The 116,587-nt window shown below is 35.3% G+C and overlaps 1 protein-coding gene across 2 annotated transcripts; it reads right to left on the reverse strand.

The window, feature by feature from the left end:
- Positions 1 to 14,831: 14,831 nt before the first annotated feature.
- TAF2 (TATA-box binding protein associated factor 2) lies at positions 14,832 to 111,996 on the reverse strand. 2 transcript variants are annotated; one of them, XM_063079324.1, is made up of 27 exons: positions 111,649 to 111,996; positions 111,161 to 111,214; positions 95,118 to 95,278; positions 84,503 to 84,621; positions 82,956 to 83,097; positions 78,970 to 79,201; positions 76,541 to 76,725; positions 75,432 to 75,545; positions 74,184 to 74,283; positions 72,356 to 72,441; positions 69,071 to 69,206; positions 67,773 to 67,927; positions 66,973 to 67,087; positions 66,512 to 66,621; positions 64,790 to 64,855; positions 62,388 to 62,640; positions 55,135 to 55,275; positions 52,370 to 52,480; positions 42,100 to 42,293; positions 40,580 to 40,719; positions 38,039 to 38,108; positions 32,464 to 32,573; positions 23,624 to 23,853; positions 22,183 to 22,338; positions 21,581 to 21,686; positions 19,967 to 20,089; positions 14,832 to 16,169 (listed from the first exon to the last, which is right to left on the reverse strand). In XM_063079324.1, exons 1-27 carry the CDS (start codon positions 111,700 to 111,702, stop codon positions 15,907 to 15,909), a joined length of 3,726 nt encoding a protein of 1,241 aa, XP_062935394.1. In that variant the 5' UTR covers positions 111,703 to 111,996; the 3' UTR covers positions 14,832 to 15,906. The 2 variants fall into 2 exon arrangements, with proteins under 2 accessions (XP_062935394.1, XP_062935395.1); XM_063079325.1 differs by lacking the exon at positions 22,183 to 22,338.
- Positions 111,997 to 116,587: the final 4,591 nt, after the last annotated feature.

The following is a 116,587-nucleotide window of genomic DNA, read 5'->3' on the forward strand; positions in this document are numbered from 1 at the left end:
TATATATTAAATCTACATATATTACAAGCCCAACAATACATTACTATAATTATTATATAATTTTAATGTTTATTAAAGAAGCTGAGGAAAAAAAGATGAGCAAGTATATATTTATAGCATTTGTTATTTTAACATTCTTATTTACACCTTTTCTGGATCTCTTCATTTGTTCTTGTGGATTCAAATTACCACCTGGTGCCATTTCCTTACTTCAATGCATCTTTGTTCCCACCCACTTCAATTTTGCTCTTATGTCAGATATATTACATTTCTATATGTTTTAGGCCTGACAGTACAATTATATATATATATAGTTTTATACAACTGCTTTTAAATTATTTAAGAGCAGAAAAGAGAAATATACATTTATATTGTCCTTTATAATTACATAATTATCTTTGCCAATGCTCTTTATTTTTTGTGTGTGAGGGTTCATATCAACATATACATTCATTTGCCTTCAGCCTGAAGAACTTTCTTTATTATTTATAGTAAGGTGGGTCTAAGAGAACAAATTCTTTCAGTTTTTGTTTAACTAAAAATGTCTTTTTTGCTGGACAAAAGTTTTTGGTTCAGTTTTTTTCTTTCAGCACTCTGAATATGCCATCTCACTGTGACAATGCTTTTTACCTCCATTGTTTCTGAAGAGAAGTCAGACATTACTCTTAGTGGGTTTCCTTTATTTATGATGTCCTTTTTCTCCTTCTGCTTTGAAAATTTTATCTTTGTATTTTGACATTTTTATTGTGATGTGTCTTTTTGTGGATCTCTTTACATTTACCATGCTTACAATTCATTGAGCTTCTGGGATGTGTATTAATTTGCATAAAATTTGGGATGTTTCCAACCATTATTTCTTCTCATACTTTTATCGTGCTCTTTTCACTATTTTTCCTCCTCTTCTGGTATTCACATTATATGTATGTTGGCATGCATAATGGTGTTCCACATTTCACTCAAGCTTTATTTTTCTTCATTCTTTTTGTTTTCTGTTCTTTGGATTACAAAGTCTCTATCAATCTAACTTCCACTAATTCTACCAATGCTTGTTTTTGTTTTCCATTCTTTGGATTGCAAAGTCTCTATCAACCTAACTTCCAATGATTATTTCAAACCTACTGTTGGTTTCCTGTAGTGAATTTTTCATTTGTTATATTTTTCAACTCTAGAGTTTCCACTTGGCTTTTTTTTTTTTAATAACTTTTATTTTTTTATTGATATTCTGTTTGATGAGACATTGTCATCATAGCTTCCTTTACTTTCATAAGCATTGTTTCTTTAGACTTTTGAATACATTTATAATAGCTAATTTTAGGTGTCTGTTGAATTTGAAATCTAAAACCCCCCCACAGGCAGGTGTGTTACCTGCTTTTTTTCTAAGTGTGAGTCACACTTACCTGTTTCTTTGCACATCTTGTAATTTTTTTTTTTTATTGTTAAACAAGAAATTTTAGGTAATGTTTAGCAGCAACAACGAGTACTAATTTCTCTCATCCATTTTTGAGGGTTTTAGGGTTTTTGGTTTTTTGCTTTTTTTTTTTGTAGGGTTTTTTGGGGGGATTTTGGGGGGGTAGGTTTTTTTGCTTGTGTATTTTTTTAGTGACTTGGCTACATTATTTTAATAAAATCTAATTCTCCCTGTCACCTTCACACACACACACACACACACACACACACACATCCCACCACCACGACCAGCACCCCTCGTGTAAAGCCATGTGCACAGTTACTCTGGGATGACAATGGCTTTAGCATGACTCTGTCTCTTTCCCTATTCTGTTTAGTTGTCTGCCTTTGTTATATCACACCCAGCTATTAGGCTCCACTAATTGCTTGCTTATTGTTCTATTCAACAACGCATTTGGACATAAATTGTTCCATCATTTGATCTAAAGTCAAGTAAGGTTTGAGTTCTGTCTTTGAGGGGGTTTTTTTTGCTTCTCTCTCTCTCTTCAGGAGGGCTCGTAATAGCGATCTCTTTTCCTGCTTCTCTCTAGTAAATTAACTGGCCTATGGTTTAGCTTGTTGCTCTCTTAAAGCTACCAGACCCCTCTTCCTCTCTTAGCACCAAATCTCCACTGTTTAGAGAGAGCCCTTACGCTTAAACCTCCTCACACTCCTTTTCAAATAAAGTCAGTTCCTTTGGGGGACAGCATCAGAATTCTTTTCCTATTGGATGTATCTCCTGCCCTGGGCAAAAGTCTCTCAGCCACCAATTTAGGCACTGGACAGTGACAGTAGTCTGACTCTCTTGGAGTGATGCCTCTGCTTTATGAGCAGAGGCCTTGTGGGTGGGGGAATGGCAATAGTTTCTTCCATATGAGTGTGGACTGAACTGAGGAAGGGAATTCCCAACCCTATGGACGCACTCACCGGGAAATAGTGAGCCTCTGTAAATTAAAGTTGGAGAGGACTGGAGGTGTTGGTGGCCTGCCCCTCTTGGTGAGATACTGTATCTGTTGATTGGGTAGCAAGGGGAATGGAAGCTCTGTCTTTTTGGCCACAACTGCCAAGAGTGAAGTTCCCCTCATGCTCAGCTGGGAAGGAGGGAGGTAAGGATGGAGGGAAGAAGTTGGTCACTGTTCAAATGCCACTGACTCTTGCTGTTCTTACATATTTAGTAGATTTTGTTGAATAAATATTTATTCACTTATCGTACACTCTTAGGACAATTTCCAGAGACTAGTAGTAATTACCAGTAAGGTAAAGTGACACTACTTTTTCCTGATCAAGTTGACTCGACTCTTCTCAAATAAATGTATATGCAAATACGTAAATGGAAATGGGGAGAGGGAACCAGGTGGAAGAGACATTTATAATATACCAAGGTAAAAGTATATAATTTTTTAGTTTTAAAAGGCAACCACCAAGACTCAAAGTGAATTTATATGTTATAATGGAAAGCAAGCATGTAGCTACCAAGCTGGGGCATCTGAGTTTTTATTTTGACCCTGCTTTTATTTTGTGGGTAAGTCACCATAAATCCACATTTGAATTTCTGCATCTACCACATGAGGATCTTGTTTTCAATTTGGCTTCATTCATTAGAACTACTTTTGATAGGGTACATATAAATTAGTAAAAACAATAGCTATTGTTATAAAAAGCTAATATTTATTGAGGACTTTGACAGTACCTTTTAAATTTTTTTTAATGTATTACTTTAATTCATTCTAACAATACTACTATGCGGCAATTCAGATTATTATTATCTCCACCTTACATATAAAGAAACTGGGGCACTGACAGTTTAAGTCATTTGTCCGATGTCACACAGCTCATCAGTCAGTGATGAATTTGAACCCAGGCAATCAAGTTGCCAAGCTTTCACTGTGCCTCTATACTATGCTAATTAACAAAATTTCAATTTCCTTGTCAAAAAATACATATAGTAACCTCCTAAGAGTGATGCTTATAATATTTTTTTATGTACGAGACTTTTTCATTCACTTGTTCAACAAACTTTCTGAGCACATACTACAGCCATTAAGCTCAATTGTTTAATTAAGCATGGAAACCAAATACTAAGCTTTTAGGATAAAAGTTGGCTCCTCTCAGAATGGAAAATAACTAAATGAGAATCCTGAGAACACATTGTTAAGCACTAACATGGAGCTGTAATTGTGGGAAAGGTCAACTTTTTAATAAGCTTGTACCACATGCCAGGCACCATGCTAATGCTAAAGTGCTTTATACAAGTAATTTCATTTCATTCCCTCAAACACCACAACATATGTGGTTAAGAGGTCAGGCATTGAAGGCAACCTTGTGGGGTCTGAAATCCTATTCCATCTCTGACCTGCTGTGTAAATCAGACAAATTATTTAACATCTCTGGGCCTCAGTTTCTTCATCTGGAGATTAGAGATAATAATGGTACTTCCTGTGGCAATTACACATGTGTTCAATGCAAGTAAAGGAATACCTGACCATAGTGGCTTAAGCAAACAAGAGTTTATTTTTTTAAATAATTAAAGTCTGGAGAACAGAGACCGCAGTGGTTCAGCATTTCAACTATGTTAAAGATGGTATTTCTCATTCTTCCAGCCTTTTCTTCAGGAGTACAAGATGGCTACTGCAATACTAGACATCACATCAGTGTTTAGGGCAAAATTGGGTGTCAGCCACAGAAGTCCTCTTTTGATCAGTAAAGCCAAGGCAGAACCTGAACAGATTTCTGCTTTTGTCTCCTGGACAGAACTGTGTCATTTACTTGAGCTGCAAGTGTGTAGGAGACACATTTTCACCCACATAAAATTGGAGTTTCTATAAGCAAGGGAGGGAAAATGAATATTACTGGGTAAGCACCTAAACAATGTCTGCCATACTGCTTCACAGAGCTGGGAGAATGAATTCATGCTAAGTTCTTAACAATAGTCCAGGTCCTCATATGGTGCCAATAAATGCTGTTTTCTTTTGAAATGATTAAACAATTTACTCTTAAATCACACAGTTTCTATACAAAAGGGACAAGATTCAAAGGCAGTCCTGTAGACTCCAAAGCCTAAGCATTAATAATGTAAATGGACATGTTGGTAGAGGCTTTTAAAGGGTTCCATTGCTTCTGAATTCCTTTTTACACTCTACTTGCTTTACAGTTTTTCCTTCATAAATATGCTAAGATATGCCTCAGTTGAAGCCCCTGCAGGAATTAGTGGAAGAAGTGAAGAAATGTCCAACTCTAGTGCTAAGTCTTCTGAATCACCAGGCAACCACCTAAGATGCAGCAGAAAGACAACTGTATTTAACAGAAATGGCTCGATTGTTCGATTAGGCATGGAGATCAAATAGTGACCTTTTAGGATAATAGTTGGCTCCTCTCAGAATGGAAAATAACTGCAAGAGAATCAAAACCTGATGTGTGAACTGTCCCCTCAAAGCAAGATATTCAAATGACATTAGAAGCTTTTCCCAGGAAAACAGACATCTCTAGTTTTCACTTAAAAAAAACTTACCATTACTAATGAAAACCATAGGATTTAAAGAATGATGCCTCCCTCCACCACATGGAAGGACTTAGTTCCATATTTGCAAGGTGTAAGGAACATGTGAGGCCTGTTGACTTCATATAGAATAATTCCATGCATATAATTACCATGTACAGAGCTGTCTGGAGAGATTTTTAATCAATGACAGGACAAGCCTGTATTACATTTTAAAAGAAAATGTAGAACACATGGCTCCAAGTCCATTTGCTCAGCCATAAAATGAGCAGAGCAGAGTATTACTGATTTCCTCCCAGAGGGTGAAAGAGCAGAAGGTAAGTTCCATGAAGACACAAGCATTGATGGCGGTGACTGCTAGGCTTGGGGAAATTCAAGGATTATCAACTTTTACCTTGCCAAGTACGAACATTAAACTAACAATCATAATAACAACCAACCACTTACCCATGTCATCATTTCATAAAAGGACTTTTTAAAATTTAAAAAAAAAAAAAATTTGGTGGCTGGCCAGTAAGGGGAGCTGAACCCTTGACCTTGGTGTTATAACACATAAAAGGACTTTTTAATACCAGCTAGTATGGCCATTTTTATTCTCGAAGTAAAATGCAGTACTTAAGTGAAATGAGTTTAATAAAAATCTAACTCCCTTGTCCTAATTTTTCTCACTTGATGTGGAGAGATTAGCATTTGAGAATCACAGGGTCAGTCTCAGCATTGTTCTCTCAGTCCTGGATCCACTTTCTGGGCACTGAATTTCAAAGACAAGAGGGCCCTCTGATACAGTATTATAAGAAGGACCTAAGGGTTTCAAAATAACATGCAATTAAAAATCTTCACCAGAGATTTTTAGGCTGTATCTGTAATTGGAGTAGAGAACTTGGCAAGGTTTCTGCCTATACTCACTTCATCATCTGCCTTAAAGTATGTCATTATTTTAAGGTTGAGATGAGACTACAGTTTCAAGTTCCTATTACTGCTACTTATGTATATACCTTAATTCTCCTACTCGAACCTAGCCTCCTTGAAAGCAAGAGCCTTATATTCTCCCCAGATATCTCCTACTTAGCAGGCATCTAATGAAATCTACTAACTCAGTATGAGCCTTGATAATTGTGGAGTCTGTAAAAGTTCTAAAAGCCAATCATAGCAGCTTATGAACGTCATTGTGAAGTGGTCTTGGAAAAAAATAGAACTGTCCAAAGAGGTAAGAAAAGAGAAAACACCTTATAGTCAATTGTAAACGTTCATGGTCACATGTCTAATTACATTGTACATTAATGCACATGCTCAAAGTATATGCAGATGGTCTGAGGACGAATTATGTCTTTTTAGAAAATTCAAATAAAACCAATCAAGGCTGTCTATAATTAAAACCTAAAATACGGATGTTGTAACCTAGATTTACTTACACAACATGTAACATTCTCTATGTATTTACTACGTAGCAGTAGCAGAATAATCACAGGAGTTTGGCAGCTGGCAAGAAACCTTAAAACAATCTTATTTTTCAAGGAAACTGGCTCCAGTGAGGTTGGATGATTTATTCAGGTCACAACATTAGGCACTCAGAGTTGGGATATAGAACCCAGGTTTCCTATTTTCCAGAACCATGATCTCTCTACAATATTATTACTCTCTGGCTGATAAAGTCACCTGCTTTCATATTCAATTCAATAAAAATGGAGTCCACATTAAATGCAAACAGTGACTTGCAATGGAACTAGATGGTAAAGGGAGAAGAAACATCAAAAACAGGATAATGACATGTCCTCTGTCCTCAGTGACTCATAATCCAATAGGCAAGACTGCTAATATACCCAAGTAACATGTTTTCGGGTAAAAGTTTATCTTGAGAAATAAGTATGGTAGATACTTAATGAGTCAGAGTTATTACTAGAAATAGTATAACACTTTTTTTTGGAATGAAAACCTTTTATCCAATTTTAAATAGGAAAATTAAGTAATCTTCTGTCTTGTAAGCTGAGAGACAGTAATGCAGAGCATGGAAAGAATACTGTTAGCCCAATAGTTCTCAACTTCAGCAGTACCCTCCACTGGGCAGATATTTGAAGACAGGTGAGGAATTTATGACTGTTCCACTGACTGGGCATGTTACCAGCATTTAGTGGTCTGGGACCAGAGATGTTAAATGCCTGGTAAAGTGTGGGACAGTCCTGCACAAAATACCCAAAATACCCAATTGTGCTCTCATTGAAAAGCATGGCATAGTCTTAGAGGTAACATCTACTAGTTTTTTGCCACTTTTCATTTTAAAACACTACATACACAACTGCAAGGCTGTTTGAAAAGTATAAGTGAAATTATGTTTACCTCCATTTTGTTGTCTCTCTCTCTCACACACACACACACACACACACAAATGAAAAAATAAACAAATATCAGGTCTCATCACATTATAAAGTAAATTCAATTAAAATGTCACAATCTTTATAAATGTATAGGTAAAAAGAGTTCTAGTGAAATAGTAAATCAAAAAGAAAATGTGGCAGTATAAGCAGAAAATATGTTTAGAAAAACCATTAAGAAAAAATTTATTTTGTCACAGAAGCAACCAAGACATTTTTCTTAAGAAAATCAGACAAAGCAACTTTGAAGAACTTTCATTTTCATCCTCTCATTTATTATCTCCTTCTGGCACTGTATCCCACATAATAAAGATCTGTATCCCTTTAAGATTTCAGTTCTGCTGAGCAGCAGTCTTGCTGGTATCTTGTCCCAAGGTCTGTATTCCTTTGCAAAGACAGGGGCGGAGAAACAATGGTAAGGCAGCAAGGCAAGAATATAAAGACAAAAATTTAGGGTAGTGACTCCTAAAGTAGGATGCTCATATACTACAAGAAGCATACAAGAGATGTAGGGAGACAATATTAGAACCTCTGCTTATATTTATTTATCTAAATCGACACTGAGGTTCTCACTTGAATCCTGTGTCAGATGCTATGTGAGGTATTTTACAGCATAAGGGCTTGGTGGCAGTGGTGTCCCCCCATTTCTGTACTTTGCATACTGCATTTACATGTGTCCAGTTAAATGGACTTATGGATTGTATTATCTGGTTTTAACTAAACACCACAAAATAGACAACTGTCTTTCAAAAATTCCTACAAAGAAATACTGGATTACAACCAAACAACTGAAAAAAAGCTAAACTAACGCTCTTCTCACAGCATGAGATCTTCTAATGACACATTAAAAGATAAAAACATAATGACCAATTATCTAAGTCAGTGTTGCCCAATAGAACTGACTGTGATGATGGAAATTTTCTAGATTGGCACTGTCCAACATAGTAGCCACTAAAAGCATATGGTTATTGAACACTTTAACTACAGCTAAGTGCAACTGAGGAGCTAAATTTTTATCTTTTAAATATAATTTAATTTAAATTCAAATAGCCACATGTGGCTAGTGGTTACCATACTGGACAGTGTAAATCTAAGAGACAAATAGAGACAGGGTCTTGGGTTTGAATCCAAGTGCTATCCCATGCAAGCTATGTGATCTTTGGCTTCACTTTCCTGTACCTCAATTTCTTCATCATAACCATAGTACCATTCTCATAGGGTTGTTGTTAAAATTAAATTAGTTAATGCATAAAAAGTATTTCAAATATTACATAGTACATAGTAAGTTTTTATCATTTCCTAATCAGATCTAAGATAAAAGCAAAAACATTTATTAAAATAATTTGAAATATGGACTGACAAACTCTAACCTTGAACTAAGATTATATTGGGCCTTAATATATCAAGTTAGCATGAAGCCATCAAAGCTGCAGGACATTTACAAATAAGTTATTTCAACTTTATCCTATCTTACATACACTTTATAATGAACATGCTCTATTAGTATATGCTATACATAAATAAATATACATACATTAGATAAGCATACTCAATTAAAAAAAAATAAATGGAATGAACAACCAAAAATGTTTAGAGATCACTGGGCTAAATCAAGGGAAGTAAGTTTGTTTCAGCAAGAAATAGTGTTGGATGGAAAGGCATTCAATTACTGTAAGTTATGTAGGTAGATAATGAGTTTAAAAAAAAAGTGCTTGCACATGGAACATCAGTAGCTCAGAAACTTTAATTATGTGTCATTTTCTTAAACAGTAAAGATTTTTAAAAGTCTGATTACTAAGTGACAATAAAATTTCTAGAATAATGTACCATAAAATTGGTTGAAAAAAAACTATACTTTGGTGATAAAAATAGTGCAAACAATATAATATCAGGGTAACATTAAAAATTTATCAATCTAGGTAGACTTTAAGTCAAAACTGTAAAAAGAAAGGAAATTATATAATAATAAAGGGGTCAATTCATCAACAGGATAAATAACAACTGTAAAAATATATGTAACCCATATCAGAGCACCTAAATATATACAAATATTAAAGGATCTGAAGGGAGAGACTGCAATAGGGGTAGAGGTAAGAAATGGGGGAGGGGATGGGGAAGGGGCGTAGGGAGAAATTGGTTAATGGACACAAGGAATGATTACATTTCGTAATGATGAACATACTAATTATCCTGATTTGATCATCACATTGTTCACAGGTACAGATATTCAACTCTGTACCCCACAAACATGTATAATCAATTATGTTTCAATAAAATAAATAAATAAAAATAATAGTAGAGGACTTCGATACCCCACTTTCAACAACCAACTGATCATCCAGACAAAAAAATAAAAAGAAAACATTGGACTTGAACAACACTTTAGACCAAATGAACCTAGGAGACATACAGACCATTATATACAATAGCAACAAAATGTTCTTCTCAAGCACACACAGAACATTTTCCAGAATAAATCATGCTAGGGTACAAAACAAGCCTTAGCAAATTTAAAAAGACTGAAATCATATAAAGTATCTTTCTGACCACAATGGTATGAAACTAGAAATGATAACAAGGAATTTCAGAAAATTGACCTGTTAGTTGTTCAGGAGCATACAAATGGAAATTAAACAACATGCTCCTGAACAACTAATGAGTCAATACAAAAAACAAAAGGGAAGTTAAAAATATCTGGTGACACATGAAAATGGAAAAAACCATATCAAAACAATATAGCAAAAGTAGTTTAAGAGGGAAGTCTACAGCAATATGTGCCATCAAAAAAGTAGAACCAACTCAAACTACTTAACATTACTCTGGGCCAATGCCGTGGCTCACTCGGGAGAGTGCGGCTCTGGGAGCGCAGCAGTGCTGGTAGCACCGAGGCCACAGGTTCGGATCCTATATAGGGATGGCCCGTGCGCTCACTGGCTGAGCGCAGTGCGGATGACACCAAGCCAAGGGTTACGTTCCCCTTACCGGTCACAAAAAAGCAAACAAACAACAAAAAAAACCATTATTCCTCAAGTAGAACAAACTAAGCCCAAAGTTAGCAGAAGAAAGAAAATAATAAAGATCAGAGCAGAAATAAATTAGAGACTAGAAAAACACTACAAAAATTTAACAAAACTAGGAGTTGTTTTTTTTAAAAGATAAACTAAATCAGCAAACCTTTAGCTAGATTAAGAAAAAAAGAGAAGACTTAAATAAAATCAGAAATGAAAGAGGAGACATTAACAACTAATACCACAGAAATACAAAGGACAAAAGAGACTGCTATGAACAATTATATGCCAACAAATCAGATACCCTTGAAGAAACAGATAAATTACTAGACGCATACAACCTACCAAGACTGAATTACGAAGAAACAGAAAATCTGAACTGACCAATGAGTAGAGATTGAATCAGTAATAAAAAGTCTCTCATCAAAGAAAAGCCCAGGATCTGATGCCTTCACTCTTGCATTCTACCAAACATTTAAAGAACTAATACCAATCCTTCTCAAACTCTTCCCAAAAAAATCAAACTGGATGGAATACTCTCAAACTTTTTACGAGGTGAGCATTACCCTGATACCAAAGCCAGATAAGAATATTGCAAGATGACAGATGATTGGATAAGGAAAATGTGGTATATATTTACCATGGAATACTACTCTGCCATAAAAAAGAATGAAATTCTCCCATTTGCAACAAAATGAATGAGTGTGGAGAAACTTAGGTTGAGTGAAATAAGCAAAGCACAGAGGGATAAATACTGCATGTACTCATTCATAAGTGGGAGCTAAGAGAGAAAGAAGGAAGGAAAAAAAGACCACAGTGGTGTGTTAGACTTCCAGAAGGAGAAGCATACCTAGGGATACAAAGTAGAGTGGTGGAAAGGAGGGAAGGAAGTTGAGGATAATTGGGTGGGGGACACAGTGTATAATCACAATTTGTAGTAATGGACATGCTGCCAATATGGATCTGGCCATCACAACTTGGACTTGAGTGGTAACAATCATCTTTGTATCTCATGAATATTCACAACCAATAAAAAAATGTACTATGCAAAAAAATAAATAAATAAAACATCTGATTATACATCATCAAAGAAAAAGAATACTGCAAAGAAAATTACAGCCCTATATTGTTGATGAACACAGATGCAAAAATTCTCCACAAAATAACAGCAAACAGAATTCAACAACATATTAAAATAATTATCCACTATGATCAAATAGGATTTATCCCGGTGCAAGAATAGTTCAACATACACAAATCAATAAATGTGATACACTACATTAACAGAATGAAGGAAAAAAAACATAATCATCTCAATAGATGCAGAATAAGCATTTGACAAAATTCAACATCCTTTCATGATTAAAAACTCTCACCAAATTTGGTATAGAAGGAATATACCTCAAAACAATAAAGGCCATGTATGAGAAGCCACAGATAACATTATACTCAACTGTGAAAAATCAAAAGCCTTTCTTCTAAGATCTGAAACAAGACAAGGATGCCTACTCTCACCACCACTTCTATTCAACATAGTTCTGGAAGTCCTTGATAGAGCAATTAGGCAAGAGAAAGAAATAAAAAGCATCCAAATTAAAAAGGAAGAAGTGAAACTGTCACTGTTCGCTGATAACATGATTTTATATACAGAAAACCCTAAAGATGACACCAAAAAACTATTAGAACTAATAAATGAATAAAGTTGCAGGGTACAAAATCAGCACACAAAAATCAGTATCATTTCTATACACTAACAACAAACTATCCAAAAAAGAAATCAAGAAATCATTTACAGATATGATTTTCAAGGAAAACCAAAGAAATGAATTTAAAATGTTGCAAATAATGAGAATTTAGTAAGGTAGCAAAGCACAAAGTTAGCATAAAAGAATAACCTTATAATGAAAAAAGACACCATTTATAGCATATTGAACAAAAAGATAAATTACCTTATAGTGAATTTTAAAGAAACCTATAATAATAGATAGTGATATTGACATCCCTAATAAGAATAATCAATAACAGGACTATCAGTTCTAAGTTACCTCCTATTTAACACACAACCAATACAAGCTAAAAAAACAATTTTAAAGCTACAACAATTTTGATTTGATATTTATACAGAAAAATAGACCCACAAAAAGGCAAAATTATAGAAATGGAAAAGCAATCAGTGGTAGTCAGGTGTTACTTGAAGGGAAAGTTGACTACAAAGGGGAAGCATGAGGGAATTCCGGAGCTTATGGACTGTAGTGGTAGATACACAACTCCAAAAACTTGTCAAACCCATAGAAATGTATACCACAAGAAGTGAATTTTACTGTATATAAATTTTAAAAATAAAGAGAAAAAGAAAATAAACCAAGAAGATGCAAAACATTCTGGAAATGAAAAGTAATAAGGGGAGACTAGCTCTACCCTACAAAAACATAGTGTTTAAAAATAATCTATATGGATCTGGCCATCACATCTTAGGCACAAGTGGTGACATTTTGCTATGTACCCCATGAATATTCATAACCAATAAAAAAATAAATAAAGAATAAAATAAAATAATCTAAACAGTGTGGTACTGGCAGATGAGTAGACAGATCCATAAAACCAGCTACAAAGTCCAAAAATGGATCCAAATATACAAAGAACTTTAGCATATAACATTTGAAATCTAGAGAAAAGACAATTTTAATACATGGTGTTGAACAGCATTCTGTGAAAAAAAAAATTGTATCTTCTTTCCTTTTATCAAAATAAATTCCAACAGATTCTAGTTGGATGAAAGATATAAACCTGAAGCATAAAATTTTAAAAACACTAGAAAAAAAAATGGGAGAATTTTTATAATCATGGAATACAGTAGACTTTATTACAATGAAAAAATATAGAAGCCATAAAAAATAAACTATAAATACAAAAATAAAAAATAATTTCTGCACATATGTATCATATACTACAATTTAAGAAAGCCACAAACATACTGTTTAAATAAAATATATGTAAATATAGACTAGCTCTGAAAAGATACATATAATACTGTCAGCAAAGATTACCTTTGGAGAAGGAAACTGGGAGACTTACACTGGAACTCTGTATTGTTTGTGTATCATTGATATAGAAGGTGCTCAGTTTCCCTGGGCTTGGCTTTCAGGACACACCCCTGGGTTTCCAGCCACTCCCTGAGGTCTCTGGCCCCTCCTCTGGGCTCTCCCCTGGAAGAAAGTTACTGTTGCAAGTTAGACCTATTTTCAGCAACAGCACAGAGAAAATGATACCACAAGCAGATGGCTTATGCAAATCCAGTGGCTGGGCATGTTCAATAGAGAGCACAGAATATTCTTGAACATGCCTGGTGCATGTGATAGGGTCTGACCAATGAAAATGCTCCAGGAAGAGACCGACTAAGCATGTGCAAGACTAAATATTACATAACTGGGAGCCACCCCCTCAACTGAATATTCATTTGACAGTGAAACTATAAAAGCCAAATCCCAGCAGAGGACACGGTTGTTGCTCACTTTCCTGGAGGGAACCCACACTTCACTGCCTGACATATGTATACTTTATTTTGTATCAAATTTACTTTCAGCAGGCTCATTCTCTTGAGCCAGCCTGCACTTTGTACTGAACTTTAAGTATGTTTTTGCTTTTGTGTGAGACTTGATGTCTGTATTGAACTTACTTTTGTGTTAGACTTGGTGTGGGCCCTGCTAGGTCTCTGAAGCATGCTGCACTCTCTCTGTGGAACCTGTATTTCTTATCTATTTTATTAAACTTATGCTCACTGTCTACTATGACTCTGCCCTTGAATTCTTTCTTGTGGTGGAGTCACAAACCTGGTAAGAGGACTGGGTGGGTTCAAGCCAACTATCAAGATCCCCACGCCGACCCTAAATCCGACATCATCATTACCTGCATTGTCTCTCCCTATCAGTGTAAATAATCAACAGCTCACCATAAAAAATGTTTCTCACAACATCTACTATAAACATCCAATTTAGAAATGATGTACATAACATATAGTACCTAGTGCAATGCTTTCAAAGATAGGAATTCTACATATGGTATCACTGTACACTTTAACACAAAAGATCTCATTTTCCAAAATTATTTCAGTTGGCTACTATTCAATTAACTGTAATCTTTAAATAACTGTCATTTAGATCCTTCAACATCTGAACACATTCTTTTGCACTTAACACCCCAGCCAACTGTACTGCTTTCTAATTCTTGAACATGCCTTTGCTTTCCTCCATACCTTTGATGATACTTTTTCTTCTGAGGGAATTTTACTCCATCTCTGCCTACTGAAATCATTCTTCCTATGGGTCCAGCGCAAATCCCACATATCTGCAAAGCTCTTTGCAAAGTACGTGGGCAAGTATATTATATACACACACACACAAAGAAAAGTAACAAAAGATATAAAGGCAGAATGATCAATTAAAAAAGTTATTTATTAAACAAGTTAAACAAAACTAAAAGTATATTTAAAAGACTAACATTATATGGGTCCCTTTTGATATATCTATTCTGGGAACAAGTACTTTATCAAGCTTTCTGATGAGGGAAATGGAAAATAATCGAACAGATATGAAAAGCATTCTTAAACAATCAACTCAGAAATAAAAATAAAAACACACAATTATACAAACTGTTAAACTATGAAACCAAAATGTTTATATGTTTTTAAGTGTTTCTGGTATACTCACGTGAAGGCCAAATTGTCTATGTCCAAGTTAACAAACAATATATAAACTCACCTATTTAAGATATTGTACTTTGTGCTGTACAGAAATAATGTTAGAAAGAATATGTGTTGGGTGTGTAAATTTTCTACATTAGCAGAACATATTTTACACATAAACATATTGACTTATACTTAATAGAAAACAAAACAACTTATAATTTAAATATCTTGATTTGAGAACAATTGTGGATTTCATAGTTCTGCTAAATTCAAACACCATAATCACCAAAGGTACTATCAAAAGATAGTTATTTGAATTTTTTTTAAAAAAGAACTGCTTCCAAAAATTTCACTATTTTAGTGCAAAGGAAAACATATTCTTTGTTCATAAATTCTGATGCTTAGTTTCTATGGTTAACGCAAAAAAACAGTGCAATAGGAAAGAATCCTATAGAAAAATCTTTCTTTTCAGTAGTTCCAAATGGTGTTATACAATATTTCATTGGAAATAGTGGTTGCACCACAGATTTGGCAGTTGCTTCTGTTTAAAACATAACTTTGCCCCATTACATCCATCAAAGGCTTTCAAACATAATTGACTTTGGCAGTACACATGGAGACCATGATGTGAATGGGGACTGCCAGTGGATATGAGGGCTTTTATGAAAAGAAGTTTGTTCTGTGTGTGTGTTTTAAGGAGGTAATGGGATGAAATAGTTTATCCAGAATTATGAAACACATTTTTCTAATGTTTAGAACTTAGATGGATTCTGAATTTCTATGAGAGAGGCAAATCTTCTTCCCATCTCTCCCACCCCCACTTTTAATAGTCTTCATAGAGGACAAAGCTTTAGTTATATACATTCTTCTGGATAAGAAAGGAAAGGTCTCATTGTCCCCTTCTCAGTCTGAAAGAGAAGGAGAACGAATAGACCTGCCACTGGCAGGGCTGGAGAAAGTGAAAGGTTCCTTGTCCTTTTCTTTACTGTCATGTTTATGCTTGTGTTTATGCTTATGCTTGTGCTTTTTCTTCTTTTTCTTGTGCTCATGGTGATGGTGGTGATGGTGGTCACTGTGTTTAGAGGATGTAGATTCCTTGGTAAACACTGAGAGTGGAGCCGTTGCCACTGGAAGCATACTAATCTCCAAAGGTGACTGTTCTTTACCTTCAAGATTAAAAACACTGAAATGAATTCCTGTTGATAATAAGGAAAGTCAAACTACAGTAAGAGGAAGCTGATGACAGTATGAAGAGAGGGATTCCTGTTTATCATTTCCATTAAGAATAGGAGAAGTATCTAAATAAAACATCTAATTAGTTACACACAGTGTTCAGTACTGTGGCCAGGAAACTGAATATTTTAGTTCCTTAAAGTCTACACAGATAATAACATATACTAATGTGTTACCAAATCATCTTTTAAAAATTAAGATAAGTATTATGAAGAAACAATGATGATTACATGTGTGTAATACAGTTAAGACTTACATTGGTCAATGAAAACACAACTCCTTCAACTACAGTTCTGCCCCAAGGTGTTGTGAGGGAAAATGGCAATATTTTATTTATGCCATCTGGAGAACCACTTATATACACATAAACATGATATCCTAGGTACTGGTAATGATATTACTGAAAAGTCAACTTTCTTATACTTCCTTAAAACAATTTTAAAAAGTGAATTCTTTAAGAGGATTCAATATACACAGCTTAAGAAACCCAGAAAAGGTGGGGAGTTTATAAATGTCTCTATATAAAGACAAGAGTGGTGTCAAAAAAAGAAAGGAACTGAGAATCAGGAGACCCATGCTCTAGACTAGGTTGTCCTATAAGCCTTTAGCATGTACCTTATCTCTCTCAGCCTAGGCCATCAACTAAAAATCTAGATCGAATGTCTTTGGAGATTCTCTTCAGTTCCAGCATTCTATCAGTTTAGGAATCCCTAATACCAGTTTTCACACTCTAGTGCTTAAAATTTCCTTCATCCACCACATGAAGAAACAAATCTCTCAATATTACTATAGTTTAATAGTACTATTACATGCAGTTGACTAAGTAAAAGACAGATTCATCTCAAATCCCCTCCCTTCCAGATCTAATTGGTCAACAAATCTTGTAGATCCTCGCCTACAATTATCTTTTAAATCTATCCCATACCCCAAACCTGTCTGCAACTGTATTAATTCAGACCACCTCACCTTATCTGGAGCAGTACCAGTCTCCTATTAACTGGTTCCTCTGCCTGAAGTGTCTTGCAATCTAACCCATACTTTAACATTTGCACAGCAATTTTCTCAGAACACCAGGGACAATTTTGCCCCCAAGGGGTTATGTGGGCAATTACTGCGGTGAGAATGAGGGGAGGAAATGTTACTGGCACTCTGTGGGTAGAAGCCAGAGATGCTGCCAAACATCCAACAATGCACAGGACAGCACCCCACAACAAAGAATTATCATGCCTACAGTGTCAATAGTGTCCAGGTGGGGAAACCCTGCTACACAGTGATCTTCCTAAAAACAAAGCTGGAAATGTTATCTGCTTAAAAACTCAGTAGATTTTACTGCAGAATGAAAGCCAAACTCCTTGGATTTCAGTGTAGCAGTTTCTGAAAATATATATTTTTAATCCAAACTAACTCAAGAAACCAGATTTTTCACTAAAATAGACTTCAGTGCAGCTGTTTTTTAATCTTGTTAAAAAGTAATTTCTCACACTAATTTTGATCCAAACCAGCCCCCTAACCATGGTTTTCACCAGTAGACATCACCACATAAGTTTTCTACAAATTACACTGCAGCACTAATTTTACTGACAGTGCACAATCTATCCTGAAATTACCTTTTCAGCTTTATCATCCACTCTTCTTCTTTAGGCACTGTTTTTATACTCGTTCATAACAGTGTGTATTTGTAAATGCTATTCCCTATGCTTAGAATGCCCTTCTCTTATTTCTTGTCTCACTCTCACAGTCATTTAACAAACATCAGAAACTAAATGGGAACTGGAGAAAACAGTGATGAACTGAACAGATCTCAGCCCTCCCCAATCCCTCCAGGAGCTTACAAACTAGCAAGAAAGAAAGAAATTGAGTAAGTACACCTGAGTAATAAAAAGACAAAACATAAAGGGAAAGAGAAGCACAGCAGGGGACTTAAGCTAGTTGGGGGCAGGGAAGGGAGAATCAGAGAAGCCCTCATGCCCTCATCAGATGTACCCCTGGACTTCCCAGCCTCCAAAACTGTAAGAAATAAATTTCATTTTCTTATGAATTACCCAGTTTTAGGTATTCTGTTTTCAGCAACAGAAAATGAGTACAATTGGTTAACAGATAACAAAAGTACAGCTAGATAGGAGGACTATTATTTAGTGTTGTATTGTATACTTTCAATTAGCTTGAAAAGAGGATTTTGAATGTTCCCGACACAAAGAAATGATAAATGTTTGAGGTAATGGGAAAGAAAAATCCGTGATTGCTAGGGTTTTAGGGAAGGAGGGAGGGCAGGTGGAGGAGAAGGATGAATAGGTCAAGCAGAGGTTATTTAGTACAGTGAAACTATTCTGTGTGATACTGTAATGGTGAATACATGACATTGTACATTCGGCAAAACACATAGAACTGCATAGCACAAAGATGGAACCCTAATGTAAAATTGAGTTAATAATAATATCTCGGTATTGGTTCATAATTGTAACAAATATGCCATACTAATGTAACATGTTAAATAATAAGAGAAAATGTTTATTGTATGGGGAGGGTATGGAAATTATCTGTACTTTCTGCTCGATTTCTCTATAAATCTAAAACTGCTATAAAATCTATTAGGAAGAAAAAAAATTTTTAAGAAGTATACTGTTAGTAAAGCAAAATTACACAAAAACCAAAACCAAAAGAAAATGAAATTGGCAAGGCCCAAGAAATGTCAAAATTCACTCATCAGATTAAGTGCTAACGTATCCAGCTGATTTCCTTCTAAAACATTTTTTGTGTGTACCTATTACAATAAATGTATAGAGTGCACAAAGAACTATAAGCAACCAACAGTCTGGGGTCTCAACACCAAAATACTGCTTTTTTTGGAAGTCTCCTATTAATCACAGCTGATCCCTAAGCTCCGTGAATCAATAAATAGTACTCTTTTGTTTATATCAGACAAAAACACAGTTTACAGAAGCAAAATACATTAGTTGGAACATAACCAAAAGTTCATAGATTTTAAAGTCTGACTAATGAGTTTTGGAAAAACTATTCTTCAAAAGTGATCTTGCTTATGTATCTTGTTTTTCACTCCCTGTTCCTTCACGACTTGAAGACTGATTCTTTGTTTCACGGTAGTTTATCAACATCGAATGTTTACTCTCTTTTGGATTATAATCTTCTCTTTGTAAGCAACAGAAGGACGGAATAAGCAGCAGACAGTATAACACAGAATAGGTAACAAACAAATCTGAATTAAATTACCTTTGATAAACTTAAGCCCAATTAGTATGAAATAATTTATAAGACATAATATGTTAAAGTCTTCTAGGTACAGCATCAAGTAGTCATGAATGAATCATCAGTCATAAACATGCGGGGAGACAGAAATAAGTGGTTGATTTTTGTATTTTATAAAGGTATAAAGGTAGATCTGGTGGTTTCTACTAAAGTTAGCATTTGTCATATAATAATCTTAGAAAGTGCACTGCAAGGAAAAAGCAAAATGTTAATATAATGTGTATCTTCAAAAGGCATAATGAGGTATAATTTTTTTCCTCATCTATTTTTCTATTTCCAGGTTTTCTATATGAGTTCATCACATTTGAAATTTTTAAATGTCTAATTTAAAATATATAATATAGTCAATGTACTGCAAGAAAAACAAGTCCTAAGATCTATTTAAGTACTTTTTAAGATGATAAAGTAACTCTATGAAGTTTACAGATTTGTTCCTGAGCAAAAATAAATAAATAAATAATTGTACCTGGTCCCTTCCGTGCAAGTTCCATACTCCACTGGGGTTTTGTGGTGGGTGTGCCATCACAGCCGGATGAATGCTGAGGTATTAAAGCAGAGCGGGAGCTAGCTGGCCGATATTTAGAGAGCCCTAAAATGCCAAAAGAGAAGGAAAAGAGAGATTTATTTCTTTGTTTTCGAAAAGAGGAAAAAGCCTGACAGGTTTTTGTAAGTCAGTCTTAAAGCCAAATTCAACCACAATAAAATTCTAATAATAAAAATAATACTATTTTAAAACTACTAAAGATCCCATTTAATTTAATCCTTTGTCATGATTCCTATATGCTGAGAACAGTAAGTTCTGAGAACAATACACATTTGAGAAAGACAATAAGCTTGAATGACTTACTGAACTTTTATAAATTAGACCCAATATCTGGGGTAGGAACTATTTCATATTTTTTATTTAAGTGGAACTTTGCTTACAGTAAAGTTGGCCCATTCCCCCCAAAATCTGCTAACAAATTCCATTATAAAATATACTCAACAAGTAGATCAAAATAATTTAGTCATTACAGGAGACATTTAAAACAGGAAATGGTTTAATGGTATAAAGTGAATAGCACTGTAGTAGGAATCCAGAGATCCAGATTGATTCCAGACTTATCAACAAATTAGAAATACATCCTGGGCAAGATACTTCATCTCTTTGTCTTAATTCCTTCACTTGTCACACAGAAAAGTCCTAAAATTTGGGTCTAATCCTTAGTTGGCCATTGTTTGGTTATGTCATATAGGGCAAGTCATTTAACATTGCTCTGCTAAGTTCATTTAAATGTACAAAATAGATAAATAACTGTTAAGATCTCTTACAATTATAAAAGCCAAAGAATTCATGACATATCAGTTTTCAAATATAACTTAGGCTCATATTCTACCCAAAGCGAGTTCTCAAATTCTATCAGCTCATCTTAGATTACTAGGCAGTGAAAAATAATTTAGGTCTCATGAATAAACACAAAACAAAAAGTCAAATAAACAAAAAGCAAACCAAGGTGAGTAACAGCAACTTAGTGCAAATGTAAAGTGTTAAAAACAAAAAAGAAAAAACCTCACTCAAATGTACAGATTATAAAAGACAACCAACATGGGGTATGAATAGAATTCTCAAACAAAAAGAAATGGAAACAGTACCCAGAAAAAAAAGAAAAGAAAAAGAAAAATAGAGAAAGTAGTGGTATAAGCAGCATTAACTTCAGAAAAAATTAAATAAATAAAAATTCTTAAATGTAACTGTGGTTACATTATTAAAAAGAAACCAGATCTAATATTTTATTTTGAAGTTAAGTCTACCAAAAAAGAAATTAAAGCTATTAAAAGGAATCTGATGAGTGGATTTTTAAAAAACTAATTCACAAGTATGCCAAATATTTAAAAGGGACAGAAATAAAATAGAAAATCAAAAGAAACATTTTCAAAATTTTTTTTGCCAATATATGTTACAAGCTGATACAATCTAATATTTTACACTGGCTACTTTTAGGCTTTATAGCTGTTCTTTTGAAAATAAAGCAACACACCTTAGAATAGTGATATGTGAACTCTCTCCATCTCCCCAGTGATTGCAGTACACCAGTCTTACCTGGAGTTGATGGCCTTTCAAGCATGTTCAAATGATGGGAAATGAAGGCCTGGCTATCATGAACAGTGTCCATATCAATCTCCTCCTCATCTTGAGAATTTGAAAACTAAAACACACACACACAAAACGAAGGAATAAAAGAGCCATTACATCAGTTTACACTTGGATCTTAGCTCTTAGGAAAAGTAGTAGAGAGGCCATAGGATATACCCCCATATAATCTTAAAAGAAAAAGTAGTCTCTTTTCCTCAAAAGGCAGGCATTAAGAGAAAGAAAAGATTATGTGGTCCAGCTCCAAAGGAAGCTGATTAGAAATTACTGGAAATGTAACAGTAACTAAAATCTATTCCTATGTGTGGTAAGAAGTAGTAAGCTATGGTGGAATGTGCACACATAGTTCCTCCCCCAAATAGAGAAGAAGTATGTGATAATAGAAGTTAAATATTGGTTGGACTGTTTTAGAAGGACATTTGGGTTCTTTTATGATTCAGTCTGTCCCATGTGTTGCTGCTAAGGAAAAGACCAATACAAGTATTCTAAAAGATTTACAAGAAGGTCAATAATCCTACACTGTTAATACAGGTTTAACCTGTATTTCTTACTCTGATTTTGAGTTTGACTTTACTGCTATCCTCATTCTTCTCCAGTATTTGACCAGGTTCTAGTGGGGACCCCAGTGGTGTATCAGCCTTCCTCTTCACTCCCTGCTGATGAGCTGATATATTACATGATGCTTCCTTGGCAAGGTGATCATCTTCCTGCGGCAATATTCAAGATCAAAATTAGATTTCTGAAGACAAGTAGCTCATATTATAGCTGAAAACTAATAGGTTTAGCAACCATGCAGATTAGAGCATGCCCAGTGGCTAAAGTTATCAGCAATGGGCTTAAAATAAATTTAACCTTATCCTGTCTGCTGGTCTTTTTGGGGGGAAAAGGGAGGTACTAAAGTGAACTTTTCTAGAGCTTTCCCAAAAGAAGATGTCTTTTGGTGTCATTTTCTCCTCTTATCCTGAAGTGTGAATTATAAACATATTCATTTTCAGATTTCTAAATATTCAGATCTGAAAGAGCTCTTTAAAGAGATTCTTTTTTCTATGGAAAGACTTGTCTCACTTCTTCATAATCTAAACTCTAGGACATATTTTAAATTTACAACAAATAAGTACGATCATATTTCAAATAAATTAGGTGAGTAAGTAAATTTAAAATGACTATTACTAACTAACACACAGAGAATCTGAGTTTTAAAGTGTCAAAACACCAGTAGGGAATTGCCAGGCAAGTAATCTGGTCTAAATATTGGTGAAAAATGAAGCTTACTTAAAGTATTGGAGACATTTTGTTATTATCAATAAGAAAATCATTTCTGGAAAACTTTCTTTAAATTACAGTAAAATGATTAATACGTATCCTGTAAGTCTTTCTTAAAAAGTCTGGTAATTTTATAATACATAGCTAGAAATAAAAGATTTTCTAAAGACAAACAAGCACATATGTATAAATCTTAAAAATGTAATGCATAGCTTCCTCTCAAATCAGCAGATTATTCATCTACCTTTCATTCGTTATTTTATTTTTTTCATTCAATAAGCATTTGCCAGGCATTTATCATATGTTTAGAATTGTGCTAGGTATACACAGAGTAATAATCTAAAAAGACAGACTCCGCTGTGTTCAAACAGCTTACCAATAACACATATGGACAAGATAGGTTAATATACTATAGGTTAAATATTCATTTCTATTTTCCGCTAATCAGAGAAAAAAAATTTTATGCTCAAGTACAAAAAAAAATCATTATGTCATCACAAAATGAGTAAATGGACTGGCAGCACATCATTTGTTATGTGCAGTTACCTAGCTGTCAATAGCATTTTATGAATTGTATAATGCTAAACAAACGTCAGCCAGCAGGCTGTAAAATGGCACAAGAAACTGTGTTAGTGATTATAAAATTCGCCAGTTTACAGGTAGCAATTCTCTTCTTTAGATGGCTCTGTATAATAAAACCACATTTTCTGTAATACATGTGATTCTTACAGGGTTCTGAAATCCAACTAGCTGTGCATGACTGCTTGGATTACTCGCAGCTTCTTGGTTGCCTGCTACAGCCTCTGGAATTATGGTAGGATTCAAGACAGCTTTTTTCTCCTTTAGGTTAAGAACCAACCCAAGCTCTGGCAAGGGTAAACAGGAAGGTCTACTGAGGCCAAAAAGTGTAAAGTACAAGTCCACAGCACCACACCGTAACCTCCAGTCATGTGAAGTACCTAAGAAGTAAATAATAAAGAAGTGAAAGTCACTCTGTGCATTTATTCATACATTTTTAACTGTTCTAAAACCTGTACGCAGGGAATTATATACTTGGAAAAATTTTATTATCACATCTCTCTTCTTACAAAATGAATACTAAACATCAACTAAAAATCTAATATTCCCAAAATAGTACTTTTTCTGGCCTTAAATTTTCCTTTTAATTATTCTTTCTCAGTAATTATTTCACACTCATTAATTCTCTGTTCATCTTGTCTGATTCCCTTCATTAATAGCCTGCTAGGAAGACAGCACTCTGCAAGCCTTCATGCACCCTACCACTGAAACAAAATCTTCTATCTCTAGAACTTTTAAAGCACTTATAGGTTTTAAACATGTTAAGAAACCAAACAACTGCTTGAAATAAAACAATTTTAAACTTGGATTTATTGTAGAGGATGAAAGTATTTTGCTAACACCTTTATATTTATGTTGTTGTACTATTTATTTTTTTTTAAGTAACAGAAATAAGCAAACCACAGGGATGCTAACATGTACCTGATCATAAGACTGCCTGGGTAGAAATTCAGTTTAAATTAGATGAGAGACTAGAGGCAAATTCTTTTGCTTTTCAAGGTCTAGTTCTTTTATCCCCAAAATAAGAGTTTTAGTCTCAGATCATAACTTACCCCACAAATACAACAGACTAGAGGACACTGATACCAGAGTTCTTCCTCACTTTTCTTTTCTACCCAATATAGCTCCAGGTAGACACTGTCATTAAATACAACTGACAAACAAGATGAAATATGTCATCCAGTGTTAGACAATCTCCATCATTTCTAGTCAGAATTTAAGATGATCTGGAGAACTTAAAACAACAAATAGAAGGAATATGGAAATTCTTCTGGATAAAAAAAGCCTATATTTAATTTTGACTAAGAACTGTGGTTTCAAAAGAGTACTATAATGTTTAAAAAGGAGAAACAAAAAGGAAAAGAGGTGCTACAGCAAACTGTGGACATCATAAATATTAAACTCTGTGGTTTTCAACAACAAATACTGGAATACGTAAATAAACTGTAATCTAATATGATTCTGATGAGATTTACTCTAACAGATAAGTAACAATTATATTAATTATACGTAAAGGAAATCTATAATGGGAGAAATTACAAGCATACCTCATTTTATTGCACTTTGCTTTATTATGCTTCACAGATAATGCTTTTTTTTTTTTTTTTAACAAAGTGAAGGTTTGCAGCAACCCTGCCTGGAGCAACTCTGTGGGTGTCATTTATGCAACAGCATATGCTCGCTTCATGTCTTTGTGTCACACTTTGGTAATTCTCTCAATATTTCACACTTTTTCATTGTTAATATATGTTATGTTGATCTATGATCAGTGCTCTTTGATGTTACATTGTAATTGTTTTGGAGAACCATAAACCACACCGTATAAGACCATGAACTTAATTGATTAACGTTGTATGTGTTCTGCTCCACCAACCAGTAGCACCCCCCCACTGCCAACAATACTGAAATTAGGCCAATTAATAACCCTACAGTGCCTTCTTAAGTATTCAGTGAGAGGGAGAGTCACATGTTGCTCACTTTAAATCAAAAGCTGGAAACGATTAAGCTTAGTGAGGAAGGCATGTCAAAAGCGGAAGCAAGCTAAAAGCTAGGCCTCTTGCACCAAACAGTTAGCCAAGCTGTAAAAGCAAAGGAAAAGTTTTTGAAGGAAAAAGTGCTACTCCAGTGAACATCTGCATGATAAGAAAGCAAAATAGTCTTTTTGCTGATATGGAGAAAGTTTTAGTGGTCTGGATAGAAGATCAAACCAGATACAACATTCCCTTAAGCCAAAACCTAATCCAGAGCAAGGCCCTAACTCTATTCAATTCTATAAAGGCTAAGAGATAAGGAAGCTGCTAGAGAAAAGTCTAAAACTAGCAGAGGTTGGTTCATGATGTTTAAGGAAAGAAGCCATCTCCATAATATAAAAGGTCAAGGTGAAGCAGGAAGTGCTAATGTAGAATCTGCAGCAAGTTATCCATAAGATCTAGCTAAGATCATTGATAAAGGTGGCTACACTAACAACAGATTTTTAATGTAGGTAGAACAGCCTTATATTACAAGAAGATGCCAACTAAGACTTACATAGCTAGGGAGAAGAAGTCAATGTCTGTCATCAAAGCTTGAAAGGCTGACTCTCTTGTTAGGAGCTAATGCAGGTGGTGATCTGAAGCTGAAGCTGATGTTCATTTGCCATTCTGAAAATCCTAGTGCCCTTATGAATTCTGCTAAGTCTACTCTGCCTGTGCTCTAGAAATGGAACAAAGTCTGAATGACAGCACATCTGTTTAAAGCAAGGTTTACTAGATATGTTAAGCCTACTGTTGAGACCTACTGGTCAGAAAAAAGTATCAATACTGTTCATTGACAATGTACCTGGTCAACCAAAACCTCTGAGAGAGATGCACAAGATTAGTGTTGTTTTCATGCCTGCTCACACGATGTCCATTCTCTGTAGTCCATGAATCAAGAAGTAATTTAGACTTTCAAGTCTTACTATTTTTGAAATACATTTCATAAAGCTTTAGCTGCCATTCCTCTAAGGGATCTGGGCAAAGTAAATTCAAAACCTTCTAGAAAGGATCCATCATCCTAGATGCCATTAAGAACATTTGTGATTCATGGGAGGAGGTCAAAATATAAACATTAACAGGAGTTTGGAAGAAGTTGATTCCAACCCTCATGGATGACTCTGAAGAGTTCAGTTCAGGACTTCAGTGGAGGAAGGAACTGCAGGTGTGGTGGAAACAGCAAGAGAACTAGAATTTGAAATGGAGCCTGAAGAGGTTAACTGCTGTAATCTCATGAATGAAACCATAATGGATGAGGAGCTGCTTCTAATGGATGAGCAAAGAAGTTTCTTGAGATGAAAATCAACTCCTAGTGAAGATGCTATGAACATTGTTGAAATGACAACAAAGAACCTAGAAAATTACATAAACTTGGTTGATGAAACAGTGGCAGGGTTTGAGAGAAATGACTCCAATTTTGAAAGTTCCACTGTGGGTAAAATGCTATCAAACAGCACCACATTCCACAGGGAAATTTTTCATGAAAGGAAGAATCAATCAAAGCAGCAAACTTCATTATTGTCTTATTTTAAGAAACTGCCACAGCCACCCCAACCTTCAGCAACCACCACCCTAATAAGTCAGCAGCCATCAACATACAGACAAGACCCTCTACCAGCAAAAGATTATAGCTCACTGAAGTCTCAGATGATCATTGGCATTTTTAAGCAATAAAGTATTTTTTATCATAGCTTGCCAGGAGTAGGGGAAAAAATTAGAAATAAAAATTTTTTTTTAAGTATTTTAATTAAACATTGTTTTTTTAGACATGATGCTACTGCATACTTAATAGACGACTGTACAGTATAGGCATAACTTTTACATACATTGAGAAATCAAAAAATTCATGTGACTCACTTTATTGAGATATTTGCTTTATTGCCATGGTCTGGAATCAAACCAGCAATATCTCCAAGGTATGCTTGTATAATTGTACTGAGTTCATACTAGACTGTTCACTGTGCTACGCACTTTGCATTCTACATTGCCATGAAACAGCTCACACCATTCCTATTTGAAACATTTTCAGTTTTGCTATCGTGTTATGAGATAACAGACATACGACATTGTTAGAAGCAGGAGAAAGAGGCAAGAGCTCTTTTTTTTTTTTTTTTGTCGTTTTTTCGTGACCGGCACTCAGCCAGTGAGTGCACCAGTCAGTCCTATATAGGATCCGAACCCGCGGTGGGAGCGTCGCCACGCTGCCAGCGCAGCACTCTACCAAGTGCGCCACGGGCTCGGCCCGAGGCAAGAGCTTTTGATGAAGATCAGAGTTTTACTTTATAAAAACTACAGACAAACTAGAAATGGAAAAAACAGTACACAGTGAAAGTAAGTATTTTAAACTGGAAAATCATTTTTCTTCTTTGGAATATGCATATATGGACACTTCAGTGGCTTGGCATAGCTTTATTTTTCGTAGGCATTCATTATTCTCTTCCTCAAAGCATTTTACATATGAGGGTACTTCAAAAAACATGCAGAAAAATAGAATTAAAAGATAATACAAATCTTTCCATGAACTTTTTGAAGTATTCTCATATGTAAACGTTCCATAAAGGGCAGGTTATCAGATTCCTAGGAATTTTGTTAGTGAAGGCTGGAGGGACTCAATTCTCTGAGGGAAGCAAAGGAATCCTACCAGGGGTGAGCAATAAAGAGTCTCTGACAACTCAGAGCGGCTGCCCCTGTATCTATCTATATCCATGGGTGCAGCAAGAAAAGGAATGAAGCTTAGGCATTTTTTCAGTAAGAAAACCTAGAATGGTTTGGGGTACATTTACTGTTTGGGAGAAAACTAAACCTTGAAGATCAACATTGCCTTATGTGTGCTGCCAATAATCATCCTAAACCTTCATATGCTGTAGATAACACTGAAATGAGTCATGCAATTGTAAATTCCTTAAACATTTTTTTGTTGTTTTTAAAAGTCAGTTTAAGGATGATTAGGAAGCACAGTGACTGCTGCTAAATACACCAAACTCCTAGAATATGATTTTTGTAACTTTTTGTTTCTATGTGGGCTTTTTGGTTTTGGAAGACCTTCAGTTTGGACGCAGGAATGAACAGCACTGTTTTGTTCCCAAAGGAAGTTCCTGATAGTGGTCCCCCCCTCAAATGAACTTGTATTGAAATTGGAGGCTAAGAGGGAGCTAAAAAATGAACAGCAGTGCTTCAGTTAAAATTATGAGAGAAAAAAAAGTCAGAAGTAAAAATCCGAACTTCACTGTATTTCAAAATCATGAAATAAAACCTTAAGATGGTTGTCACATTATTATACTACTCTCCCCCATCACTTAAATGGCAAGGAATGATCACATATATGACAAAATGACAGTCGTCACTATTCTCTCCTCTCAGGTAAAATGCTGTTCATCCTGTCTTCATAAGCAGTTATACTTTGGGACCAACCCTGGTTACCTGAATCAGAACAACAACATTCAAGATGAAAGTAGAAAATCCAGTACTGATATTTTCTATTCAAAGCAGAAAGTACCTTAATTAAGCCCCCCAAAATAACAAATCTACAAAAAAAATCATCTCTTCATTTCCTGAGGTAATTGCTATTTAAAATGTTTAAGTCAAAAAGCTGCTCTGAAGAAAACTCACTTTGAAAGCCACTGTTTTCAGGGCATTTCTGAATAAATCCAGCACTCTTAACTGATGAACAAAGCTTAGAAATTTGTGCAGAGTTCATACAGATGAGTACTACCATTGAGTACTGATCTTTCTGTCCATCTTACACTAATTCATTTCCATTTATATATGTATTTATACATATATAATCTCCTACACAGATGAATTAATATGTTTTCATTTTCTTCCACCATTTCTATTCCCAAGAGGGAGGGTACTGGGGAGAGAGAAAAGAGGCAGAACTTTGAACCTCTAATGTTAATATAAATATTATTTATTGTCTTATTCCAAAACCTGGAACTAATTCAGTTTGGTAGGATTCTACCCCCTAGAATGTAGCTGTAAACTTCCAAACACTAAAATTATAATGTAAATAAACAGTTAACCTTCAATGTCCCAAACAATTACATAAATGTTTTCATGTCATTCTTACAGTTATGTGCCAAACCCTGAATAACAACTTGGGAGTCAACAACTAATATTTCCTTTTTAATGCTATACAGTCAAAGATACCATCTTCTTACTGAAGGACTGTATCTTCAGAAATAAAAAACCGTTCTTAACCAGGAAAGAACAGAGAAAGTACATATGTCTTAAATAAAATATAAAGTACCAATAAAAATCTCTGGTTCTTAGGGTTTTATTTTTGAAATGTATTTTAAATTATGCTGAGTGAAACAACCCAGGCGCAAAAAGAGAAATACCACATGCTCTTGCTCATAAGTGGGAACTGAATCCATAAATAAACAGAGAGAGACAGGGAGAGAGAAAGAAAGAAACAACAATCACAATAATAATACACTGAACTTTTAGAAGGAGAGAAAAGAATTGTGGTTCCTAGAGGTGGAAAAGGGGAGGGGAGGAGGAGATGGGGGGCTAAGGAGAAACTGGTTAATAAACACACAGAATGATTATGTATTGTAATGATTAATAAGCTAACATCACACATTGTACACAACTACTGAAAATCAACTTTGTACCCATAAATATGTATAATAAGTTATCTTTTAAAAAAAATTTTAAATGAAAAAATAAAATTATCACATTGACCTATAATTCAGTATCTTACTTAAAGCTAAAAAAGGGGGAATTATCAATACCAACATCCAGGGTTTGATCCTGTATTGGCCAGTAAAAAAAAATTAAATATAAATAAAATTTAAAAATAAAATAATATAAAAAGGTAGAATCGGGGCCGAGCCTGTGGCGCACTCGGGAGGGTGCTGCGCTGGGAGCGCGGCGACGCTCCCAGCGGCCGCAGGTTCGGATCCTATATAGGAATGGCCGGTACACTCACTGGCTGAGTGCCGGTCACGAAAAAGAAAAAAAAAAAAAAAGGTAGAATCGCATATGTCCTGTAATTTGAAAAGATTTTTCTTTAAGAAAGGAAAATCATTTTTCAGTATGGAAAAAAAGCTATCACATACAGCTAACAGAAGTCAGCCAAGTCCTAACACCACTTGCTCCTCATTGCCCATAGCATAAAACACAAACTCCTGAGGCCCTTCACATTTGGATCCTAGTCTATCTTTACAGGTAACACTCACTACTTTCTAAACCAAAGCAGCAACTATACTTTATTGCACACTATCAAAATTAAATACTAAATATCAATCAGAGCTCAAATTCGTATAACTGCCACCTTCCAAAGGGCTTCAGAAGTTTTTCAGAAATTGTCTCATTAATCTTAAACACACTTTTGTTTTGTCCAAAAAAATCTTCCCTAGAAGGTAATACAAGAATTCCTTGTATTTCATTATGGTTTGGTTTCCTCAAATTTCTAATCTACCATGGTCAAAGAATCATGCATGCTTGTTAAGAATACACTCAACATACTACAATTTGTGCCACATATTAACTGTTGAATGATCCTTTACAAGTTTCTGAACTTATATGCTAATCCTGTAAATCTAAATAACAGGAATAATAACATCTTTTAAGATAACCAGAGGTAACAAAATATAAAACATTATACAAGTAACAGCAATCACTCTTCTAGAGATTAGAAAAATAATTTAGCAATATCTTAGTATAAATTGGTTTACGTGTTGTTTTCTGAAGACCCTGAGGACAAGGGCTGTACTATTTTCAATTTTATTATATTTCACCAAAATATGTACTATGGTGCCTTTACTTGGGGGTATTGCACTATTATCATCAAACTGAAGGCCAAAAGTTATACCACCATTTAACATATCAATATTAGTAAACTAAATAATAAAATAAAAGAATTAGAATTTGGTATTAATTGTGATTTGATGAAATAGCCACTAATGAGACAAGTTATTTTCCAGTATTCTAGTGAGAAGATAAAGTGACACACTCAAGACTTTTAAATATTAGAATGAATACACACTGCTCTTCCCCATCTACCTGCAACAATTCTGTTTATCTTTAAGCAAAACACATTTCCGTCTTGCTTTTGATTGAATTTTTAAACCAAAACCAGTATTATAATTCCAATCCATCGGAGATATAAGGCCAATTTTCTTTAAATATATATAACATTTACAAGTCAATAGGAAAAGCCAATAATCCAATTAAATAAAAGCAGCAAAGAATATGAATGACTCACAAAAAAGGAAATACAAATAGCTCAAATACATGAACAGCATAACGATAATATCATCACTATGCTATTATAACAATATTTTTGAGTATTTAATATGAGCCAGACACTGGGTTACAAAAACTAACTCATTTAATTCTCAGTGTGCAGAAGTAGGTATCACTATCACCAGCATTTTATAAATGAGAAAAGTTTAGACTAGGCACACAGTGAGTAAATAAATGAGCTAAGATTCAACCCTCAGCAAACTGGTTCCTGAACTAGTGGCTCCTAAGCACTGTTATCCTGCCTCTTAACCTCACTCAAATAATGTAAATTAAAACTACCATGAGATACCAGGATCTCCAAGGTGCAGAACAATAACAATATGTACTTCTATAACATATAGGCTCTATGTTATTCTATATTCATTGACTACCCCTAGAAGGACACACAAGAAATTGGTTACCTCTGGGAAAGGCCACTCCTTTGCAACCTTCTGAAATAAAAATAATAATAATAATACTTTACAGGTTCATGTTTACAGCTCTTTGATCATCAGAGACACTTTCACATAAATTAATATTTTTGTTTCCTCAACCACCCTGTGGAGCAAAGTGAGTGAGTATATCCTTAACAAATGTTATCACATCCCCCACTGTGAAGATGCGATATCCTACTTAAAAAAAAAAAAAAAAAAGACAAGGACTTCAGTTCTTAAATGCTACTGAACTGAAAACCTGTTGTATAAATAAAAATAATAAACATTTTTTAAAAAATCATTACTCTCTCACCAGAATTCATAAGTTTCCAAAGTTGATCTACCAGAGCTTCATTGCATAAGGGAGACTCCATGTTCTTAGTAAATGGTGGGTTCTTAGTCAACATGTTTAGAATCTTATGCCTGAAAGATTAAAAAAAAAATTAATTTTTTGCTGACCATTTGGTGACATGCTATGAGTAGGAGACACCATAAAATATTTAAAAATTATCTATAGCTCCTTCTTCCTTTCTTCCCATTTTCCCTCTTGGGTCTAGCTTTGTGTTCAGTTTAGTTTCATTTCAAAAGACATTATGTTACATCCTAGATATTTACTACTTGGTTTTTCTGGTGGATTTGCTCTTTCTAGACTCACCTTACTGTGCACCTGACTCTACTTAATCCTAACCAATCTTTTCCATCCCACTTCTAAAATGAACATCCCAATCTCTTTAAAAATAAATACAAAAAACACTGATCAATAAGTATAAAAACCCTAAAATGGGGCAAAAAAAAAAAATTACACATAGGCCAAGAAGTCTACATTTGAGATAATAAAGTTCATTACTGTAGTATCTTTGTAAAACATGGAAATATACAGAAGCATTTTAAACATGGAGATTGCAAAAAGGTTTCCTCAAAATAAGCTGAGGTTGAGAAGAGTCAATTAAGAAAACTCTATAAAATGTAACTGTTACATTCCTCTATTGGGAGTTTTTACCTAATGTGAGAGCCTACCTGAACACATTAAGGAGTCTTCTGAAAAACAGGACAATGTGATGAAAAAAAAAAATTTGAAAAAGAAAACATACAGTGCTATGAGCAGAAGACACCATAAAAAGAGGATAGAGAAAGGAAAGAAGTAAAAAAGCTACAGCAGTAGTCTAGCATTTAGTTAAGGGATAAAAGCCAGGTCTAGGAGCAAGTCTGAGAAATTCAAGACCAAAGAGTTAGAATGCTTGGATGTAAATGAAGAAAAAAGAAACTGAGTTGTAATTCTTGCAGAGGTTAGCAAAACTTTAAAGAAGGTAAATCAGAGAAATTTTTACATTTAATTGTTGGTGGTAGAATATCAAATTGGATTTGTAATTGAGAAGGAGATGGGAGGAAAGTGGAACTGCTAAATCATAGTTTAAGTCATTTAACCCCTTTTGACTGCTATTTCATGTCTGTAAAAATGAAAGATGTGGATTCAGTTAACATTCTTTTGTGCTTTGAAATTTAAGAGGATATGAAACAGGACTACTGAAAGGTTATGAGAACAAAAAGTGAAATGTGGTTACAGATGAAGCTTACAGATAGGTAATATGAAAGGGGTACAAATATTTATGGATATTTCATATCTATATTTTCATCTTTATAGATAAATACAACTGTTGTCCTTCAGATCAGTATTACAGGTAAATAACACCTTTTAAAAAGTGGGTAAGTTTGTTCTTTAGAGCGTGTTAATGTCGTTGTACTTAAATTTGCACTAAGAAGAAAAAGAAGTTTCTGTCTGGCTGCTTTTCAAATTAATCTAAATGCCAAGTAGGGCACAACTGATAAAACCATATGGTATTTAGTCAGATCATTGCAAACTCTTTACAGCCATGATCATGAATCATAAAGAGACCTCTGGGGATATCTTTGAGTTTAAAGTTTAAGTACAGAAGAAAAGCTTTTATAAAGAAATATATATAAATAACTAAAGAGTCAAAATAATACTCAAAAGTGATGAGAAGACAATGAGGATCCTATGCTTAATTTTTCAGAGATCAAATATCAAAATTCACAATAAGAATATCCTTCAGACATATGGAACAGATCTGAAGCAACTCTCAAGAAAGTCACAAGTTTGTGGCATGTTCACAGCAGCAAAATCATATTATTTCCCTGAAAAATTGAGAATTTTTTTGGTGGACTAGTCCAATCCCATTCCTGATCACTATCTATAAGAAACAGAGTGAAAATAAACCAAAAAAAACTATTCAAAACTCTTTCAGGGAAAAAAAACAAACAAACTGGATTTAACTGTATTCCTTCAGGAGCTAATACATTCTGATCATGCACATGCTTGACTTCAAAATGGGAGGATACTACATGGCATCCTTAAAGTAATCCTACCCGATCTAAAGCTAATATAACTAATGGCTCTTCCTATCAATGTAAAAAGTATTCACATGTACAGAAACAACTGGAAAGCAAAAACCTCAAATATTAAGAATTGTTGCTTCTGGTTATAATAACTATATTCTATTTTACAGTTTTTTTCTTACTGTGATTATGTATTTTTCCAAAATTTGGATGAGTATTTTAAAAAGTCATTCCCATTAAAAGGAAAACTTTGTGATTCTGAAATTGTGAATTCTATTTTGGTTCAAAAACAATGTACCTGGACTTAATTTAAAACTATTCGTCTAAATTATTTTTACCTTAAGACATGTAAAATCAACAGCACACTTCATGAAAAAAATGTTAGTAATTTATCAGGTGAATATACAGCTAACCAAAACACTTTTACTTACTTCTTAAAATATCTTAAGAAAGAACAGATTTGTAATCTGAAAATCCTCTATTGAGAGAAGACTGTGCAAGGAAAGTGGACACCCCATCACTACATTTGAGACATCAATCTAACATAAAAGATGGAAACTTACCTAAACATTTAAAAACAATTATATATCTTAAAATGTTTTCTCTATATACAATTGTCACAATAGAAATAAAATCACTTTTAACACATGAATTAAGTTAAATATACATATAATTAGAAGAAAAAGGAAAAAAATATGTCCAACCATTTGTTTAAAATGTATTTAACCAACTATGTGCAAGGTATCATACTATGTGCTAAACATATAGTGGCAAAAGGAGACAAGATTCCTGTCTTTTTGAAGCTATACATTTCAGTGGGGGGGACAAAAATAGTCAAATAATCAAACTATAAAATCAATATTTATGTATAGGAATTATTTATATACTTAGGTACAAGAAGACCTAAGTACCTAAGTATATAAAAACCTATAGGATTTTTATGGCAGACTATGATTAAGGGACCTAACCTACTCTAGGGAGACAAGGAGACAACCCTGTAGATGTGATGGGTCTAAAGTGAAAAACAGTGATTAATTATTTTCCTTTCCTTCTGACTTTAAGTTTCACCCCAAAATCTTTCAAAACTTTATCTAACTCTACTGAAACTAGTAATGCCGATATACATGACAATAAAAACAGAAATGAAAGATTATATATTTTAAAATTTTAATTCTAATCAAAGGCAATTTTACCATAAGGAGTTTTAAAAGCAACCAAGGGATAAAAAAATAAAATGCTTGTGTTAGGGGCAGGACTGGAGAATGCCACTGACTTTAATAGAAATATAAACTTTTACCTATCTTAAGATTAAGAATTTTATCCAATTAACAAATATAGCAATTCTATATGATGGTTACTTAATGAGTTTTTTAAAAAGTAATGACGGAGATGAAGAGAAAAAGAAAAAGTTCCTATTCAAATATAAAAAACAGACAAACACAAATATAGGCCAGATGTCCCAAGACACCAAACAATACACACATAAAATAACTGCTGTGTGGTAACACTTCTATCCTGTGACCATTCACTGTCATCAAAGATTTTTTAAAACAGGTTCAATTTTTGTAACTATTTGTAAAAACTATGTGCTAGATGATATTAGGTAAAGCCCAAGAGGATCTCTAATTGTGACATAAATGAATCACATCAATTAAGAAAAAAACATGGTAAGTATAATCACAAAATATATCTTTAAATAAATTTTCAGTTCAGATTGTAAATAACAGTGCTGTTGAAATTTGAATGAATATTAACAGTTCCACAACAGTTTTTAAAAACAATTTAGATTATATAGTATACAATTTATAAATATAAAATTGACCCTTGAACAATATGGGTTTGAACTGCACTGGTACACTTACTTGCAGATTTTTTAATGCTCTTAAGAGCATTTTCTTTTCTCTAGCTTACTTTATGGTAAGAATACTGTATATAAAACATATAACATACAAAACATGTATAAATGGACCATTTACTTTATTGGTAAGGTGTCCGAAGGGCAACAGATAGCTATTCATAGTTAAGTTTGGGAGGAGTCAAAAGTTTACAGGGATTTTCGACTATAAGAGAGGTTGTGCCTCTAACTCCCATGTTGTTCAAGGGTCAACTGTAGTAGCCCCAAACATTACAAAAATAATGACAAGCTGCTAAAAATGGTCTTCAAAACACAGACCTAAAATATATGGTCTTTGAAACAAGATCTAAGAAATATGCATGTTAATGTTCTATTAATGTAAATTGAAAACAAATGAATATGTGATAAGCTTTATTTATACTGTATTTATACTTTATACTCCTACTTGGTATCAGTAGGATCTTCTTATAAACTTTCAAAGGCAAGAGCTCTGTTAGATAAGAGATGAGGTAAGGCTAGACTCCTGTCCATCTTCTCTTATACGAATATATACTTTAAAATAGGTGATTATGAGATTTGTTTTTCTCCATGTCAACTTTACCTTACTCAATACATCAATCACAGGACATATTATTTAAGGTATAATTTAGATCATAAATCAAGAACTATGAAATATTAACAGCAAAACTTCGTACAAAGAATTCTATAATAACCAGCATTTAAAACACTGATATATAAGGTGACTTAACCAAGAACTCACTGTTATAATCATCCTAAAAATCTACTATTGGTCAAAGACCAATCCTCCTGTAAGGTGTTAAAATCTCTCATGTAGATTTCTCACGCCCAGATGCATTTCAGTGAGGTTAGAAGGCAGAGTTTATTTTATGTCATTTTAGAAGAAAACTATCTGCCAATGAATGTGTAGATCTGAGCAACACAACTAAGATCTCTGGGTCTATGTCCTTACTTCTAATTGGAACAGCTATAAGTTATTTTTCAGCTTTAAAATTCTATTTTATGAAGTCATAACATTAAAAAAAATGAACAAAACTTTGAGTGCCTAATATATACAAAGATAGAAAAACACAGAAATGGTCATATTTAATCCTATTTGAAAGCACTATAAACATCCTACTTTGTAAAAGAAAGCAGCAGAAATAAAGAAAATAACTAAAATGGGATTTTTAAAAAATGGTTACTATGTCAGAATTTGAATTTTCTTTTATTTCCCCTTATTTTTAATAATATTATATTACTTTTTCCTAAAAATCCAAAGTCTAATAAAAATTGACAGTTTATATGAGATAGAAAGGAACAAATGGGATGCCCCAAACTATTACTCTTAATTACTTTTAAAATGGTGAAATCAGTCGATACAGTGGTTTTATAGATGGGATGTATAAGGGATCCTCCATGTTCATTACAAACTGTTAATAAGCTTTTCTTTAAGTTACAACAGAAATAATACTTAAAATTACAGGGAATAAACTTTATTAACAATATATTTTGAAAATGTCTTTCCAAAGACAAATCAATTTTTAAAAAGACATAAATTCAAAACATATTTCCATATTTTCAAAAATCATAAACTCTTCTGTTCCACATATTATCTTCTGAAATTATTCAATTCATTTCAGGACTTACAAAACCAAAATACTATAGCACATAAACTAACCTTACATAGGGTACAGGGTCATTTTGAATCATATTAAGCAGCCACTGCAGTTCTTCATAACTCCTGTCCACTGAAGATAAAAATAAGGAAATAAATTTGTTGTTAATTATAACAAACTAAAAAACAAGTGACAAGCAGGATGTTTACACTTAATATATAGGGCTCTGCCTTAGCTGAATTTCCAATCAGAGTTGAAGGCTACAGGCAAACACATTTTCTTACATTTTTTATGCAGTGGGTCCCATTGTAACTTTTATAAGTATCATGCTATATGTAGCCAAGACATAAAATAGCACCAAGTGCATATTTTTTTTGACTAAAGCTGAAATGAAACCAATGGCAGACACAACATAAAGCAAATTATAATTTATTAAGAACCCTGAAGCAGAGATAAGATTAACTCTAACTGGACAAAATTTGTTTAAATAGTGTTTCTAGATACTTACAGAGAGGTTTGATAAGCAATGGTATATCAACTATATTATACAGTACAGTCAACTGTTTTTCCCACATGGTTTCTTCCATTTAAGACTAAATAGCAGTCTTAACATTTCAGCATAATGTAAAAGGCAATTACAAACACAGTGCTATGAACATAATTGACATAAAATGATTCATTAGCTATTTCCATCCACCTTTTCAACAAGTTTTGCTTTTATGATTTGAAAGGTTTTGTTTTCAGTATTCCAATATTTTTCATTTCTTTCATTTTCTAATTTGAGCACCAATATTTAAATTTACGATTTAACAATGAAGTCTGGATTCATGATTCACATTTAAATATCAGTCAATTAAATTATACTAATTAGCATTCTTTTGGAAACCATCAGTTAGCATTCTATTTCATTTTAGGTAGTTCTAATTCATAAAATTTTCTTCACATTTATGAGACATTAAACATCATTCATTTATCTTTCGAAAAAGAAGGTTGGGAGTATTTGGTGGATCTTAAGACTTCTAGATTTCACATACTGGTAAAACGTTAAAACAGAAATGGAGACTGATTTGGGATTACATTTTCTTGCCAGGAAATTCATTTAACAACAAAAAATCACTATTTTCACCATCATTTCTTTAAAAAAGGATATTTTATTTTAATCTTCAATATGAAAAAACAAATGGCAGTCCTTTCTGAACTTAGGCTAACATATATCATATACACATTATATTGTTATTATCCTTTTCTTTACTTTCTGATGTAACAAGTATTTCTATTATAATTTATTTTAAAAATTGCAAAGATTTGAGTATACTTTGCTTTAGCTAACATTTAAAATTGCAAAGATTTCAGTATACTTTCCTCTAGTTAACATTTAAAAATGATCCCGTATCTACTGAAGAATTTCCCTCACCCCTTCCTCTCTTCCCACAGTCAGATGAGAAGTATAGCATACTTTAAAATTCTTTACTTTTCCCATATTTTAGTGCTATAATCTAGATTTTAGATACAGATTATGTTTACACATTCCTTTAACTTGCAAAATTATTTTTAAAGAATTATTTTTGAAATGTGTATTAAATTTTATAATAAGGTTAACAAATATTTAACATTAACTCTTTAATTTACAGGCATAATTACTCATCACTAGTTCTTTCATTTCATACTTTCACCAATCTTGAGTTATTTCAATTGACATGCAGATCAGCTGAAAATTATCTTTCGGAGTTTTGCTTTTAAGGATGTTACATAGGAGATGTACTTCTAATTCTCAAAGGCTATATTAGTAACAACTTGGCAAGGTACATAATCTTAGATCATAAATTTCCCTAAAAATGACATAGCCATTAGTTCTGTCTTTTGACTCTACATATTCTGAAGAACTCAGAAGCCACACTATTCTTTTACCTTGTACAATAACCTGGTTCCAATGTTCATAGGAACTTATATGATTCTCTTCAACCTTAAAAATTAAAATTTCACCTGAATCTAGCTTAGGTCAGTTTCATTTACATCCCTTCAGAGTATTGTATTATTTCTTGGATTACTGCTTTTCTTCTACCTGCTCTATTCTTCACGACTCTCTTTTTTTTTTTCACATTTTCATTTCTTTATCTTTCTTCTCTGAATTTCTGAAAATGTTCTGAATATGTATTATCTTATTCAATTTTTGGCCTTACTTATGTTTTTTCCAACTTCATGCAGACTTGTCTAATCCTCCTACTGAAGTTCCTTTTTATGTCTCTTGCTCTATTTTCACAGAAACAAATTTTTACATAGGGATAAGATGTTTTCTTAAATCCTTCTTAGAAATTTCCCCAAAATATTCTATTTCTTAAAATAACATGCAATTAAAGCCATATAGAATGATATAATGACTTCTCAGAAAGGCCAAAGATATCTATAATTTTATTTTTTTCTCTTTTATTTATTCTTATATGCATTCTACATTTCCCAAAATTTATTTCTAAACCAATGAGTCAAGAATTCAAAATTAAAATATCTGTATTGTACATACTGTAAAAACCCCAATAGCTAAGACTAACTTTGATAAGTAAATATTTCTTCCTAAAATGATATGAGCATCATTCTTAAGGCATTACCTTTAGTATAATCAACAACTGCTTCCAAAGCTGCTATCCTAATGTCTACAAAGTGGCCATATTCAGCATAAGATTTAAAAAGAGCCGGATCACTTGGCACATGTCCATTCTTCTGAAGTACCCGTATGGCTCTCAAACAACTAGGGGAAAAAAAGTATTTAGGTTAACTACTTTCACTGAGATATGTATGAATCAAATTTGTTTCCAAGGTATTATAGATTCATTCATGGCAATAAGTGAGAAAACTGATGTGATTTAAATTAACCTTCAGTTTTGTAATATTAAATTTTTGCAATGATGACAAAAACTCAAAATTAATACAATGTCTAAATCCTACTAAAAGAAAGCAAATTTCAAAATTTGTTTGGAAACAAAGTTTTAAGCATCAGTATACTTATAACGGGAATACTCTTCAGAAAAAAGCACTCAAAATAAAACATAATTTAAAAAAAGTATTTTCTCTAAATGTTTTGGTAATATAGTTTGTTTATTCACTATATATATGGAAGGTTAAAACTCATGTTTAGATAGGTAATCAACTTTTAGAAACTTCTAAAGAAATAAGCAAAACTTTATGGTAGCCATATACAAAGAAGTTGAGTATCGTTTATCCGAAATGCTTGAGACCAGACGTGTTTTGGATTTCAATTTTTTTTGAATTTTGGAATACATACCGGTTAAGCATCCCTAATCTGAAAACCCAAAATCCGAAATGCTCCAATGAGCATTTCCTTTAAGCATCATGTCAGCACTTGAAAAGTTTCAGATTTTGGAGCATTTTGGATTTTGGAGTTTTGGAATAGGGATGCTCAAACTGTGGAAGTAAAGTCATCTTAGAAGGCTAACAATAGAGGGATGTTTATGCTACATACAATGGAAACATCAAAAATAATGCTTATGAAGATTTCTCTTGACATGAGAAAGTGTTTATAATATAAACAATAGAAAAACTATATATACAATATAATCTAAAGTAATTAAAGATTTATATAGCTACAGAGGGAAAAACTTTAGAAGGACACTTTCCAAATACAGTTGGCTCTCCCATATCCCTGGGTCCCACACCCATGGATTCAACCAAAGGTATATGAAAAACACAAATATTCAAAAACAAAATATGAAAAACACAAATATTCAAAAACAAAACATTGGATGGTTGCATCTGTACTAAACATGTACAGACTGTTTTTCCTTCCCATTATTCCCTAACCAATACAGTATAACAACTATTTATATAGCATTTACATTGTACTGGGTATTATAAGTAACCTAGAGAAGTACACAGGAGAATGTACATAGGTTTTACGCAAATACCACACTATTTTATATAAGGGACGTGAGCATCCATGGATACCGAGGGACAAGTGTATTAACAATGCATCTGTAGATAGTAGAATCACAGAGAATTTTAATTTCTCCTTTTATTTTACTAATTTCCCAATTTTCTATAATGGAATAAACTTCTTTTAAAGTTAGAAAAACAAATAACTTTTTTTAAAAAGTAAAGAATTTAATCACACCTGACAGTAATGGTATGTCTATAACTTGGAAGAAGTTTTTCCATATTCAAAAACCTGGTGATTTCTTCAAGAATGAGTCGTACATCAGGATTTAAGTTATCCAAAGTTCTAACTTCATTATTCACACTGACTGCAGGTGTAACAGAGTTGGCCAGGGCATCAATCATTTCTGCACGATAATAGTTATCTGAAAACTAAGACAAGGAATAATTAAAAGAAGATAAATTTCAATCTTCTGATCAAAAATTAATAAAATATGTATACTTAAAAACAATTTATCTGAAAACATAAGCAGTTCTCTGGTAAATATTCAACTCTGCCCCTTGCATAGAGTTACACTTTGGAAAACAGTGAAAGAGATTCCCTAGTCAGTGATACATTAGTTTACTGAATTAAAATATTCACTATGTGTAAGGTACTCTTATAGTAACCTAGCCAGATTCCTCTAAAAGGAGACCACAGTCTACAAGTCCTGCTGTAATACAGAACTTAAAATCAGCTATTTAATGCTCTAGTTTAATATATAAACATACAACCAAAGATCACCATATATTTGAGGAAAGTATCAACATTAAAAATAGAGATCAGAGCATTAAAAATAAGCAATTTGGAAGAAATAAAGAATGCAAGAAAAAGAAAACCAGTAATGTACAAAAAAATTCAAAAAGTATCATTAATATTGTCTGAGAAATAACCAATGATATGCCTTCCAATAGCATAACATTTTAAAAAGAAACAAAAAATTTTTTTAAAGAAATAAAAATAAAAAACATGTAGAGAAATAAGAATCAAAATTAAATTGGATTATAAAATTGAAGAAATCTCCCAAAATTTTGAGCAAAAAGACAGAGACAGAAAATAGAAACCATAAGAACATGGGAGGGCTGGTATAGGAGACATAAAATAATAGGAGCGCTAGCCAGAGAAACAGAGAAAATAGAGAAGAAAACTACAAAAAAAAAAAAAAAAACCCCAAAACCAAACCAAACGAAACAAAAACAAAACAAAACAAAAACTATATCCATATCCCAGTCAATTCCCAGAGAAATAATTTATTGAAAGGCAATGGGGGTATGACTTGATTTAAATCAGAAGCAAATCAGATGCTCTGAACTAGGAATATGAACATGGAGCAATTAAATTAATTCTATCAGAAGTGTTGGTAGTGTTCTGTGGCAACACAAACTTCCACTACAGAGGCAGAACCTCACACTGACACATATAATGCAGAGTCACTAAACTTTTCTATGTTCAGATACGGGGTGGGGGGGAAGCACTTCACAACATGAACACAAACTCAAAGAAAAACTACGCCAAAAGTGCTCACTATGGATCAAGTTTTGTTTTCAGACCATTCTAATGACCGAAAATTAATCTCTACAACTTCAGTTTCACTAGGCCTAGTTCTTCCCTCCAGAGCAACAGAAAATGATCACGTTTTTTTAAATCATTCTAATTTTATTTTAATGTAGTTGCACTTATCAGCATTTTCTTCCGTGATTTCTGAGTTTTGTTTCACACCATTCAAAGTTTATTCAAATTATATTTACAGGTTTTCTTTTAATACTTTTACAATTTCATTGTTTTCTCTAATAACTACTTTACCAAGAAAACACGAGCCCATTTTTTCAGACCTAAGCATTCAGATCAGAGACTGAACTCAGAAATGCAAAATGAAAAGTACATTTGAGTGAAGTAGGGAAACCAAAAGATTTAATACTAACCCTCAGACCACATCCAATTCTCACAGAAACTATAGTGGTAATTGAACAAGCTAGATTATCTGATCACCCCTAGGTTATAAGAGATAAAGTGAAGAAGTAATTTATGGAACACAGCCAAGGAGGGCCATTTAGCACAGCAAAAATTTCTACAAAAAAAACAGTACCAATGTACTGCAGCAAAGAATGACTGATTTTTGTAACAATGATCACTTGGTATCAGTAAGAATTCATCCCATGTTCTGCATACCTTGTTTAAGAAGGTAGAGAAATTTCATATGCATGTATATGATTTACTAGAAATTTTTGTTATAAAATATTTTCATATAAAATAGCTAAAAACTAGGTTTAAAAGGGATTAAGTTTTAATCTTCTTGAAAACTAACTCACACACAATATTGAACTTCATACTCCTGCCCAATTAATGAGATGTCAAAAATATTCTCCCTAAGTCCTAACTTCTTTTGGGGACTTAGCTTTTTATATTCCTAACTTAATTTTATTTGCAGAAAATCTGAGAAAGTTCTCCTCATGTACTTAAAAAAAACTCTGCATCTATGTGTGAATCTTTTTGTCTTTTCAAAGACTAGTTATCTGTGATTGGAAGTGAGCTACTTATAAAAAAAACAACTGATAATCCAACTGATGAAATATTCTTAGGCATCTACCCAATCACATCTTTTTTGCTAGTTAAAATTCATTAACCTGTGAGTCTTTAAATGATAATACAACTTCTTTCTCCCAACCAAAATTTTTAAGAGAATACGTTTTGATAACAGACACATCTGGGTTTGACTTCTGGCCCTCCCATACTATGTGACTTTGGATAACTCTCTTAACCTTTATAAACCTCAATCTCATCACATAGAAATTGGGATTATAATAGTACCTATTTCAGAGATCTGAGGTTTATCAATGATAAATCTGATCACATCAGATTATCTATGTTTTAGCACAGGCCACGGAACACACAAGTAATTAGCTATTTTTATTGTTACTGTTATTTACGAATTTATGCTCTTCCTAGTATCCTCAAGGACTAAAATATACACTAGTGTTCTGAAACTATAATCTATCAGTGTGTGCTTCATGAAATTATAAATGATGACAGGCAAAATGGCATGGCATAAAGCAGCATGGCACACAAAAAAGGTCACCATACAAGTGGGTGGCACAAGCTCACATCACAATTCCCAGATTATACTTACTGTGTAATTTTAGACTCTCAATCTATGTCTTACTTTCACTTGTCCAATAAGAGATGACAAACATCTTCAACCACAGAAATAGGTAAGTTTCAAAGGAATTAAAGTAAGTGAAATCACTGTGCAAAGCAGAAAGTACTATAAAGGTGTTAAATTAGATAAACACTCCCCAAAACAAAGGAACTGACATAAATATTGTACAAGTATAAAATATATTCCTATCATATTTGAATATAATCTGATTAGGCACCATCATAAATTTTAATTTCTTCAAATAAAAGAAATTCATGTGTAAAGGAAGAAAGGATTACCTTAAATTAAGGCCAAAACAAACCATTACACTAGGAAGAATCTTTGAAAAATGTTTTCAATTAATACTTTATTCAAAAATATGTCTTTTAGGTCAATAAGGCACTAACCAGGCCAATTTCAGTTGTCAAAGGAAATAAAATATCTGGTGATTAAGAAGAAGTTTAAGTCTAATTTCTCTCCATCTTATTTTTGCTATTACTCTACCTTCAAATCAATAACTAGTTACTTCAGTGTAATAAATTCTGTGGCTTTCTGACTAAAGGAGATAAGCTAAGTATTTCCTAATTCAGATAATGGTTCAGAAAGTGACTGAGACACGTAGATGCAATTAAATGACTATATAGGCATCCACTATTTGTTAAATGGCTCTGGAGATACAGAGATGAGTTCTTGAAGAACTATTTATATTGGCAAGCAAAATAGAAAAAAGTAAGAGTAAGAATAGTTCCAGGAGTAAAAGAAAAGAATAATGTATCCCATCAGAAAGATATATTGATGTTGGAAAAACAAGGAGTATTTTTAATGCATAGAGAAAAGAAAAAGGCATCCCTTGGTTTAAAGATACATTAATAAAAGTACAAGAAGTAATGAAAATACATCATGTGTTAAAGGAAGAGAAAAGTTACTGATGCAGCTTCAGGGTAGAGGGATATAAAGTTGGAGGGATAGGTTGAGACCAAACTGTGACGGGCTTTGAATACCACACAAAAATTAATTTAATCTACAAGCGCTGGAGAATCTTTGAAGATTTTTAAAGAGGGAAGAAAATGAGGTGAGCTCCATTACGAAGATCATTTCGGTTTTACTATTAAAAACTATAAGAAGAAAGACATTAGGAAATTAAGTTAGGAATAATTATGATCTTGCAGATGCTCACAATAGAAAATATGTAATTCTATGAATAGAAAATATGTAATTCTATGCATTCTTCTAAGTGCTTTATATGTGATACCTTGTATAATCCCCACAAAAACCTATGAGGAAGATATACTACTTATTAACACTCTCATGTTTAATACATTAAGAAACTGAGGCACTAAGATTAAGTAATTTGCTCAAGGATACGCTTTATTTTAATAGTTGAGGAAAAAATAAAGGCCTAGCCTTAGGACAGCTGAAATGGAAAAGAAGGTGCAATATGAAAGAGATTGAAAATATATTCTCCTATTCTGCAGGTTGTCTCTTTGCTGTTTGTTTCCTTTGCTGTACAGAAGCTTTTTAGTTTGATAACATACCATTTGTTTATTTTTGATTTTATTGTCTTATTTGTGCTTTTGAGGTCTTATTCATAAAATCTTTGCCCAGTCCTATGTCTTGGAGCATTTCTTCTGTGTTTTCATCACGAAGTTTTTTAGTTTCAGTTCTTATAAAATCTTTAATCCATTTTGAGTTCATTATGGTATATAGTGAGAGACAGGGGTCTAACTTCATTCTTCTACACATGGAAATCCAGTTTTCCCACCATTGCTGAAGAGGCTGTCCTTTCCCCAGTGTATGTTTATGGCACCCTTGTCAAAGATCAGTTGACTGTTAAGAATGTGGATTTATCTCTGGGTTCTCTATTCTGTTCCATTGGTCAATGTATCTGTTTTTATGCCAGCATCGTGCTGTTTTGGTTACTATAGCTTTGTAGTATATTTTGAAGTGAGGTAGTTTAATGCCTCCCACTTTACCCTTTTTGCTCAGGATAGCTTTGGCTATTCAAAATCTTTTGTGAATCCATATGAATGTTAGGATTTTTTTTGTTTATATTTCTGTGAAGAATGTCATTGGTATTTTGATAGGGATTGCACTGAATCTTTAAATCACTTTGGGTTGTATATCATCTTCACAACATTAATTCTATCAATCCATGAGCATGAAATGTCTTTCCATTTTTTTGTGTCCTCTTTAATTTCTTTCAGCAGTGTTTTGTAGTTCTCATTGTGAAGATCTTTCACATCCTTAATTAAATTTTGTCCTAGGTATTTTTTTATTTTTGGCAGCTATTATAAATGGACATGCTTTCTTCATTTCTTTTTCTGCTAGTTTGTTGTCAGTGTATAGAAATGCTACTGATTTCTGAATATTAATTTTGTAACCTGCAACTTTACTGAATTCATCTGGTGGAGTCTTAGGTTTTGTCTATATAAGATCATGTCATCTGCAAACAGGGACAATTTAACTTCCTCTTTTCCAACTTGGATGCCCTTTATTCCTTTCTCTTGCCTAACTGCTCTGGCTAGGACTTCCAGTACTATGTTAAATAGGAGTGGTGAGAGTGGGCAGCCTCATCTTTTTCTTATTCTTAGAGGAAAAGGTTTCAAAGTTTCCCCATTTGGGATAGTGTTAGCTGTGGGTTTGTCATATATGGCTTTATTGTGTTGAGATAATTTCCTTCTACACCTACTGAGAGATTTTATCATGAAGGGATGTTGAAAATCAAAAGCTTTTTTCTATCATAAACGGATATTGAATTTCAAAAGCTTTTTCTGAATCTACTGAGATGATCATATGGTTTTTGTCCTTAATTTTGTTGGTGTGTATAACATATATTGATTTGTATATGCTGAACCATCCTTGCATCCCTGAAATAAATACCACTTGATCATGGTGTATAATCTTTTTGATGTGTTGCTGGATTCTGTTTGTTAGTACTTTGTTGAGAATTTTGCATCTAAGTTCATCAAGGATGTTGGCCTGTACATTTCAGGTTTTGTTGTGTCTTTGTCTGGTTTTGGAATCAGGGTGATGCTGGCCTCATAGAATGAATTTGGGAGAATGGCCTCTGTTTCAATCTTTTGGAATAGTTTGAGAAAGACCGGTATTAGATCTTTTTTAAAAGTCTGGTAGGATTTAGCAGTGAAGCCATCCAGTCTTAGGCTTTTCTTTTATGGAAGAATGCTGATTACTGATTCAATTTTGTTGCTAATTACTGTTCAGGCTTTTTATTTCTTCTTGGTTCAGTCTTGGTAGGTAGCATGTGTCCACGATTTATCCATTTCCTCTAGATTTTCTAATTTGTTGGTATATAATTGTTCATAATAGTCTCTAAAGATTCTTTGTATTTGTGTGAAATCAACAGTAATGTCTCCTTTTTCATTTCTGATTTTTGTTATTGGGTCTTCTCTCTTCTTTTCTTGGTTAGTCTAGCTAATGGTCAATTTTGTTTATTCTCAAAAAATCAACTTTGTTTCAGCAATCTTTTGTATCATTTTTTTGTTTGTTTTTGTTTCTATTGCTCTTAGTTCTGCTCTAATCTTTATTAATCCTTTCCATCTACTAATTTGGGGGCTGGGTTATTCTTAATTTTCTAGTTCCTTGAAGTGTAACATTAGGTTGTTTATTTGAGATCTTTCAACATTTTTGATTAAGCACTTATTGCAATAAACTTCCCTCTTATTACTGCTTTTGCAGTATTCTATATATTTTGGTTTGATGTACTTCTATTTTCATTTGTTTCAAGAAATTTTTTGATTTCCTGCTTATTTCTTCTTTAACCCATTGGTTTTTCAGGAGCATGTCATTTAATTTCCATGTATTTGTACAGTTTCCAAAGTGTTATTGATTTTGTTATCACTCGTTACTGATTTCCAGTTATATCCCATTGTGTTCTTAAAAAAATACTTAATATGATTTCAGTCTTTTTAAATTTGCTGAGACATGATTTGTGGCTTAACATGCGGTCTATGCTGGAGAATGACCCATGTGTTAATGAGAGCAATGTACATTCTGCAGTTATTCGAAGAAATGTTCTGCAAATGTCTCTCAAGTCCATTTGGCCTAAAGTAGTTTAAATCCAACGTTTCTCTGCTAATTTTTTGTCTAGATGATCTGTCCAATGCTGAGAAAGGAGTGCTGAAGTCTCCAACTATTACCATATTGGGGTCTATCTCTCCCTTTAGATCAAATGACATTTGCTTTATATATCTGGGTCCTCCATTGTTGGGTGCATATATATTTATGATTGTTATATCCTCTTGCTCACTTGATACCTTTATCAATATATAAGGCCCTTCTTTGTCTCTTTTTATACTTTTTGGCTTAAAGTTTATTTTATCCAATATAAGTATAGCTACTCCTTATTTTTGGTTTCCACTGGTATGGAATATCTTTTCTCATCCCTTTGCTATTAGCCTCTATGTGTTTACTGGTGAAGTGAGTTTCTTGCAGGCAGCATGCAGTTGGGTCTAGTTTTTTAGTCCATTCAGCCAGTCTGTGTCTTTTAAGTGGGGAATTAATCCATTTACATTCAGGGTTGTTACTGAAAGGTACTGCCTTACTCCCACCATTTTATTAATGTTTTATGGTTGTCCTAGATTTCTTTTGTTCCTTTCTTTCTTTATTGCCTTTGCTGTTTGGTGTTTTTTGTAGTGATAAGATACAGTCTTTCTCATTTCTGTATCTGCTCCTTGAGGGTTTTATTCTTTCTCATGTATTCATGATGGTAGTCATCAATCTTTTGATTCCACAGGTAGGACTCCCTTGAAAATTTGTTGAAGTGCCAGTCTTGTGGTGGTGAATTCCTGCAGTTTTTGTTTGTCTGTGAAAGACACTACTCCTTCATTTCTGAAGGATACCTTTACTGCGTGTACTATTCTTGGTTGGAAGTTTTTTTTTCTTTTAGCACTTTGAATATACCATCCCACTCTCTCCGGGCCTGTAAGGTTTTTGTTGAGATGTCTGCTGTTAGCCTGATGAGAATTCCTTTATAGGTGACTTGATTCTTCCCTCTTGCTGTTTCTGGAATTCACTAGGTCTTTGACTTTTGACAATTTGACTATAATATGCCTTGTAGAGGACTTTTTGGGTTGATTCAGTTTGGGGATCTTTGAGCTTCTTGGGTCTGTGAGACTGTACCTCTCCCAATAACTTGAGAAGTTTTCAGTTATTTTTTCGTTAAATAGGTTTTTGATGCCTTTACCTTTCTCTTCCCCTTCTGGAACATCCATGATATGAATGTTTATACTCTTAAGGTTGTCAGATAGATCTCACAGGCTTTCTTCATTTTCTAAAATTCTTTTTTTTTTTTTTCTTGTCCAACTGGGTTAATTCAAAAAGCCTGTCTTCAAGTTCAGAAATTCTTTCTTCCACTTGTTCTAACGCGTTGCTTAAGCTCTTGATTGTATTTTTTATTTCACTGAATGAATTCTTCAGTTCCAGGATTACTGCTTAGTTCTTTTTTATGATATCTATCTCTTTGTTAAATTTCTTGTTCACATCCTGGAATATTTTTCTGACTTCACTGTGATTTCTGCCTATATTTTCTTGCATCATGTTGGGTTTCCTTAAGATTACTGCTTGGAATTATTTTTCAGGTATTTCACAGGTTTGCTGTTGTTTGGGGTCTGGTACTGGAGAATTATTGTCCTCCTTTGGGGGTGACATGTTTTCTTATGTTTTCATGCTTCTTGTATTTCTGTGTTGATGTCTGGGCATCTGGTGGGGCAGTCACTTCTTCTAAATTTTTGGAGTAGTTTTTGAAGAGAGAAACTCTTTCCTATAGAAATTTTCTATACTGACAGTTCAGGGTGGCCATTTTAGTTTTGGTTCTGGGAAGCATAGTAGTGCAGTGTTCATGTGACTTCTTCAACTGTATTCAATCTTGAAGTTGTCTGTTGGTGCCTTTGTGGCCTAGGTGGAGGGGCACTTGGTAATCTCCTGTTGGGGTGAGTGACGCTGGGCAGGGCTGTTGTGGTCATGGGCTCATAAGCTCTTCAGAAGCCTGCTATGGATGATCAAAGCCACTGCTCCATCCACTGTCAGTCAGGGAGCAGTTGTACTGGTATAGTAGGCCTGACCGCTCTGTAGAGGGCCTCTGGATCAACTGCTGATCCTGGAGCAAACCTGTATGGATGCAGCAAGACCCAGTGGCTCTGCAGAGGTCTGCAGTGGGGAGGAAAAGCTGCAACTCTGTGGAGGAATTCCAGATCAGCTACTGAGCCTGGAGTAAAGCACTAATTTTTTAAGGAGTCTTTTATTAAGCTTAAATCATTTGAATGTTACTTAAAATGATGAGGCAAAATTTATCTTTTTGATTTTCATCATAAATCATCATGTTTTAATAAACAAGCCTGTGACTTTTTTAAAAAAACTGTTGTAATATTTTATTAAATTTTTCATGAATTTGACTTACCCTGTCAGTTACATGTATCTTAGTATGTGCCATTCCTTCTGTTTGGAATGACCTTCTTAGACTGGTCCTATTTATACACTGGGAAAATCCTATTCATCTTTATGACTCAGTTTCGGGTTCACTATTTCTATACAAAACTTCCCTGAGTCTCTGTCCCTACATCCTTGAGATAGGCACCATTTCCTCTGAGTTCCCCTAGAAAATTGTGTATACCTACATTGTAGCAGTTATCATGTTTGAATGTCAACTGTTTACTTGTCTCATTCCCCTATCTGCTCATGTCCTTGAGGGGCCAGAATTAGACTGTAATATACAGTACTCATTCAATAAATGTTTAATGAATAAATGAAGTTCCTGAAGACATCAATCATCTCTTCTTTTTAGTTAGCATGATACACTGCTCAGCATAGCATATAGTCTTGAAAATGTTTTCTGATTATTAGACTAATAAGTAAGGTGAAATAACTTTTGATGCATGGCATACATCAGCTATTTGCCAAATAAATGAATAAAAACACACAATGGTAAAAAAAATAAATAAATAAAAAGGTCAAAGTCATCAACGAACAAGTTAATCCCAAGTAGGAACTGTTTTTTGGGTATCATTTGGTAAAAGAAAAGAGGAATAAAGATAAAATTGTGCTGTCAGACTTCACCAAACCAAGTTTTACCTGGTTCCTCCAAATTTGATGGACTACTACCTTTACACTACAAGATGTTTCAGGAACACTTAAAAACCAATTAATCTTAGTTTTCATCCATTGGTTATATTAATAAATCATGTGCTTGCATACCTCTTTTTAGAAATTTCAAGGATCATGAACTCAACAATGATTTTACAGACTAAATATTTCTTTAAAAAAAACAAAACAAAACACTGGGTACTTTTATAATATTCCTAAAGAAAACTACCTTACCTTATTTTTTCTGTTGTCATTGTACTTGATTAAGTCTAAAATAAATGTTAAGACTTCTTTTGGACAAAGGTTATGAACATCTCTTAATAAAGCCATCGCAACTGGCATAGTCTACAAAAAAAAAAAAGAGAATTTTTTGAAGCATATAACCTAACTCTTTCATTACTGCAATTCATTGAAATATGTATAGAAAAAGAGTTGCTCTAGGGCTTACAAAGGTATCTGGATGGAGTGTAACCCCCGTATTTCCCACCCACTCCTTCTGAGAACGTATCTCAAAGCATTCTAGCATAAGATAGGAGCTGCATGACTGGATGTACTCTGTAGGTCATATGCCTTGGTCCTTATTTGCTGGAGGGAATATACATAAAATAAATTATATAAATTCAGTTCTGCATTTTATGAATTTTAGCACTGCATAGACCATTATTCAGCTCCTAACTCTTACTATCTACTAAAAATTGGATGTCTTTACCTAGTTGCTAACTGAGTAGAGGCCTTGTCTCCTTACAACCATTTTTAGGATTAAACAATATAGTGGGCAGTATCATATGGTATAGAAAAGAGCTCAATCATCAGTCAAAACATACTGATTTTCCAGTGCCACCCAATCCTCAGCCTAATGAAAAATGGTAAAATATCTGAAATCCAGCCTAGCTTTCCTTTTTCCATACTTTCATTGGCAACTTTTCTATGGAAGAAGAAACATGACTCACACACACTGGTAACTCTACCAGGAAAATGAAACTAATTAAACTGTGGCAGAACTACAGATGAATAGACATTTTAGTCCTTAGCATACAGCGAGACCCTTCGTCTCACTCAGAACAACTGCACCCTCTAAACTGGAGGCCAGAAAGGAGAGTAACACATTTTCACGTTTGAAAGAGCAAGGGTAATAAAAGCAACAATTGTCAGTGTTAATGTTTAAGGACAACTGAGGAGAAAAGGCTCTTTCCACAGAAATATCTGTCCTGTGTCTGTTCTGCCTTTTTGGGACTCAAGTTTGATTTAGGCACCAATGTTTTCTCTTTCTTCTCCTGCCCACTGGAAGTTACATGAAAGGTGAATTGGTCTAAAAGCACTGACTTTCCAACTTTTTTGACTGCATCCATAATAAGAAACACATTTTATGACAGAAATTAAAACATACACACACATTTTAGATGCAATGTATACTAACTAAAGAATAAAACCAAAAAAAGTACTGTACTTATTCTCATCACACATGATGCATTTTGATCCTTCCTATTCTGTTTCCTTTTACTTAAAAAAAACAAACAAAACTGATTTCATGACCCCCTCACTGATGGTTCACAACTCTAATTTGAAACAGTGGCCTAAGGTATATGGAAGCACAATGGCATAAAAAAGGAGATACATGAGGCAGACCCAGAAATTAACTTTTTTTCCATACCATAAATTAGTAAAATGATAACAGAGAGCTGAACAACACATTTAAGTACTAGCCAATGTTCAGTTCTTAAAAATAAAATAACAGGATGCCACAGACTTCTTTGATCACACCTATACTGCTTTTCCACAAACCTGGATCATCCTGAATCTGCTCTGCTGATGAAATTTACTATAAGTATATTATGACTTCCATCCTCAACAGATACTCCAATGTTGCTGGGCAATCCTTTTACTTTCTCCTTCTATCATATATAAATCTCAACTTGCCTAACATCCCCTTCAACATCTGCCTTTTCACTTGTTTTTAATCTGCTTTTCACCACCTCAGAAAAAGAAATGTTCTTATCTTTTCTAAAATTTACCTCCCAACTGTGCCCCCTTCAGAATTTGCTCCATCTTCTGTTTTACATTTACTTTCTCCCAACTGAATATTTCATCTCTCCCTTTCCACACTGGCTCTTTTCTCAAGTGTCAAACATGCCTCAAATTTCTTCTTCTTCCACACAAAACAAAACAAACCCAAAATGTCCTTTTCTCAACCTTGCTTTATTCTCAGGATAGTCTGCTTTCTCATATTCATCAACTACAAACATTAAAGAATAGGCTACATTAGTTTTCTCTATTTTAATTTCACTCTTCCTTTCTATTTCAATCTACTTAATCTGATTCCTGCCTTCATTATCATTCAATTACTCAAAAAACTATAAAAATTATTTCCAAATCACCCAAAACGGTTACCATCCTCACATTCTTACATCCTTCCCTAAGACAGTGACTCTAACCACACTATACCAGCACTTTCTAAATTACCATTTATAAAAAACTCACTATGTGGTAAGTGTAGTATAAAATACTTATTATGTGATAAGTGCAGTTTAAAATACTTTACATACTTCATCTTATTTAATTCTGAAAAAGATAAATTTTAAATTGAGTAGACTCAGGTTGAGAAGATTAAGAAACTTGTCCACATGCAAACTGCTAGTGAGTAGCAGAGTTGGGACTAAAACCAGAGCTTTACATTGTATTGTCTCTGATTCAGATGTGATGTCCACATTCTAGAAGGATTGCCATCAGAAGGGCTTACCCGTACCTCCATCCCCCAGGTAACTAACAAAGGCAAATCACCCATTTCTATTTAATGTGGACAGTGAGTTACTTGTATACAGATCATAAAATCAATTAACAATCATTTAAAGTTTTGGAAAAAACTTTAGAAGCAAAAAAAGAATAAAGGCAAACGTTTTACAAGAAAGTAAACACCTAGTATTTGAACAGTCTCTACGTTAATCTGAGATATGTAGATTATGGCATAAAAAATCATTAAAAAAATAGAAAGTAAACTGTACCTTCTGCAGAAAATAACTTTGAAAACTTATAAAGTTGTTTGTTTTCACAATGTTTGGACAAGTTTTACAACAGAACATTCTAGTAAAGAGTGACTTCATAGCTGGTGGTCCTGTCCATGTGCTCACCATTGAATTTGCAATCTACAAATAATCAGAAAATGAAGAACCATAATTTCAATGACCACTACAAACGTCTTTAAATAAATAAAATAGCTTTCTAAAAAGTTATCTATACAACTGGATTAGTTTTCAATAATTTTGATGCTCAGAAATTAAATACGATTTAGCCTTTTATCACCATTTCCAAGAAAATACACACTTACCCTCCAAAAAATTCTTAAGTGCACTTATAATTATTGTCTACAGTTAATTTCTACTTTGCAGTATTTTTTTGTTTTAAGGAAATATGTTTACAATAGGTTCCTATTCTGAATAAGTTTGTCATTATCCATTTAGGCAGATATAATTCTAATATTTTGAATTTATCAGATAGAAACATTGTGATCGATTTTTTTTTTTTTTCCAAAAGATGACTAGTAAGGGGATCTTAACCCTTGACTTGGTGTTGTCAGCACCACGCTCACCCAATGAGCTAACCGGCCATCCCTATATGGGATCCGAACCCATGGCCTTGGTGTTATCAGCACCACACTCTCCCAAGTGAGCCACGGGCCGGCCCCATGATCAATTTTTAAATAAGGTTTTCAACCCACCCTAATTGAAAAACAAGCCAAACGCAGTATTACAATTTAAAGCTATCAGAGAGCCGCAGCAGGCACTGAGGTGAGCCAAGACCCGCAAGGCACTGGGGGTCCCCTCCTAAAACTTGGAGGGAAGCACCCGCAACCGCAGCAGGCACCAAGTTGAGCCGAGACCTGTGCGGTGCCGGGGGCCCCCTCCTAGGACCCGGAGGGAAGCGCCTACAGCCACAGCAGGCGTGGAGGTGAGCAGAGACCCACACAGTGCTGCGGGCTCATTCTATAGCCACAGATTCCAGAATAGGACCCAAGGTGCCGTAATATAGCCACTACCACACCTACTGGCACACAAGGACAGTTCACCAACACAATAGCAGCCAGGGCCACTCTACAGGTAACCTACTGCTCTCTCGACTACACTGATATAAGAGTCACCAGTAAAGCCTGCAAATAGAGGAAGAAATAGCTATTTTCATAGCCAACCTCAGAGTAATAGAAGAAGCAAATCATCTACCAGATGACCAAACATCAACAAAAAAATACTAGAACTACAAACAAACAAGAAGCTATGACACCACCAAAGGAATATATTAATGCTCAAATCTCAGATTCCATGGAACAGGGAATCCTTGAAATGCCTGAAAAAGAATTCTGAGCAATGATCTTAAGAAAACTCGAAGAGATAAAAGACTCAATTAGAGAACACAATGAAATAAGAAAAAATATCCACAATATGAAGGAAACTTACAAAGAGACTGATACCTTTAAAAAGAGGGTAGCAGAACTCCTAGAAATGAAAGATTCAATGAAATAAAAAACACAAGAGAGAGCTTGAGCAACAGGCTAGAGCAAGCAGAAGAAAGAATTTCAGATCTCAAAAACGGTCTTTTTGAATAACCCAGGCAGACAAAAAAAAAAAAAAAGGAAAAGGAAAAAGAACTAAAAATAATGACAAAAATCTAAGAGAGATAGCAGACAACCTCAAGTGCTCTAACATCTGAATTGTTGGTATTCCAGAAGGGGAGGAGAAAGGAAAAGGTACTGAAAATTTATTCAAGGAAATAGTAACAGAAAACTTCCCAGGGGTAGGGAGAGATGCAGACCTTCACATCCAGGAAGCTCAAAGGTCCCCAAACAGATTCAATCCAAAAAGATCACCCCCAAGACATATTACAGTTAAATTTGCAAAGCTCAAAGACAAAGAGAGAACTCTAAAAGCAGCCAGAGAAAAGCATCAAGTCATCTATAGGGGAGCCCCCATCAGACTAACAGCACACTTCTCAACTCAAACCCTGCAGGTCAGAACACAGTGGGATGATATATTCGATATACTAAAAGAAAAAAATTGCCAGCCAGGAATTCTTTACCCAGCAAGGCTCTCCTTCAGAAATGAGGGAGAAATAGTGTATTTCCCAGAGAAACAAAACTTGTGGGAGTTCACCACCACATGACCAGCCCTGCAAGAAATTCTCAAGGGAGTCCTTCATCTGGAATCTGAATAATGATGACTATTACCACAAATACACAAGAAAGAGCAAAAACCACCATTAAAACAAAAATGCCAGCAAGAAAGAGAAAGAAGCTAACTCATGCCACCTTAAATTTCCAACTAACACTGAAAAAGAGAAATAAAAGGGGAAGTACTGATCAAAAGATATTTAAATCATCTAAACAAAAAGGAATTAAATGACAGGAATTAAACATTACCTGTCAATAACTATCCAAAATGTGAATGGATTAAACTCCCCATTCAAAAGACACAGACTGACTGGATTAAAAAGCTAGACCCACGTATATGCTGTCTTCAAGAGACTCACTTCACCTGTAGAGACACACACAGACTAAAAGTGAAGGGATAGAAAAAGATGTACCATGCAAATAGAAACCAAAAATGAGCAGGAGTACCTATTCTTATATCAGATAAAACAGACTTTAAGCCAAAAAACATAAAAAGAGACAAAGAAGGCCACTATATAATGATAAAAGTATCTATCCAGCTAGAAGATATAACAATCATCAATATGTATGCACCCAATACTGGAACACCCAGATATATAAAGCAGTCCTAAAGAAAGAAATAGGCCCTAACACGTTAATAGTGGGTGTCCTGAACACCCCTCTTTCAGTATGGGACAGATCTTCCAGGCAACAAATCAACAAAGAGACACAGGATTAACTGTACCTTAGACCAACTGGACCTGGCAGATATATAGAGAACATTTCACCCAACAACTAGAGAATATACTTTCTTCTCATCAGCTCACGGAACATTCTTCAGGATAGACCACATATTAGGTCACAAATCTAGTCTCAGCACATTTTAAAAAACTGAAATCATTCCAATTATCTTTTCAGACCACAATGGACTAAAACTGGAAATTAATACCAAGCAAAACTCTAGAAACTATACAAATACATGGAAACTAAACAATAGGCTCCTAAATAATCTATGGGTCCAAGAAGAAATTAAACAGAAAATCAAAAAATTTCTTGAAACTAATGAACATAAAGATACATCATACCTGGGGCCAGCCTGTGGCTCACTTGGGAGAGTATGGTGTTGGTAACACCAAGGCCATGGGTTCGGATCCCTATATAGGGATGGCCAGTTAGCTCACTTGGGAGAGTGTGGTGCTGTTTAAAAGATACATCATACCAAAAGCTATTGGATACTGCAAAAGCCATACTAAGAGGCAAATTTATTGCAATAAATGCTTACATCAAAAGAATGAGAAGACTTCAAATGAACAGCCTAACACTACGCCTCAAAGAACTTGAAAAACAACAACAATCAAATCCTAAAGGTAGTAGAAAGAAAACAATAATTAAGATCAGAGCAAAACTAAATGAAATAGAACCCCCGAAAAACAACAGAAAAGATCAATGAAACGAAAAGTTGGTTTTTGAGACGATAAATAAAATAGACAAACCATTAGCTAGGTTAACAAAAAAAAAGAAGAGAGAAGACCCAAATAACAAAAATCAGAAATGAAAAGGGAGACAATACAACCAATACCACAGAAATACAAAGGATCAATAGAGACTATTATAAACAACTGTATGACAAAAAATATGAAAACCTGGAAGATATGGTTAAGTTTCTAGACACATACAAACTACCTACACTGAACCAAGAAAAGATAGAAAAGCTGAACAGACCAATAAAAACCCAGGAGATTGAAGTGGTAATCAGCACACTTCCAACAAAGAAAACTTCAGGTCCAGAAGGCTTTACAGCTGAATTCTATCCCTTTAAAAAGGAATTAATACCAATTCTCTTTAAACTATTCCAAAAAATTGAAACAGAAGCTACTCTCCCAAACTCATTCTATGAGGCCAACATAACTCTGATACCAAAACCAGATACCTACACAACAAAAAAAGAAAGTGACAGGCCAATATCCTTGATGAACATGGATGCAAAACCTTCAACAAAATATTAGCAAACAGAATACAGCAACACATTAAAAAAATATACACCATGATCAAGTGGGATTCATCCCAGGGATGCAGGATGGTTCAACATATGAAAATCAATAAATGTGATACATCACATCAACAAACTCAAGGACAAAACCCATATGATTATCTCAATAGATGCTGAAAAAGCATTTGACAAAATTCAACATCCCTTCATGATAAAAACTCTCAAAAGATTAGTTATAGAAAGAAAGTATCTCAACACAATAAAAGCCGTCTATGACAAGCCCACTGCCAGTATCAGTCTGAATGGGGAAAAACTAAGGGCTTTTCCCTTATGAACAGGAACAAGACAAGGATGCCCACTCTCACCACTTCTATTTAACATAGTACTGGAGGTAGCAGCCAGAGGAATCAGGCAAGAGAAATAAAGAGAATCCAGATTGGAAAAGATGAAGTCAAACTGTCCCTATTTGCAGATGAAGTGATACTATATATAGAAAAACATAAAGAGTCTATCAAAAAACTCCTAGAGCTGGTTAATATTTTCAGTAACACTCCAGGATACAAAATAAATGCCGAAAATCAGTTGCATTTATATATTCCAATAATGAACTAACTGAAAGAAAATCAAGAAAGTAAAAAAATAAAATACCTAGGGATTAATTTATCCAAGGAGGTGAACGATCTCTACAAAGAGAACTGCAAACCACTACTGAAAGAAATTAAAGACACAAAAAGATGGAAAGATATTCCATGCTCTTGGATTGGAAGAACTAACTTGTGAAAATGTCTATACTACCCAAAGCGATCTACAGATTCAGTGCAATACCTGTTAAAATACCAATGACATTCTTCACAGAAATGGAAAAAACAATCTTACCTTTCATATGGAACAACAAAAAACCCTGAATAGCCAAACCAATCCTGAGCATAAAAAATAAAGTCGGAGGCATAACACTAACTGACTTCAAGCTATACTACAAAGCTGTAGTAACCAAAACAGTATGGTACTGGCATAAAAACAGATAATCAGACCAGTGGAACAGAATTGAAAACCCAGAATCACCCCTCAGGCTTACAGCCATCTGATATGGGACAAAGGCAACAAAAATTTACACTGGGAAAAAGACTGCCTCTTCAATAAGTGGTGCTGGGAAAATTGGATATCCATATGCAAAAGAATGAAACTAGATATGCACCTCTCACCATATACTAAAATCAACTCAAAATAGATTAAAGACTTAAGTAAGTATAAGACCTGAAACTGTAAAATTACTAAGGGAAAATATAGGTGAAACACTCCAACAACTAGGTCTGGGCACAGACTTTATGTACATGAGCCCAAAAGCACAAGCAGTACAAGAAAAAATAAAGAAATGGGACTATATCAATTAAAAAGCTTCTGCACAGTGAAGGAAACAACAGAATGAAACAACAACCTACAGAGTGGGAGAAAATTTTTGCTAACTATGCATCTGACAAGGGATTAATATCCATAACATACAAGGAACTCAAGCAATTACACAGTAAAAAAACAAATAACACAATTAAAAAATGAGCACACTGTTGGTGTGTTGTACATTAGTACAACCAATATGGAAAACAGTATGGAGCTTTCTCAAACAACTACAGACAGATCCTCCATAGGATCCAGCAATCCCACTTCTGGGTGTATAACCAGAGGAATGGAAATCATCATGTCGAAGGGATACCTGCACTACCATGTTCATCGCAGCTCTATTTACAATAACCAAGATATGGAACCAACCTAAATGTCCATCAATGGATGACTGGATAAGGAAACTGTGGTATATATACACCATGGAATACTACTCTGCCATAAAAAAGAATGAAATTCTCCCATTTGCAACATGGATGAGCTTGGAGAAACTTATGTTGAGTGAAATAAGCAAAGCACCACATGTACTCACACATAAGTGGGAGCTAGGAGAGAGAGAAGGAAGGAAAGACCACAGTGGTGTGTTGGACTTGCAGAGGGAGAGGGCATACCTAGGGAAACAAAGTGGAGTGGGAGAAAGGGATTGGGGAGGGAGGTTGGGGATAACTGGGTGGCGACACGGGCTACAATCACAATCTGTGGTAATGGGCACGCTGAGGGCATGAGTGGTGACAATCAGCTTTGTATCTCATGAATATTCATAACCAATAAAAAAATAAGAAAAAAAAAAGCTATACAAATGCTTTACAAAAAACTCATATCTTGCTATTGATATTTTTAGAGTATATAAAAAAGATGCCTGAAAAGAATAAAATTATGATTAACTTTAAATATATTCTACAATTTTATGGACTGCTAAGATTCTAACATTAAGAATCACAAAGATCTTTGCAGAAGCAATAAAATTATATCCTTCTCAAAGAAAATTATATTTTCCCTTATATATCTGAGAACCATTCACTTGCCATCATTAACTATAAAATAAATCTAAATCATTATAATCTGCTAAAATGTAGGATAAATGGATTTAAGCAGTGAGGAATGCAAGAGTCACTAAATGGGAATGAACTTATTACAAGATGCTTTTTAAATACCTGGAAACCAGCATTTCTGGTCAAATTTTTGTCTGTGTTTTTTCTGGTTTTCATTTGTTCTACCTTCAGATTTTTTGCATCTAAAGAAAAATATTTACTTTTCTTAATACATTAGCTTTTCTAGAATGTTAAGTTATAGAGCCTATCATTTTAAATTACTTATCACTGATATTAACTTCTAAGCCCAAACCAACACGAAATAATCACCACAGTGGGATAATTAGGATTAACTGATTTCATTTACAATAATACAAAATATTTCTGAAACCAAGGAATTTCTTACCAAATATATTCTTCATTTTAAAGTGAACTGGCAATTGAATAAAATGGTGAAAATTCTCATTAGTCTTAAAATCTGACTTTTCAGTTTGGCAATTATAAAATTTTGTGCATAATCTATTTTCAAGTCAAAACATGTTTCTTTCAATTAAATCTTGTTAAAAGCACTTGGCAAAAACTTTCAAAGAACAGCTACCAATTAAATTTAAAGATTATAGTGAATTTTTAATTCATTTTCAGAGATTTTTTTTTTTTAATATAATAGTCATCTTATTTTTTTTCTCTTACATATAATCTCACCTTTGCAAGGCAGAAGCAAGCTGACATTCTTACTCGGTAGAAACACTGTTCTTGTTCTAATATATCAGTGAGTGCAAGCCGAGATGCTGGAGTAGGGAATTTTTCCAAGGCCAAAATGGATTCCTGCTGTGCAACAACATCCCTCTCATAGCGGAGTTGATACTGCCACATAAAATCAGCTTGTTCAAATTCTACCTTCCTCAGTACTGACATATCTGGGTCTATCCTTATCCACAGCAAAGGGGAATCCGCACTGAAAGAAAATACGATTTTCTTTTTCACTTATTTTAATTTTTAAAACTTGTAAGTCTATATATTTAGAAAGTGAAACAAAAGTATTTCTTAACCAGATTCTTTTTTAGACATAGTACTCAAGACTGCCTAAATTTTAATTGTACTCATTTTTTTAAAACTCACCAACAAATTTCTCATGTTTAGTATGTTTTGACTTTCTCATGATGTCTAATCTATATCACTCTTGCTGAAAAGGTCTTCAAGGATAAGAAAATAGTTGTAACAAAGGATACTGAATCTCCATTTTCCAAAACAGAAAAAAGAGAAAACCAGAATCGCCCATTTTCCATCTAAAATATTATTTTTAGGATTTTGATTTGATTATGTAATGTGAAAAAAAGAGAATGAGACAAAATTTCTTCATTTACCTCCTACATAATTATTGAGTATGGCTATACATACCACTGTTTATTGGAAATCAGTCTATGACTAAGAAATGAAAGCATTTATTTTACTAAATTAATTTGTTTAGCTTACTTCTAATACTTTTTTTAAAATGTGCTGAGAAAATAGAATAGTTTGGTCAGGGCCCTCACCTTGGGTCCAGTTGGGTGTGGTTTTAGCGTATCCACCGTAAGCAAATGGATGTTTGTGTGTGTGTAGTTAGTGCGCATGCGAGCCAATGTATCTTTTCAGTTTTGTTGCTATTCTTGTGTTCTTCAGACAGACCAAAGAGAGGGGTAGAGAGAGAGGGAGGGAGGGGGAGAAGGAAGGGGAGGAGAAGAGGGGGAGAGGGGGAGGGGGAGGAGAAGAGGGGAAGAGGGGGAGCAGGGAAGAAGGGGAGGGGAAAGGAGGATGGGTGGGGTAGGAGGGAGAGGGAGGGAGGGAGGGAGAGAGAGAGGGAGGGAGGGAGGGAGAGAGAGAGGGAGGGAGGGAGGGAGAGAGAGAGAGAGAGAGAGTTTGGTGAAGCAGACGGGCAGGTGTTAGCCTGGGCTTTGGCTCCAAGGATCTTTTGGCTGGTTACCTAGCTCATTACACGTGCACGTCAGGGGTCTGGTGACCCAGCCTGGTGTGCGAAGGGTTTGTGATCCAGTCTGTGAACGGGCATGAGGGGTCTGTGAACTCCAGACCCAGCCCTTGCTCAACATTCGGCCTAGCCAGAGCACCACAACTGGTGTGGTCACCTAGCTTTACAATTGGTGTCACAAACAGGATTAAGAGCTAGACAACTGATGCTGTGAGGATTCCAGGCCTTAGCCTAGCCAGACAAAGTGCTAAACTCACGATCACCTTTTTCCAACAGCAAGTTCTAAAATCATAATTCAGAGGCATATCACAAATGTATCCTCATGTACTTCTCGAAGTAACAAACACTATTAAAAAACCTAATCCATCAAAAGAACACCACCTGTAATCTTAATTCAATTCAACAAATACTACTGGGTGCTTGCTATAGACAAGGTACTTGTTATGAAAAAAATTAAAGTTAACTCTGACCTTGAAGGGCAAATGGACATAATCTGTATATAAACAGTAGTGACAATTTCACAACCAAGTCAGTAAATTATTACAGATGTTTTATTAAAAATATACAGACACAGAATGGATGGGCAAAATAATAAAGTTTGAGCTATATTTAAAAATGAAACACTTCAATCAATAAACATTACCACACGAGATTTAGAATTGTGGTTTTTAAATAGTGTTTTGCAAACAATGGGAGTCTCAAAGTGCCCTAGAGCCTTGTTCCAAAGACAAAGAGAATTATTATCACCTGGGAGCTCATTTTGAGAACTACGAGACCCCAACAGTAAAGTACTAAATCAGAAACCACATTTTAAGAAATTCACATGCACATTACAGTTTGAGAAGCACTGCTCTAGAGGCCACCAAGACACATGAAGAAAACTGCCTAGTCAAGGCTGTACCCATACCCAAAACCATACTGCATTTCCTCTTAACTTTACCTAGGCCAGGCCAGATTTACTTTTATCTCTCTAATTAGTTATGATTTCATGTAAAATTTGTTTTTAACATAGGGTTTTCATTGACTATAAAAGTTTTAAAAGCATTCATTTCAAGGACAATTACATACTTTTACATACACATAATAAACGAGACAAATGATAACACAGAAAGTACTATATCCTTAAATTTAAGTAACTTACTCCATTGCAGAAAGATCCATGTCAACTTCCTCTCCATTCATCAGTGGGATTTTTTTCTTTTTATTCCTACATTTAAGGAAAAGTAAGTTTGAAAATTATGAGGTTTCCAATTCTGAGTAGAGAGTAAGAGCAACTGAGGTTCAAATAAAGGATTTCACATAACATTGAAAGATATCCTAAGAAGGAATGAATACAGGGCTGCCTATTAGCTCAGTTGGTTAGAGCACTGTGGTGACAACACCAAGGTCCAGGATTATATCCCTGTACCATCCAGCCAACAACAACAAAAAAAAGAATGAATATCAAATGATGGAATTTAAACACAACAAAATTTGTCTATTTTGAAGCTAGAGGGAATGAAGTAAATATTGAAATGTCTTCCTGATCAAAGTTTAACAAAAAATAAATATATATAATTAAATGTCAACTTAAAACATATACATTCCTAAGAACTGGTAGATGCAATTTTATACAGAAGAGAGGATTTATCAATAAAGAAATCTTTCATAATAAGTGGAAAAATAATCAGGCCTGAAATGAGATGTGAATAATTCTTATCCGTGTACTACATGCAAGGCTCTGTCCTATATGAAATGAAGTGACTAATAAAACATTTTAAGGGTATTAATTAGTATGTGGAACTAATTAATATACATAAGATTTAAGATAAGCAAAAACAAAAGCAACTGTTTCATGTAAATTATCCTGTATTATAAAACTTACCGATAACACACTAAAAATTTAAGGAAGGGTGAATAAAAATAGGAATGGAGAACAGTCTTCCTGTGTTCCTCATACCAAAGAATACTCGAACGACATACTGTTATTGTAGAGGGAAGAAAATCTGTGAAAATGTTATAAAAAGGGAAGCAACCAGAAGTTCCCAATTTCCAAGGTGGATAGAACAAAAAAACAAACAGGGATTTCACTCTTAAGAAAGAATTTTCTCAGAATAAGAATGATTATAGGAAGATTTCAGAACCAAGTTCTCTGAAGGCCTTCAAAATCAACAGACATTCTCATCTAAGATGAACTAAACCTAGCCACGAATATAAGACTTCTGTTCCTGAAATGATGATATTACTACACATTCCTCCGGCAAAACAGAAATGTTTTCATCTTTCACTGTTCAGAGGACATGCTAATTGCTGTTAAATAAGTGGTAAAAGAAAATTATAGAAAAGGTGAACTTTTGAACAGTTTTTAAGTAAAGTGGCAATTTGCCATTGAAAAACATAAACTATGTTCTGTAGGGGCATAGTTTTATATATAACAAGGAAAAAGAAACATAGTAAACAAGATGAAGGGGGTTTTCATAATATATTAGCTCCTTCTCTATAATCATCATTTTTTCAATATTTCCTATAGATATTAATCTTACTAGACTAATAAAAATGAAATTTAGTTATCTGCCTTGAATTTTTCCTGATTCCAAAAACCCAAACTTTCATTCTAACTCTCCTACACCCCCATCCCACAAAATAAGGACTCTCAACCCTAAATTTTAAAAATTAATTATTTAATTCTAAAGATAAAAATGTCATCAAGAACAGAAAGCAAACAGAGAATGTTTGGTAATGCTAACTTGAGGTAAAATTTAAAAGATACGAGATAATATATTCTCCATCTAAAAAATTAGGTCGACAACAGGATTTTTATTTTGGCATTTTAATCTGTGTGATTTGTTTAACCTTCAGTTTATAGTTATGATTCAATGCCTACCTTCTGCTTTTGGAATGGCAGGGTATATCATGTTTAAGGCTGTTCTCTTCAATTTGCAATGTATGATTGAAGGATCCGTCTAACTCCTGCACTGTCACTTTAAGTGGTCCCTTAAAAAAAATACATTGTTTAAAGACAGTGCTAGAAAAATACAAATACATATGCTTATGTGTATAGATAAATATATATATCAAGATATAAAGTAAGATTATACAAAATGTGTATCTAGAAACACAGAAAGGCAACTGTGCCAAAGAAGAGGGAAATTGGGAGAATCTGAGTCTCCTGAAATCTCCATCTGTACCTTCTCTTCCCTTCACTGACACTTGGTGTTTTCTTAATTTATTCTCCGCAAACAATATCTCATTATGAATTTTAACCAGTCATGCCATCTCTAACCCCTCCTATACTGAAACTAGGGAGACAGCAGTGCAAAAGGCCATTTTGAAAAAAACACTTACCACATATTTCTGAGTTCCAGGAGATGTATAATCTTGTTTTATTTCTAATTCCAAGACATTTCGTTTTCTATTAAATGCAAAACTTCCATAAAATTTTACCACTCCACTCTGGTCTCTGAAGAATTGTAAAGGAAATTTTACTCACTGAAATGAATATGTACTAAATAAAATACGTGGTTCATTATGACATCAATAATTTTCAAGTGCATTCCCACCCATTAAAAGCTTGGGAGCATTCTTCATTGTAAACCAGGTGGCCAAGTATTCAAAACTGTCACAAAAACTGTTTCCCCAGATTTAAACAAAATTTCTGAAACACTGAGAAATTTGTGTTTTGAAAGAAGCAAAACCACTCTACTGGATTATTAATATGAGTGTTTTGAAATGAAAAACAAAATTGCAAAGTTCCAAGGTACCACTCAAGTTGTGCCAACCTCTAACCCACATAAAAGTCACAAGACCATTGTATTTTGCAAGTAATCCAACAGGTCTGTCTGGTGGATTATTTACCACCCCCCACCCCACCATCAAACTTATTTCTTTGCTCACATACTAAAAAGTACTTCAAAATATGCTAAATTTTACAAATATAAATATATATATATATGCATGTGTATATCGCAATGGCTAGTAGGTACCTCAGAGGAAATGATTCACAGTTCATGGTTATTTCTATTAATTAGAAATATCAACAGTCCATACTCCTTTTGGCCCCCCCAAATCTCTCTTTTGCCATCTTCCCCTTACACACATACCTTATTCCCTTCCCCACTTTGCTGAACTGCTATTGAAAAGGATACACCCACTGTTTTATTAAAGGTTGGATGTCTTTGCCAGACACATTTGAAATGGATTTCAAAAACCCAGATGTGGAAACCAACATCTGACTCCACATATGTGATTGGAACTTCTGAGATGAAGCAGTGCTAGCCAGACTTAGCAGTTTATTGAAAACCTATAAGGATGAAAATGTCATTTAGTAAGTTAACATAACATATTGTTTTCAATTATGTACTATACCCACTTTGCACTATAATTTTATGATAGTCAGTTATATATATGTGTGAGTGTGTGTGTGTGTGTGTGTGTGTGTTTTATTTTTGGCAACTGGCTGGTAAGGGGAATCTGAACCCCTGACCTTGGTATTATCAGCACCACACTCTGATCAGCCAGCCCAACACTTAATTATAGAAGAAAATTACTTCACAACTTATTACATAGATTCTGCTAGTTAAAGACCACTAACAATAGAAACATGCAAAGATTTTAACAGCCAGAACATAAAACCATTCTTCATGGAAGCATGATTGAATGTTAATAATGTACTAGACAAAGAATGTTGTGTTTATTAAGAATTTTAAAAACAATATATAATACTTATAATTTATTGTGCTGCGTTTTACATAAAAACTAAAAATTAAGAAGTTAAGAATACTCATTAGAATTTATACCACTTCAAAAAGTTGAGTGGCTCTTTATGGACCATATCTTATTTAATACTTCTGTTCTTCATTTTAAAGGCAAGATGAAGGACAGAAGAGTTAAAGAAACTCAACTTTAGGATAAACTTAAAATGCTTTTTAAAAGAGATTAAACAAGTTATTTTTCACCTACCTCTAAGAACGTCATCAATGAAAAAAACAGCTGAACATTTATAATACATCTGATTTCCACTATTTCAACTACTATATTGAAGCTACTTACATCAAAACTTGCTTAAAATATAAGGCAAAATTTAATAATAGTAAAAATAAACATCTTTTAGACTGGTTTGCTTTTTTCTATTGAAAACATTTCTAAATGGCATTTCATCCTTAATATTCTAAGTAATGTGGAACACAAAATCATACATAAACAGGTTTTACTCTCATTCCCACATTCTAATTTTATCTTCATAATAATTGTGTGCTATGTGGGTCAGGTATTGATACTCATTCTACATCTGAAGAAACGCAAATAAAAAGCACAAGTTATTTAGTAGGTAAATGAAACTATAAATCGAGGTGCACTGACTCCTATTCTACAGAATAGTATTCAAATTATACACTTGTAGATCTTTTTTTTTTACCATGGTTAAGTTCTTAACTTTAATACTTACTTGTAGCATGAATTCCATACTGATCCTATTTTCAATCAACCTCATCACAAGGTGAGCTTTACACTGAAACATAGTGTAGTATTCCCAGGAGAGTGTATGTGGATGTTTTATTGAAAAGTGTAGATGGGATGCTGGACTAAAAAAAATAAGCAGATTTACTTAATAAAACAAATTTGATATTAAATAAACAATTTCATGGCCATACCAAGACAACACATCAAAAGCCTCATGGGAATACCTAAGCAATTTCCGTGGTACTAAGAAACATCTAAATTAAACTTAACTGGAAGAAAATTGTAACGTTTAACTAAAGGACATAAAGGAAAACTTGAATAAATGGAAACACATGCCAAACTCCTACATGGGAAGATACGATACAATAAATATTTCAATTCTCTCCAAATCCATTAGTACAATCAATGCAATTCCAATCAATATCCCAACATTAAAACACACACAAAAATATATCCAAGATGGGTTATATATCTAAAACAAACAAAAACAATTATAAAAGTACTAAAAGAAAATAAAGGAAAAAAGTTCTCTCCATCATTTTGGAGTGGGAAAATTTTTTCTAAGGAAAAATACAAAATCCAGAGGACATAAAAGACCAGAATGACTGTGTAAAAATTAAAAATTATGACATGATGAAAAAGATCATCAATAAATGAAGAGAATGGTATGGTCTAGTAGAGAATATTTATGACATATATGAACATTTAAGCTGTTTAAAATTTTTCACTATTCCAAATAATGCTGTGGTGAATATCTTACAAACACCTAAAAGTAAAATTTCTATATAATCACATACCTAGAAGTAGAATTGCTGGATCTAAAAATTACCCATTCTGGAATTCTGATCGGTACCAACAAATTATCCTTCAAAAATGCTGTACCAAATTATATTCTCACCATGTATGAGTGCTGCTATGGTTTGAATGATGGTTTCCCCTCCAAAATTCATGTTGTAACTTAATCCTCAATGCAACAATATTAAAAGGTGTGGCCTCTAAGATATGATTAAGAATGGGATTAGGATTAGCACCCTTATAAAAGGGCTCAAGGTTGAAAGGAGTGATTTCTTGCCCTTCCATCCTTTTTGCCATGTAAAGACATTTTTCTTCTCTGAAGGATGTAGCAACAAGGTACCATCTTGGAAGCAGAGAGCAGCCCTCACCAGACATCAATTCTGCCAGCACCTCAATCTTGGACTTCCCAGCTTCCAGACCCGTGAGAAATAAATTTCTATTGTTTATAAATTACCTAGTCTGTAGTATTTTGTTATGGCAGCATAAACAAGCTAAGACAAGTGGTATTATATCTCCTTAAAAATGTGGCATATTAAAATTTAAAACATTTTATCAATCTAATATTTGAAAATTATTTTTATATTCACTTATTACTTCTAACCTTCCTTATGAGTTTTATGAGCTTAAAAGCTTTAGCAATGAACGGCAATATGGAAAAGGTTAAGTAAATTCCAAGGTACAATGCAATACTATGTAGTTCTTAAATGGAATAAACTAAATTTATGTATATAGTCACATAGAATGCTTGCTAAAATAAATCAATATGGTTAATTTTTTTTAAAGTACAAAGTAATATGCATATAATTGAATTACATTTTTTAAATATCATGTACACAAAAGCAACAAGAAGATCTAGAAGACAATATACCAAACTTATAATCATGGTTATCTCTGAGGAGAGGAACTGGTAGGGGTAAGGGGTGGTAAAAAAAAAAAAAAAGCTGAAAGGGATCTTTTTACTCCACACGCTTCTAAATTATTTTGAATTTCTTCAAAGAGCATATATTCATGTGCTGCTTTTATATGTACACTTTAAAAATTAAACAACAAAGACTAAGTAATGGGCAGAACCAAGGTAAAACTATTTAGTAAATATTTACACATATGCTGTAATTATATGCTGGGAAACTGCCATACAGAAAGCAGTCAGGAGAAGAAAGTAAAAGGAACTAACATTTATCGAGTGAGTACTTACTATGTATAAAGCTTTATTTCAAGTAATCCTTATAACCAACCTGGTTAAGATGGATCATCACTACCACTTTACACACAAAATACATACAAAGACACACATGTACATCTGGAAAAGTTATGCAATTTTCTTAGATCACAAAAAGTGGTAATAAAAATCCAAGTTTGTCTAACTCCAAATTTCTTTGCTTGCCCACTGACTTAATCTTGTCCTAGTGACCATGCTGCAACAAAGAAAAGGCTATTGCTTATGTAACTTTAAGTTCCTGAACCTTTGTTGTGCAGTCTGGCTAATTCTATGGGTCCATGTGAGAAATTATTATGCTACTAAAATACACAGGATTACAAAGGAAACCAAATACACTGAAATACAGTTATCAAAATATAAAAAAAACTATGATATACCAATGTATGGGATAGTTTATTAATACATTAAATAACAAGATCTAGCAACAGTCTACTGCAGTAATTTTGAGGTAGTGATGAATACAAAGGATATTTCAAGATATGTGCTAACAGTTATAATGTGACAAGAAAATATCCAATGATTTCTATTGTTGACAAAAATCACAGATACGCTAATACCACTCTAGTTTATTGCCTACATTCTTAACTGAAAGAAATGTAAAATTGCAGTTTATCGTTAGTGAAAATAGAGAAAAATTTTCCCATGCAATTCAATCTATAGTCCATTAGGGAATCCATAAATGCTAGAATAAATAAGAATCCCTGCCAGCACCGTGATATTCTTATAAGTAGCTGTCTCCTTTACAGCAACATACTAAAAAAAGAGATGAGAGAAAGAAAAAGAGAAAGGAGTGAGGGAAGATCAAAGGGAGGGAAAGTAAAGAAGAAAAAAAAGTAAATAAATGTCTAAAGAGGTGGCCATTCAGGTAAACAGATAAGGTAGGATGTCTTGATGCTGAAATTATCTACTCAGACTTAAAAAAAAAAGAAAAAAGAAAAAAAAATCGGTGGTACATAAGCAAAATACTTGTTTCCATTATTATAAAACTTTAATGAGAACAATATGATACAGTGGCATTAAGAAATCGACATGGAAAAGCAAAAAGCCTTATTCTTCTTTTTAAGTTTAAATCCATTGATAGCCATCACATGTAATAAAAACAGTAAAACAATAAAGGATTAATGAGACTATTATGAGTTTTGTGGTATCAATATTTTTGCATACTATTATTACTCCTTTGGCCCTGTGTGGGCCTCAACACACACACAGGTGGTTCCATAAAACATTTATAAAATCGTCCATGAACAACAAACATACTTATCCTTCTCTTTTCCTCCACCAAATATGGGATGTAGTAAAACTCCACCAGTTTTCAGTTCATATGCCACTATTTTGTCTAGCTCCTAAAAACAATATTAAAATAGGAGTCAGTGGAAATTTTTTTTATATCTCAAATTTTAGAATTGTGAATTCTTATTTCCTGGAATCAGAATGTAAATTTCTTAAAATAAGTGAAATGCATTTAGAGAATAGTTTAAGTTCTTATAAATAAAGCAGACTACACAGCTGGCTGAAGTGATAAGAGCCAAAAAGCCTTCTCAAGTTTGTGACTTCGAGGCTGGCCAGCAGCCTGGCGACTTTTCTTTATGGCTCTTCTCAATCTCTCTGGCCTGTCTTCCAAATATATTTCTTCCTTCTCTGGATTTTTGCCTCTGGGGATTTAGTCAAGTAAAAAGATAAATTATGTCAGGAATCCATCATTTTAAAACTTCTCCAGTCTTTTCTAATATGACATAAATCAAAGTAAAAAGAAAAAAGTTTAACTGAAAAAAAGACAACAATACAACTGTGCTGAAAACTCATGACTAGTTCAAATAATATAGATGCAGTATAGAAAAGTGGTAAAAAGCAGACTGAAATAGTTAAAAATCAGGTTTGAATCCTAGCTCTGCTACTTACTAGCTATGTACTTTGACCAAATAACTTAACCTCTCTGTGCCTCAGTTTTCTCATCTGTAAAATGGGGATAATAACAGAGTAGTTAGGAGAATTAAGATAGTTAATATTTAGGGCCGACCCAGTGGCTCACTCAGGAGAGTGCGGCGCTGGGAGCACAGCGGCACTCCCGCCGCAGGTTCAGATCCTATATAGGGCTGGCCAGTGTGCTCACTGGCTGAGCGCAGTGCGGGCGACACCAAGCCAAAGGTTGTGATCCCCTTACCGGTCACAAAAACGCAAAAAAAAAAAAAAGATAGTTAATATTTATAAGATGTTTATAATGGTTCCTGACAAATAAGTACCATGTTATATTACTTTTCTTTAATAGCTTCTGAAATGAAGAATGATTCTTCCAGTTCTGGATGTATGAATCCTTTAATCGTTCTAGATGCTTGAAATCTTTAACAATTAACTTTTTGGCTTACTTGAGTTTACCCTTGGATGATAAAAATATATATAATGAGAAAACAGAGAAGATGAAGGGGTCTATTTAATGAGGTTATTAAAGGCTGTGAGTTTTTTCACCTAAGAAACTAAGCATGATGTAATTAAAATTGTGTATGTATATGACTAGAACGGGCTGAGCAAAATAGAGTTAATTTTTTCTTTTTGGCTAAATCTTTAAATAATAGGAAAAAGATGTCACAATGACAGAGAATATAAACACATTCGAGGACTAACCAGCATATAGTAAGCAGCTGCTGTGTGCAAAACTCCACGCACATCACATATATAATGTCTCACAAACCCTGCCCATGAGGTAGACACTACTATTGCTCTCCCTACACAGATAAGACCTGGAAAGATTAACCAAACTCACAAAGCTAAACAAATTTAGGAAGCACAATAATAAATGACTACTACGACAAGCTGGGATATACCTAATGACAAACTCGATATTTAAGGGGTTTAAATATTTTCTTCTCTAGGAAAAAAAAGTCTGTAGGAGCCAACATTCACTGACAATGAAAACTAGATAAAATAGACCATTAGTTTTTCTCGGTGAAGCAATTACAATTTTGCTGGAAAAAAATGGTGGTATTTTTAAAGTATTTTATAATTACTAAAAATAAAGGACACGACTTGGAAATCAGGAGAACACTATATGTCTTATTGACTTATAAGTGGAAAATGGATCTGTTATTACCTCTTTAATCCAATGGCGGTACTCATTAACACCAAAAGTTTTTTTCATCCAAAGTCCATAAATATAGCCTGAAATTCCTTTCAACACCCATTCATCAGACCTAAGCAAAAAGTCAAAATATAAAGTTTTAATCACAAAAACTCTTCAGATGAAGTAAAAGAGAATAATAGAAGTGTAGCACAAACTTCCCTGCCTAGTTACAGAAAGTGAAAGTTATTAACAAGTTATTAGGTTTCCCAAGTTCCTTTGGCTGAGTTCTACTTGCGCATTCATTATGCCTTCTTCATATCTGGCTTTCTCTTCTTATTTAAGGATAATTTACCTACATATATGCTCTCACAGTGCTGCTTCTCTCCTGCCCAACTCTGTCCATACTGTCTGTCTCTAAGGAAATATCTACCCATAGCCAGGACTGTACTGCTCAATTCTAAAAGTCCACATTCTATTACTGCCAATCCTACCAATGGCATTCTAAAACCTAAAATTTTATTACCTAATTAATTTATTTCTTGGTTTCTCCAGAGGAACGATAACGACACTATTTACTCATTTACTCGTTCATATATTCATCCATTCCACCATCCAAACATTTTCCCTACCATGTTTCAGGTACTATTCTTTAATGAAACTATGTGTAATTTTAGGAAAATCACAAATCAAGAGGCCTTAACCTCTGCCCTTTTCCCCTCCAGCAAGCAAGCAAGAAAAACTAAAATTTACATACTATACATAGTATAGAATATCCACAACTATAAATTATAATCTTAAGGGAGTTTTGTGTATTTTTTCAAATTCATCTCAAGTTAATCAAAAAGAAAATAAAGTGTTCTGACCTCTTGTTTCTTTCAAGTAAATTGAGACAAAGCTAACCACTAGCAGGCAAATCCCTATATCATTATCACTACTGTAGAGGAGATTATTTTGCCTTAAACATTACCAGTTGCTTTGAACATTGACATTAGAATTCTAACTATAGTTTTCTATACATTCAAGTTCTTATATCCATAGTATTCATTCAGTTCTTTAAAAGACATTGTTTTATCAACATTTGTACCTTATTCTTATTGTAAATTGCAGAAGTAATTCATGGCCAAAAAGATAAAAGCTATACTCATTATTTCTCTTTAAACATACGTAAATTAAAATATCTACCTGTAATTAGGGCAAAGGTCAGCTTACACTGCAGGGAAAGAAAATAAAAATAAACTTTCCTAATTCTTTTTACTTGTGAACTTTGAAATTACTCACCAAGACATTCTGGATATGAAACATCCAAAAAACTGCTGGGCCAAGGACTGGGCTAAACACCTTCTAGTCAAAGGTGTCTCATCTATAATCATGGCACTGTGTAGAAGATTTGTGCTGAAATGTAAAAGGTGAGAAAGCTAATTATAACCAAGAAATAAACAATTATTCAGTCAAAATAAAATGATCACGTTTTTAAAATGATGGAATTTAAGTTAAATATAAAAGAGAAAAGCCAAAATATTCTCTCAGAGCTTTCAATTCTTTTCAAAGTTTAGCTGAAATTCATAATTATAGTAACTTTTGCTTAAAGCAAGAAGCACAATGTTTTCCCCACTGATTTCCATAAAAAATATAAATAACATTTTTGGAGAGTGAAGGGAGAAGCATCATTAATTAGAAACTGGTATGTTAATTAGAAACTGGTCCTCACATGAAGGCGTCTTCTAATTTCAAAAATCTTTTTCTAATAATAACTATTAACTTTTGGTTCTCTATTATTTACTTTCAAATCCCACTGGATCCTTCTAACAACACTCTGGAGAATGTAGGGGCAGTATTACTATACAGATCAGATGAGAAATTTATATTTTACAGATGAGAAAATTTAGGTTCAGTGAAGGGTAGAATGACTGATCTTGAGACATAAAACTTCTAACTTTGGAACTTTCCAAAGAAAAAAGGAAAGAAGGGAGAGAGGTAAGAAGGGTAAATAAAGAAAAAGTAATACTCTCTTTAAAAAAAAAAAAATTTCTGAAGATATCAATAAATTTTTAAATAGTGCCAGAAAAAAAGCTATACTAGTCATCCATACAATAATTTGTATGATTTTTTAGAAATTTATAAACAGAGAAGACACTAAAAGAAATATAAAAAATATTAATATCAGTTAATTCTGGATGAAGATAGAGTCTTGAGTTATTTTAAAATTTTCTTCTTCATGCTTTTCTACATTTTCAATTTTAAAAACTCTAGATATTCTGCAAAGACAACCACATCTACATTAAAAGACAAAAGTTCAAAAGTCACATCAAAATTGATCACAAAGTCAATAATTATTCTTCGTATTATTACCCTAATTTTAGGCATTTCAAATTTGAAGAGATACCAACCTAAAAATGCTCATGGAAGCATAAGCAGCCACTTCAACATATGCCTCATCAATGAATACAGTCTTAAAACAGGAATATGGATATCTACATGTAAGAATTTCTTCATAAAATTCAAAGACTTCATGAAGGTATGACGTAGTATGCTTAAGCAATGGAAGAAGTTGGGGTAAACAAAAATGAGTAACCTGAAAATGAAAAGCAGAAAAGAAGATCATCTAACTGAAAAAGCTAACTTTAATATTTTAAATTTCCCAAATATCTCAATTATAAATAAATGCTCCTATAAATCCTTTTTTTAAATAAATTTCATGATGTTGAAAGAAAATGTGAACTTAAAGTGATTACTTTTACTGATCATATTCACAAAATATTCATGGTACTTAAAAATTAAATTCATGATGAATTATAAGTCTATGAAGTTCTTAGACCTATTAAAAATATAACTTTGATTCCAAATAAAAGTTTCTTCTGATATGCCTAATAACAAGAAAGATCTAAATTTCCCAGGCTTATTGCAAATCTACTTTTTATTCATAAATATCTAACCTAGTGAATACTGCACATGTTACACTACTATCTTAGTAATTAATAGTTAATCATACTGTTTGCATATAAAGAACTAAGTTCTTCTCTAATATATTGACTACATAATTGAAAGCTGCAGGGAAGCTTACTGACAGAAGATAAGAAATGCCAGCAATAGAAATAGTAATTCTGGCTTTCTTATTAGGTTACATCATACCTTGGTCACACAAATATCATACATATTATGATTCTGCGTCAAATGAATGGCATCAAAAACAACACAGATCACTCTGACTAGAACGACCTGGTGAGGTTTCACACAGGAGACTGAATCTCAGGTAATCTTTTTGAGTTGGACAAAAGATTGATAGGTAAGGATGGAAAAAGAGGACATCCCAAACAGAATTAAAGACAGGAAGAAATAAGGTATCATCAGAGAAATATAGGTAAATTATTTTGAATATAACAAAGATTAGGGTCAAATTCTAGAAGATATTGAAAGCCATGCTAAAGAGCTGATTACTGCAGACCTGTGGAGGCAAGTTTTTAACGTATGATCAAAATTATTCTTCTGTTAGCATTATAAAAGAATAGATTAAAGGCTACCATAACAGTAGCCATAGCATCTATATGTTATTAATGGTCAGGACCCAAACTGCATCATAACTCCCTTGGTACACAAATAAAAAATAAAAACTATTCATCAAGAAAGTATACACTTTTAGACAAACCTACATGGTAGCAAATCTACTGATAATACAGGTAAATACTACTATATATTTGAGACAGAGACAAACTAAGTCATGGACTCTAAATATTCAAGAAAAATACTTCTTAACTGTCATTTATCTTCCTCCCATTTAATAGTTCAGAGCAGAAAAAAATTCTTCCAAAATACAAAATATATACTAACAAATGTTGGTTTTGAAGTAGATCTTTTACTTAATAAGGTTCACTGCCAATCTTATCAGTGGATACAACTTTAAAAGAGTCACTGTCAAGACAGGTGAAGCAAAACCATTAACAAAATATCCTCAATCTTTTCCATGAATGATTTTACAAATCCTGTGAATTTCAGGAAAAAAAAATATAGAAGGCATACCGAAGAGCTCACTGGCAGTTTTTCTAAACCTATCTGATTTTTATTTGCATACTGAAAGAAATGCTGTTGAGATATCAAAATGTATGCTTATATTTAAAAAAAACAAAACAAAAAACCCTAAATTGAAAACATAAAGGACTAATAGTTATTTACTAAAAGAGATTAATTCAAATGTTATTTTAAACAAGCACAGAAACCAAGAGGGTTAACAACCAATGCATCATTTTCTAACCACAGAAATCTCATGTTTGGGGAGGCCTAAACTTACTATCTGGCCTTTCAATTGACATATGATTTGTGGTAAGATATGTTCTGGGAAGAAACCAGAAAAAGTATTCATGAGTTTGCTGACCAGACTAATAACCCCAACTCAATCTTTTCTCTCTTCCTCTGTATATGTTACAGTGAGAATGAATCTTCCTCTTTAATTCTGAATGTGCAATATTTCAGATTCCAGAAATGGGACTGCAACATTCATAAACATATGCTAAACAAAAATAGCACATTAGTAATGAAAAGAATTAGTTACAGAAATCAGCCTATATGCTAATGAAGGCATAACTGAGTTCTCTTGGAATGCCAAGATGCCTGTTGAAAAAAATCTGAAATTTTAATACATTTTGAAAGGTATTCTTTCAAGAATTCACATCATTAAATATATCAGATAAGGAAACATTTTCTCTCGTGATATTCTTGATGGTTGAAAGAAGAGTTAAGAAAGACTTAGTATTTCATTAATACCCTCTTTTTATCAGGAGTGAAAGGGTGGGAAGAGAGTAAGGGGGGAGAAACTAGGACTTACCTCATGCATATATGGATCTACAAGTATTTCAAAAGGTCCAATGGCTAAGGAGATATTTGAGGCTGCTGTAGGAATGGTAAGCATGTAATGAAAGGTCTTCTTCCTCATATCATGGGTATACACTGTCTCTACCAAGTCTCCATTAGAAACAGCCACCATTGCAGCATCTACTGTAAATTCTAATTTCCATGTACATAGTTCAGAGTATGAATCAACACATGGGAACCAAAATCTAGAAAAAAGATTGACAGTATAGAAAATACATCAAAAGTGTACACTATTTTGTTTTCCCCATGTTATTTTAACGTTTCTAGAAAATGTACAAAAAGAAACCTTAGCTTTTTGGCTGCTGAAGCTTTTTGGCTACTGAAGCTTTTTATTGTGTAACTTGAAAGAATCTGATTTTTAAAAATCTGTTTCCAAATATTATTTAGCAATATTAACAAAATATATCATGTGCTACCTCCAGTTCAAACCCTAAAAAGTTAAAAATTATTTTAATTTGCATATTACCATTAGTTGATTTTTATGTTGCATTCATTTCCAGAAACAAAAAAGTTTATGATAAAGTTTTATAAAACATAATTAATATTCAGAATCTATTCCATAAGTTAAGAGACTGCTTTTTTATAATAGGTGATGCATTGTATATATTCAAATGGAAGGCTGGTAAAGCCAGATATGAAATTTATATTCAACTTTCTATCAATTCAGGTTGGGTCTTATTACCTGCCAGTGTCAGTACTTGATATTGAAACATAAAAGAGTATAAGACATTAACCCTGGCTTAGAGGAGTTAATCTGAGGAGAGGATACATATTATAAAATAACATTTCAATAACATGTAGTGAACTAGACAGCTATGACAATGAATGAACTACAATCATACACAACAATGTAGGTAAATCTCTATGATGAACAAAAAAAAAAAAACAGATATAAAGAGTAAAATGCATATGATTCCATTTATACACAATTCAAAATCAGGCATAATTAATTAATCTATGGCTTTTTATAAATCAGAATAGTTGGGCCGGAGAATGTTACGTGGGGAAGTAATGAATAAAAGTGGATAAAAGGGAGATCTCTGATGCTGGTAATGTTCTTTGTCTTGATATGAGTGTGAAATACATAAGTCTGTTCACTTGTGAAAATTTACGAACTTTATACTTAGAATTTGTGCAGTTTTCCATATGTATGTTTTCCTTCAATTTAAAGTTAAAAAAAAAGAAAGAATCAAGTAAGATGATTATTTTAGAAAAGCAGACTTGAAAAGAAGGGAAAGGAAAAGGGAAGACAGAAGACTGAGGAGGAATGACAAACAGAACATGATGCAGAACGTGTAGATAATCAAGCTTATATATCTCATTTCATACTAAACGTATGTACAGACATAATTCTTTTTATTGCGCTTTGCTTTACTGTGCTTTGCAATTACTGTATTTTTTTAGAAATTTAGGGTTTGTAGCAACACTACATTGAGCAAATCTATGGATGCAATTTTTCCAACAGCATATGCTCATTTAGTGTCTCTGTGTCACATTTTCGTAATACTCGCAATATTTCAAACTTTTTCATTTTTATTACATCTGTTAGGGTAATATGTGATCAGTGGTCTTTGATGTTACTATTATGATTGTTTTGGGGCACCACAACCTGCACCCATATAAAATGGCGAACTTAATAAATTTGTGTTCTGACTGCTCCACTAACCAGCCATTCCCATGTCTCTCCCTCTCCTCAGGCCTCCCTATTCTCTGAGACATAATATTGAACTTAGGTCAATTAATAATTCTACAATAGCCTCTAAGTGTTCAAGTGAAAAGAAGAGTCACATGTCTCTCACTTTAAATCAAAAGCTAGAAATAATTAAGCTTATTGAGAGGTAGACATGTCAAAAGCTGAGATAGGCCAAAAGCTACGCCTCTTGCACCAAAGTTAGCCAAATTGTAAAAGCAAAAGAAAAGTACTTGAAGCAAATTTAAATAGCTACTCTAGTGAACACACAAATGATAAGAGAGAGAAATAGCCTTAATGCTGATATAGAGCAAGTTTTAGTGGTCCAGATAGAAGATCAAACCAGATATAATATTCCCTTATGCCAAAGCTTAATGCAGAGCAATACCCTAACTCCACTGAATTCTATAAAGGCTGAGAGAGGTTATGAAGCTGCTGAAGAAAAGTCTGAAGCTAGCAGAGGTTGGCTCACAAGGTTTAATAAGCTACCTCCATAAAATAAAAGTACAAGGTGAAGCAGCAAGCACTGATACAGAAGCTGCAGTAAGTTTCCAGAAGATCTAAGCTAATTGATGATGCTGGCTACACAAAACAACTTTTTTTCAATGTAGATAAACAGCTTTATAATGGAAGAAGATTCCATCTGGGACTCTCATAGCCAGAGAGGAGAAGTCAATGCCTGGCTTCAAAGCTTCAAAGGACAGGCTAACTCTTGTTAGGGACTAATGAAGCTGGTGACCTGAAGTTGAAGTCAGTGCTCATTTGCCATTCCAAAAATCCTAGGGCCCTTAAGAATAATGCTAAATCTACTGTCCCTGTGCTCTTTCAATGGAACAACAGAGCCTGGATGACAGCACGTCTATTTACAGCATAGTTTACTGAAATAGTCATACACTACATAACAATGTTTAGGTGGTAAATGACGGACAACATATACAATGGTGGCCCCATAAGATTAGAAAAGTTCTATTAACTACTGACTAAAGCTGAGAAAAGTTCTATTAACTACTGACTTCCTAGCCATGCAACATCATACCACAATGTATTACTCACATGTTTGTGGTGATGCTGGTACAAACAATCCTACTGCACCACCAGTTGTATAAAAGTATATAGCACACACTAGTACAAATACTGTATGTACAGTACGTAATACTTTATCATGACAATAAATGACTATGTTACTGGTTTATGTATGTACTATACTATACCTTTTATTGTTATTTTAAAATGTACTCCTTATATTCTTAAAAAAAAAAGTTACTGTAAATAGTATGCTGTTATGCCATTCTCATATTTCCCATGCTTTCGACTGCATCATTTTCTCTTGTCCTTGATTTAATCTCATGTTTAAAATTATGCTCCCTAAGCATGCAAAATCCACAGCTAATGTTGCCAGGAGGGGTCCATGTTAAGTAATTGTGTAGTAGGCTATACTATCTAGGTTTCTGTAAGTACTCTCTACGATGTTTGTACAACAGCAAAACCTAACAGCACATTTCTCATAATGCTGCTTCTGAATGAGTAAAGAAAGTAGTTTCTTGAGATGGAATCTACTCCTGGTAAAGCTGCTATGAACATTGTTGAAATGACAACAAAGAACTTAGAATATTACATAAACTTGGTTGATAAAGCAGTAGCAGGGTTTGAGAGAACTGACTCCAGTTTTGAAAGAAGTTCTGTGAGTAAAATGCTATCAAACAGCTTCACATGCTACAGAGAAATCTTTAATGAAAGGAAGAGTCAAACAAAGCAGCAAACTTCATTGTCTTATTTTAGGAAATTGCCACAGCCACCCCAACCTTCAGCAACCACCTCCCTGATCAGTCAGCAGCCACTGTCATAGAGGCAAGACTCTCCACCAGCAAAAAGATTACAACTCATTGAAGGCTCAAATGATCATTAGCATTTTTTAGAAATAAAGTACTTTTTATCACAACTTACCAGGAGTAGAAAAAAATAAAAAATTAAAAAAGCATTTTTTAAAATTAACGTATGGACATTGTTTTTTAGACATAATAGACTTAATAGACACACTGAATAGACTATAATATAGTTTAAACATAACTTTTATATGCAGTGGAAAACCAAGAAAATTCATGTGACTAGTTTTATTGCAATATTCACTTTACTGCAGTGTTCTGGAACTGAACCTGCAATATATCTGAGGTATGCCTGTATTGCATATACATAGAAAAATGCAATTGAAAAGTGGAATTAATTTAAAGATATAAGAATTTATAATCTACCTTGTGGAATTTTGATACCCACAAGAGAAAACATGAGCACCCCTCTCTGCCATACTTCCCTCTACACTGGGTACCACAAAATGAAGACCTCCTTTTGGCTGATCCAAAGAAAAATTGATGTGTATCTTCAGGACCTTTAACTCTGCAACAAATAAATACACATACATTGACACATAAATAAATAACAGTGGCCTATATAATAAGAGCAAAGACTAAGGCTAAACATAAATCAAGATCAAAGTTTGAGTTTTATATGAAAAGCTACACTCTTTACCCTAGTTTAGGCTTTTATCATCTCTCCACCTGTATTAACTCAATAGCCTGACTCCATTGATGTTCCTAGCTCTGTCTAATCAATTCTAATCACTGCTGTTTATTCCCAAAATACAGCTTTGGTCATGCCATATCCTCTTCTTAACATTTCTTACAATGTACATCACCTTAAGAAAAAAGTTCAAAACTCTCACATTGGACACTTAAGGCCTTCCAGATCCAACCCCAATCTTACTTTTCAAATTTTTTCTCCTATTACATTCCTCCACAAATTAACTCTAGTTGACTTTGAGGAGTAGGAGAAGGAAACAGGGTAAGGTGGGGAGAGCTACCCAACAATTTGCATTATTTATTATTAGGTCTTTTGTTATGTTTGATTTCTGTGGAATAAACATAATAATAAGATAAAGATTGTTTCTTTTTATTTACCCCCAAACACTACGACCATCTGGACTACCTCCAAACACTGAACATGCAATGATGAACTTCTATACCTACCCCCTAAATTGGGTAACTCCCTCCCAAACTCCACCCCACACATTGAAAGCAAAAACAAAACAAAAAGACTTTTACTTCCTTATCTTCGTTAATTTTTTATAAGGTTAAATAAAGGTAGGCAGAAGCTTATGTATAGTTATAATGGCTGCAACTTTACACAGAGAAAACAAAGATTTACAAAAAGTATGCTCAAAAGTATGCCGGAGGGCTGGCCAGTTAGTTTACTTGGTTAGAGGGTGGTACTGACAACAAAGCTCAAGGGTTCTGATTCCTTTACTGGCCAGAAGCCAACTTTTTTTAAAAAAGAAGTATGAGTGTCAAGAACTTTATGTTCTAGCTTTGATTCTACCACTAATTACCTAACTGAACTTCAGTAGGTCACTTATGCTATTGGACTTCAGATTACTCTTCTGTGAAAGAAGGGAACTAAACCAGACGATTTTTCAGGATCTTTCCTGCTATAAAATGCTATAAATTCTAAACTGATTTGATATTGTAAGTGTCCTGAAATCTTGACAAATTGCTCTATCCATATGATTTTTTAAAATATTTTATTTTAAAAAACAACAGTGAAATGATCTGCTTTTTGTCACAACTCTTGATTGATACTTTCCTGTAGCCAGTGATCCTTAAGAAGAAAAAGAGCCTCCAACACCTTCTGTATATTTCAACTGGTTAATTTATAATTTTCACATTATTGATTTTCATGTAAAATTTTCTAGTCTCTGGATCTAACATGATTTTAGTATACAGTTAATAAATTCTTGGTGCTTTACCATCAACGTGTTTCCACAGCTCTGATGGAACCTTAATGCAAAGTTCTCCATTTCCTGCATCAGGATCCACAGCACTAACTGCAGCTGCATAAGCATTGGAAAAATAATTGAGATTTCTCCTAGGGGAAGAAAGCCAACTTTTAATAATAATAAGCCACATATTTCACCAAAGATTTTCTTTTTCTTTTTTTACTGAAGATTTTCTTAAATATCATTTGACACCTCTTGTTTGTAAGCACATACATAATTTATAACAGCACTTTCTAGCCAAGTAAGCATTGCTCTACTCACCATGTTAAAAACTATTAAACTTTAAATTGTAAATACAGTGGCATACAAATTCTGCTCACCAACGTTATGCGATTATTATGATTATCACACTCTTCACTATGGAATGCCAAAGCCACTACTTTTCTGATACAAATGTAAAGAATATATGTAGAATTTAAAATTTTATTATTATCAATCTGACAAAAGTTTGAATGTATTCAACAGCTTTATAATTAAAGAAAAATTAAGATGTCTAAAACAAGTCAGGATGGGAATCAATTCCTCAAAATGTAATACCATTTACAATGTAAGCTTAACAAAGGCAGAGAATTTTTGGTCAGTTCACTATTATATTCATTATATGAGGGTACTTCAACAAGTTCATGGAAAAATAAAATTAAAAGATAATACGAATCTTTCCATGAGCTTTTTGAAGTCCCTTGTATGTCAAGAGGTGCTCAATAAATATTTGTTCAACAGTTATTTCACCTTATTTCCCACTGAATGAAAATAATACACAGAAGTCTTAAGGAAATATGAAAACATTGTTCTTATCTGATTTTCTAATTTTATTCCATAAAAACAACTTACACACATACCTACACACACACACACATTACATCTGCTCACTGAAACCAGTTAAAAGAATATGTAAGAAGGGAAAAAGACAAGTAATGGGAAGAGCAAGAAAACAAGATGAAAGATACAAACACCATGAACCATATCACTGTTGTACATCTTTATGTCTACCATCCTGCCATTAGGTGTCGCCGCATGGTAAAATTAGTAACATTTCTCTAATTTAACAAATTTTTAACCCATTTAAAGCACAAGTTTCATATGCTTTACAGAACAATCAAAGGAAAAATAAAATGGGAAAAGTCACTAAAGAAACATTAAAGTTATACAGTCTTAACTTGACAGAAGTTATTCCTTCCCTATCTCCATCTCTCTCTCTACCAATTTAGGAAGGATGTATATAAACTACGACTTTAACAACTATTCAGGGTAACAACTATAAAACATATGACTCTGCAAGTAGTTAAACATACTTCTCAGTATATTTTAATAATTCTTTCTGTTAGATAAATATGTTAAATAAAAGTTATAAAAACTATAGAACAGTAATAAAAATAACACGCCATCTTTTTTTTTTTAAATATCATACAATAAAATTAACTTTTTCTGTTGGTATACAGTTCTATAAATTTTAACATACATACAGATTTAGGTAACCAACATCATAACCATGATATACAACAGTCCATCACTCAAAGAAAGACTTTTGTGCTCTCGTGTCAAATAAATGGAATCATTCAGAATATAACCTCTTGAGACCAGACTGGCTTATTTTACTCAGTATGCTTTTAAAATTCATCCAGGTTGTTACATGTATTAACAATTTGTTCCTTTTCACCACTAAGTAGTATTAAATTGTATAGATTATACCATAGTTTGTTTATCCACTGGCCAGCAGAAGGACATTGAGTTTGTTTCCAGCTTTTGGATATCACTAATAAAGCTGCCTTGAACACTTGTACATAGATATAGGTGAATATAAGTTTCATTTCTGTAGTATAAATATCCAAGAATGAGATTGCTGAGTCATATGGTAAACATATGTTTAACTTTCTAAGAATGGGTCAAATTGTGTTCCAGAACAGCTGTACAATTCTGCATTCCCATTAGCAATGTATGAAAGAGCCACTTGCTCAGAATCCTCACCACCACTTAGTTAACATACCATCTAACTTTAAAGACTATTTTGAATACCTACAGATACATTTCTTTAAAAAAAAAAAAAGATGTCAAAAACACAAAATTTGAGAAATTCTTGCAGAATTTGTAAATTCAAAAATAAATTTATGACAGTTGTACAAAAAGAAAGTCAGATTTAAATATTACATATTACAGTGCTTACTTTTTTTTATGCAAAGTTATTTTCACTTAATCTCCTCATTTCCTGAGTAAAGTCCAAATAAAATGAATGAGTCATTATAAATGGAATCTACTGGGAAGCCAGTCATGAAGAATAATCTTCCAATGGTTTGGATTTCAGTGTGCAAATCAAATATGGCTCCTTCTGTAATATCTTCATAGAAGTCAAAATTTACAGGGCAAGATTATAGTGTTTTCAATTTTCAGAGTAATAATGACTTAAAAATATTAATGTGCCCTTCCTTGCCCTATAACCTCCACCATCTCCAACTCCTAGTCCCCTTCATGGAAATACAGATTAAAGATGAGTAATGCTACAGAGGGATACTGAAAAACTAGTAAACTAAGAGAATCAAAAGAATGTTCTCTAAGAACTTATTATGTACAACCATATTAAATTAAAATAACATGATAATCTTGTCAGAAAAAAAAAAAATCATTTGCTTCCTAAAACTACAGGTGTAGATTTTGCAAAAATTGGTAACTACTTGTTAACTTTTTCTCTACTTTAAAAAAATTTTATTGACGTATAATATGCTTATATATCAAAAAAGCACACATACCCCAGGTATACAGCTCAATGAACTTTCACAAACTGAAAAACCCAAGTAGTCAGCCAATATCAAAATTAATAAGGATGATTTTTTTAAAATAATCAAAACAAAATTTGACCTGATACTGAAACCATATAAAACTTGTTGAAAACTGGTTAAACTAGCTGAAAATAGTTCTATTTGTCTATTTCATGCTGTTTTACAAGTTGCCTTGCAGAGCACATGCAAAGACATGAGCCCTGCCGTCCAGAGTACCACAGGAACCTGAAAATTCTCCACCTATGGAACCAAAAAGTTGGACTCAGACCCAAACCCAACCAATCACCCTTTGCCTAGTCATATGGCCTGAACAGGAGCCAGCCAATCCCCAGTCTCTGATTCTTACCAATCCTCTAAAACCCATTCAGCCCCTGGTTCAGATTTGAGCAGTGCCTCCTGTCTCCTTGCCAGTCGACCTCACAATAAAACTTTTTTTCTCACAAAAATCAGTGCTATGGTATTGGCTTCTGTGCATATTGGGTGCACAAAACCCTTGCTTGGTAACAATTTTGGTAACCACGAAGGGACAAAGTCCTTGTGACCATCTCCCTGAGGCACCACAGCCTTCCAGTGAGAGGTGGGCGGTCACTCACCCACCCAAAAGTGGCCACCTAAACAGGTTTTGTCTAGAGGCTTAGCTGTAAGATCCCTATTTTCCTGCCATGATGCTGCAGGCCCCCTTGGAACTTGTTCAACATTTGTGGGAAGAAATTGTTCAGGTCTGGGTTTGGTTTGGAAGGCATCTATCGGTTTGGTAAATTCCTTGCATGCGAAAGCACATGACAGTTTTCCCCATCTTTCCCCTTGGTTTTGACTAGAGAGCCACGGTTCAACTTCCGTAAGGAAGCACTGGTCCGGCTTTTGCTCCAAAAGTCTTAGGTTGGTGTCAGGGAAGAATAGATGGGAAATAGAAATTCTACTCATAGAGGTTCTCATGGTTTGGTTACCAATAGTCAGTCTGGGTTTATAAGTATGTGTTGATGTTTGTCTGTCTGTGCCTGCTGCCTTCTTAGCAGACCCTGAAGGAATTGTTGGTGGCAGCCAGGCAGGCCTAACTCAAGGCAGCTGTCCATTCCACTTGGTTCAGACCACTTGAGCATCCACCACCTGATTACTTACTGGATGTCAATCCTCCCACCTTGAGTGAATAAAAGGTGTCTGGTGCAGGCAAGGATAAGTGTGAGTCTTGTAAGGTTGCCCCCAATGAGTGGATCATACTCAGGGTCCAGAACAAAGTAGCAGACACTTGTACTAGGTTTGTGTGTTAGTCCTGCCCAGTATGTTTAATATGATTAACTGAGACTGGATTCTTTGGTGACTGCAACAAAACCACTCTGATCTAGGAGAGTCACAGAACTCCAAAGATAAGAGACATTGCTCCTTCCAGTACTTGGGGAAACTTTCAGATGACTGAGAGTCTAGCAGAGGTGTTGAGATTTTTATTCGTGACGTGCAGCAGCTTCATAGGGACTCCCACCAGAAGAACATACCCTTCCTTGCTGCGTCAGATGGAACTGTAACTCACACGGCGGGTTCAGGGCGGGGCACAGAAGGGTTTGGTCTTCCAGGACCCAAGCAACCCCTTGGTGTTTGGGACCACCCTTGACACACAAAAGTTGACTGAAAGAGATGCATATGACACCACACTAACAGATTCAAAACACTGCCCCAGAAATGAGTGCTTTTGTGTTAGTCACCTTAGAAGAAGGTTCTCCTAAAATCATGGGAAATACAAGCAGTATCCAAAAGCTGCACCCTCCAGAATTGGACAATATGTAGTTATGAGCCAATGAAAAGAAAGAAGATAATTTTCTTCTATAATACCACTTGGCACCAGTATTTGTTGGAATCAGATAAGAAATAGCCTAAAAATGGATTTTTGAATTACAATAACATTTGCAATTAGACTTGTTCTGTAAAAAGAAGGAAAAATGGGATGAGGTCCTATGTATACAAGCTTTCATGTTTTGTTACAGAATGAGAGTTTACAAAGGAAATGAGAGATCACGGTTCAGAGGGAGGAACTGCTGAAAAAGCAAGTTCAGCCTGAGTCAGGGTAGGAGGAGGACCTGTCATGCCTCTCTACCCCACATAATAGGGATGCTCCCAAGGCTACTGGCCCAACCTTGGGACCTACCATGTCAGATGGTCAACAGAGAATGGCATCCCCCTCCCACACCCATCAAGGTAACCCTGATTGGGATGACATTCAGGATCTCATAAGTACCTTCCTCAGTCCAGAGGAGAATAGATGGTATTAGAAAGGGCTCATCAAGAGGCTGAGTGACTGCATGAATTGCAACCCAGTGATTGATCTGACTGATGCTCCAGCAGCAAATGCTGTTCCTTGAGTTGAACAGGGTTGGATCTCAAATGAACCTAGGGACCGAGCAAGGTTAGATCATTATAAAGTGTGTTTAGTTGCAAGTATGTGGAGAGGGATCCTTCAGCCCAGAAACTTGGGCAGAGTCCTGGAGGTACGGCCAGGATTTGGGAAGGATCCTTGTATCTTCCTGGAGTTAGAGTAGCCTCTAAAAGAGGCTCCATAATCGAGCCTCTATGAGAAGTTATATGGGAATTATACTGCTGTCTTGATAACTTTCAAGTGGTTTTGGTAAAGAATGTTAAAAAGAGAAAGAGAATAACTTGTGTAGGAGAGAATTTTGTGTGGTCAAAATCATAAGGGAAAAAGAAAAGTAAAGAATGGTCCTAAAGCATAACAACCGGATTGTTCCAGAATGAGAAGAGGAAAAGTATAGTACAAAACTAAAAGGTTTGAGAAAGTCAGAAGGTTTGAGGAAACTGTAGAATGTTTGTGAAAGATGAATCTTGTAAAAGGAACTTTATGCAATTCCTACAAATATGGTCATACCATTGGACTGGGTGAGAATTCACAGAACTTTAATAAAGAAACTGATTAATTCCATAAAACTGCTAACACAGCATTAGACAGAACAAGAATTAACTGAATACCAAAGAAATTCTTTGACAGGCTTCTATGCAACCAGTCACTAAAATTGTTAAGATTTTCAATTTGAATGAAATGCATAAGGTATGTCCAAGACAACTTCCCTATGATAATCTATTTAATAAACCATCACACACCTGATTCAGAGAAACAAAACTGGCATCAAGAGAATGAAAATCCAACGTGGGCATGAATTCACAAAGGGCCTGGATGGCCGCCTTGTCCACTACAGATCTTTAAAAGCTTCCACTGTTAAAAGCCACAATTCATTATAAAAACATCCTCCACAACCCATCACAAAAAAGGCAACATCATCCAATTATGAAAGAGTATTGGTGAGGTGACTGTTCTAAAGTTGTCAAAATGGTTTATAATCAATAATTGGTTTGTCAAACACATAACTCTGGGGAGACAGCAGAAACTTCAGGACCATTGGAACATTTATAGATGGACTTCATTTAGTTTGGGTATATCTGTAATCATTAGCATGTTTTCTGATTGAATAGAGGATTTCCCATGTAAGAAAGTTGATGTTATAACAGTAGCTAAAAAATTATTAGAAGACATGTTTCCTTTATGAGGCATCTCTGGAGAAATTTCCAATAATGAAGGTACTTGTTTTACTGGACAGATTATAAAGCTTCAGTACATTATGCCAGAGTCTATTCCCATCATGTGAAAAGGAGTTAGGCCATGGTTCCATCACTCCCAGGTAGAATCCCTTCCTTCTATTAATCTGGATCCTCTTTGGTCTCTTCTTAATCCCCAAACAGGGCACATCCTCCACAGAGCAGAAGAAGCCATCAGCAGACCCATCCCAACAACTGGACATTTGGTGCAAACTAATGCTGATTTCTCCAAACCTGAATACTCCTGAGAACCTGCCAAAGACCTGAAATCACTTTTCAAGAAAAAGCACTAAGATAAAGAATGGGTGAATTTCCCGTCCCATTTTACAGTTACAAAACTTTCTTGTATAGTTTATCTTGTGTCTTGTAATTGACAGTTTTGTATATAGATAATGGCCACTCTTACTCTTACCCTCAAAGTAACGACCTTTTTGGGAGTGGGATTCATAGGACTCACCCAGGAATGGAAGGATAACTCCATGATAAGAATGTCTCAAGCCTGGTTAAGTTGGGAAAACTAACTCTTTTTAACCTCTCCCATAGAGGGCCCAGTAACAGTTTCAGGAGACACATGCACCAATACCAAAGCCTAAAACCACAGCTTAAATAAATAAAACATTACTAATCGCATAGTAAATGGCACTCAGTTCTTAGCCCCACTCTCTCTACACTTTGTCAAACAAAAGTGCAACAGTAACCATGAGGGTTATATTGATTCTAGCTTATGGAAAAATCAGAAATCAAAACTCACTGTGTATCTTAAGGGAACAGCAATATCTTTATGAATGTAAAATGAATCAGACCTCCTGGACAATATCCAATACTGACCCCTGGTTTTCCAATCTTTACCAACAGTATTCCTCAAAGAACAAAAATCAATTTCTATAACATGAGGGGAATCATGTGTGCACCTAGGTAACACATCTTTGCTGTGAGCAAAGGACCAACCCTGGGCTTACGCATGCCTTGATAGTTTGAGAATGGGAAGAGTCTGCTTATTAGGGAATTTGTTTACTCCTATTTCCTTCCACAATTCCAGTGAAACCCAGCATCGGACTAGTTTCTTAAAACTTTTTCTAGAATTAAAAAATCTTATTTACCCACATATCAGGAAGATGGAGCAGAATATTTTTCTAGGCAAACCATATTACTTTGGTGGGGTACAGCAACCCATGAACACATGGTCAGGAACCTTTCTCCCACTTTAGGGATGCTTGCATTGGTACTAGCAGCCCAACAAGAGGGAATTAATTCTCTTACAAAGATAGTATTAGACAATAGAATAGCACTAGACTATATACTAGCTGAACAAGGAGGTGTTTGTGCTATAGTTAACACATCTTGCTGTGTTTATGTATAATAACTAAAATAGGTAGAAATGCTTTTTAGTCTCTTATCTGAATGTTTCCTTTCCTTACATCCCTCTACAGTTCAAAGCAGCTGAATTTCAACCAATGTAAGCATACTCTTTCTATCAAAAATAGTAGGAACTGACACCTTAACTTTAAACAGATAAAAAATGTGAAGTAGTACATTATTTCTTTGAGTATTAGGACACTCTTGTAGGCATCAAAGATCAAATTTTACCATTGAATTTCAAGTCTCATTTTTAAATTTCAAAACTGTTATAGTTAATTTCTGTTTTAGCTTTATTGGAAACTTCATTGGTTCATTAAAAGACAGTTATTTGAGAAACATGAAAGACAACAGAAGTGTCTGGGAACATGTTATAAAGACCTTATCTATCTGCCTTTCCCAAAATTTGCTTTAAAAATAATGTCATCCATGGGAGACCTTTTTCATATGCAACTACCAAGAAAAGTAACATTTCTTCTGAATAACTGGTGTGTTTGTGTTTTGTGTCTTATGAATCTTACAAACAATACTGCTTCCCTTTTTGCTATGGAAACCGTAAATATTAGAACCAAATCTGTAGTTTTCCTCTGGGAATTGTGCAGTAAATTAAGAGTGGGTACCCATCGTCCTATACTTGTTTATCCTTCATGCTAATTTCCTTAGCTATTTTTAAAAACTTTTGTCTAATAAAACTCTCAAACCAATTTCAAATATTTTTTTTGAACAAGTCAGAGAATAAATGAACACCAGCAAAAATAACAGATGTCATCTCTCTTAGAGAGTAACCAAGATTCTAGAGCAAGGGAAGAAAACAGGGGTAGTTAGCCAAGCATTTACTAAGTGACCATGGCCAACAGAGCTCTGGTTGTAGCTAGACAGAAAATTTTAAATACATTCTCTTTCCCAATTTCCTAACATAACCTTTGAAAAGATTCCCCTTTATGACTTCCTTTTCTTTATTTGTAACACTAAAAGTGATGAGGCACCTTCCATATATCACTAGAGAAAAATTTTAGGGGATATCATCAAAATAAACATAGCAAAGTAAAGCTAGATTCCTTACCAGACTAGGAGCCTACTCTTCCTGTCACTGCACTGTAACAGATTATCTTCTTTGAGACTTGGGCAGCAGCAACAAATTACTAATAAAGCATACATGCAAATACTGTGTGTTCTGTAACAGGCAGATGGACAGACTTCTTACCCTATTACCAAATGCAAGGTTCTAGGATGGATAGTGTAGATAATCTGAGCTTCTGGCAAAGGCAATGGGTCCCTTATTTGTACTTTTACAGGTGTCTTTTCCATTCATTAATGGTATAAACTTACTACTTCAAAGGCAAATAAATGGTTTTGGTTTTTGTTTTTTTCCTAGGGGAAAAGGCATGCAGATGGTTATGTAATAAGTCTTTTTATATCAGCTCTATAAGTGTGGCTGTAAAAGCAATGTAATTTCAAAAACTCATCTTTGTGAAATGGGAAGTTACAGAAGCAATTCAGGAATTCTATGAATTTTTCCAACACCACTTATTTCCTCTCTGAGTGCAAAAGATTCTAAACTAATGATTATTGGGATCAAAAATGTGTCTAAAGATAAGCCTCCCTTCTCAACCCTCGCAATCCCTTATGGCACTTGTTCTTAAGCTTCCCCCTGTATCAGCATGACCTGGTGGGCTTGTTAAAATACAAATTGCAGGACCCCAACCCCAGTTTCTGATTCAGGAGCTCTGGGGTAATGCGCGGGAATTTGCAGTTCTAACAAGCTCTCAGGTGACACTGATGCTGCTTATCTGGGAAAGCATTTTGAGAACTGCCACCTTAAAACATTATTATACATCTAATTAGTTAAAATATCATCTTGACTAAAAAGAGTTTATGATCAAGATTTGGCATCCCACCCCAAAACAATAAGAATCACAGAAATAATATAACCCAATGCTATCAAAGCTTTGAAAAAATAAGTGCCCTCAAATGTAGTTGACAGTATTTAAATTAGTATAAATCATACTGGGGTACAATCAAGTGAAACATTAAGAAGAGCCATAAGAATGATAAGGAATCCTATTTGCCTAAGGAAATAATTCAAAGGGGAAAGAAAACTTAACTGTGCCAAAAAATTCAGTCAACATTACTTATGACTGCAAAAGTTGGAAATTATACAAATGATAAACAACTGGAGAGTAATCATGCAAACTGCAGTATACTGAGTAAATGAAGTATTACCTGACCGTAAAAATGACAAATTGTGAAACCTATATGTGTGTATACATATACTTATATGGAAAAGTGGAAACTAAGCATTAAATGGAAAAATAGAACATAAAACTGATCACAATATTTACTTACTAATAAAAATAAGAAGTAGCCTAAATAGATGCAATCTTTATTTAAGGTAAAGAAATGAGACATTTTAGACACAATATTTTTACAAGATATTTTAAAGCAGTCAAAATATTTTACAGAATTATTTTAAAGTAGTCTCTAGTCTATAGATTATGGTGACCATCTGGCCCATTGAAAATTACTTTTAATATTTATGAATAGTTAAAAAAATTAGAAGCAGGAAAATGGCTAAGAAAATCTATTTCAAATTCCCAAATAATACTTCTGTAAAACAGTACTATGAAAAAGGGAAATTTAATAACTTACTATGTTGGACAGAGCTAGCAAAATCACTTGAATCAAATGTGTAGAGTGGTAAAAGCAACAGAAATTATAATTTAAAAAATAATTATAATTTAAAAACTGGGGATCTACAGTCTAATAATAATCTAAGAAAAACTGTTGAAAAAAATAAATCCACTCATTAAAAAAACATCAAAAACTGTTAGAAATATCAACTTTTAAAGTATATAACTTACTGTTTTGATTCACTGTGACAAACTTCCAAGGTGGGATCATTATAAATAAAAGCAGCCTCTAAATCATTGATCCTTACTCGGTATATTCTACACTGTTTGCTGTTCAACTTGATTCTATTTAAGTTTGCAACTGTAGGAAATATAGTCAGTTCCACAAATCCCTGTAAAGATAAAGAATAATAACTTCATTATAAAGATTGGTATGTTTTAGACCATATTTGGTTTTTACAACTATACACATACAACACTCCAGAGATAAAATCTCAAATAGCTACATACATACAAGCACTCTCCAAGTATCTTAATTTCAGACATGACTGTCCTCGTGACTGAATGAGCTGTGAAGTGATTACCATTCACTACCAATGAAAATTAGGCCATCTGTTAGTAAAAAAATAAAAATTAAAATAAAAAGACTCACTACTTTCAAATAGAATTTCTAGACAGACTGGAACCAAAAGGGGAGGGGGAGAGAAAGGGAAGTGGGGGAAAAGGAGAAGGAAGGGGAGGAAGAGGAGAAGGGGAAAGAAAAAAATGACAGAGCAGAAAGAGAATCAAAACCAGGAGGTTAACGAGTGAAAGAACAGGGCACAAAAAAAGGGGTAAAAAAACACAACTATCAAAGCTAACAAGTATGGGTCTCTGCTCATGGGAGGTAAATCAGGAAATGCGAAGTGGCAAGAAACAAGTATAAGGGAAACTCAGACAAGCAGGGAAAATATATTACTATAACCAGGAGCAGCAGTTACTTCAGAGTGCTGGATGATTTCTTACCAAGCAGTCCAGAGGCCATACTCATATGTACCATGTTAGCTGTGTGGTATGCAATCTATCTGAAGCATATACCCAGAACATGAGAGATAGCTAAATACCCTGACCACCCATCACCCTCTTGTATTGAATCAAATAGGAAAAACAAACAGATGAAACGTGGAATATATATCTACTGATTTTAATATTCTGGGTTGAAAACTGATGTACTCAAATTTGAAACATGGGAGTGAATAAAACAGTAACATTTCAAGAGCTGCGAAGTGAACAGGAAAATTTCAGAGTATGCAACAGGAATATTTAACATGAAATTCAAGCAATAAGCACAGAGAACTGGATTATGATAGCTACTACCACATGTCAAACATTACACTAGATGCTTTCGTATGGTCTTTCTAATACTAATACCATCTCTAAGAGATAAGTACTACTTTGCACCTTTCACAGAGAGGCTCTAACAAATAAGTACTACTTTTAAAGGGTAAAAAAAAAAAAAGTTTTGACTTTTTACAGATATGTTAAGAGAATTTTATCATTAATGAGTAGAGAAATGTGATTCAAACACATCTAAATGATCCTAATTGATCCCACTATGCCATTAATAACATGGGTTATAAATAACATGCAAGAATTTATTTTAGATAAACTTCAGCCCAACTGCTCAAATGCCTAGAAATTCTGCAGCCCTTTGCTTCCGATTTCCAAATAAGAGGAGAGCAATACTTAAATTAGACCATCTGCACAGATCTATGTGGTAGCAACACAGAGCAAAGAGCAAAAGCCAAAATACTGTTGATGATAACTATGTTTAAAGGTATAAACTGAGCAACCGAAGGCAGGAAGAACAAAATTCTCTTTAATTAGCACACCATTAAAACCCAATAAATCATCCAACAGCTGAAAGACAGCAAGTAGAAACAAGACAATGTCAAAAGTGAATTAGAAAAGACAAGACTATGGCAAGTGCTGTAAACAGTTAGCTACTTGGATGGGACATAAGAACAGGATTTGGCTCTATAAGTTTAACAATAATACAATAATGAATGGAGTGTATTTCATGAAAATAGGGAAAGCCCAAATCCCCTTGTATCATCAGGTCCCTGACACCATCTAGACCTCTAACCCATATCTGCCTGCAGCAGCCCCATTAGCCTTGACAAGCCTCCAACCCTTGTCATCCTTAGCCACTGGAATAACTGCAACCTTCCAGGTTATCTAACCTGTTACCTTTATTTCCTTATTGCTGCTTGCTCTCTCCCCACCATTTCACTTCTAGGCACCCTCCTATAGCCCCCATTCCATTCTAAATAACCTCCCTGTGCCTTTCAACCTTTCTAAAAACTCTCTCTTTACCTTATAGCCTTAAATTATCTCCTGAATTATCTCCTGAATCCCTCTAGACAAGAAGCTACTTATTCTCATTCACTGTAAATTAGGATGTGGGAAAAGAGGCATTCTCCTAGTTTCCACTGCTACTTCTAGGCCATTTATAGGATTTTATATGGCATACCCTATAAGAGCAAGGGCAGTATAGTGTTACAGTAAAATGCATGTACTCCACAGGTAGATTCTCTGTATTCAAATCCCAGCTGCACTACTCAGTAACTGTGTGATCCTGGGGTACTCCAGCTCTCTGTGCTTCAGTTTCCTCATCTGTAAAACAGGAATAATGACCCTACAAACTTTTTAGTGTAATTATGACAACTGAACAATTTACTACATGGAAAGCACTTAAAATCACAGCTGGTATCTAGTATATGCCTGGAAGATCTGGTTGTTTAAAAAGGCCCTGGCATCTCATCTCATTCTCTCCTCTCCCTCTCATCCTCTCCCCTCTCCCCCTCCCCTCCCCTCACCTCTCTCTTTCTCTCTCTCTCTCTTCCTCTCACTTCCTCTCACCATGTGATCTGCTTGTTCCCACCAGCTAGCACTTTGCGCCATGAGCAGAAGCAGCCTGACACCTGGGCCAGATACAGCTGTCCCAGAATTATAAGCCAAATAAACCCCTGTTCTCTATAAATTACCCAGTCTCAGGTATTCTGTTACAGCAACACAAAAAACAGACTAATACAATGCCTAATAAATGTTTTTATTATTCTTTTCTACTTTTCCTTTGTGTTCATGCTATCCAGGCACATTATCCTTTCTGCCTCTTCATTAATGTCTACCAAATCCCCCAACATTCACCGAAGGCTCATACTCTTCCTGTCTAACAAATCTCTGCCATCACTCTTACATTGTTTGAACGTAGGTATATCAGATCATCTGATAACACAGCCTCAAATTTGCTTGACCTCAATTCCTACAATCTTCACTTCCATTCCAGGACAGCAATCAAGATCACAACCTGAAAGACATCTCATCACTGCTCTGATGCTGACATTATAAACTTGGATGTCCACAATGCCTATCCTGTGGCCTCTCTCCTTATTTCTCTCCCAGTCCTCCTGTTCCTTGACCTCCTCCAGTTTCTTACAACAGTCTTTTCCTGGTACTTCTAGGGTTACTTTCTTCTCTCTTCACCCTAGACCCTTAACTTCAACCACTCTTCTGCCAACTACCAATTTTCTAGCTATTCTACTACATGTTTTTCCTCCTTCTTTCCTCTTGTCTAAGAATGATCCTTCCATTGGTCCTCTAGAGGCCATCCCCCATGGTATCCTCAGAAATCTCACTCTATCTCACTCTCCTATAATTAAAGTCTTTCCCTTCTGTAGAATTTTTCCCTGTGCCTATAAACATACTTAAGACTCACATACCCTTTTAAAGAAACTTTAGATCTTTATCACCCTCAAATGAATCAATATTTGCCCTCTTTCTCCCATACCTTCAAAGTATAAGTTCTTCCTTGGCTTCTATGGCCCAAGTGTCTTTTGGTTCTTGTCTTACCATTCTGGCCACTCCTCAGTTTCCCCAATTTTTGTATTCTCCAGATTATTTTTCCTTGATCCTCATCTCCTGCTAGACACTCTGAGATTTTCCACATCCTTCACGACCAACTGAATACTAAACACTCCCAAATCTCTATCTCCATCCTACTGTTCTTCTTTAACTGCACATACAAGCAGCCAGTTACCCACTGTTCATTTCAATATAATAACCCAACAGTGCATAAAATATAAGATTTTCTAATCTGACCTACAAATCTTTCCTCCTAAACTTGCTTCTTCTCATAATATCCATACATAGAAAATGGAAGAACCACCTGCCCAATCACCCAAACTGAACATATTAAATGCTCTATAAATGTGTGTTCAGTGATACAGGAGAAAACTAACCAAAAATACCTAAAGTTTTACTAGAAAGAAAAATGAACAAAAAAAAAAAAAAAAGAATTTAAAACTAGGTACTACAAAGGAATACAGATGTATGGGACAGAAGTAACCAAGATTAGATGTGATACCAAGGATTCTCAGAATCTACAGAGATTACAAAAGATATTGAAGTGCCACTCAACTATGTAGGTCAGGGTTTTCAACCTCGGCACTGCTGACATTTTGGGCTGGATAGTTTTTGTTATGGGGGGGCTGTCTTGTGCACTGCAGGATGTTTAGCAGTATCCCTGGTCCTGGCCTCTACCCACTAGATGCCAGTAGCACCTTCTACTCTCTAAGTTGAGACTACCAAAAATGTCTCCAGACATTGCCAAATATCCCCTTGGGGACAAAATCATGCCCAAGTAAAAAACAATGGATTAAATAGTAAAATTACTTTAAACTTCTTGGACTTTCTTTTGAATCTTTCGTTCTTTTACTGGGACCTTGTGTCATCCTCTCTTTAGCACCTCTACTAGTGAATAACTGACTGATACATGAATTAATCTTTCTCTCTACCCTGCCTGGCTCTTTCTTCTCCTTCTTTAGTATGCTCTGACCATTACCCACCCCCCCACACACACCAAAAAAAAAAAAAAAAAAAACCACTTCCCTTGACTTGCATTCCTCTTTTTATGCCTCCTGTCTCCTTTTCTTCTGCTGCTTCCTCACCTCCATTAATTCCTTTTTTTTTTTTTTTTTTTTTTGGCAGCTAGCCAGTTCAGGGATACACGTAAGTGAGCTAACCAGCCAGTCTCCCTCCATTAATTCTTTAACTACTTATTCTGGTTTCTCCCAAACACCTTGTAGTGGATTGAATTATGTCCCCCCAAAGCTCCCTGAAGCTTGAATTGTGTCCCTAAGTTTTATGTATTAGAAACTTAGCCCCCACGGTAACTGTTAAGAGGGTAGGAAATCCTATCATGGTAATTGAAAGGTGGAGCCTTGAAGAGGTGATTAGATTGTAGGATCAAGCAGTAGTGAATGGATTAAAAATGGTGGTCAGGGGCATGGGTCTGAGGGCTTTAAAAGAAGAGAAGAGTCTCTCTTTCTCTCTGCTCTGTTTCCACCATCTTGTAATGTGAGACGCCTGAGTCACTGTCGCCACCACCAAATGTACTTTGGACCTCCCAGCCTCAGAAACTGTAAGCAATAAGTTTCGTTTTTTCTTTATAAATTACCCAGTTCCATGTATTCTGTTACAGCAACACAAAACGGACTAATACACACCCTAATGAAGTTGCTCCCACTAATGTCATCAATGATCTTTAAATTATCAAAACCATCAGCCTCATAAATTTTAATCCTATTTTATCTTTCTGCAGTATTGCATAATATTGATTACTCCCTTCTGATTAAAATTCTTTCCTTCACTCATTCAATAAATATTTTTTGAGTATCTGGCACTGTTCTAGGAATTATAGCACTGACCAAGACAAAGAAAATCCCTTCTCTCCTAAAACTTATAGATAATAAACAAGTAAATGAAGACAATTTTTTTTAAAAAGTGTAAAGTTATTAAAAAATATAGCAATGTGATAGTGTATAGGAGTCATTCTAGATTGTGTAGACTCTGAGAGGTAACATTTGAGCTAAGACCAGAATGCTATGAAAGAGCTAGCCACTTGAAGACATGGGGAGAAAGTGTTCCAGGTAGAGGGGACAAGGACAAAAACAAGTGCAAAATCACTTGCTTTACAGGATATCACTGATTCCTAGTTCTCCTTCTACCTCTCAAACCCCTCTTTCTCAGTTTCTTTCATGGCATTCCCCCACCTTCAACACCTCTAAGTGTTACCCAGTGTTATCATCAGCCCTGTATTTTTCTTCCATTTATACTCTACCCCTAAGAGATCACCTCTATCCCCTGTCTTAAGCCATGAATGCATCTCCCTCTCCAGGCACTACTCTCTTTAGTCTCTACTTCTTTCATCCACTCATTCATTTAAAAACATATTTATTAAGCACCATTCTAGACACTGAGAATTGAAGATCAAAGGAGACAGAGAAAGTCTGTGCTTTCATAAAGTTTATAGACTAGGGGAAGAAACAGATAATGAATAAACAATTACATAATGTCAGGTATAACATCAGTCCATCCAACTAGACATTACATAATAAAATCCAAAACTTCTTTACCATGACCCACAGGCCCTATACTATCTAGCCCTGGCCTACTCCTCTGACCTCATCTCCTTCTACTCTTCACCTCTTTCTCTCTTCTAGTCATAATGGCCTTCTGACTGTTCATGGAAGAACGTACTAATATAATTTCACTTCAAGGAGATGACTAGCAATATATGATTAGTCATATCAACGTAGGAGATAAGAGTAATGGAGAAGACAGCTATTTTAAATTGCCTGGTCAAAAAGGCTTCTCAAAGCAAATGACACCTGAACAGTGACCTGAATAAAGTGACAAAACATAGATATGAGGGAAAATGTTCTAGGCAAAAGGAAGCTCAAGTGCAAAAATCTTGAAGTGGGAATGAGTTTAGTATGTTCAAGCAATAGCCAGGCCAGTGTAGATGGTGAAGTAAGAGAAGGGAAGGGTAGAAATGAGATCAAAGAAATAGGCCAGGGCCACACTCTGTAGGACCTTGTGGGCTATGGTTAAGATTTTTGGATGTTATTATAAGTGTGATGTCTGTTTGAATGTACTGCAGATATCTCAAACTCAAAATGTTTAAACTCATAATTTTTTTTCCACAAGACTGTTGCCTTCATATTCTCTCTAATTACAGACATTATCATCAGAGACGTTGGACCACATGAATGCGGCTCCTTGCCTTTTGGCTGGATTGTGTCAACCAATCAGCATATCAGACAGCAAGAAGTAAGCTCTATCAGGATATTTACTCCCCCAGCACCATCTCTACCAGGCTTCAGGCTGGCAGCAGCTACATTCCTGTATGAAAAGCCACAGCACTTGTGGCAGCCCTAAACAGAGGCTTTCCAAGTTCTAGTAACCATTCCTTTCCCCTTGCTTTTTCAAGACTAAAAGTAATAATGGTTCCTAGATATTCATAGCCCAAAGAGACTATGATAGATCCCTTTAGCTTCTCTCATCCATTTTTGTGATCAGTCACTTCATTAAACTCTTAGTTTTGAGTATGGTTACTTGTTAATACCAGGACCCCAACTGATAGAGTAACCAGGGACCAAAAAGGCCCCAGGAAACAAATGCTCAAAATGGGATTGGGAACTCAAATTACATATTTGAGTAGTCAGAAAATTCCTAGAGACAGAAAATGAGACAACAGCAATCACTGGCATGTAATGACATCACAGTTACTCAAATTATCACCAGTGGTGGAAGGGACGAAGTGCCAGTCGAGAGTAAAGCATTGGAGATCAAGTAGCTGTGGTACTTAGTCACAGTGATGGTAACAGTCATTACAAAGACTGAGGTGGCAGCTGACTGCTTTTGATAGCTGGGGGGTAAATAAATGTACCCAAAGAAAAGATAAAAGAAAGGTCTTAGAATACAGTTGGAAAAACCAGAAAAGCCCTATGGCATCTTTAAAGAGTTCTTTATATCCTGTAGTTGAGAGCAGATATAGTTGAGGATCAAGCCCAGGGCCTGACTATAAAGGCACTACTGCAGAAAAGAAGTGCCAATAAAGTAAGAACAGAGGCAGAGAAGGAGTGGCACTCAAAAAAAGGAAATTTGGGCAGACACAGATGAGGTTAACTATGAATCCCCAAATCCTCCCCAAACTACTACTCCCTCCCCCAACAAAACCAGTCCTCCCCTTATAAAAATCCTTCAATTACCTCACCCAGGGCTGTAGCCTCACAAGGGGATGCAGACTCTTCTTGGAACCAACTGATACCATCCCTCATTGCTTCTAGGTCCACACCAAGTGTTAGATCCCAGTATTGCCCAGAAAGATGAAGCCTTCTCTAGGAGAAAATAGTCTATGTACCAACAAGTTGTAGATCTTCCCAATACATACTATCAGGAATCTGGCGAACATACAGGAGTAGATTCTAAGAGTGTCAGAGCAAGTAGAATAAAATATAAAACTAAAGAGGGCCTCATTTATCAATATGGAATTCAGGATTTAATACAGGCTTGAACGTAAGCTACAGTTATTGAGGCTGGAATGCTAGAACTTCTCTGACATAGTGTAGTAGTCTCAGCATCATCTAGGGAGATGTTAGAAATGCGAAATTTCAGACCACACCTGATACTTACTGAAGCAGAAACTGTGCGGCTGGGGCCCAGTAATCTGTGTTTTGATAAAGCCCTTCAGGTCATGTGATACCTGGTAAAGTTCAAGAATCACCCACTGTAGAGGAAGGAGTCCAACAGCTCAAGGAGATAAAAACGTTGGCTCTATTACATATAACTGTTCAGTCACCCTCTAACCATTCTCCCTGTGAGGGCCCAGGGGACATTCCTTCCACCAGGGCATGAAGAAATATATTGGTAAGGGAGAATAGCAATCTTAAAATATTCTTCATGGCTGTCCTCTGTGACCCTGAGATGAAGGGTAGGAGATAAATACTGCAATGAAGTTGGGTTCCTCACCTCAATGGGAATAAGGGGATCCTGACGTAGTAATGAACAGATAGTAGTGCTTCACCATCAGAAACAAGGTGGGCACAACTTATCAAAATAAGCAATGGGGACGTACTGGTAAACAGTGTTTTGAACCACAGGGGATCTGCTATGGTCCAAATGTTTATCCCCTCCAAAGCTCATGTGGAAGCTTAATTCCCCACGTGGCAGTGTTGAGAAATGGGGTCATTGGGAGGTGATTGGATCATAGGGCTATGTCCTCATGAATGGCTTAATCCATTCATGGATTAACAGATTAATGGGTTAATGGATGAGTGCGTTATCACAGGAGTGGCACTGGTGGCTTTATTAAGAAGAGGAAGAAAGCACAATAGAATGTTCTTCCCTCTTGCCATGTGATACTCTCATCCACCTCAGGACTCTGCCAAGAGTTTCCACCAAGAAAGCCCTCATCAGATGCTGTCTCTTGACCTTGGATTTCCCAGCCTCCAAAACTATAAGAAATAAATTTCTTTTCTTCATAAATTACCCAGTTTTTGGTATTCTGTTATAAGCAACAGAAAACTAATACGGTATCCTAAAGAATGAAAGCTATAGGCAGTTTATGATGGTGTTGCTCAATAAATATAAATGGAAAAATTCTAGGTCTAGAGGGCAGAAACTTAACTCAAGGTGCGGTAGTGGGGATTTATGATCTCTTTTCCAGTTCATGGACCTAAGCCAGTTCACAGTCCCAGAACAGAGACCATTGAGTGAGTGGGAGACTAGGTTCCTATCACACAGTCTCAGAACTTTATCTTCCAAGCCTGCCCCAAAGGTACCTGCAACAATTTGCCCACGTTCCTTCCCATCTGTTCTGGAAAAAGGAAAATCTAGACCTTCATGGAGTTACTACATCTTGGTTCTAAACTGACACTAATACCTGGAGTCCCACAACATTATCACAGCCCACTAGTCAGACTAGAAGTTTCCAAAGGTCAAGTAATAAATGGGCTCATGGCCCATGTCTGTCAAAATTGGACTAGTGCTTACTTTCTCAGTCCCAGAACATACACTATAGTCAACACTTGAACCAACATGAGGATCAGGGACACTGACCCAACATAGTTGAAAAATTCCACTTATAACATCAACATCCCTGTCCCCCACATCCCATCGTGACTGTGCCACACTTCCCACCCTGAGCCCCAACGGGGTAGGGATGGGAGAATTAAGTAGTAGTCAAGTAGATAAGTACTTAACTACAGTCATCTCTTGGTATCCATGGGGGGTTGGCCCTGTGGAACCAGTAGATAAGAAAAGTGGGCTCTCGGTATAGTGGGTTCCACATCCTGTAAATAGTGTTATTTTTGATCCGCTGTTGGTTAAATTCAAGGATGCAGAGCTGGCAGATAGGGAGGGCTGTCTATATTTATTGAAAAAAATCTACATTTAAGTGGACACATGCAGTTCAAACCCGTGTTGTTCACTGGTCAACTGGATATACTTTAATAATTGGTAAATCCCTATATTGGTACCCTATCCAATCAAGTGAGGGCTACCATAGTAGAAGAGCTAAAGTGGACACCACTGCACTATCCATTTCTCTACTCAAACTTGGTAAACCAAAGCAATTAGACATCCCTTGGGAAACTGCAGAGATTAGAACCCCAAAAGATTTGAAAGATGCCTACCACATCTTCATTTAACTCAATTATTTGGCCAGTGCAAAAGTCAAGCACGTTTTAGAGAATGATGGCGAATTATGACAAACTTGCAAATCACAACTACGATTACAGATATGATCATTTTACTACAGCAAATCAAACAACTCTTGGTAACTGGTATGGCAGCTAATTATCAAGCAAATGTTTTTTTCCTAATTCTTATCAAAGAAAAAAAAAGACCAGAAGCAGGTTGCCATAAAGACAGCAGAATTCCTTTAATGTCGGGCCGAGCCCGTGGTGCACTTGGTAGAGGGCTGCGCTGGGAGCGCGGCGACGCTCCCACCGCGGGTTCGGATCCTATATAGGACTGACCGGTGCACTCACTGGCTGAGTGCCGGTCACGAAAAAAAAAAACGACAAAAAAAAAAAAAAGAATTCCTTTAATGTCATCTGAGAATTGTGTCAACTCTCCTTCTTAATCAAAACATAGTCCAAAGCCTTTTGATTGCAGAATAGCCAACACAGAATTATACTAGTACATTATATTAATAACATCTGAGAATTGTGTCAACTCTCCTTCTTAATCAAAACATAGTCCAAAGCCTTTTGATTGCAGAATAGCCAACACAGAATTATACTAGTACATTATATTAATAACATCTGAGAATTGTGTCAACTCTCCTTCTTAATCAAAACATAGTCCAAAGCCTTTTGATTGCAGAATAGCCAACACAGAATTATACTAGTACATTATATTAATAACATTATGCTAACTAGAGCTGGTGAGAAGGGCAATAGCAAGTTCTCTTAATGCTTTAGTATAAAAATACATGAACGGTGGAAGATGAGAGTTAAATCCCATCAAAGTTTAGGGGTCCGTCACATCAATAAACTTTCCAGGGTTCCAGTGGTCTAAAGCAGATAAACATATCTCTTCTAAAGTGAACATATCTCTTCTTAAGTTACTTCACCTTGCACTGCCCACCATGGTGAGAAAAAAACAAAAAAAGAGGCACAAAACCTTGGTGGGCTTCTTTAGATCTTGGAGGCAATACATACATCTGGGTATACTGCTTACTAGGCAAAGCAACTTATAAGATTGTCAGCCTTGAGTGGAGTCCAGAGCAAGAAAGGGTTCTTTTCTGTCATTCAAGCAAGTGGGGTCCAGAGCAAGAAAGAGTCCAGGCTGTAGTTCAAGCTGCTCTGCCACTTGGGCCTTATGACCCAGCAGATCCAATGGTACTGGAACTGTTCATGGTTGAGTTACTTTATAGACTTTGGTTTTCTGGAGAAGGACAATGTAAATTCCTGGAGTCTGGGTAAGAAAATGCCACTTCTGCCAACAACTATTTTCCACTTGAAAAGCAACTGTGGGTTTGTTACTAGACCCTGTAGTAGAGACTGAATTCATGACCATGGGACTCCCCAAAACTATGTTACCTAAAATGCCCATCAGGAACTGAACCTTATATGAAGTTCTGAAGAATAAAACTGTATATGTACAGCAGCTTTCCACTTTTAAGTGGAAACAACACAACTAGACTAGGCCCAAGGAGGTTCTTAAAGCACAAGCAGACAGCATGAGCAGGTGCCTAGGAATCCAATGCACTTGTTCCCAGTGCTTCTCCACCTCTCCCTTGATCCACACCTATGGCCTCATGGAGAGTTCCTTATGATTGGTTAACACAGCAGAACAAAACACAAGCCTGAATTATGAATAAGTCTGAAGAGGATGCTAGCACCAATTGGAAGTGGACAGTAGCTACATCAGAGTCCCACTGAAGGGTGGCCTTGAAAGACAGTAGAAGAAAATTCTTACAGTAGGCAGAACTTTGGAAAATACTTTTGGCTGTGTATTCTTTGCAGAAGTAGAGATGACCTAAATTCTACACTGACCCATGGGAGTTACTAGTGGATGGCCACCTGGTTAGGGGCGTGGAAAGAACAAGATTAAAAGATTGAAAATAAGAAAGATGGTAGGAGAGATGTATTAATGGATTTCTGAGAATAGGTACAATGTTAAAATACTCAGGTTTCATATAAATGACCACCAGAGAGCACCCACCATATAGGAGGCCCTCAGAGATCATACAGCAAGATTAGCTATCCAGTACATAACAGACTCTTTCCCTAGCCACCCTGGTGATTGCTCAATGGGCCCATGTACAAAGTGGTCATGGTGGGAGGAATGGAGGCTATGCATGAGCCCAACAACCTGGTCTTCCCTACACAAGACTGATCTGGCTACCACCACTGCTGAGTGTCCACCTGCCAATAACAGAGGTCAAGAGCAAGCTTCCAATATGGTACCTTCCCAGGAGGGACTAGTTAGTCACTTGGTGAAAGAATGATTACATTAGACAGCTCATATCATGGAGGGGAACAGTGATTGCTCCTTATAAGAACAGACACAAATTCTAGATAGGTTTTCCTTCCCTATCCAAACTATACTAACAGAAAGCTTACATATCATCATATCACATATATGCCCCCAACCAAGTACATAGGTAAGTGTGGCAGTGGGCTCTAACACACAATGTTTGTTCTATTTTGTGCCCAATCATCCTGAAGTTGCCACGGTCAAATGCTGAAGGATCAGTTACAGCACCAACTGAGAGACCTTCAACCAGATGCTGTCTTAAATTAGTGGCCAATATATAGGTTTCACTTTCCATAGCCAAAAGAGAACTGGGAACCAAGAGGCAAAAGTTGGAGTGACTGTTCTCACTACTGCACCAAAACAGCCACTGAAGGAATTTTCGCCTCCTGTCCATGTGACCTTAGGTTCAATGTGTTTGGAGACTTTAGTGCCCAAAGAAATAATGCATAGCCAATGGTTCCATTTAATCAGAAGCTGAGACTGCCCCATGACCACTCTGGGATCCTCATGCCAATGAACCAAAAGGCAAAGAAAGGGGTTCTATACTGGCTAGAATGACTAATCTCAATTACCAAACAGGAAATTGAAGCTTTGCTATGCAATAAGGACGAGAATTATGTCTGGAATCTAAAGGATTCACTGGGATGCCTCTTAGATCCCCCTTGACCAAAAAAAGCCCTAGTCAGTGGAAAACTGCAATAACCCAACAAAGATAGGAGAAGGATGTAGATCCTATAGGAATGAAGGTCTACAACATCCCAACATAATATTGGCAGAAGGAAAGGGAAACATGAAATAGGTGGAGGAATACAGCAAAGTAACATGGTACTTCAAAGAGTTTGTGAAAAAATAGACATAAAAGATAATATGAATCTTTCCATGAACTTTTTGAAGACCCCCTTGTATATCAACTTTGGCCTTGCCACCAGCTAAAGAAAGCAGGGGCTACAGCAATTAAGTTTACACTGTCTCTTTGACCCACTTTTCTCTCCACTATCTTGAATGAAAGACATTGGTGGTAGCTAATATTCTAGGTGGGAGTAGGGCTAAACTGTCATCTCCCACACTAATACAATAGCTCAGAGAATGGTAAACTCTTTCTTGAAGGACCAGATAGCAAGTACTTCAGGCTTTGTAGGCCACACAGTATCTGTCTCAGCTACTCAACTGTGCCAGTGCAGCTCCAAAGCAGCCATTGACAATACATAAATGAATGGGCATGGCTGTGTTTAAATAACAGTTTATGTACAAAAACAGATAGTCAGCCATTGCTAACTCCTTCAATAACTGACAAGACATCGTAAGTGCCTCATGTTAAGAACACTAGATTTTCATCTCAACAAAAGACAAGACAAGATGTGTTGTAATAAAAGGGTTAGACTGTTCTGGATAGTCTCCTTTTGCCCCTCCTGATTTGTTCTCAACCTACTCTATGCCCTGGCAGTTACATTAACTGGGCTCTGCCTCTCCAGCTTCTGGTTGGGTTGGTCAAATGGGAGGTATAAGGAAGAAAGTGAAGGGCTGGCCCGTGGCTCACTTGGGAGAGTGTGATGCTGATAACACCAAGGCCACAGGTTCAGATCCCTATATAGCGATGGCCAGTTAGCTCACTTCAGAGAGCATGGTGCTGACAACACCAAGTCAAGGGTTAAGATCCCCTTACCAGTCATCTTTTTTTTTTTTAAAAAAAAAGAAAAAGGAGAAAACTGAAGAGCAGAAGGAAAGTGAGCTCATTATATTCATTCCCCCAGGTTCCTCTCTCTCAGGTCGCAGGTAGGCAGTAGCTTCATTCTTTTACTAAAGATCACAGCTCCAGTAAGGTGAATCCTTCCTCCAGCTACAATAGGTTCTAGTAACTTCTCCCTACTTTTATTCTTTCAGGCCTAGAAGTGCTAACTGTGCCTCACTGTTGCTGGGTCTAGGTATTATTCCACCTCCTGTTGGCGTCTCTTAACTGTTTGTTCTAAATAGCCCCTTCACTAATTGATGTCAATTAATCTGTACACTGTGCCATTTGTTTCCTGCCAGGATCCTAACCCATTCACCATCCAACTAATTTTTCCAATAGGAAACTTAAAAGTCATCCACATCTCCTTTCTAGCATTCCTGAAAACAATCATCTGCAACTCCTTTCTATTATTTCCTCACGGATAGGGAGGTGGAGGGGAGAATAATAGAAAGGAGATGTAGATGACTCTTAGGTCTTCCTTGCTTAAAAATGGCTCCGTAACTTGCTAACTTTAGGCCCTTAGGAAAATAACTTAACCTGAGCTACCTCGTTTATAAAATCAGGATTAAAATATTATCTAATTCATGGGGTTATTGTGAACATTAACTGAGTCAATACACATAAAACTTAGAAGAGTATTTTACATATATAAGGACTCAGTAAACATGCACTATAATTCAATCATGTCAACTCTATTCCTATTCCATTTTCACTAATGCTATCTTCATTCAGGGCTTCATCCTTTCTCCCCTAGATTACTGCGGTAACCTCTTAACTAGACTCCCTAACTCTCATATCTTTTCTACCCAATTTATACAACATGATATACCTAAAGTATCCTACCAAGAAATACAAGGTAAATAATAATCATCTGTGAGGAATACTGCAAGAGAAATTCCATAAATGAGGAGACTAAACTTAATGAATCTTTTAGGATCCTTACAAATCTAAGATTCTATGATATTTATGTAAATGTTACACTTTTCTACCTATAAAGCTCATCCTAAGTAAACATTTACATAACATGGGTAACAAGTCTGAGATGGAAGTTGATACCATCACTCAAAGTAAACCAGATCTCCTTAAGAGTTTAGTTTACTTAATAGAGGTGCCCCTGACAGAGTAAATTAAGTACTTGGGTTCTCCAGGATTTTCCTAGAATGGATTATATCAGCAATCCATACATCTACATGGGGGACGGGGGGCGCACAGAACAGGGGAAGTGTTACTAGATCTCAAATACTCTAAAACTTCACTACAAAGACGAACCACCTAAACCAGAGCAGACAAGAATCAGAAAACAAAAACAGCCTCTTAGAAGCCAAGTCAAGTCAGTGAGTGTACTAATAATCGTAATCGATTTTTTCATAGAAGAAATCTCACTATGGGTTTTTTTCTTGTTTCATGCACAATTCTAAATGCTTGACTATATAGGCTTTCATATATCACAACAGATTACAGGATATAAAATTTTTATCAGGAAATAGAAAAAAAAGAAAAGGAGAATTGAGGAGGCAATGGGTACAGTAGAAGGATCATGAAACTTGGAATCCTACAGACCTGAATTCTAATTCTTAACTAATCTTGAAACACAATTATCTGGAAGAGTATAAAGATTCTAAGTACTGTGAAGGGTGGAATTGTTACCATTTACAGTTGTTGAGAATAAACTTACCACAACAGATTTTCTCTGGAAATTTATGTTGTTGATGCAGACGACCTGATGGGTTGTATATTAAAAAATATTCGATTAAAATAAAGAAAAAATAATTTCTATTATTAAATGAAAGCATAACTCTACCCAAGTACAAATAAGGACTATGTGCTAAGTAGCTCAAAATCACAAGTCAATATTTCATTTTAAAACCTACAAACTGGAATAACCTGCTTGTTTTAAATCTAACAGCAGGCACGAAACATTTCTTTTGACAGAAATACAATTTAGTACTTTAAGAAAAGAGTTCATTAACCTGCAAGGGGTATTAAATCTGCTGAATAACACTGTCTTTCAAAACATTTTCACCCTTCAAACACTATTTCCATCAAAGGGAGTGAATTCTAGATTTCCACCAGGTTTCCCAGGCCCGCCAACTCAGCTTCAAGCAATCACAAGATATAATGAAAGCAAAACCAAGAGAAAGAAAGGAGATCAAAAGATACTTATAATTTATATGGCCTTGGGCTTTCAAAGCCCTTGTCTCCTTTCTTCCTGTTCATTCTGGCGGGCTATAAACCTGTCCGTGGCACGAAGCGGTCCCGCGGAGCTTGGCTTCCCGGCTTCCCGGAGGACTGAGGTGCATTACTGAAGTCGGGCACCTCACACACCAGGCTCCCCCACGGTCCCACCACTCAAGCCCCGCGGTCACGGTGCCCTTCGCACCCAGACCCGGCCCTGCCGGATGGTAGTTGTCTCAAACTCCCTGGATTCGACTCTTCTCAGCCGTCTCCACCTAGTTTCTGTCACAGACCTACTCCTCCTAGGAAGCACTCAAAGGCACCGGTGGCCGCCATCTTGCCTATCACCTCTGACCTCCGGCGTTAGCGGAAGTGAGACAGCCTCTTGGGCTGAACCCGGAAGTTTTGTCAGTGGGCGGGGCTTGCGCGATAATGGATTTTTGCGTTTGCCTTTCTGTATGCATGCAGTGGATGAGAATTGTAAAAATTTAGGAAAGCGGAGAAAGTATGTAGGGGGTGAAGCGAGAAGAGCAGGAAAAAAAGGGAATATTATATTTTAGAAGAATAAAGGTCCTGTGCAATTACATGGAGAAGTGTGGAGGATAAGGTTTGCAGATAGACGGCTACTAACAGAGGCTCTGGGCTTGGGGGCTGGTAACAGGAGAGTCTCCTGAAACCTGGAGGGTGTGCGTCTGGCTTGCACTGTGAACAGACACCATAAACTCACTGGGCGCTAGTGATTTCAACTGTAAAATATATTAAAATGTGATTAGACCCCAGTGTTGAGAAACTATAGGGAAAAAAAATGGTCAGGGCTCCTTGGATGTTTGGAGTCTCGCTGAGCATCTGAGGTGGGTATCACCTGACCGTCTTCCTTGTTATTGCCTGATGTGCTTGCGCATGTGCATCTGGGTGTTTTTCTGAATTATGGACTTGAGTATAACAAACTAAGGGCGCAGATGCACAAAGTTTCTAGAGGACGCTCTGGTAGCCATATTAGGTAGGCTGCTCCTAGCTCTGAATAAAGCCTGTTATTTCTTCACTAACGGCTCCGAGGAACTTTTCCGATTACCTCGCTCATAGACCTGCGTGTGAAGGGTTTGTGACCCGGTCTGGACAACGGACTGGAGGGGTCTGTGAGACCTAGTCCTAGCTTTACAATTGACATGGATCCTGAGCAGGTACAGGAGCCAAGGGAGCCAAAAGCCCCTTAGGAGAAGGAGGAAATGTGGCTACTCTTGAATATGTTGTGCTCTATGGCCACTTTCCTGTTAACTGGAATCTGGCTATCGCTCACTATACTGCAAGCTGATTGAGATTTGAAGCGGAAAGCAGAGTTGCTGGAAGCATGGGTAAATGTCTTGGAGGATGACATTCAGCGATCCTGCCTCTCACACCAGGGAAGACGATAAACCCAGTGGTGAGTTGGGGGAGACCATGCATCTCCAGGCACAACCTGTTGTGCATCAGAATGTGAAGCACAAGCAGCCTATGGGATCCGGAGGACAACCAGCAGGCAATCCACAGGTGACCCAATTCACTACCTATGTCCTATATACCCAGGTTGAATTAGTTGACTTGGGGAGACAGTTCAGGCAGAAAAAGGGGAACTCCTGGCTGCTTGGCTGCTGTGGTTAAGGGACCTAGGGGTAGATGGTGTGATGTGCTCTGGTGAGGAGATGGAAAAATTGGCCTCCATTACCATACACCCATCCGTGAGGCAGCAGCTACAGAATAGCGCAGATGTGCACAAGGGGCAGGTAATCACTCCTTAATGGAATGGGTGAATGGAGCTGCCTGAACCATGTGGGCGAGTGCTGGAGAACTGCCCAAGATTGTGAGTAAATGGCAAACATACGCTGAGTTAGTACAAATAATTCGGGAGCTGGGGATGTGGCAGTCTATGTTTAAGGTGAACACTCATGGCCCGGACACTGAAAATTTTTCAGGCAGCATGAGAGACATAGTGCTGCAAAATGCCCCGTCAACGTCCTTTGGGTTACTGATGGCCATACTAGCCCCATACTTTGGTTGTCCTATACATGAAGTAACGAGCATGATAGCCAGCTTGGGCAAAGTAGAGGATAGTAGACAAGCAAAAGGGGTCCAAAAAGTGGCTAAGACCAAACCCCCAAGAAAGGCTTGGAACTTTATCCCAAGGGGATCAAGCAAGACTAGCCATAAGCAGATGTGGCTTGATGTGCTTGCAGCAGGGGTTGATAAAAAGAAAGTTGACCGGCAGCCAAACGCGGTCCTGTTTGCCTTGTGGCAGCAATTGCAACCTGGAGAGCATTTCACTAGGCATTTGGAAACAGGTAGCAAGGTATGCTCAGTGGATTTAAAGGATTTTTTTGTTGCTTCCGAGGAGACAGATAAAGTGTTCCATTTTGATTAAGGAGCAGGCCAAGGTACTCATCTTTTGAAGGCAGGCAAGGACCGGAGGCCTCACATTGAATTGGCAATATATCAGTCAAAGACAAATGTGCAGCGTGTTTTGGTGTTGGTGGATACAGGTGCAGAATGTAGCCTGATATATGGCAATCCAGATAAGTTTCCAGGGGCCACAGTTTGTGTAGATGGGTATGGAGGACATACTATTGAAGTCAAAGCTGTGTCACTGCCATTGGGCATAGGACGATTACCCCCTCGTGTATATACTGTATATATATCCCCAGTAGCTGAATACATCTTGGGTATGGATGTACTTTATGGTTTGCACCTACAAACAACAGTTGGAGAGTTTCGGCTGCAAATATGGACAGTAAAGCCTGTGTTACGAGGATATGCTAAACACAACCCACAGGTGTTACCCAAGCCAAGACATGTAGTAAATGTAAAGCAGTATCGCCTACTGGGAGCACACGCAGAGATACTGACGGAGTTTGGATGCGTTGTCCCCTCCAAAACTCATGTGGAAATTTGATCTCCAATGTGGCAGGGTTGGAAACTGATTGAGTCACGGGGGCAGATCCCTCATGTATGGATTAATGCTCTCCCTGGGGGAGGGAGGATTAATGTATGAGTTCTTGCTCTGTTAGTTCCCACGAGAGCTCATTGCTTAAAAAACCCTGGCACCTCCTCTCTCTCTCGCTTCCTCTCTCTTGCGTCCTCTTGCCATGTGATCTGCCTGTACCCACTGGCTGCCTGCCACTTTCCGCCATTAGCAGAAGCAGCCTGAGGCCCATGCCAGATGCAGCTGTCCCAGAATCGTAAGCCAAATAAACCTCTCTTCTTTATAAATTACCCAGTCTCAGGTATTTCTGTTATAGCAACACAAAAATGGACTAAAACAGATAGGTACCACTATAATGGAGTTAGAGAAAGTTGGCATTATTCATCCAGCTCATAGCCCATTTAATGCTCTGGTAAGGCCAGTGAAAAAGCCTGATGGTACCTGTAGATTACCAAGAACTAAACAAAGTAGTGCCTCCTTTGCATGCAGCTGTACCTTCAGTACACGACTTGATGGGTCAGCTGACAACACAGCTGGGAACTTATCATTATGCATTGGACCTTGTGAATGCTTTTTTCTCTATTCCAATCTCGGCTGATAGCCAAAATCAGTTCACCTTCACCTGGGAAGGAAGACAGTGGACCTTTCAAGTATTGCCGCAAGATCACCTGCATAGCCTAACCATCTGTCATGGTTTGGTGGCTGGGGACCTAGCCAAGTGGAGTAGGCCCAGCGTGGTTACAGTGTTTCACTACATTGACAACATGTTACTAACTTCTAATTCTTTTGCAGATTTAACACAGGCAGCTCCAATGCTGCTTAGTCATTTGGAACAATGTGGGTGGGCTGTGAACACAGCCAAAGTGCAAGGACCTGGGCTTTCAGTCAAATTCCTAGGAATGGTCTGGTTGGGTAAGATGAGGGTCATCCCAGAAGCTATTCAGATAATCTTGGTACCAATAACCCTTCTGTCTTTTCATCCACAGTATTCTGGCTGCAGGCACTGCACCAGAGTCACGTCATCAATGTGTCAGCTACTGAATATGTGTTGAACTTCCCATCAGTATGACTGCAGGATTCCCATGGAGAATCACACCAATAATGACTACCAATCGGACATGTGAAGTATGCATAAAACAAATGTACTTAACTGGGCCTGGTTTTCCAAAGCCTTGCAGTTTCAAATATTGACCTTGCAAAGGACAGGAAATTTTCCCCAGGCTATATAGTCTCTGTTGTAAGATAAAGAATTGTAACACAGCAAGGTTGCTGGCTCAAAGACACGTTACTTACTGATATGTAAACATACTGGGAAATTGCGGTTAGAAGAGAATGTTTGTTAAAATCAAGCTTTTGTTGCAAATTGCATTATAGAATGTCACCTTACTGAATGTTACCAGCTTCTACTGTTAAACTTGTTAAACTATACTTAGCAAAAACCCCACTTATATTCTCTTCCTGTAACTTCCTGGTCTAGAGAATAAATGTGAGAAGAGAACCTCAATTTGGGGTTAATTTCCTAAATGGAAGGAATGCCTCTATCTTGAGGGTTCTGGGAGATTAAACCCTTTTCAGGGGCTTCTCACTGCTCAGAAGAGATGGCCTTTGAGTAATCTTTGGTGGCTCCATCACCCAGGGGAAAAGGGGTGACAAATCCATGGGAGGCAAAGCAACATGGACATATGCAGCTAACAGTTAAAAGGACGGATCTATAAGCCTTAAGGAAAAGCCTTAGGACATATTGAACAGACAATAGGTTATATGAATGTAAGGGTCATTTATCCTTGCTAAGGAAACATCACACGTTCTGAACACTTAGATTGTGTGGCAAGGGACCCTGAAGGGGTGGATTGTTTGGAAATTATAAAAAAAAAAAAATGGTCAGGGCTCCTCGGATGTTGAGTCTTGCCAAGCATCTGAGGTGGGTATGCACATGCACACAGGTATTTCTTGTTATTGTCTAATGTGATTGCG

The sequence above is a fragment of the Cynocephalus volans genome, chromosome 15 (genome assembly GCF_027409185.1).
Source record: "Cynocephalus volans isolate mCynVol1 chromosome 15, mCynVol1.pri, whole genome shotgun sequence".
Taxonomy (NCBI): Eukaryota; Metazoa; Chordata; class Mammalia; order Dermoptera; family Cynocephalidae; genus Cynocephalus; species Cynocephalus volans.

What these genes read in the sequence shown, in the direction of transcription:
- TAF2 (XM_063079324.1), bottom strand. Translation starts at nt 111,702, where the DNA reads ATGAACAGGAAGAAAGGAGACAAGGGCTTTGAAAGCCCAAGGCCATAT. An exon ending in TCCAGAGAAAATCTGTTGTG is followed by an intron (nt 95,279 to 111,160) that starts GTAAGTTTATTC and finishes TTATCTTTACAG; the next exon opens with GGATTTGTGGAACTGACTAT. An exon ending in TGTCACAGTGAATCAAAACA is followed by an intron (nt 84,622 to 95,117) that starts GTAAGTTATATA and finishes TTCTTCCCCTAG; the next exon opens with GAGAAATCTCAATTATTTTT.